The sequence below is a fragment of the Onychostruthus taczanowskii genome, unplaced genomic scaffold (assembly GCF_017590055.1).
Source record: "Onychostruthus taczanowskii isolate IOZ18803 unplaced genomic scaffold, ASM1759005v1 scaffold14, whole genome shotgun sequence".
Lineage (NCBI taxonomy): Eukaryota > Metazoa > Chordata > Aves > Passeriformes > Passeridae > Onychostruthus > Onychostruthus taczanowskii.
In genome coordinates this window covers 6,649,825-6,765,192 of record NW_024498573.1, presented here as the reverse complement: position 1 = coordinate 6,765,192, position 115,368 = coordinate 6,649,825, and the positions used below count along the sequence as shown (strand labels likewise).

The following is a 115,368-nucleotide window of genomic DNA, read 5'->3' as shown; positions in this document are numbered from 1 at the left end:
AGCCAGCCATCCTGCCTTGCTGCTGGGGAGGCTGCTGGGAGTTGCTCTGTAATTGGCAACCTGGCAGGCATCTTGAAGTGGTAATTATACTAATTAACTAATTAGCAATATTCGTAATTGAGAAATCAGACACTTTGTTAACCCTCCACTAGACTGTGGGCCTTCCAAAACAGGTGTGAGGGAAGGCTTGAAGTCAGCCTGTTCTCCCAGGGGCACCCAAGTCAGCAGGATTAGCAGGTCCTGTCAGACACAGGGTGCTCTCTGCTCTGTCTCTGCCTAACCTCAGGCTGCAGCAGAAGTTCAGGGCTGTTCACAGCAGCCCTGGGCTGGGAAGTGACAGCCGTCACCTGATGGTGCTGGAAGGAAGCACAGGGGAGCAAGGTCCAGGCTCTGCCAGCTGCCCCAGCTGCAGCCCCAGCAGCAGGGAGGGGACAGGAACCCCACGACAAACCATGGGCAGAAAGAGAAGGTTGTTCCAAAATATCTGCACAGAGGTGGCTGTTGAATCTGCACCTGCAGTGCCCTGCAAGCCTCCACAGCCTGCAGGGGAATGGGCTTCTCCAAAGGGGGCAGCTAGAGAGGCACCAGCAGGACAAGGACCTGGGGCCAAGAGGTGAGAGCATGGCTGACTGTGCTGGAGATGACTAAGAGTCATGGGAACGTGGAGAGCTCTTGGTTTTGGCCAGAAGGATGGCTGAAGAGCGTGAGGGAGTCCAGAGAGAAGGAAAGGCAGCTTTTGGCCAAAGAACGTTTCCCCTCAGCAGTTTTTCCTGGCAGGATGTAGGGAAGAAGAACATGAATTAGAGGCAGCATGGTGCTCTGAGGGGCTCCTGCCCAGAGCTGGGGGTTGTCAAGCAGCTGGGCCACAGGAGATGTCTGCTTGATTATTCTTTCCTCCTTTCGAGCCAAAGGGGCTTTTTAAAGGATGTTTGTTTCCCTCCTTCTTCTTTTTAAGGCTTTTTTATTTTTTTCCAGGAACAAATGCCAGCTCAGAGAGAACTGACTCACCAATGTGAATAAGTATTAAACCAGACAGGTTTAATAGAGAGAAGGGAAACAATCTCTCAGCCTTCCTTCTTCTCTTTGAGGGGGCCCCTTGCGCAGCATTTCTGCTGGCAGTGTTCCCAGGTGACAGCCTGGACTGGGCACACCTGGGGATGCTCACTGGGACAAGCTTGGGGTCCCTCCCTCTTTTGTGTCCCTCTCTTCCCCCTGCACCCCAAATCTTATGTGCAAGCAGCAGCTCAGCCACAGGAGTGCTGCTGGGCCTGCAGCTCTGAGCACAGGGCAGGGATGCTCTCAGAGGAGCTGCAACCTTACTTTGAGCAACTTGAAGCCCAGGAATACCTGTGGAGGCCCTGCTATTTGTGAAAGATGGGGTGAGACTTGCTCAGTGCCTGGTAGAGTGGCTGGGGAAGGGGAGGCTGCTGTGAGCCCTGGCTGGGAGCACTGGGAGCTCAGCTGTTTCCCAGGCTGGGAGCCCTGTGGGATCCCAGCACTGAGCACAGCTGGCTGTGGTACCATGCCTGCCTGAACTGCCCTGCAGCACTTTGGGGACACATGTGAACACCTGCGTCCTGTTGGTGCTGAGCTGTGGGTGTCCACAGCTCCAGGGTTTGTCACTGCAATCTCTGCTTCCCTGAGCCCTTCCATGGGGTGTCTGTCTCATCACTGGAGAGGAGACTTGTTTTGGGGTGGGGGAAATGCCCTGCTGGGGGTCCCCATGTTGGCCTGCTCATCTCCAGCCCCAGAACCCCCCGGGGTCCCCATGTTGGCCTGCTCATCTCCAGCCTCAGGACCTCTCTCCAGCACATGCTGACATGCAAAAGGTCTAGGTAGGTAGGGATGAGTGGGAGCCTGCAGGGTTCAGGGCGGAGGTCTGTCAATGCCCCTCTCTGCTTCCCCCCAGGCCTTTGATGCAGCCTCTCTGGACCAAAGGGGATTCTTTTCTTCCCTGCTGATTCAGTTCCTGGAGAAAAATGTCCTGACTGAGCCGTGCCAGGTGACTCAGAGCATATCTGGGGAGAATCAGCCTGAGCTGGTCAGGGAGGCTGCAAAACTCCACTCTGGAAAAATGAGCAAAGGCAGCAACCAGGACAGGCAGGAGCCCAGGAAAGGCTGGAAAGGGGAGCCTTGCTGGAGCTTGGACCTGCTTGCTGCTGCACTCCATGCCTCTGGGTACACAGGGAGTGTCCAGGAGCTGAGGGAGGCACAACTGTTGCCAGTGGGGGCTTCATCATGTAGCCAGAAAACAGGGTCAGCATTGATATGTTTTAACCAAAACCCCTCTTTGCAGCAACCTTGGGCTTTCCAAGCACAAGAGTGGCTCAAAGAAGGTGCAAACATCTCTGCTCTGCAGCTTGGGATGGATTTTAGAGAAGCAGTTACATTTGAGACAGAGGAGAAAACTTTGGGCAAGACTCACAGGGTGCCTGTCTCTCCTGTGGCTGGGGGACCTCAGTGCCTCTGGAAAGGTGACTGGGGAGAGGTGACAGGAGCAGAGAACACGTGGATCTGAGGGAGTGGTGGTGTGGGGAGCCAGGATTTTGGAGTTGCATCTTTTGAGGGTATTAGCAAATTCCTCATCCTAGACGGAAGGGAGAGCTGGGCAGGGGGAGCCCTGTGTGCTGCAGTGTGGCTCCTGCTGCTGCCCTGCCCTATTGCTGCCTCCAGGCCCTTCCAGTGCCCTGAGCTATTAAACCAGGTGGAAAAAATCAGTGCTGTGGTATCTGCCATCTTCTTCAGCCCAGCCACTGCCCAGTTTGTCATTTCTCCTGCATCCCCACCCTGACCTGAGCACAGACCCCACAATGCTCCAAAGGGCCAAGTCCTTAGCAGGGACTGCTGGCCCAAACCCCAGGGAGTGGGGATACACATGGGAACAACTCCTGGTTTCCTTCCCTCCACCCACCTGACCCACAACTGCACAGGCACCAGAGATGGGGCAGATCCTGCCCCTTTTCCTTACCCTGCCTCTGGGCTCAGCTGCTCCCTGCAGTGCTTCTCCCTGCCTGGCTCCCAGCTTGGCTTTCACTCAGCACTGGGGTCATGCACAGCGTATTAACATGCTTAGCCTTCACCCACCACAGGGTTAAGCTGCACTCCCAGCCCCATCTGAGTGGGAGCAACCAAAAGCAGCAAATAAAGGAAGGGATGGGACTTTGCAAAATGAAAAACACCTTTATTTTTAAACTCTTTCTTTAAAAACGTATTTGTAAAAGTTTACAGCATAAAAATAATATCTCATGGCTATAAATGTGACATAGTACAAATCCTACAAATACAACTGTAAACCTAGAAAAGTGTTAACTCTTTGGTACCTTAGTCTGAACTCTGTTTTTCCCTTTGCCCTCATGCTGATTTTGACAGGGAGCATGGAGATAGGTCCAAGAGGAACAGTGTGAGGCCAGCAAGCCAGCACAGCAGGATGGGGAGAGGGCACACTTTGGGCAAGATTTGCAGTACTGGTGCAATCAGTCCATGAAGGAGGAAAGAAGAGGAATGATGGAACACTGCAGGCCTCTCAGCACAAGCTGCCTTCCCTGCCTCCTCCCACCCCAGGCAAGAGTCATCTCCCCAAAGTGCTGCTGGAGCAGTTCCCCTGCCTTTGCCAAAGCCAACCAGATCCACCTTGGCATTTCTCAGAGGCCTCGGGTCTCCAGGTGAAACATGGGAATTATGCTGGCAGCCCAGCAACCCGTGTGCTGGCCTATGAGAACTTATTCTTAGCAATCTCTGGCCTGCTTTGGGTAAGTCCTGCAGATGACATGGTGCCTCCACTGTAGCAGTCAGCACTGGCCACTCAGCATGCAGGCAGGGCTGGGGTCTGCTGCAGGAATGACCTGCGTGGCCCTGGAGCTGCCCTGGCTGCTCTCTGCCCGGCAGCCACGCGAGGCAAAGGATGCCAGAAGGTTACTGAGGGTCACCAAGGGGCAACCTCTGTGTTCTCCAAGTGGGAGCACAGCCAGGCTGCATCCAGGCTCCCTGATCATCCTGGAACCTGAGCCAGGCCCTGAGCCCAGCCAGGGCTCCTCCTTGCACTTGTGTGTTGGAACAGGGGCTTTGTCCCTTTAGCACTCTGTGAAATCCCCTTCTCCAGAACTGCCAGCTCTGCACAGACCTTGGGCTTCCTCACAGGCAAACCCTGAGTGCTCAGTGCCCTGTAATTGTGGTGCTGTCTCCCCCTCAGCCCCGAGCCCTCAGTGGGAAGAAAGAGAAGAGCTGCTTCTCACTTTTGGCTGACTTCCCCTGGCTGCACATCTGCACTGCACTTCTGCCCCCATCCCCGTGGGACCCTGTCACAGTCCCCTTGGCAGTGAACAGAGACAATTTAGTTACAAGTAAAGTCCGCTGTGCTCTAGATTTCACACAACACAAACAAACACTAAACGTGACACTCGCGCTTCAGGAAATAACACACTCAAACTGAGAAGGACAAAAGGATTAAAACCTGTACACACATCAGTCTGAGGAACACCTAAATGTGGAAAGAGACACCAGAGTGCTGCATTAGTTTCTGGGATACAGGTATGAAATAATGACTGGCAGAAGGATTATGCATATACTGGTTCAATAACAATGTAACAGCTGTAGAGTAAAATATAATCTACAAATAAAAAGATATTGCACTAGAGATGAGCCCAAACCGTGGCACGTGTTCCTTCAGTTTGGGTCCACCTCTAAACACAAAAACACACCCAAACAAAAATACTGATTATCAAAACAGAAAACCCAATGGGACCAGTTCCCTTCAGAGTCTCACTGGAGAAATTATGGCTACAAAACTGATGGGGCCAGAACAGGCAAACATTTCTCCTGGCCCTCACCTGCCAGGCCATGCAGGGACTGGAGCAGAGAGAGGAGGAGTGTGGGGCTGGATCTGTCATTCCCAGCTCTGCCAAGCCCTCTCTTGGAGGGATGCTTAGCAAAATATGTTGGATTTGTCCAGCTGCCAGCTTGTCCCTGGCTGAGAGGTCTGGTCACTGCAACTTGCTAAAGGTGCTGTGAAAGGTCGAGTAAGGACAGGAAAATACCACAAAGTGCAAGACTCAGCCCTTAAAATCATGGGGCCAAGGGCAAGTATTTGGTCATATTCCTCTGGAGTGCAGAATGGTACCATTTTGTGAAGTCTGGCGTACCTAATTTAAGAAGGAATAGGGAGGTGGGAGCAGCATCCCATCTGCAGCCAGAACAGATTTTGATGCAAATAATAATTGCAGTAAATCTAGAAATAGGACAAAATGCAATGGGCATTAAAATGTAGCTAATGCCCAGCTAGTAAGACAGGATACCTGAGCTCCCCCAGCAGGGAGATCTCCCCTTTCAGGACTGTAGAAACTATTTGATAGTGGGAAATTAGTAATTTAATTAGCAATTAAATCTGAATAATATGAAGTTTAGAACAGATTTTTTTAAATAAGCAAATGGCCAAAGGGAAAGTGAGAAGGTGTTAATTGATGGGGAAATCATTGGGCTGGATGGAGGTAGTAAAAGTAGCTCTCTCAGACTGTTCTTGTTGCTAGAAGTATCTAATATTTTTATTAGTCAGTCCAGCCCAAAAATAACAGTTTGTTAACAAAATTTGCTGATGACCCAATGTCTGGAACAGCAGGGAGTAGCTTGGTTAGAAATGCTGGAAGTGTAGAAAGACGTAGGTGCCTAGATTGGTCAGAGGATGACTCCAAGCTCTCAGTATGTTGTGGCTGGGAAAAAGCCAATATTATCCAAAGCTACACCAGGCAAGTTGAGACCAGCACAGGCCAGAGCTGTTAATGCCCTGTGTGAGGTCTAGGTTTGACCTCACCTGCAGTACTGGGTACTTCTGGTCTCCTTTGATAGAGAAGGATGAATTAAAAATGGAGCTGGTGCAGACAGGGGCTGTTAGGATAATCTGATGTGCCATCCTATGGGCTCAAGTTGCAGTGACACAGATCCTACCAAGCACCTTACATGTTAAAAAACAATCAAGTGATCTGACCGAAAGGATCTCATAAATTACTGTTTCTCTGCAGTGAGGATTATCTAATGAACTGTGGCCACAGGAGATGGCTCCTTCATTACAAGCAGGAGGAACAGAGGATGGAAAAACAGTTGTCATTCACAGTATGTTTCCTATGGATGGTGGGGAATCTGACCACATAGGCTGAAAATATCCTCTGCTGGCTGCCAATAAAAGTGCTATTTCTTATGTTCACATTTTACCAAGGACATCAGCCCACAAAACACCTACTCCTCCTTTAGCTGCATAAATGGCAGAACTGGAATGGTAGAAAACTTTAAACAGAAGCTGTTTTGCTGGGGATTTCTGACAGAAGTTCCATATTTTGCAAAAAAAAAATTAAATTCTCAGTGGCTCTGAGGTGGCAGAAGCCCAGCAAGATGCTGATCAAATTTCTGATTTTGTAAACCTGCCTGTGCAGTTCCTGTAAGGTGCACAGAGAGATGAGCATGAGTAGGGCAATAAAGAGTTAATGGGAGCAGGGGACATGCAGTGAACAGAGCTCTGTGTGAAGTGAAACTCATTTCAGAGAAAAACCTGCTTTCTTCTCTGCAGAGGTGGGGTTCACAACTGATTTCCAAAGCCTGGTGTTCCTCCTGCTTTGGGTCTGCTCACTCAAGTGCCAGCTGAGAGCACAAGAAGCCCCGGACCCACGTGTGAGAAGTGGGGAAGGATGGGAGAAGCAGGGGGAAGGTCTGGGCCCATTTAGTTTTCAAAACACCCTCCAGGAGAGGGGAATCCTCCCTGATTCCTCTTGCCCTCCTTGGTGCCCTGTGACATTTCACAGCCCTGGCAGGGTGCAAGTGGCTCTGCCTGACCCCAGAAGGTGGCAGGGTGTGAGACACAGCTCAGCTGTGACCCAGGAGCTTCCCAGCCTCTCTCCCTCTCTTTCTTTGGAGCTGTCCCTGGGTTGCTGTTCTGGTATCCTTATTTCTGCCCATAATCTTGCTGTGACTCAGGAGGGAATGGTGAGCCCTCCCATGCTGAGAAAGGGTGTTTGGGTGAACAGTTTATCAAAGGTGAGCCTTTGCTTCCCAAAGATAAGGCACAAGGATTCTGCAGCTGGCGTGGTTATATTATTTCCCAGCAGATGAGCTGGGTGTAGTGGCAGTAGATTAATGAATAACCATATTGCTTCCTTATACTGGCCCTGGCTAGTGGATTAATATATTTGTTCCCTTTAAATCTTCAATGGAGAATAATTAGCTTAATGTCCACATTAGCTAGACAACACGAACAACAGTGACTGCCCTCCTTGCTTCTATAACCAAGTCATTGTGAGGGCATTTAGAGCTCCTGGCATGTCCGTGGGGCTCCTGGTGCCATGCTGGGCACAGAAGGGTGTGACAGCCTCCAGCTGGATGCAGAGCTGTGCCCCAGAGCTGTGAACACCTGTAGTGCTTGTCCACCATGGAAGCACTGCCAAGAGAGGAAAATGGTAATTCTGTACCTCCCAGACACTGGCTGGCCTCTTCAGAACTTGACTGTGCTTGGAGGAGAATCCAAGGTACTCCTGACCTCCAGCAGCTGAAGGTTGGTCTTGCAGGTTCTCTACACCCCAGCAGTGGGCTCCAGGTGGATTATCTGTCCCAGTGGCATTTCACAGAACCACAGTGTGGCTGATGCTGAGACCACCAGAGAAGTGCTGGTGCAGAGGAGACAAAACTCTGTGCCATGGAGGAGGAAGAGGCTGGAGTATCATCTCAGCAATGCAGAAAGTGGCCTCTCGTGGAGATCCAACCATGTCTTCCACTTGAAAAGTGTTGGTATGTGAGATGTCTCCCTCCTGCAGTGGTTTGATCACTGAGGAGGATGTGGCAGTGATCTAGAGGGCTTCTGGCTCTGAGCCACTTTTTAAGGGGAAAGGGGATGGCAATGGGGAAAAGTCTTTAATTCCCCACCCAGCACTGGGAGACAGGAGGGAAGGAGGGATGCTGCGACAGGAGGGGATGTCCTGATGTACAAGCACAAGCATGGCTCTCTGTGACATCTGGGTCAGCCCCCTCAGCTGGCCTCTCCATAAGGAGATGCAAAGTCAGCCCAGCTCTGACTACAGGAAACTCTCCTCCACCTCTTGGTGTCCTGTGGTTGGCTCCTGGCAGCCTGGTTGTGGGTCAGATTCCTGCTCCTCGTCCTGCTGGAGGCCCAGAGGGCTGTCACAGGATATTGTGGATGATGTGTTGGCCTCGTTCAGCATAGAGCTGAAGGGAGACAAGAGGGAGAGAGAAATGAGTGTCTTGTCCCAGGTCTCCTGGTGGGAGAGGATTCCCAGAAACTGGGAAGTGTGTTGAGTTCCCAGCAGCCTCACTCTATCTGAGTAGCTTTCCCCAGTGGAACAGACCATACCAGGTGGGTCTATTCAGCCTTCAAACACAACACAGAGCTGGTTGGGTTCTACACGTGGTCCCCTGCGTGCTCCCCTCCCTGTGAGTGGGGGTGCTTGTCCTCACCTCTGCTGGCTGATGTGCAGGGATGTGACATGGTGCCCTGTCTTAGCTCATGTCCCAGCTCCTCTGGTTCATCTCCCTCCTTGTGGGCTCACGCAGGTCACAGCACCTCAGACGGGGTGACACTGCCATCCTTCTCTCCCAGCACATCCACCCCTAGTCTGTGCCTCAGCAGAGCATCCCCATTTTCTCCTGAGGTCCCTGTTTCAGATTTGGACAGCTGGAGGAAAGGACAACACTCAGAAGCAATGTTTTTACCTGGCCCTGCTGATGGAGGCCTCCTGAGGGAGGTCACAGCTTGCCTCAGGTTTGGGGTCGGGCAGAGGGATGATGTAGTCGTTCTCGCCCCCGCTCTGGTGCACGGCTGTGTAGAGGATGCTGCTGGGGGGGCTGGCAGCCAGGCGGGCGTTGTTCAGCACAGGAACCGTGGGTCTCGTGCGCACCACAGCGGGGTGGTCGCTCTTCATGAACTCCTCATCCACCTGCTGGTACCTCTGCTCTCACAGGAGGTGACCAAAGAAAGGGAAAGGTCTTGTGAGTGGGGAGAATGCATTTGTCTTGTGTTTCCTTTTCCTGCCTACCAGGTTTTCCTAGAGGGGCTGGCATCTTCTAGCTGGGTTTAGCTGCCCTTCCTCCAACAAAGATAAGCCATGAACTTTTCCTAAGGCAGAGATCAGTGGCACAACTTCACAGCTCCAAAATACCACACGGTTGGAGGCAGGATTTTGATCCCCTGCCAGTTCTGATTTCTGCAGTTGCTGAGTTACCAGCTGCCTGTCTGGAGATGCAGTTGTCTCAGCAATGTTCCTGGGATCCCAAGCCACCTTCATTGGCTGCTCCAACTACTGCAGCCTTGATCACAGCAAAATCCTCTGGCCCTGCAGCACTAAACACTGGTCTCCAAAGCCTGACTGAGGGCCCTCACCAAGGCACTGACCCTCTTCTGTCCCTCCAGCACAGGGTCCTTTGGACATACCTTCCTGTAGCAATCCACCAGGAGGTTTCCCATTAGCACCACCAGCTGTGAGAAGGATGGCCTGATCTCAAACTTCTCCTCCCAGCACTTCTGCATGATGTTGTAGCTGCCAAGGGGGATGGGAGAGCACTGAGTTAGCAGGAAAGGAAAACAGGTAGAAATGCTTCTGCAGCGTGTAGAGCACATCCAGGGCTGTGGGAAATGGATCTGTAGAGAGTTCTCAGGGCCTGACAGAAGGGGCAGTTTGTCTGACACAGGGCAAACACATGCTGACAGCACTTACATCTCATCAGAGGCATGGGTGGGTTTGGACATCCGATAGCCACGTTTGATGGCGTTGTAGAACTGTTCATTCATAGGCAGCTCAGGGTATGGAGTCCCTCCTGGGGGTAAAGGGAGAGCAGGAATTAGGCTGCAGGATTGCCTGCCACCCTCCAGCCAACATGCATTTCACACCAAGGTTTTGTTATTTCTTTACCTTTCTTGTTTCATTTCACTTCCAAATGCAACGTAAGCATGGGGAAGAAGGAGACAGGGAATGAAGGGCTACTCTGACTGGTAAAGTAGGGACTTGGGGGTAAAAATGCATTTTTATTGTTTTAGAAGGGATCCTGCTAACATGTTATCTGAACTACAGATACCACCATGATCACCAAAGCACTCACCTAGAGTGAATATCTCCCAAAGAAGAATCCCAAAAGACCATACATCACTCAGGGTAGTGTAGAGGTTGTTGAAGATGCTCTCTGGAGCCATCCACTTAAGGGGCAAGAAGGTCTAAGAGAGAATAAAAAATGAAACAAGAAGAGAGTCAGCTGTACCCACAGCACTTGTTTCAACAGATAAGAGCCTGACACCCAAATTACAAGCAAAGAAGGACCTTCAGATCTGCCTGTGAGTCCAACACATCTGTTGACATCTGCTGTCAGTCGGTTCTGGGAAGGACCAGTTGCCTCTTTCTTTGTGTAGAACAGACCCAGCAGGCAGGAGAAAAGAATGGATGTGCTGTGTCTATTTCCATCACAGCCTGCCATGATCAATGCACACATGTCACAGTGTGTGTTCTCTGTTCCCTCGCTCTTGAGGAGGCCACTGACTTGCACAACCTGACCAAAGACTCCTGAAGAAAGTCCAGGCTTATCTGACTTTGGAGACCTGAGACCAGGCTGGAGGAGGCTAAGGGATGACCAGAAAAGAGCCAAAGGATACATCCAGCTTCTTTTCTGTTCTTACTCATGCAGAGTAATAAAAAAGAAAGCCTTACTTGGCCAGCTTGTAGGCAGCACTGGCTGCTGCTCCTGGGATTTGCTTGCACAATGGATACCAAAATAATCTCCAGGAAGGATTGCAAAGGGGCTCAGTTTCATTTCCCATTTTGGACAGGAAACCAGCCAAGGCTGGACTGAAAAGCCCAACCCCTCTGGGGGAGGGTCCCCTAACAAAGCTCTGAGTACCTGTTTGACAGCACATGGGAGAAAGCATGAGAGAACTTTGCAGAACTTTGCAGATTAGATAAGGATTGGGGTTTAAGGCACCTTTCTCCATTCTCATCCTCAGTTTCTCTAACATGGCCTGCTTTGCTTGGGGTTGGAGATTCACAAATGCCTCAGGGCTGGAGTGGATAGATTGTTGTTGAAATCACAGGGAAATGCTTTCTGGCAAAGCTCAATTACAGCCTTATCCTCTCCTGCATCGAAAGATTGGAGACATCTCTCTGGAAAGTAGCTGCTTGCAAGAAGACACTTCTTCTTAACTTGTGGTCTAGTGCTTAGAGCAGAATCCTGTGAATCTCTTCCCAGAGTGGTCAGTGAGTCACTACAGCCCTACCAAGCTGCCTAACCTCACCCTCCTCCTGCCTGAAGCTCAGGACCACACTCAGTGCTGGCAGGATGCAGCACTGCTGCTGTGATCAGGACAGTGTACAGGGGACAGTCCTGAGTTTTGCTACTTCAGGTTCTTCTGTAAAGAGCCAGAGATGTGGGCAAGCAATTCTGCTACTTCCCAGTGTGCAGAGCAAACAAAGTGAAGGATGGCTGGCTGTTAACATAATCTCCTGAAAGTCCTGCCCTGTGGAGTCCTCAGGGATGATGTTGACATCATCTCCTGAGAGTCCTGCCCTGTCACCACCTATGGGCACACTGGTGGACAGGTGGGTCACAGGGGGACTATGTAAGGGGTGCCAGGCCCACAGCCCTGGGAAGAAGGAGCTTGCAAGGCTCCTGGTACTCACACTGCCTTTGGAGATATAGTTGGAATCCCTCATGATGTCCCTCGCCAGGCCAAAGTCACAGATCTTCACCAGCTTCCCCTCACAAATGAGGACATTCCTGGCAGCCAGGTCACGGTGCACACACTGCAGGGGGGACACAGAGCACTGTCACTGCGAGGGGACAGAGCACTGTCACTGTGAGGAGACACAGCACTGTCACTGCGAGGAGACAGAGCACTGTCACTGTGAGGAGACACAGCACTGTCACTGTGAGGAGACAGAGCACTGTCACTGTGAGGAGACAGAGCAATATCACTGCAAGGGGACAGAGCAATGTCACTGTGAGGAGACAGAGCACTGTCACTGCAAAGGGACGGAGCACTGCCACTGTGGGAGACAGAGCACTGTCACTGTGAGGAGCCTTCACACAGCCTGAGAACAAGGCCCAGCTCCAGCACCAGCCCACTCCTGGGGCTGCAGGGACAGGAGTCACCTCACATCATTTCAGGTGTTTCCTTCACCTCTAGGAACAATCATGGCTCAAGCACCATTAGAGCTACCACATTTTTGCTGTTTGCCTGGACTGCTTCCTCCATGACAGCATCAGCCATGCAGATCCAGCAGGGGGAACCTGACCAACCCAGCAGAGAGGGGACTTGGTGGGCTGTGAGGAGGGGGTGTCTCCATCTCTTTGGACAATCCAACCCAGCAACCTGAAGGCATCAGAGTTACACCAGCCTGGCTTGTGCCTCATAGTTTGCCAGCATGCTGGATGTTTTCTGTATGAGCAGGCCTGACATTTGCTGTGGGAGCACTGACCATGCAATTTAGGGATCAGACTGTCTGGCTGGGGGCACAGAGCCAGGAATTTCTCTCTGCACTGATGCCATTGACGCCTTCTGTTAGCCCTGCCCTGTGTGATGCTTCACACAATCCAGCTGTATTACTGCCTGCCCTGGGCTAAGCCAAACCTTAGGAAACCCCAGAGCCTAGACCTCCACGTGGCTTAATTTCCACTAAACAAGCACTTCTGATGAGTCCTGGGGTGCTCAGAGCATGCAGTGCAATAAGGGTGTCTAGGAGGAGTGGTTGCTTGCTGCAGAGTGCCTTGTGCTTTAGCTCCCTGTATGCTGTTTGGCCATCCCAGTAAACAGGGATGATATAATGCCACAGCTGTGCTGAACACAGCTCAGGAGGAGCACACAGTCAGGGAATTTGAGCTCGGTGTGAGCCAGGGCTAGCTGTCACATGCAAATGTAGTCATGCTGATCTCCAGGACTGTGTTTCCAAAGGGAAGTGGTCAGCAGCTCTTCAATTGCACGGCCACTTATCCCACAAGAAGTTTGGCACGGACAGAGGGACAGTGGGAGGAAGCTGACCACAGCACATGGCAGAAAACACACTGCTGGCCACCACCCCTACAGACTCCACAGGTCAGCCAGAATACATACATTTTTGGAAGCCAGGAACTCCATCCCATTGGCCACCTGGAAGCTGAAGCCCACCAAGTCCATGTAGCTGAGGAGTGGAGACTCATTTATCAGTGTCACCCGGTCTGTCCTTTCAGGAGCTGGAGGGCAAGCAGAGATGGATGTTGGTGTTACCCAGCACACTGGTGAACGTCCCAATAGAGGAAGGACACACTGGGGAGTGCTCTGCCTCCAGAAATAAAGGGGCACAGCTGGGAGCTCTCATTGTGAGGACATCTACCACTGCTTCTGGACAAGTCCCAGAAGTGACCTTTGCAAGCAAAGGCATCCAGCACAAGCACAAGCACCTCTCCCTCCCACCGTGGCCAAGCTGTTACCTGAGGGGGAGTAGCTGTCCAGCTCATAGGGGGTGCCATAGTTAGAGGACTCGATGTCAGCATACTTGACTTCACCCTTCATGTCAGACATGGGCACATAGTCCAGGGAGTCGTCCTTGCTCATGTCCATGTAGCCCCCGTCACTCTCGACAGACATGGAGAGGTGGCTGTGGGGGGAAGGGAAGAGGCTGCTCAGGTCCAGAGGAGATGGGGAGACATGAGGGCTGGGGGCAATGATTTGTGAGTCTGAAATTCCCAAACCCTCAGCCCCAGCACTGAAATGTCCCACAGAGCTGGCAAAGAAGCCCTGCATCATGGATGAAAATGGCAAATGGCATAGGAAGATCTCAGCTGCCTTCAGGCAGAAACGGAAGGGGGGAGCTCTAACACTGCTCTGTTTTACTATTGTTTTGGCAAGTTGGAAGGAAATGCTGCTTTCTAACTTCCCAGGGGAACATTTCTCTGTGCTGCCGTGTGTCTGCATCCCTTACAGCTGGCAACCAGATAAAGGACCATTTCCCTTTCCTTGTCACACCTCTTGTGCAATTGCCCTCCTTGTAGCACTTCTCCCTTAGGCTCAGCAGCAACTCAACCTGCCCTGGAAATGCAGAGCTGAGATCTCCAGTGGTTAAGCCATGCTGGAAAAACCCGTGTCTCTGTACTCAGTGCATGGCTATGGTTATGCAAATAAAGTTAATGATGCTAGGGAATACTCCCAATTGGCATGGAGCAGAGCAAACTCAGGCTCCAGTTTGCTAACTCCTCACTGTCAGGAGCTGCTTGTAGGTCACTGTTTGGCACATGGGCTGGTCTAACAAGGTAACAGAGGAGCCAGCTGTGTCCCAGTGCTGGGCCAGTGTATATTTCACTGCTCTGGAGAAATACAGGATCCTTCCTGAGGGTACCAGCCTCCCTCCTTGATGGGGCTAGGACGGGGCAGGCACCAGGGCGGAGGAGAGAGCTGCTTTCCTGATACCAGAGGCACCAGGGCGGAGCTGCTTTCCCGGTACCTGTGCAGAGGCACCAGGGCGGAGGAGAGGGCAGCTTTCCCGATACCTGTGCAGATGGTCCTCCTTGGGGGCGTTCCCGTAGAGCTCCGCCTCCCGCCGTGCCTTGTCCCCGCAGGACTGCAGGAAGGTGTGCTTGTTGCGGTGCAGGTAATCCACCAGGTCCCCGTAGCGGCAGTACTCGGTGATGATGTAGATGGGTCCTGGTGGGACAGAACACCTGCATCAGCCCTGCCCTGAACACCGTGGCTGTGAATTTCACTGCACAAGGATATTACCAGACTACAGGTGTCAAGGCAGGGCCAAAGGGAAAAGCCACCTTTCTGGTACTGAGCATTTTTTGGCCTTTGAAATGTGTGTTTGTGGAGAGAGGTGAGGGTTAACTGGGCTTTCCCAGTCTCAATCAGGTTGGAAGAAAGTTGTTCAGAGTCCCACACAGCTTTCTTAGGAGAAGGTTGAATCATTTGGAATCAGAAAATAGGGATTACTCTATCTAAGGACAGTTGTCCTCCCAAGCACAGCCCAGGGAAGCAGGGACAGGGTGCTCAGGGCTCATCTACCTCCTTTGGTGCAGGCTCCCAGCAAGTTGACGATGTTGAGGTGAGGTCCCAGGTGGCTCATGATCTTCAGCTCAGACATGAGAGCTTGCTTCTCACTGCTGCGGGCTGTGGCTGTTGGGGAGAGCCAGTGTGAGCAGCAGGGCAAGGAGGGGAGAGTGTGGCACTGATTGGGCTTGTGGCTTTAGGGTGGGGAAAGGAGGAGAACTCACACTTGAGCATTTTGACTGCCACTTTCATGGTGGACCGTGAGTGGCTCAGGCCATGGGCTGTTGCCTCCACCACACGACCAAAGGCACCAGAGCCGAGAGTGCGTCCTGCAAAGAGACAGCCAGGAGGCAAAGTTGGAAATGTTCCAGAGGAGAGGTGAGGAGAGGAGCCCAGAAAATACAGTAGCTTGTCTGAAACCACACCAGCATTGCTGTACTCATTCTGCTGGGCATGGACAAGGCCATGAGCTATGGTGTTTGGGCTTGGGGCTGGTTTCCAGAACTGCCAGCTACAAGGTGGAATAGCTAGGAATAATATGGTGCTAAATGCCAAAGGGGGCAGCTGGCCTCCCACCATGGTCCTAGATGATCCCCCTGTTCCAGGACCAGATCGTATCTCCATGGATCTCTTGTGTCTATTCTGTGTTGGTCTCTTTTGGATTATCACCCCCAGAGAGCTAGGACCTCAGGAATCCATCAGTGGGACCTGCAGAGCCTTTACCTAACACCAGCTTGTCCCTGGGCACCTCCCAGGTGGAGTCATAAGGGAGCTGCATGGGATCCACATAGATGTACTCGTGCCCATCAGAGCTGACCGACTCAATCACCTTCCAGCGGATTTCATAACGAGGTTTCTGGAAAAGGGAGCAGAGGCAAAAGAGGCATCTGAGAGGTTGGGAGTCAGAGAGGGTGTGGGGAATGTGTCTGGACCTTGTTAGGGAGCCTTTGGTCCCTACAGCCATTGTGTCATTGCCCATCTACCCCAGAGATGCCAGGGGCACACAGGAACTGATGGAGGACCATAGATCCTGGTGCAGCTGGGACATCATCAGACCCAGCCACCCTGAACCTGGGTACCAATGTGTCCACCTGGGAACACTCTCCTCTTTTACCTTCTGCCACAGCACAATCAGGATGATCAGGGAGATCACAGTGAGGACCAGCAAGGCCAGGATGACAGAAATGATGACCACCTTGAACGGCAAGGCTACAAAGATAACAGGGACAGCAGTCAGACTCCTCCAGCCCTGCATGGCCTGAGCACCCAGGGAAAGGAGGTGAGAGCAGTACAAAGAGGTCCCTGCACACTCCTCCCCCAGACATTGACCCTGAGCTGTTCTCTGGGTAGGGACTGTCTCCTCCTGGGCACACTTTCCCAGCACTTGCAGCCTCCCAGGGATGATGGGGTGATGGGTTGTTACTGGCTTCTGCCTAGGGAGAGGTTTGGCCATGGGAGGGTGAAAGATATAGAGGGGCTGTTTTGCTTGAGGGAGAGCTGGCAACCCTGAGCCTGGGCTTAGACCATCCTTCCTCATATTTGGGACGTTTAGCACGTGGATGTTCAAGTCCGTGGCACCATCTAGTGACCTGTGGGCTAACAACAAGACACTGGGGACCTGCTCAGGCACTGTTGTGTTGCCCCCCTGGAGAGATGACCCTGTCAGTAGTGGGAAGAGCATATCTATAGCCATTGGACATAAGGGCTCCACACTCCACCTGGAACAGTCTTTTCTGTTCAACCCAAAAGGAAGCTTCATTTGGGGCGAAGCACCCAGGTTTCCAGGCCGGAGACAGAAAGGTCTATCTCCCCACTACTGGCTCAAAATGAGCATATCTATAGCCATTGGACATAAGGGCTCCACACTCCACCTGGAACAGTCTTTTCTGTTCAACCCAAAAGAAGCTTCATTTGGGGCAAAGCACCCAGGTTTCCAGGCCAGAGACAGAAAGGTCTTTCTCCCCACTACTGGCTCAGAACTTGTCTCAGCCCTCACCGTGTGGGACCAGGGTGATGTCCTGGGAGTTGGTGCCCAGGAAGTTGTGCACGGTGCACCTGAGGAGCAGGGGCTCGTGCACCCTGTGCAGCTGCAGGGTGCTGTTGACGCGGTAGAGCTGCCGCTCCGCGTGGTACGAGGCGTTGGTCTGCACGCCGATCTCGGCCGACTCGTTCCCCAGCAGCCGGGTGGGCTGTCCCTTGGTGCTGCACCTGGTCCAGAGAGGATAAAGGCACCTGAGAGGCAGCAGGGACCACACTCCACCATGGGATGCCCAGGCAAGCGTGCCAGCAGAATGCAATCAAATAATAGCCTGTTAATCTAATAAATAAAAGTCTGGCTGTTCTCATGGCCTCCATCCCTCCGCTCACCATTTGATGTCGCTGCACGTAGACCAGCTGATCTCTGGCTGGGGCATGCCTTCAGCAGAGCATGTTACAGTCTGCTCCCCACTGCTGGCACTGCTGTTCTCCTTGAGGTCCACCACTTTAGCTGGCACTGAAACCAAAAGACAGTGATGGGAATCAATCTTCCTTTCTGACTGCAGGATGGAAGGGGAACATGATTCCTCTGGGGAATGTGAGTCTATTGTATCCCTGCCATAGCCTAGGGATGAGGTAGGACTCATCATGTCCATTGTGTTTTATTTTTGAAAGGGAACAGCAAACAGAGTAAGGTTTGAGGGGGTTATGGAGGATATCTGCCCCCACATATCTTGACTGGAGACCATGGTGAGCATGGGGGAAAGTCCAGGACATCACAGCTGTACAATCATCTCTACATCTACTACCTTGGGCCAAGCTGATGGTGTCTGTGCTGCCTCCCTGTCACCCTTGCTCTGAGGCCAAGTGTGAGATATTTCACCCAAGTGGTTTTGTTGCTTGAAAGCAAGACCACTCTGGAGCTGCACCCACAGGAGTAAGGGCTTCATTCTGAGAGTTCTGCAGCAAAGGATGGTGCCACCCCTTGAGGCTCCTCAGCCATGTGTGTGCATGCTCATCCTCACCATTTATCTGCAGATGGAAGGAGATCTCCTGCTCATCATCCTCATTGGAAGCCCGAATGGTGTAAAATCCTCCTTCTTCCTGCTTCACCCGCACCAGCACCAGAGCTGTCTGGTACCTGGGGAGACACAGTCCCAGAGTGATGGCTGTGGGAAGGTACCTGGGGACTGGTAATGCTTGGGGGCAACCAGCTCTCCACCCACCTGAGGAGTGCTCAAAATCCACTCACAGAAAGCTATTCAATCACCAACTGTGCCCAACCAGCAGTTTGGAGATTCCTTTGTGAATCACCCCCTCTCTGCACCCTGAGGAATGATGGGCTCGTACCTGGTTTCTGACAGGTTCCTGCTGGTGATGGTGAACTCGCTGCTGCTCTCCATGGTCAATGTCTTGTTGTTCTTCAGCCACACAATGCTGGGTTGGGGATAAGCCTCCACTTCCACCTGGATAGTGTGGCTCTTGTGGACTTCAGCATACACTGTGCTGGGCAGGTGGGTGTGGAAGTGCACAAAGCCACGCTCTGAGGCAAGAGGAAGAGGATGGTCAGAGAGGGGAACAACCCCCTCCCTGGCCCTTTGGATAAACATGGACCTGGAACAAAACTCTCTGAACACCCAGGAGTGGTGGAGCAGCTCCAGATCCATCTCTCAGGACCTCAGGCTTGTGTCTGAGGGGAGTGTGCATGCAGAGCCACACTGGAGCAGAGGAGCTCACAGGGCAGAAGCATGGGGTTGTTATGTTGTGGAGATAATGGAGATGGGGCAGTTTCCCTCAAACTACAGGAAGGAAGGTCAGGTGCAGATGGAAGACAACATGTCTTCACATCACTTTGGCACTGCACAGTGCAGAGGAGCTCTTACCAATACCCTCAAGACTCTTAAAGGGTCACAAAAGCCATGAAGGGAAATTTGGAATGTTTTGAAGCCAAGAAGTGGGCAGGGGTGACATGGGGTGAGGTTTGGCTCGTTGTCGTGGTTACTTAGAGAAGAAGTGAGGAGAGAGAAAGCTGGAGGCTGTGAGAGAGGAGAGGGGGTCACTCTGGGACATCCTGCCTGGACGCCCACATGGTTTTCTGGCTCTGGGTGTGTGGGCAGCACCGCACCGATCACTTGGACGGTGATGTCCTTCCGGTCCGTTTTCTCATGGTAGCCCTCGGAAACATTGCAGACATAGGTCCCACTGTCCTCCAGATCTGCATTCTGGATGATGAGGATGGAGCGGATTTCATGAGTGGATCCAGGCAGGAAGTCAGTCACTGGCTCCACAGCCTTCCCTGCCTGCAAAATGGGGACAGGAGGCATGCTATGAGGAGCCAAAACCATGTTCTGCCATTGGGCTCACAGGGAGAGGGGAGAAAGTGGTAGAGGATCCCAGTCTGGCTGCCACAGGACAGGGAACACACACCAGTCAGAGACTCCTGAGACAGACAGCCTTCATCCAAGCACATCCCCATCAAACCTCCCTGTGTGGCAGCAGCATCCCATAACTTCTGCCATGGGATATCGATGAGTGATTGCCATGGCACATCTGGGTGAAGGCTGGAGCTGCTGCCCAGAGCCTGTGGGTGTGGAGCACTCACTTGCTTGCGGGGATAATCCCAGTTGAAGTTGACCAGCTCGTTGCCGCTCACGGTGCACATGACAGTGACGTTTTCTCCCTGGCGCACCATGGTCTGCACCGCGCTGATGGAGACGTTCACAGATGACACTGTGGGACAGGTGGGAGAGGGGAATGAATTATGAAGAGATAAGTGTATGGAAAAGCAGAGCCCCCAAAGAAGGAAATGATTGGCATCTGGCTCCATGGCTTTGGAAAGCTGAACTATATTATTATTTTATCGTATTTATTATTTATTATTTTTATTATTTTATTATTTATTTACTATATTATTATTTTTATTAAAACTGTATTATATTACATTATACTATCCTATAACTATACTACATCATACTTACTTCTAACTTCTAACTACTACTCAAAACTCGTGACTGTCAGCTGACAGTCCTGACAGACCCACACGTGGATCCAATTGGTGAATGAATAAAAACACCCTCACCAGAATCCAATCAAGCGATCACCTTGGGTAAACAATCTTCCAACACATTCCACATGTTCAAAAACACAGGAGCAGCAAATTAAATAAGAGTTTTCTCTGTTTCACTCCATTCAGAGGGCATGTGAATACCACATAAGTGGGCACACAGGCTATTTACCCTGGATGGACTGTTCCACTGGAAACTGTCTTCCCTGAGGGTTAGAGCTGATTTGTAGGCAAAACCCATTCTCTAAAGGAGACAGAATTAATACAGTCTCCAAATTGATCATCACTGAGGAGACAGGGAGAGAGCTTTGGTGTCTCCTGCCACTGTCCTGAAGAAACAGCCACAGGAGGTGCACAGGTGTGCTAAGACAATGTCAGCTCACCCTGGATCCTGTACACGTAGAAAGTGTCTGAATCCACCTCCTGGTCATCCACAAATGTCCGGCAGAAATAGGTTTTGTCCTCAAAGAAGCCTTTAAATCCCTGCTGTGGATCATACGTAGCTGGGATGGGGTTCTCCACCTTCTTCTCATAGAGGGTGACCTGCATCTGTGGGTTGGTCACACGGCATGGGATGACAGCCTCTGTGTAGCCCGTGATGAAGATGAAAACCTCTTCAGAGGTGACTGCGGGGAGGAAAACCAGGGAGGGATCTGTGGGAGAGAGGGAACACTGGTTAGAGAACGCTGCTTGGAAGCTTAGCCAGGGCTGCTTTGTGCTCCATGCTAGTGGGATGCTTCTTCTCATCCTTCCCTGGGGAAAGTAGAGCTGCATGTTGTCTGCCTGTCAAATGTCTCCTGGGAGGGTGAGAGGGGCCCAGCACCACTGAGCACCTCTGCTCCCCCACCACTTGTCAGCACACCACTCTCCATGAGCTGGCACACCAGAAACATGCCACAGCCAGAAAGACCTACCATGAGGGCTCTCCTGCTATTGGAGAAGGGATTTGGGGATTTCAGGTGCTTGGAGACAGAACAATAAGTCAAAGCCTCTTTTTTCCTGGTTGCTAAACTCCATGGAAACCCACAGGCAAGGACATGCTGTCCCCTACCTGGAACGTAGATGTAGAGGGCTCTCCTCTCTGCTGGCTCTGGAGCCTGCTCAGGGCTGTAGGTGCACGTGTACTCCCCGGTGTGATGGCCTGTCACGTTCCTGAGGGTGAGGTTGCTGACAAAGACACCGTCCCTGTGCTCCAGTGAGGCAGCAAGGGGCTGCCCCTCCCGCTCCCAGACCAGCTCTCTGTCCCCATAGCACAGGAGGGAGAAGGTGCTGTGGAGGCTGAGGACAAGCTCAGTGTCTCTGGGTTCGATGTGCAGCCTGCTGTCCCCAAACGTCACCTCCAGCAGACCTGAGAGAGGGTGACATGAGACCAAACTGAATTCCTCTGAAATCCACAGAGAAGCACCCCTCATGGCAGTGGGTTTGCTTTGTAGTATCAGCCTTTTCACTGTAAAATAACTTTCCTGGGTTTGCCTTCCCTAGTGTAATCACCACTGACAAACCCTTGGTCTCTTCAACAATGTCCTGCCAGTCCAGACTGTGATGGGTCACCCTTCATTCCCTGTACCTCCTACAACCCTTACTGGAGAGCAAATCAGACATCACAGCATTCAGCAGGGTTCAATTGTCTGTGGCAATATTGGGTGGAGAACCCCCAAGGAGGACAGGAGGCAATTCCTTGCTCTTCTGGCTTCCTGTCCACATGGACAGTGTCAGACACAGATGAGGCTGAAACAATGACAGCTCACAAGAAAGTGAAAAAGGAATGAAAGCAAAACCTTGCAGGAAATCCTTTGGAAGCAATAGAGCAGGCAAGGTCTTCCTGAATGCCTCCCCATGTCTCTCCCAGCTTCCTTGCTTCACCAGATGTCCCAATGGGGGTGTGACACGCTCCCCTCTGGTGTCCCCACAGGTGGGCAGGACAGCTGGGGACAGCTCCAGGGCCTTGCAGCAATGCTGTGAACAGCCCAGGTGCAGCCCTGGTGCCTTGCTGTGGGGGGTTGTTGGATATTTGGGATCTGACCAAATCCCTCCTGCTAACGTGGGTTCTCAGGTGTCTGCTAAGGAAGGTCTGAGCACACCTGGCACTGCTGCCTGTGGAAAGGTCTCCTCCTCCCACCATGAAGCAGGAGGGCACCTCACACCCACCCCACCACGGGACTGAGTCAGCCCACGGATCTGAGGCATTAACAGGGATAGATGTGCCTGGAGCACGCCGTGCACCCCAGTGCTTCCCCATGGCACTGCCCCTTTCCTCCCCCTCACCCCGAGGTGAGCCCCAGGGATCACAGAGCCCTGCCCAGCCACAGCACTCACCAGTGAGGATGAGGAGGCACAGACATGTCCTGAGAGTGGGGCACAGCATGCTGGGCTCTGGCCTTGGTGTCTGAGTCCTGTCAGGAGCAAAGTGACATGAGAACAGCACTCAGCAGAGGAGGGGTCCCTTGGCTGTCCTGGGCAGGGGTCCCTGAGCTCCCACCAAGCCCTGGCCTCACTTCTCCACCTCAGAAACCTTCCCTCTCTCCAATTTTCAGCCTTTCCCTCCTGGGGGAGTGGTGCTTCCCCCTCATGCTGGATCTGCAGTTTCCAAGGCTTCTCCCACTGGTAAACAGGGATTTTGCTGGAGGCTTCAGCAGTTGTGTCAACTTTTGCTCATCTCAGCTGGAAATGCCTCTCCCCCTTGGCTCTTCTTTCTTTCCTTCCTTCCTTCCTTAGTTTTTCTTCCCTCAGTCACAGTGAGATAAAACTTGCTAGAAAACAGATCCCCCTCAAACCCTCCCACATTGTTTGCTTCTTCCAATGAAATAAAAGAAGCCTTGTCATGGCACTTGGTTGCTGGCTGGGGTTAAACAACAACAAGCCTGAAGAAACTTCACCAAAAAATGAGTTTCTTGTATTTAACTTCTAAATACACAAATTTAACAGAATATCTATGAGAGTGTTTTTTTTTTTTTTAGTTTAAAAGCCTTCTAATCAACATTTCTCAGGACTTTTTTTTCTACAGAGCTTTTTCAGCCCTCGCTGGTGCAAAGCAGGAGCCAAAGAGACGAGGCCCCAAGAGCAGGGGTCTGTCTCCTCTGCATTGGGGTGACAGGTACCCCTCCTCGTGGTGCCTGCAGGGGTGGGGAGGAGCATTTCTGAAAAGCAAAATGAACACACCGACAAGAGGAAGAGTAAGGGAAAAGGCTTTCTCTGTGCCTGGGCAAAGCCTGGGGGAAATGAGTTCCCTGGGGAGCTCGGGGATGCTCCTGCATGGAGCTGAGCCTCACAGCCCGGCTGAACCCCTGCCCTGCCCTGTCTCCCAGGGCAGACCCCGAGGAGAAGCCCCTGAGAGGCTGGCAGTGCTCTGGGCAGCTCCTGCCAGGCTCCAGGAGGGCTGGTGGCAATCTGGACTTGCTGAGCCGGCCCCAGGCCCCGTCTGTCTCTTACTGAGCTCTGCCTCTTGGCCCTGGAGCGGCCTCCCGGCCTGCTTGATGTTAAGGAGGAAATGGTTTTTAAATGACGTGCGCTTGTCAGATGTTTTTATTATTCTCTTGCTTTGGCTCAACAGAAGTCTGATCTACCACAAATCCTTCCAGGTCTCCAGCTTATTCAGCAGCGTCCGTCTCCCTCCTCCCGAAAATATCTCTATAACTCTTTCTCTCTCTTCGTTTGCCAGAGGGGATAAGAGCACTTAGGGCAAGAGATGGGGGTGGGTAGGATGAAAGGACCGAGGTGAAATTCAGGCTGTAAATGAATGTGACCTCTCTGCACCCACCCTCAGAGCACCAAGCTGCAGGAGAGAGAAGGACGGACAATCTAATCTCTGCCCCCCAAGGCACTGCCATGAGAACAATCACCTTCGTGTCCCCACTCTCCTTTACAGAGGTGTGTGATTCATCCATTATTCAATGTTCAAGGTTGTAAGGACAACTGGGATCCTCTCCTTTGACCCCTCCCTGCCTGCATGCACAAACCGGGTTGTATTCACCACCCCAACCCCCCTGAAGGGGCTAAGATCCTCCCGAGCTCATGCCCAGCTTTTATCTGCCTGTGCAGCTCCACGGCTGCCACTGCCAGTCCTGCTGCAGGCCAGATCTGCCCGTCCCTACACAGACAGCTCCCGGCCTGCAGCAGGATCTCTGCAGGATCACTGGTGGCAAACCCTCCCTGCCGGACCGGGGAGAGGGCACGTCTGCTGTGTGCTGGTGCTGGGCTGGGCTGGCAGGGTGCTGGTGCTAGCAGGGGTGCTGGTGCTGGGCTCACAGGCTAGGGTGCTGGTGCTAGCAGGTGGGCTAGCAGGGTGCTGGGCTCGCAGGAGTGCTGGTGCTGGTGCTAGCAGGGGTGCTGGTGCTGGGCGCACAGGCTGCTGTGTGCTGGTGCTGGGCTGGGCTAGCAGGGTGCTGGGCTCGCAGGAGTGCTGGTGCTGGTGCTAGCAGGGGTGCTGGTGCTGGGCTCACAGGGGTGCTGTGTGCTGGTGATGGGCTTGCAGGAATGCTGGTGCTGGGCTGGGCTGGCAGGGTGCTGGTGCTACCAGGATGCTGGTGCTGATGCTGGGCTCACAGGGTGCTGTGTGCTGGTGCTGGGCTTACAGGGGTGCTGGGCACACAGGGGTGCTGATGCTGGTGCTGGGCTCACAGGGGTGCTGGTGCTGGGCTCACAGGGGTGCTGATGCTGGTGCTGGGCTCACAGGGTGCTGGGCTCGCAGGGGTGCTGCTGCAGTGAGCTCTGAGAGCCCCCAGCCTCCGCCTGCCGCCTCTGGCCGCCTGCGCTGTGCTCAGAGCTGGTTTTAATAAAGCTGCTGGTTTTGCAGAAAGGCATTTCTCTCGGAGACGCTTCCCAAGCAGAGTGGGAAGGTGGCAACGTCTCGCAGAGAGTGGTGACCTCTCCCTTGTTTGTCTGCTCCGGCCGGGGCGAGAGGCATGCTCGGAGCCGCTGGCTGAGCTCGGTCCTGCGGCAGGAGAGGGACAAGCCTGTCCCTCCCTGCCACGGGGACATGTGTGCTTGCACACGTGGGTGAGCACAGGCGTCTCACAAGGGATGCAAATGCACCCAGCTCACTGCCAGCCTTGAGAGCACTTGTTTCTCTCCTCAGTCCCAGCTTTTGTTCTTAGCAGGAACTGTGAGTGCCGCTAAGAGTGCCAGACGAGGAGGAGCAATCCCACTCAGTGACACAAAAGCAGGCATCCAGATATTATCCCACCCAGGGACCCAAACACAGGCAGCTACACGATGCTCAGCTGCCTTGGGTGAACTCCTCTCACCCCTGTGGGTTAGCAGGGTGCCACAGACCTCTCAGACTCCTACATCCTTCCCAAAAGCCAGGACCTGAGTATTTTCAAGCCATAGGATCCTATGTCTTAACCCATCCAGGCACAATCATGGAGGCCAGGGAGCTCCTGCAGCAATGCCATGTCCAGCTCCCTTCACTCAGCCCTGCAGCTCCGTGGAAGCCTCCCACCTTGCAGAGCCACCAAGGTGCTGTCCCAGCTCTCCATCCCCATGCTCCCTCTCCACCAGCACTGGTACAGACCTTCCCTCTGCCCCTCTCCAGCTCCTCCATGTGAAGGCAAACCAGTCCTAGCCAGGCAGGGAAAGGAGCCTTTCTCTTAAGCCACACTGTTTATTATTCTAAAGGAGGAATTTGGCTGGGAGAGGAGACAGGAGGTCGGCTGGCTCGCAGGGCAGCGGCGCTGGCTGGGTGACACAGCCCCACAGCACTTGCAGCCCCCAAGCCTGTGGGGTGGCTGTGCTCCCGAGGGGCTCAGCTCCTGGGGGGGCTCAGGTCCCGGGGGACACGCTGGGGCTTGGCCAAGTGCCGTGGGGGAGGCTGGTCCCAAGAGTTGGCACGTCCCTGCTCGCCCCCACGCTACGCCCAGCAAGGCCAGAGCTGGGCACTGCTGGACTGAGAGTGTCTGGGAGATCTTGGAGTCCAAACAAGACACAGATACAGGCAACTGTCCCTGACTGGGGACGCAGACACTGCCTGTCCTTATCTCCCCTCTGTAATCACAGCAGCCTGGCAGAGCAGAGTGGAGTTTGCAGCAGAGATGAGGAGAGCTGAGCCAACCCTGGGGCTGCTGGCTTTCCCAGCTGGCAGAGGAGTGTCCCAGGGCTGGGTGAGGTCAGGCACCGCTGGAATCCTGTTTGAGCACCTCTAGCCTTGTGCTCTTGCAGGGAGGTTCTGGGGGATGGAATAAAAGGGGTCACCCCAACATTCCAGAGCAGCACTGAGCACAGGGCTCTGCTGGCCTGTGATCCCACAGACAGGACACGGGCCAGAGGGCCAGAGCAGAGGTCAAACAGCACGGCCAGGGCCAGGACCACGATTCAAGTCTCATGATTCCCCATCTCATGACTGCACAGCTTTCCAGAGCAGCCTGCTCCCATTTCTGCTGCATCCCCAATCTGGTGACAGCTGAGCTTTCTCCTCTGCCTCCTCTCGCAGTCGGGGCTGATGGCTCTGCGGCTGATGGACTCGGACAGGAATTTCTGCAGCAGGAGCAGGGCAATGCCCAGCAGTTTGGATACAAGGAGGAGCTGTGTCCAGCCCCTGCTGGGGATGCCACCTTAATTTAGGGAGCCACCTCTACTACTCCTTGCACCTCAGAGTGCCTTGCTGAGCAGCTCAAGCATCACCAGACCTTTCTGATTCATTAATGTTTCCCCACTCCAGACCACTCTCTTGTTTAAGAATGCTAGTAAGCCTAAAATCCCTTTGCTAATGCCCAAAATATGCTGTGTGGGTTCAGTCTTCACTGTTCTTGGGTAACAAGGCAAGCATTTCCTCTGACTGTGCTCTGTGTGCCCTGCCATACTCTGAGCCCCCTTGCCTCTGCTCTTGGTCCCTGTGTGTCTCCCAGCACTCTGGCAGAACACACGTGGCAGCCACTGCGGGCACTGCATGGCACTGCCCATCCCCAAGCATGGACCATGTGGGACAGGGCCATTTCCAGCCCTGTGAACATCATAAACCATGGGATAGGATGGGTTAGGAACATCAAGGATGTTCCTAGTCCACTGCCCTCCTCCCAGCCCACCTAGAACATGTTTCTTGCCTCTCCACAGCCAGTGAGTGCCCTGTGCAGAACCAGTGTGTGTGGGGTCCCACAAGCACCCCTAGAGCTGTGGGAGCTGAGAACCAGCCTGCAGAGCTGGTGCACAGGGAAGGGGATGGCTCAGCATGCTGGGGAGGGGCAGAGCAGCCACAGCCACCCTGAGAGCCACCGTGGCAGGAGCTCTGCTCCCTACAGACCATCAGTCACCAGTAAGGGAATGCACTGTTTGCTGGAAATCAGGGTGCATAGCTTTCCTCAGCAAATTCTATTTTGTATTTCCAGGGGCAATTCCTGCATCCATTGCCCACGCTGCTCTTCCCTCTGGCCATGCTCTCCTTGCCCTCACTGCTGCTCCTGTGGTGCTGGGCAGAGGTGCTGGATGCTGGCCCTGCCCACGAAGGCATCTCGTCTGACTGGGAAGGAGCTCTCACACAGCTGCCAATCCTTTCCCTTCCTCTGGATTTCTATTTCTAGCCCCTTTTCTTGCAGGGCTGTGCTTCCAGGCGCTCCCACAATGCTTGATGGCCCCGCTGTCCTGCCAAACAGGCAAGGGACATCTGGTGCAAATTACTGGGAAGTCAAATATACTTTATTTCTTCTCTGTCTAATCACAGCTGAGTCATTAAGTGAGATCATGGATGCCCATATGCAATAAAAAATTCCCTCTGTGGATCCCATGATCAATACCACTCACAGCCAGGGAGCAAAGGCACTCCAAAGGCAGGGGGAGGGGGACACCATGGACACCATGCCCAGCTTTGGAAGGCAAAAGGCTCCCCGAGCAGAGGCTGATGACCCCTGAAACCCAAACCTTGCTTGTCCAGCAGTGAAACTCCATGGCTTGTCCTGTTTTCCTCTGCCACCCTCCCTCTGGCCTCTGCAACTGCTTCTTTCCCACCCTTTAATCTAAATAAAACTGAGTGGTTGTTGGTTTTTTTTTTCCCTTGGCTGGAATTGTCCGGAGTTGCAACATCTCTCCTCTGGGGTCCCTTGGCTCCCATGACACCATGTTTACTCACAGGCCAGATTATCATCACAGAGCCCTTTTTCTTTTTCCCAGCAAAAGGCTAGAATTAGGCAGGGCACACACATGGGGAGCTTGTCATCCCAAGGCCCATAAACAGCTGCTGATAAAACACAGAGGTAGGAAATCTGAAACCAGACTGAGGAGCAGCAGGGCTGGGGAGTCCTTGCATCCCATAGACCATCCCTGCCCCAGGATGAACACCTGGGGACAAAACCTTCCTCACCTGGCCACCTGCCAGTGCCAAGGGGGCCCCAAAGTTTTCCCCAGACACTGTGAGACCGGGAGATGCTGAGAGCCGGGGTACCTGTTGGCAATGTGCTGGATCTGGGGGAGTTTCGGGCTGGGAGAGGTGAAGTTTTGCAAGCACAGGGAGTGTCATTAATGCCAAAACCCTCTGAGTGGTTTTGTGAGAGCTCCTTGGCTGTGAAGATGTGATTAAAGCCACAGCCTCGGTATGGACTGGGCTCTCTAGGAGACAGGAGAAGTGTGGGCAGATGCCACCTCTGGAGACGAGCCAAGAGATGAACCCAGTGACCCACAGGAGGGGTCAGCTCTCCTGCTGACCTCTGCATCAGGGAGCAGATCTGACATGACCAAAGCCCCTGCCCAGCACCCCAGATTCTGGTCCCCAGCCTCAGTGGCATCTGGAGAATGTGACTGTGTGGTCATGAGGGTCCTGCAGCAGATGTCAGCACACGAGGAGGCACACCCAGCCTCCTCCAGGGCACCCCGACACAGGCTTTGACAGCATCCAGCAGAAAGCTGAAAATGAGGACTGTGACCCTGAGGCAGGGGAGGGAGACTGCCAGGGGGGATGACAAGTCCACACTGAGCCCCAGCAGTGTGATTCAGCTGCCCTGGGGTCAGCCACGTGAGGAATGGGGTGGGGAGCCCCAGGCAGCCCTGTCTGGCCACGGCCATCCTCCCTCAATGTCCAGGCACAGAACCCAGCAAATCTCCAGGCACGGGCTCTCCAGGACACGTCGCTGTGAGGAGCCAGCACAGAGGGACGTGGGACCAGGGCGAGCCCTGCACTCTCACCCATATCCCCTCCTCTTTCCCCCTCTGCTTTAAGCCCATGGGAGACAGAGGAAACGAGTGACCCATTTAGTGCAAGTTCAGAATAAAAAGAAACATCTGTTTGGAGAGGTGCCAGTGTTATAAATAACCCCCAGCCCCAGGGATGGTATCCGTGGCCCTTTCGGCCGCGCATGCTCCCCTGCTTCCGCTTTCGCAGGAAAGGCCAGACCCTGTGGGCTGCTCCCGGAGCCTGCAGGCCTGGCCTGGACTGTGGGAAAACCCTGGGTGAGGACCAGGGTCCACCTGGGCCTGGGGAAGGAGGGAGGGAGTGTTGGGAGGAGCGGCTGCCACGTGCCAGGCAATGCCCAGCTGTCCCCTGCTGCATCCCCTGCCTCTCACCCAGGTCAAATCCTGCCCACCTTGGTCTCCCTGGGGCAGACAATGTGTGCCAGGGCCTTGGTGGTGCTGGGACTGGCTCGTGGTGGTGCTGGAGGCTGGGCAGTGTTTTGGAGCACAGCCCTCAGTCTGGCATTGTGCATTTCTGGGATGCTCTCACTGGGTGTGGGGAGCAGCTCTGTGCAGACTCAGGGCTCACCCCTTGTAGTGCACTGACCCCCCAGGGAGGTACAAATGTGCCCCTTGGGAGCATTTCAGCCCTTCCCAGTGCTCTTTTCCAATAGGAACCTTCAAAATATCCAACACAGGCCAGCCAGGGCCATCCATGACAGTCCCCTAATTTCTCTATTACTCGTGACAGCAAAGACTTCTTTGGGAGAACATACCACGCTGTTTCACAAGCATGTGAGCAATGTAAATTATGAACATGGCTGCAGGGACCCAAACCAGGACCCACACACCTCCCTGCATCCCCCTGGCCCCTCCAACTGGGCAGCAAAGCCTTGGGGCTGGCTGAGTGACTCAGCTCTCCTATCCCTCTACCCCCAAACTGGCACATTTAGGGGTCCCAGCTCTGGGCATGTCAGACTGGTTGGGGTTGTTTGCCTTGAGCAGAGTCCATCTGCTTAACTGCTGCTTCTCCCCACCAGAGCAGAGAATGAGGGAAGCAGGGGACATGGAACCAAGATCAGGGACTATCTTGGCTTCTCATCCCTTGTCCTGGCATCCCCAGGGCTTTCCTCTCTCTTGTTCCATGGCTGCCAGAAAGCCCTGTCTGCCTTCCCAGGGTGACTCAAGGGAAGCTCTCTGCTGGTGTCTGCACAGCGAGGAGAACAGTCCCCAGCAAGGCAGCACCTCCATCACCTGCTCACAGCCACTGACCCAGGCTGGCTGCTCTGGAGGGGCCAGGGCTGGAGCCAAAGGTCCCAGCTGGCTCTAATTAACCAGTAATAAGCTGTGAGGGGAGGGCAAGGGAGGCAGGATGAGAAAAAGAACCATCCTGAGTCCCAGCTGGATGTAGGGGCTTTGCAAAGCCCCAGGAGCAGGCAGAATGTTGTGGTCTTACCAGTCCAACACCCCAGCAAAGGCTGAGCAACCTGATCCTCTTGTGAGCATTTCCCTGGGATCTGCAGAGGAGGAGATAATCTCCGTGGATGCATCAGCTCCTCCCTGCTGCCTCCCAGGGACCCAAGCTTAATTGCTTTGTTCTGGGGTTTTAGGCTCTCGTGGCTGGGATTAGGCACTCACCATCTCTGTGGTCAGGGCACCCTTTGCCTGTCTGCAGGAACTGGAGAGGAGCCTGGCACTATGCCCAGGGTGGGAAAGGATGGAGCATCCAGTGGTGGGTGTGAAGGGCAGAGGCTGCTTTCAGAGGGGTTTTGTGTTTGGCCTTGTTCTGGATTTCTGAGAGGAAGCAAAATGCAACTTTTGCTGCAGCTCTTGGTGCTGTGAGCTGATTCTGCCCCCTCCTGCATAAGCTCATGTGTGGGGCAGGAAGGCCAGCATGGTGGCACTTGGCACCTGGACTGCAGAGATGGATAATGTCCTGTATGCTCTGCCCAGGTAGCATAAGCCATTATTCCCAGCCTGCATGTAGGGCTCTTTATAACTTCTCTCAGTCACAAATCAGAAATCAGCTTCCCTCTGTACCCATGCTCTGTAAACAGCCCCTATCCCCAAAACCTGACAGAACCTCCAGAGGAGAAGCTGAGGCAGGACTTGGCACCAGCAGCTGCCAGCACCCCCTGCCCTCCCCCTGAGTGCAGCTTTTAAATGGGCACCAAGTCCTGTTCCTGAATCAGACCATATTCTCCCAAACAGCTCCCAGGCTGGAGAAGGAAACTTGGCAGCTGCCTCTGGGGAGAGAGGAGGGGACCCTTCTCGTGGATCCTGCAGCGCCCAGCCCCGAGGAAAGCAGTGTTTCTGTTCTGCCACCATTGCCTGGCAAAGGCTGAAACCAAGGTGACTTCCAGTTTGGAAGAGGAGAATGGGCTTGCAGAGCACAGGCCTTGAAATGGTGTATTTTCTGCTGGCACGGGTTCAGACAAACCCACAAGCAAACATATTTTTTGTATAAATAAGACAGTGTGTCTCGCCAGTTAAAGCAATTCAAACATGAATGTAGCAATTTAATTGGTGCCAATTGCTGGGTCTTGGTAGCATTAAGATTTCAGTCACAGCCTCTTTCACATGGTAGCTGGGCCGGAAGAGGGAAGGCAGAGGGCCTGGCAGGACGGGGCTGAGGAGCAGGACTGGCCATCTCCTGCTGCTTCAGGAGCATCGCCCCGTGCTGCCCATGGACAGCTGCCAGCCAGTCCCCTTCCACAGCAGGGAGAAGGGGCTCCATCTGTTTCCTGGTGGATTTCCAGGGTTTGGCAATCAGTGCAGTGCCCTGATATATCCCTGCATTCTCCAACCCCTCCCTGCCCCAGCTCCTGCACCCCACAGCTTCCCACCAGCTCCATCACACACTGGCTCTTACTGAGCCCAAGGAAGAGTGTAGGATGGGTGTCAGTCAGTTCCTGGATGGATAAGCAGGTGTCCCTGCAGGTATGGCCTGGAGAGGATGAGTCCATCCATCAAACACCACACACTGCACTGCCCTGGCTCTCCTGCCACCAGCCTTTCTGTGGGAGATTTGTGAGCTCCCAGCTCCCTGCATAGGCTCCATGCACCACGGTCCTCTTCTTCTGCAGGTTGTGGTTGCCAGGGAAGGTGGCACACACAGACCAGGGCATGCCACAGCCTGGTGTGCACCCAGGGATACTGGAAAAACAGGGTGTGAGGGGCAGTACATCACTGCACAGCTCCTGTTACCATGCTGGGGGACAACGGGCCCAAGGGACCACCTTGCTCAGCACATGAGCCATGCCAGCACCCCTCTGTGCATCCCCAGCATGTGTCCCTGTCACAGCTGGGACTGCTCTGTGCTCCCCGTGGGGCTGGAACATGCTGCCCTTCCAGGAGGAGGTGTCTCAGTGGCAGCAGAACAGGACAGAGGTGAGCTGAGCTTAGGAACCCTAATGAGGCAATGGGGGAGAGGAGGAGGGGGCACACCGACCCCTAAAACAAGCCTCGTTATGTCCAATTTGCCTGGCGGAGCGGAAGGAGCCTCCTGGAGCTGCTCCAGCCCCTCAGGAAACAATGCCCAGTCTATACCCTCCCCCTGCAGCTCCTCTCCAGGGGATTTCTGTCCCTTGGTTAAAGTACAAACAAACAAACTCCACAAAGTGTTCAGCTCCAATCCTCCCTTGCAGGGATAGGGTACATCCAGCCAAGCCCAAGCCCACATGGTCCCCAGCTCCTTCCAGCTCTGGGTCAAAGGCAGCCCCAGCTGCCAGTGGCTGTGCTCCCACGGGACTCAGCACGGCCCCTCTGCTCCCTGACCTTTGCCACTCCATCCCAGGAAGATGCTTTGCTGGAGCCTGACACTGTGGACAGCATTGCAATCCCATCACACACTGAGGCCAAAGGAACCTGGAGGACCAGGCAGAGCAGTCCCTGCCTGGAGCCTCTGGCAGCAGCTGGACATTTGGCCAAAGCCACATCCAGCCACCATGGTCTCTTTTTGCATGGCATCACTCCCACAGCTGGAGAGCATTTCTTAATCCCAGCTTTCTTCTGGCGTTCACTGAGACAATCCTGTCTTGCTCTACTCCTGCAGACAGGCTCAGTGCTCTCCCCTCCCTGAGGGTTGTTCTGAACGCCTTGGAAATCCTGTCACAGACCCATCAAAGATGAGGCTGAAAGAGATCATGGTGTAATTGTCCTGTGCCCATGTCTTCCCAGCCAGAGCTTTCCCTGACGTGTGCTTTGAGACTTGTGTGGCTGAACAAACTCAGCCTTTTGTCTTAAGCCTACAGATATTTCCCCTAAAAGCTCTTTTCTCTCTGTGATGACTTTTCCTGTGCATGAAGACTGTGTGTCACCTTTCCACAACACCCAGTGACCAACGAGGCACATCAACCCCTCTCCCAGTCCTTTGCAGCTTCTTCTGGACTTCTCATCCTCACTGCTGTCCCTGAACCCATCCAATCCATGTCTATCCCTGCTGAAGCACCTGGTGCCACTTGCTGGGGAGGAGCTGCTCCCTCCACCCTGCCTCTCTGAGCTGCTCCAGCCACACATCTTCCAGCACATCCCTCAGGAAGAGCTTGGGTTCCCTGGGACCATGCTGCAGTCTGGTTTGAGTCCACTACAGCCACTCTGGTTGGTTCTGGGCTCTGCTGGAGCTCTTGGGATCTTCCCACACTGCCATGCACCCCAGCTGCCCGCCCGGCTTGGTGCCATCCCAGGGTGAGGATGTGTGCTCAGCGACCTCCCAGGTGGTTCATGTAGGGGTTGCACAGGACCAAGCCCAGGCCAGAGCCCAGCAGCACAACGAGATCTGCCCAGGAATGGACAATCAGCCATGGCTAACTTCTCCCAGACTGCAGTACTGCAGCTGGTCATGCTTGCTGCACACTGACCACGGGCACCCCCAGTCCTGGGCAGGGATGCAGGGGGTGACCCAGGGACAGGGAGTTGAGTGGCTCCTGTCTCCTGGCCTGCTCCTTCTAGGAGGACCCTCCATGCCCCTGAGCTGGAGGAAGGGACAGCCAGCTTCAGGACAAGAGAAGAGCCCCGTGCATGCTGCAGCTGGGCTGCTGTGACTTTGTGCTTGTCCAAAACACCAATCCCTCCTGATTTATGGGTGTTCCGTGGGCTCAGCGACATTGCCCAGGGCTGGTGGCTGCCACAGCAGCCAGAGCACACCCAAGCTTGGGTGACATCCCTGTCAAGAGTGACTCCAAGCCTCATGTCAGGGCTGCCAACCAGGGCAGCTCCCCCTCCAAGCCAGCTTGGCCTGTGTGCTCTGCCAGGCAGAGCCTGTCCTTGACACTGGAACACAGTGACCACATGAAACTCACTCCTTTCCCAAGAGCATGGGAGGCACAAACATCTTGTCCTGCAGGGTTCTGAGGGGGAAATGACCTCCCACCCACGCCTCAGTGGTCCCTGGGAAGCACTGGGTGTCAACATTGCTAATCCTTGTCATCAGTGGGAGACCTGAAAAGATTTGGGAATGCCAAGCCTCTGCCAGCACAGGGTTTGCACACCAGACCAACTACTTTAAGCTATTTTCCCATGCTTTAGAATAAACCCCACTTGCTCCGGGACCAGGATGGAGAAGCACAACATCCCTCCACCACAAATCCTGTTTTAAATGACTCCCAGCTGGCAGGTGAGTGCAGGAGCTGGACATTCAGCCCGCTGTGAGCACCAAAGCCCTACAGGTCATGTTCACCCCTGTCCCTGGACTGTCAGAGCCTCACTCCAGACCAGCTTTGCCCTGTTGGAGGCCCTCAGCTCTTGTGCTTTTGGGACACAGAGTAGTTGCCCATATCCATGCCTAGGAGGATTTGACCAAGCTCTGCCCTCTCCAGTACGCAGCACTCCCAGGCACAGACCCTGGGCAGGGCTTGCACATGTCCCTCTCCATGGCCCACTGGCACAGGAGCCCTGCCATGGCCACAGACAGAGGTGGCATGGTCTTGGAGCAGCCTGCATTTAGGGATGGCCGTGGCTGTGTCTGGACAGGCTGGCAGTGGGGTGCCACTGCTCTGCACTCACACCTCTGAAGGATATCTCACTGCACATGGTGAGCAGCCTCTTCCCCTGCACACTCCAGCCTTCCCACCAGCCAGGGCAAGCCCCTGATCCAGGGAGAAGCAGAGATCACCTGGGCCCCACTCCTGCTGCAGTGGGGTTCCCCCTTCCTGTCCTACAGCCTCAGCATCCCCTTGCTCCTCTCAGCCGTCCCGATCCAGGACCCGGTGAGAGCTGATGCCACGTTCTTTCCCATGGGATGCCACAGAATTCAGCTGTTTTCCAGCAAACACCATCTCCCCAGAGCCTGGTGGGTGTTTCAGGCTGCAGCCCCTTGGAGGGGAGCAGTGCCCCTTCCGAGCAGCCGGGCTGGCTCAGGGACAGGGTCCTTCGGGACTGTGCCAGCTCCAACACGACGTTTCCCATCTGGAGAGCCAGGGCTGAGCAGGAGGGCGAGTCAGCCCCGGGTGGGTGACACACACGAGAGCTTACCTTGAGCAGGGTCCCACCAGCCGAGTGCCTGCGCCGCGCGTCCCACCGGGAAGGCTCCGAAATTCCTTCCTCTCCTCCTCCGAACTCTCTATCTGCTGCCCGCTGAGGCTCTCCCTGCCCTCCCAGCCTTCCCCAGCTGCCAAGGCTTTTCCACTTAAAGGCGAAAGAGAGGGAAAGAAAGAAACGAAGTGGAAGGGAGGAGGGGGGAAATAAAATAAAATAAAATCAAAAGGAGAGGCAAGGCTGTGCCAAGGCTGGGCTGCAGCCAAGCCCCTGCTCCGCTCCTCTAGCGCATCGGAGCAGTGCCCTGCGCACCCCCAGCCCGGCTGGGAGCGGGTTCTGCCTCCTCGGACCCCAGTGTGGAGCAAACCCCGGGGCCCAGGGATGTGCACGCGTGTGTGCGTGCGTGTATAAATAAAAGAGACCTCGGGAGGAGGAGAAGGGGGGAGGCTGCTTCGCCAATGAGGAGCGGAGCTCCTCCGACTTCCTCCCTCCACCCTCTGTGGGGACCCTTTGCGGAGCAGAACTTGCGATTAACGCCCGGCGGACGAGTGTGATGGGTGAAAAAAAAAAAAAAATTAAAAGGAGGAGAAGCCAAAGTGGCTGCAAGGAGAGGGGAGTTCTGCTGCGGGCTGCGATGGGGCGAGCGGCGAGGGCCCGGCTAGCAGGGAACAAAAGGAGCCCGGAGCAGCCCGACTATCGCCTCCTTAAACCGGAGGGAAGGAGCTGCTCTCTCCCTGTGTCTGCTTTCAATTCTGGCCTTTTTCCCTGTTTTCTTTTTCTTTTATTTTCTTTCTCTTTTTTTCCCCCTCAAGCCTCCCCCCCTCTCCCCTCCCGTTTTCTTTTTTCTTTTTTTTTCCCCCCTTTCTCAGGATATGAGGGGATGTTTAGAAAATCCACTGCCCACGCCAGCAGCTGACTCATGTTTTTATTAAAGAAGGCCTGCACTGAACTGACTGCGTGTGCTCCCCCCAGATGCCTCCCTGAGCTGGGCTGGCCCTGCAGCTCCTGGCCCCTGACCCCGAGTGGCCACTGCCCCTTGGGGACCACCAACGCACCCTTGCAACTCTTCTGTTTTGGAAAGAGAGATAAAATGTCTTCTGCAGCTGGGATGCTGCAGCAGAGGGTGGGTTTAACTGGGGATTTGGGGCTGTTGGGCACAGAGCTGGAGAGGTGGCAGGAGGGATCACCTCAGCCGTGCCATCATCTCAGATGTCCTACACCCCTACTGCCCTGGGGGGAGGGAAGCCAGGTGAGGAACCAGCTATAAATTCTCCCAGCATCTTAACGAGTTCAAATCAAGTTTCTGAGAAACTTTCAGTAGGCAGAACATTGTCATGTGTCCAGAGAGGATTTTTTTTCAATTTGTTTTAGCACTGTAACAAGGGACAAGTCAGTCTTGGATGAAAACTGCTTTTTGACCCATCAGTTCTTGCCATCATTTTCATCTTGGGCATGCTAAAGAGTGGTCTGGCATTGGAACAGGCTGCACAGGGAAGTGGTGGGATCACCATCCCTGCAACTGTTCAAAAATGTCTGGATGTGGCACTGGGAACATGGTTTAGTGGTGAAGATGGCAGTGCTAGGTTGGACTCAATGATCTTAAAGGTCTTTTTTAACCTTAACCATTCTGTGTTTTTCTCTGATCCAAACAAGAAATAGTGCAAAACTGCACTGGCTATCCTGAAAATATACCTGTCCATGTTTCTTTAATTTTCCTTGCTAAAAATTAAAAAGCCCTCCCCATAATGGCAACACTGCTAAAATCTGTGCTTCTGCCTTTTTTGCAAGGCAGACTCACCCCCTCCTGCCAAGCTAGTAAATACCTGCACAACGGCCACAGGGAATGATTCCCTGGCTGGACCAGCCCAAGAGATTTGCTGCTTATCTCACATTATCTCCATGTTTTCTTTGTCTCTATGGAAAACCAAAGGGGAGGTGTTTGTTCTGTGCAGCTGTGGAGGGTGAGGAGAGCCAGGCTGCAGCACCCAGGTTATCCCTGTGTGCCACGCATGGCATGGGGCTGGTGTGCCAGCAGCAGGACAGCTGCAGGAGGGCTGCAGCCCTGGCTTGGATGGGTTCCCCCAGCTGCAGACCTGGTGGTGGCCCTGTGTCAGGGGCCCTGTCACCCCCCTGGGCTGAGCCAGGCTGCTGTGCACAAGTGGAGCCAGCGAGCGTGAGAGCAGCTCGTGTGGGGGCAGGGGGCAGAGGGGACGTGCTGTGCACATGGCTCTTCCCAGGGCTTTTCCCAAGGGACAAAATGATGTGTCTGGTGGGTCCATGTGTGGGGACCTAAGGGCTGCTGGGAGTTGCTCAGCAGAGCTATTTCCTGGCAGTGTCCCCGCTCCAAGGACGTGACTGCTCCAGGCAGAGCGGGAGAGGGAGAAACCCACTGGTGCAGTCCTGCTGGGCCCCTCGCATTGGGGATGGGCTACCTGGGATGAGCAGGGGGTGAAAAAGCTGACACAGATCATGCTTGAGAACAGAGCATCCTGAGCCTGAAGTGGGACATATTTCCCCCTCTGTCCTTTGCAAACAGATGGCCCCAATACCCACTCCAGCCTGGGACCAGGAAGAATCTGGCAAACAAAACCTCCCAGTCTGCAAAGGCCAGGATTCATTGTTTGGGGATGCTGAGAGAGCCCTGGGGAGCCCAAAGCATCCCGGCAAGCACACGTCAGCCCACTCTGTACATCCCCAGGGAGCATCCACAGCCGCACACTTTGTTTAGGAACAGCACGTTGGGGTTACGGCAGCTCCTGGGAAAGGCCAGCTCAGAGGAAGCACCAAAGCCGGAGGAACTCGCCTGTGCAAGTGTGTGGGTGGAGGGCAGCAGCTCTGCTGCTTTGGCCTCATCAGCCCTTCACTGCTCACCTCTATTTTTGGTGCTTCGTGGTGCTGCAGGACCCAGTGGTCCCCCTGGGGCTGGGACAGCTGCGGTGTGGGATGCCAGACCCCTCTCAGCTGAGATTTCCAGCCTCAAAAAGCATCATTAAGTGCTAATGGGGGCTTGGGGTCAGGTAGTGCAGCATCCCTGGTAGAGAAAACAGCCACTGAGACAGGACATTCCAGGGTATTTGGTCTGCTCTGGCATCACGTGGATCAAAGCCGCTCTCCAAACTCCTGCCCCATCCCAGGCAGAGCTGGGACCACAGAGAAAAGCCCATATCCCAAGCATGGCATAGAGGAGAGAGACCAGAGCCAGGTACCCAAGACAATGGTGGAAACAGCCATGCTGGAGCCAGCAACAGGCACCATGAGCTGCAGGTGACAGGCAGGTACGAAAGAAGCAGCAGATGTTGGCCTACCCCACTGCTCTGAGGGTTTGATGAGGGCCAGATTTGCTCCAGCTTCATCTTTTCAGAGCCTCTATCAATTCCAAGTCAGCCCAGGAATTTCAGCATTGCTCTGAAGTGGTGTCAAGCCGCAGACCACAAGAGAGGAGTGACGGGTGCCAGGGAGCACAGCAGCACATCTGGGCAGCACATCTGCTGTGGCAGCTGCCAGCACATGCTCCTGGCTGGATCCAGCTCCTGGGCCCTGCAGGGAGCTGCACTGAGGCTTCCTCCTCAGTCTCTAAAGCTCTGCCCTGGTGTCCAGAGGAACCTGTGGCCCCTCTGTGGTCCAGCTTGGACTGGGTGGGTGACACCAGTGCCCAGGGAGGAAGGGGAGGCAGAAAGTGCTGGGTTTCTTCCAAAGTGAGTGTATGCCCAAGCAGAACATGATGGGGAGCATCCTGGGGAGTATCCTGCAGCATTCCCCAGCACTGGGAACACTCCTGCAGCACTGGAAACCCATGGACACCACAGGCTGCCAGCAGGAGGTAACACTGGGCTGTAACACGTATGGTGCTGTGTCCTTATGGTGCTGGCCCGTTCCCTCCATCCGTCCCCTGGGCTGGGGCACTTGGAGGAGGCAGCAGCCAGAGGACGATGTTATCCCGCTGCCTTTCCCCTCCTCGGGGCCTTTCCGACCCCGTCCCACGCACTCTTCCTCACCCCCAGCACGAACCTTGGTATTAAATGTGCTCGGCAGAGCCCCGGGAGGCAGCCACAGCTCCTGGGTGAATACTAATAACGGTGCCGTCCGCCCGCCCCAGACTTTCCCACACATCTGCAGCCACTTAATGTGGGAATCGTTAACCCTCTGCTCGCCCCGTGCCCGAAACACAGCCCAGGAGTGAAAGCAGGATGATCCTCACCAGAGCAGGGGGAATCACACCCCCAACCTACTGAGAGCAGGGCCCACACGAGCTGGGGAGCAATGAGGGCTGCCAGCATGTGTCCCTGTCCCCAGCGCCCTCTTGAGAATTGTCAATTTGTGGCATTTGCATTTGCCAAGAAAGCTGATCCAGATCCCAAAGGGGTCACTGAGCCCTGGATGGGGAGAGGGGAGCTGTGTGGCAGCTCTGGTGGCACATCCACTCCGGCTCTCCTGGTCCCTCTCTCTGGGGACCAGCTCTGCAGACCCTCCTCAGCATGGGGACACAAGTGACAGCACAGGGGTTGTCAAGCACCTGGGGAGAACCAAAGGCCACACACGAGTCTGCAAGGGGCTGAGGGAGATGAGGCAGGGGGTTGTCCTCTGCAAGAGGGTTGCACTGATGTCTCCATTGCCAGAGAAGAGGGATCACTCCTGGGGCTTTCAGAAGCTAGGGAATGGCTGAAAGGTCCTGGCTGGACTGGGATGTGACTGGGGCTGTACAGCTCTGGGATATGCTGGTCTGAAACCACAGATTTGCCCTTGAGAGCAAAAGGAGCTGGAGGGAGAGGGGAGGTGGTGGGGCAGAAGGCTGTGGGGGAAAAGGAGAACAAGGGGAGACATCTGCTTGGCTCTCTGTGGGCATCTCCCGCTCCTGCAGAAACCATGGTGGCGTCCAGAGCAAGCTGGGGGACACGGCAGGACTTGGTTTCCCATTCTGAGTGCCTCCTCCATGGGAGCAGGAGCTGACGGGATGGTGTCCCTGCTCCATTCGGGATAGCTGCGTGCAGCCTGGCCCCGGGGGCCTCCCAGCCCTCCTCCTTCCAGGAGATGGCATCACTGGATCACGGATAGCAGCGCCGAGCCCCAGGGAGCATCCAGGAGCCCTGACTGCTCTCCCTCTCTGCTTCACCTGCCTGGTTTCTGCCAGGAGTACCAGGTCTGGAGTACGAGGGGTGGTCCCCAGGTTGCATTTCTGGGCATCTCTAGCATGGATAGAGGGGGTACTGCCACCTGCTCTCACCCAGCTGGGGACCCCCAGGGCTCTGTCAGTTCCTCATCTGCTCACCCATGGGACCTCACTGCAGGTGGCATCCTGAGGCACCGAGGGTCCCCTCAGCACCCTTCAGCCCAGCTGAGCAGCTGAGATGCTCCTTGGGGAGCCCATGACGCTCCTCCCCAGCGTCACCTTCACCACCAGCAGGAAATGGGTCAAAGAAAGGAAGAAGAGGGAAGTTATTGATGGATCTTTATGGCCCAATTGTCCTCCCCTTTGCCCACACTGAGGGAGATCATGCTCAGCTGTCAGTGGGCACCTGGCCATGCCGTGCCCTGCCCAGCCTGTCACCTGCTCCCCTGGGGAGGATGCAGGTGTGGGCTGCTGCCCCAGATCCCTGAGCCCCCAGTCCCCAGCAGCTGCCTGAGCCCTTGGCATTGGCTCCACAGACTGGGAAAAGGCATGGGGGGCCTGGGCTCCCTGTCACTGCCTGTCAGAAACATCCAGTGGCAGGAATAACCCCAGTTTCTAAAACACAGCCACCCCTGGGATGGGACCCAGCAGCCACCTGTTCTTCTCTGTGCCTCCCACCATCTGCTCAGGGGCAACTTTATTTTATTCTTTTTTTTTTTTTAATTTTTTTTCCCCGCTTCCTGAGCATCTTTGCTGATGGGAAGAAGAGGAGGAGTAGGGTGGCCTTGACTCTCTAATTTACACAGAGCCATGGCTGTCCAGAGATCTTGGGAAATCCAGGATAGATGGGGTTACATGGCACATCAAGTAATCTGAGCTGAGTGCTGAGCTGAGATCATCACGGGGTGGGACAGCCATGACAGTCACCTTTGTCACGAGGGAGGGACCTGGGACAAGGCTGAGCAAGGGGCTGGGGACCTTGGGTCCCAGGGGGGATGCTGCAAAGTGCTCACCTCTCCTGGTGCCTCCAGCCATGCCAGGTTTGGGGAGGCAGAACGCAAGTGATGCCAGCTCTGGGGGTGATTTCCCATTGCTGGGAAATTGATTCACCCATCTCTGTCCTCGTAAACCAGACCTCTCACCTCCTACCCATCTCCCCTCCAACTCATCCTGGCACCCACCCTTGCAGGAAGTGGATGTAGCACAGGGGAATATGTGCACCCAGTTTCAGGTAGAATTGGGGCTAGACCAATGGGATGAGGTTCTTGGGACTGACACAGACCACTGAGGGTCCAGAGCTCCAGAGATTTTATCCTTTTCTCTCAATGTCATCCTTAATCTACCTTTTTTTTTCAATTTTCTCCTTAATTTTCCTTTTTTTTTTTTTTTTTTTTTTTTTTTTTTTTTTTTTTTTTTTTAATTTATTTTTTTTTTTTCTGTTTCCTATTGTCAAATTCCAGGCTGTTTTTGGTCCCAGGAGGGTGAGGATTGTCCTTGCCCTACTCACATTTGTAGCGGAGAGGGTGCTGGTGCAGAGAAAAGGACAAAGGCAGCCTTGAGGAAGTGGCAAAACACCCTCCTGGAGCCTCTATGGGCTCTCCTTCTGGTTGAGGAGAAAAAGTCAGCCTGCAAATGACAGCTGTGGCTGCAGTGGTGGCCAGTGCAGCTGGAGTGTGACACTGGCAGGGAGGGGACATCACTGGGGCCAAGGATCCTGGCTGCCACTGGTGGGGGTTTCTGGGCAGTGTCAGCCCGTCCCTCTGGAGTGCAGGTGTGTCTGGCCTGACAGGTGACGAGTGGGTGATCCCTGCTCGGGTGTTTGTGACTGGCACCTCCCGCCTTGCAGGCAGACAGGGCTTCACAGGTGTCCCCTTTCTGCTTGATTTTTCCTACCACCAACATACGGGGATGGTTTTGCTTTCTTAGGAGAGAAAACAGGCGAGCAGCTCCTCTTGCAGCCTCTTGGAGATGTGTCAGCCCAGGTACTTCCAGCAGTGTCCATGGTGTCCATTCTCCCTGCACGTGGAGTCTGCCCATCTGTCCTGCTACCTGAGGCTGGGCTGAGCTTTGCTGTCAGGATTGGAGGAGTGGATTTGCCCTGGGATGAAGGAAATGCAGACCCAGAGCCTCCACCAGCCCCTCTTTTCCAAAGAGGCAGATGCTGCCACTGGATACAGGAAAACACCATTCAGAGCAAGAACTTGGTGTCCCCCAATGTGGGGACAGGGCAGGTGACACACTCACACACAGGCCAGCTTGTCCCCTGCGTGCAGCCAGCTTTCAATGCAGAGGTTCATCCCAAGGCACCCTGTTCCTGGGGTAGGGATGGTGGTGGGGTCCCTTGGGGCATCCTCATGGGACTCCTGCAGCACCCTAATGTCCCCAAGGCCAGCTGCTACAGAGGGACCATGTCCTGTGGCATGGGCACAGTTGTGGGGTAGTGACAGAGGGGCTGGGGGGGGTCCTCGGTGCTCCCTGGGGTCACCCCCTACCTCATCCTCCTTGCAGCCAGAGTGGGAAGTTTGAACTCGTCCCCCTCACCCGCTGGGGTTTCTGCACTTTGAAATGCAAACCTGCCTTTCAATGCAAATGCTGCGAGAGGTTGGGCCCAATAAAAGCCCGTGGGCAGGGAGGTGCCTGGCCCCGGGACAGGCTCCCCAAGGCGCCCAGGTGAGCGCTGCCGAAGGAGGGGCGGCCGCCGCCTCCCCGCGAACCCCGGCGGCCGCAGCCGCGCTCGGCGGCGCAGCATGAGCGCGGGGACGGCCCGGGAAGATGTACCTGGGATATCTTGTGGATAAGGACACCAACATGTATCCCAGCCCGGTCCGGCACCCCAGCCTCAACCTCAACCCCCAGAACTACGTGCCGGGGCCGCCGCAGTACTCGGACTTCGCCGGCTACCACCATGTGCCGGGGATTAACAACGACCTGCACCACGGGCAGCCCGCGGCTGCCTGGGGCTCGCCCTACACCCCTGCCAAGGAGGACTGGCATTCTTATGGCACCGCTGCGGCGCCTTCCACCGCCAGCCCGGGCCAGTTTGGATTCAGCCCCCCAGATTTTAATGCCATTCAGCCTCCGGGCTCTGGACTCCTGCCTCCACCCATCAGCAGCTCGGTCCCCCAGCTCTCCCCTAACGCCCAGAGACGCACCCCGTACGAGTGGATGAGGCGCAGCATTCCCAGCACCAGCAACAACGGTAAGGGAACCCCCAGCCCTGCAGCCCGAGCAGAGGATCCCTCTGGAGCTCTGCAGGGCTGGTCCTGCTCTGTGGCTCTCCCTGCACGGGGACTGCCAGAGGGACAGCACGCTTGGCCTGCCCTGGGCACGACACCCAGTCCTCAAAGAGCAGGGGAGCTCTGAGGGGGCAGGGGCTCAGGATGGCAGGGAGGGTGCTGTCCTTCCTCACTGGCAGCTGGATTTTCATGTCTGGAAAGTCATTTTCCCCATTGCCTGTGGCCACCGGGTAGGATGGGCAGAGCCAGAGACCCTCAGGACCCTGGGGGGTGTTGGATGGGGGATCTCAAAAGTGCAAGAGTGAGAGTGTGGGGCTGTGGCTGTACATGAGAGTGTGAGCTGGCTGTGTGAGAGGCTGTGTATGGTGGGTGTGCAAGGTGCCCAAAGCTGTGTGTGTGCAGGGAAGGAGCTGTGTGTGTATCCATGCTCTGTGTGTGCATGGGGTGGATTCAGTGCGGTGCTGCAGGCTCTGTGTGAGTGTGCAGGGCACCGTGAGCAGTGTGTGTGTACAGGCAGTGCCACCAGCTGTGTCTGGGGGAGGTGACAGCGTGCTCAGGGTGTGTGTGCAGGGTGCTGTGAGGACGGAGTGGTACGTGGTGTGTGTGTGAGGGGCACCGTGTGTGTTCTGGGGACAGTGCCACGTGGAGGGTGGCTGTGGGTGCTGCAGGTGCACGGGCCAGTGGGTGCCCAGCTCTGCAGGAAAGGGGGCCCAGGTTCCTGTGATTTCCTCTGCCTGGGCACGGAGTGGTCGTGCTGTCCCCAGGGTCCTGTCCCCGCTGAACTCCTGACCTGGGGGAAGCGTCTGGGTGACCCCAGCCCCCTTCCCACCCTGCTGCCCACTTCAAAGGCGGTGGGCAAGTCCCCCTTGGGGCCAGCCCAAATTGACAAGGACTTCTCTTTGTCATGGAGATGGTGGCTGGCTCCTTTGGCAGTGAGGTGAGGTGCGGGCCCTTTGTCCTGACCTACCCTCACCCTTTCATCTTCCCAGCCTGGACTCTTCCCAGCAGGACCCATGGGGCTTGCCTGAACCTGCCACTCCTCTCCTTCTCCTGTGATGGCTATGAGCTCCTCAGAGCACTGCTGTGGCCAGCTCGTTACAGGAGTGGCTATGGGCATCCCTCAGGGATGAGTTTGCTTGGAGTTACTGCTGCCCCAGATCCCTGGAATCAGGGCCTGGGCTCCCTGTTTGCAAAGTGCCTCCAGTTTTTGGCTTGTTTTTGACTCTGCACTATTCCCAGTGGCCAACAGTCATGTAAGGGTCTTCTGCAGAAGTGCCTGTGGTCTTCCAGCATGGAAAATACCTACTCGTAATCCCAGAATCTGTGTGGCAGGGATGGGGACCAGTGTGCAGTGGAGCAGGCAGAACATCCCAATAAATGGAAAAAAACCCAGCCCCAGCCTGGAAAGAGGAGGGAGAGGCAGGCTGGTATTTCCTGTCCCATTTTAAGCACTGAATGTAACTATTTAGGAAAAATGCTTCCCCCCACTTGCAGTGATGGAGACCCACAGGCGTGCCAGGGCTGAGGGCTTCCCTCTGCCCAGGCTGGAAAGGGAAATGTGATGTGCAGCCCTCCCCTGCAGTGGGGACCCTGCCACTTCTGCAGGTTTTGTAGGTCTGAACATCTTGGTTTCTTCTGAGAAAGAGGTGGGAGGGAAAATGAATGGGGAAGGAAAGCCATCAGCACACCTCTCCCCTGGATCAAGGCCACGGGTTTACACCCAGCAGTGGGGCCAAGATAAAACAGGAGCTTGAAAGTGCCTCTGATTGAGTTAGACAACAATTGAGTTGATTGAATTCTGGAAAAATATCATTAGTTGCTTAGTTTGTATCTCTTAGATCAAATACATACAAAGGAACAAATAAACCAGCCTTGTTCCTCTCACACACAGGGGAGCTGCTCCAGCTGCCCCACAGCCATGCAGGGGTGAAAAGCTCTTTCTTGGGGTGCTTTCCTTAGGATGGATGGCCTGTAAGCTCCTTTTCTAAGTCACCCACAGATTAAGGACCTGTCCTTGCACCTCTGCTGGGTCCAAGCCCAATGCTGCTGCTGCCAAGCAACTGCAGGGTTTGGTCGTGGTGGGATCATGAGCTGGGAGATGGTGGGATGCAGTTGGTGCTTTCCAGTGCTGCCCTTTAAATAAAAGTCTTCATTAAGCTTGAAAGAGAGTAGGGCAGAGATGGATTTGACATAGATAAGAGTGAAGTTCTTAGATGAATCATTTTATTGAAATCAATGAACTGGACTTTGATCAGTCTGGATTGATAAACTCCTCATCTCACCGCAGTGGGAATAGGAAATGAATACATGGAGTTTTTTGCTATAAATATCAACAGTTTCATTGTGAATGCTGTAAATCATAACACTTCAGAGGGTTGTAAATTGATGTTCCCTTTCTGTCTTGGCTCGTATGAACAGCTTCTGGCCATAGTTTGAAAGCTTTTGGGGAAGAGCTGTGTGATAGCAAAATAAAATCTTGTGCAGGGAATATGAGTGTGTCGGGCACTTCTGCAAATGTGATCCAGAGCTTGAGAAAAATCAATGAGAAATCTCCCAGTGACTCACTGCAGAGCCAGGCTGTACAGGGGGGTGATTTTCTGTACCTGTTGCTACATTCATGTGTGCTTCACCTGGCTGAGCTGAGATAACCCAGCAGCAAAGGGATTAAACTCCAGTCACCAGGAATTAGGGGTTACAGGGAACCGAGCTGGAAGATGTCCCCAGGCCTCATTTCTCTCTCCAATGTCACCTCCTTTTCTGCTCATAAAAATCTTCACTAGCAGCATGTCAGAGCCGCATGCTTCCTCCTTATTCACAATTATTTGCAAACTTCCCTGTGAATTGCACCCAGGGTTTATAAAAAGCTCAGGAAGGTGGCTGGAAGTGGAGCTGACTGAACTTTGAAATTCACCCTCTGCTTGTTAGTCATGCAAATCCTCAGATACTGCCTCGGGTCTGGCTTTTAGGTCACTAATTGAGCAGGGGCTGGAGTGCTAAATATTGCAAGTGAAAGTGCAATTGGAGCATCCCTTGCAGAGGCAGATGTGCTCAGGGCTTCGTGTGGTGCCAATGCCTGTGGTGCCCACGCAGGTTTTGGGGTGATGGGGAGCAAGCAGTGATGCTCTGAGCATGTGGTGATTTGCTGGGTGTGCAGTTTTCCATCTCAGTTTTATTATTTCTAGGTCAGTTTTCCAGTTCTGTTTATTTTTTTAGTGGGGCCCATGAACACTGGGGGAAAGAGTTCAAATCCCAATAATGAGACAGAAATGTTTCCCCTGGATTGCTGGGATTCATGCCATGCTTGGTATGTTTTGGGATGATGGTGATGGCAGGAGGACAGTGCATTTCCCTGGTCAGTCCCTGCATGGGGAACCTCTTTAGGTGTGCTCATTCCCTGTGAGACCCTTTCCTTCACTGGGACATTTAGGGTGTGTGTCAGGCCCCATCAGTCTTCTCGCATTGAATTATTAACCCACAACCTGCTCCTGGCCCCAGCTGGGGTTTGTTGACTGCTTAGCCTTCTGGCCAAGGTACAGGCCTCTCAAACTTTCCTAGAATTGACTTTCCTTGAACAAAAAGGGCTTCCCTGGAGCACTGGCAGTACCTACGTGATGGGCTTGGCTGGCTAATACCCCGGGATTAGCAGAGGGACACTTTAAACCTCTGGCCAATGACAGATGTTTCCTACAGGGGACCTTTCAAGGACACCCACTCCCGTCCTGTTAGCTTTGTGATTGCTTGGATAAGGGGCTGCATCCTTCCCCCACCCTGCCCCATGGCAAGGATGGGCCAAATCCTATGGGGCTGCAAAGGGGGAGAGGAACCCTGCTGTCCATATGGGACCCCCAGTGCCTTGCTGTCCTGCTCTTCCTACTGCAGATGAGCCACATCCAGCCAGGAGGCAGGTTGGGATGAGCTGGATCAGGCTGGAGTGAGGTGAGGTGAGGTTCTGCATGGGGCTGTGTCCAGCCCACGTGTGCCAGCAGCCCGTGTGTCACCCGGCGCTCCCGTGTGTCACCCGGCGCTCCCGTCCTCCCGCGCTGCTCTGCTCTTTGCCCCAGCACCGGAGCCAGCCTGGCACTCAGCTCAGCCCCATAAAACATGGCAACAACGGAAGGAATTTGCCAGTTGCCAAAATAAAGGATCGAGTCACTGCAGGGCTGGGAAAGACTTGCCCCAACACCCAGCTTTGTGCTGCTGCCCCTGGGGATGAAGGGCTCCTGGTTGTGTTGTCCATGTCCAGGAACGTGGGGGTGTGGTGGGGAATCACCAGCTCACTGCAAACACCAGGCATCTGCTCTTCATCCCCTTGGGGTCTGCACCTCCTGGGAGGAGGATGGGGCCTGCAGGAGGGGTGTCCTCACCTCACCAGTGGGTGTGGATGTGGGTGCAGCTCTGTCCCTGTCCCACTGTGCTGGCTGTGCAAAACCCAGCCAGGGCCAGCCTGTGCTCCCGTGCACCGGTTTGCACTCTCCAAATCCAGCTCTTTCACCAGGTGTTTCTGCTCTTTCCTGGCAGCAGGGCTGCCCAGCCTGACTGTGCCATGCACCAAGCTCTGCCTAGAGCTCTGCTATAGCCCCAGGCATGCATTCCCCAGGCACACACTCACACTTGGAGCAAAGCTTTTTAGGGAGCACAGAGCTTGATCCTCAGGGAGCAGGAGAGCAGAAAGCCATTGGGTCAAGTGGTGCAGTTTGGCATGTGAAATGCTTCCAGTGCTCACCATACCAAGCTGAACCAGGTTTTAATGCTACCTGGTGCACATAGGAGAACTGCAGTTTGCTCTGAAGCTTTGGCACCAGGAAGAAGTGTTCAGGTTGTGTGAGGTGAACTGCCATGGAGAGAGCTACTCTGGGTGTAGGAGCATTGCTGGGCTCCTTGGAGGGGCCCTCAGACTCCAAGATGAGTCCTACCTCAACCCTGATGTCTCCAATGCCCATTTTTCTAACTCAGAGTAGAGATGGGGGAGCTTTGGCAGAGTCCGTTCAGTGAGGATTCATCCAGCATTCCCTCCCTCCTCAGCACTGAGACATTAAATATGTACAGAGAAGATGTGTGGTTCCTCTCACCCAGTTTTTGACACCCAGCAGTTGTCTAAATGCAATGCATTCTGGCAGAGGAGTGATGTCAGGCAGGGATCTCGGGGGGGATTGCCCTTCAGAGGGGGTCGTTTCTCACTGGCTGGGATGAAACAAGCCACATGTTGGTCGTCCCATCCATCATTCCTCTGCTTCCTGCGGCACAGGAAAAATAGCTGAGGATGTTGAAGTATGCAAGGCGAGGGGAAGGCTTGTGAAAACCGTGAGCTGCTGGTTCCCAGCACTCGGGGAATGTGAGGGGCTCGGGTTTATCCCCCCCTCCCAGGCCACAGAGGAGCGTGGGTGTTTTGGAGTGGCTGCTGGAGGGGAAAGAAGGGGAAAAAATGAGTGTGGGGAGGGGGTGAACAGGGAGGGCATCAGAGGCTCAGCCCTTGCCACCATCAGTGCAGGCTTTGGGTTCCCGTTTCTGTGGGTTTAGGATGGTGGAATGAGCTGGGCTGTCTGTCCCCAGCCTCTCAGCAGTGCAGCTCCCATCAACGCTGCTCGGCAGAGGGAGCATCGACCCCTCTGCACACAGGCAGCTGGAGCACATCTGGCTGCCAGATGAGGGTGGCTCCAGCCAGCCTGGAGGCTCCTGAGCTTTAGGAGCCAACCTCAGCCCTTTCCTGGGCCTGGGGTCTCTGTCATGGGGCATTTCTCTGCTGGCTGTCCTCAGTTTTGTGGGGTTGTGAGGGGGATTTTTCCCCATGGAGCTGCAGAAGGACTGGGGATTAAGCTGTCCAGGGAATCTCATGGCTCTGACCCTGGGACTGTGTGCCTCAGTTTCTCCAGCTGTTGCATTGACTAACCTCTGTCAAGGCTGAGGGAAGTTTTCCTTGATCCTTTCCTTGGGTAGAAATGCCAGATCCTAGCAGAGCACTGATTCCCCTGGGATGGGAGGTTTTTATCTCTTTGCAGGTAGATGCTGCTCATTCAGAATGGAGCAGCTTTATCATGGAGAGGAAGCACCCACATGGAGGGGACAGCCTTGTGTCCTGTTTGCTGCACTTTACCTCTGGTATGGAGCAGTCCTTTCCCAGCTGCTCTGTGGTGACAGGACTTTTACACCTGATGCTTTTCAGCGTTATAATATTGCAATGCCATCAGATAGTGTGGGAGCAGGCCCCCAGTGCAGACAGATGGGCAGACAAGGCTGTACAGATGGAGCCAGTTGGGGCCAGGGCACGGCCAGGAAGATGGGATCAGGCAGGATGGCTCTGGGAGCACAAGGAGCCAGCACAGAGCAAGGCATGAGAGCTGCTGAGGCAGCCTGGCAGCAATGCCTCCATCCCCCCTGCCACTCCTCTGTAAAGCAACACCCAATGTGTCCCCAGGCCTTGGGGACCTCTGCTGTGGGTGCCACAGCTGTCACTACCGTGGGTTCTCCCCTCAGTGGCTCCAGCCAGTGGGCTGGGGCTGCCATAGCCCAGTTGACCAGAGCCCTGAGGGCTACACAGCAGCTTCCCACAGAGCCAGAGTTTGTGGCTGTGGTCATTTTGAGCTGCTTTGACCTGTGAAATAGAGACTTTTCTAAAAGTGCTGCAGTTTATGCTCCTGGCTGCTGGCAGCTGCGCTGCTCCTGCTGTGGCTGGGAGAAATGTGTCCCACAGATGGGGATCCTCCCCTTGGAGCTGGGCAGATCCCCTCACAACATGCCAGCTTTTGCTCCACCTCCATGCAGGGTGCCACTGCCACCCCACAGTCTCTTTCCTCCCTGGTTTGAGCCAGCCCCTTCCCAGCTGTTCTTAGAGCTGCTCAGCACCAGTCTCACAGTGCCCATATTCTCAGTCTGCTAAGGTTTTTGAGGCACAGCTTTTTACTCAAAGCCATCCTTTGGGCAGGCCAGGACTGGAGATGCTGAAATATTCCCTTCCTGGCAGCCTCCACTGTGGCTGTGAGGGGAGACAGCTCGGGCTGGTGGGCACAGGATCCACTTTGATTTTCCCTTACCCTGCCAGACTCCTGACCCAGCCCAGCAGGAGCTCTGGACCCCTGTCCTGGGGCTGCTGTGGGCAGGGAATGCAGGCTGGGTCAGGGCTCCATCCCCCTGTGTGTGCTCGGGAGCGTGTCCCCTGGGGTTTGCACAGCACATTAAAGCTATTCCCTTATCTAATCACGGCTCAGGTGAGTGCTATTAGGGTTACACATTAACAGTGGTAACGATACCCTCTCCCCACGCTGTCATTGGCCCTGCCTTGATCCCAAAGCCCAAACCATTCCCACTGGCCCCACGGGTGGCTCCGTTTGCCTGTCCCAGCAGTTCCTTTGCCTGGTCTTTCAGGGACAAGAGGCTGTAAATGCATAGCAGGGTTGGAAGGGGCTAACAACTGTGCTAAGAGACATCACTGGCACCCCCTCTGCACCCCATCCATGCTCCCTCCAGGGGCAGCAGCCCCAGCTCCAGGCTATCCCAGCCATGGGACAGCCTGTTTCAGCTTTGCCAGGCTTGGCTGGAAGTGCAGGAGCAGTTCCATCCCTCTGTTTGGCCACAGCCACGAGGGCTCCCCATAAGGAACCGCATTGGCTGGTCCCGAATTTCCTCTTTCTTTTCACAGAGCCATAAAAAGTCTCCAGGAGAGAGTTAAGTGTAACCCAGCATTCATATTCAAGGTAGTTGAATTATTCATTGTCAATGGTATTTCTTGCAAATCCTTTTCTTTTCCTTGTGAATCACCCACAGTACATCCCTGAATTCAGCAAACATCCGAAAACAGCAATTAGTGGAGGTGAATAACTTTCCATCTCTGCCTTGGTTGTCAGCCCCCTGTTTTGAGGTTTTTCTACCTGATATTGAGCAGCAAGTGATGATATTGATACTGATATTGAGCCTGGTGCCCAGCTCACCCTGTGATGGCTCTGCCAGCCCTGAGGCAGAGCCCAGCCTCCATCCAGGATGAAGGATGAAGAAGGAATAACAAAGAACAGGCTGTGATGGATCTATTTACAGCTGCAGCAGGAAATAATAATTCCTACTGAAATTCATGGCATATGTGATATTCACAAACCGCCTTATTTCTTTAGTCTTTATTTTTTTTTTTTTACTCTATCTGTCAACTCCTTCACTTTCCAGGTGTTCCTTTTTCCAAACAGCGGTATTCAAATAAAAACATTGCAAGTAAGACCATTTTAAAGTTATTATCTCTTTAGAGAGGCTTTTGCTTTCAACTGTAAAAAAAAAAAAAAAAAAAAAAAAAAAAAAAAAAAAAAAAGATAAATCTATGAGACAGAAAAATCTTGCAGGAGCCCCTGAGCCTGGAGCAGCCAGAGGGAGCCCAGTTTCTCACGGAGCTGCTAAACTTCACATAAATCTCCACCAGAGCATCTGGTTTATTCTGTAACTTCTTGGGAATTGCTGTGTTTGCAGATTCAGCACAGGTCCCTCCTGGGCTGGGCTGCAGAATTTCTTTTGATGCTGGTGACCCCGGTGAGAGGCAGCAGCGACCCCCAGGATGGACAGGAGCCCGTGGGAGGGCGAGGGCAGGGTGGGATCCTGCGTGGGCTGGGTGCCCCTGGCATCAGTCCAGCCCTGCAGGGCTCCCGTGGGCAGTTTTGTTTGGAGCTGTCACAGCTGATGTGTGCCAGGCAGGAGACAAGTGCCTGGCAAAGCTGCCATCACCCCTTGCACATGGAATATCTGCATTTCAGCCCTGTCTCTGCAGACACTCCACAAACACCTTGCTCAATCAAATTAACCTTTTTTAGCCCTTTTTTAACCCACAGTCACCCTGTGTGGTATGCACAGGTTCGACCTGATGGTGGTGAGGAGGGATTAGGTGTTTGCTTCTGACCAGCCCTGGGATGAGCTGGGCTCCCCACTCTGAATCCATCACATCCCTCAAATATGAGTTAGTAGCTGAAGTCCTGCCCTGGTGCTGGAAATCTTGTTCTATTCCCGATCATGTTGCAGCCTTGCTGCGCTCCTTCCCTCTTCCCTGGATCACTGGAGAGCATCAGTGCTTCCTGGGGACTGTGCTGGGACCCTCAGCCATCACCCTGCTCATGCTGTGCTGAGCCTGTGCCAGCACCACCAGGAGGAATGCAGGAGGACACAGACAGTGTCATGGGAGCTGGGTGCTAACTCGAACTGAGTGACTGCTGCTTGTGTGCCTGGGACTGCCAGCATCAAGTCCCAGCAGGGTGAGATGCCTTCCATGCCCATCCCAGGTCCTGCTGGCTCCTACTCTTGGTTTGCTCAGTGGTCAATGCCATGAGCTGGATTCTTGTGGCTCCTGCTTACTCAGTAGAAAACCAGCTGCTTTCTTCCATCCCATGTGATGATGCAAGGGAGCCCCTCTCCCACCTGCAGTACTCTGTGGCCATGGGTCATCCTGTCTTGAACTCTTTTACATTTAGGTTTCAGCATAAACGAGTGGCTTAGGAATGTCTTCATCTCCTTACAATGGGAGAGCTGGAGAGAGACACTGTAAAAAATAAAACTGAGCTGGTTGACAAACAGATTTGCAGCCTGGAGATTGGGGTTTTGCTCTGTGGATGTTCTCTGATGTCTTATTAGGGTGTCTAGAGCCCAGTTTTCCTCTGCACTACCTAAACTCCTGCTTCCACTCAGATGGTATCAGAATATAAGAGACTGCCCAGTGTCCAACTGATTTGGCCTAAATGGGTGGATGTGCAAAGGACTCATTAGGGAGAACAGATGAACAGGATGGCAGGCACACAAAGATCCCATTTCCTGGCAGAACCAGGCTGCAGGCACGGTTATGTGGGTTGCTGGGTCACTAGGAATCCCTTTCTGCACATCTGCAGCAGTGGTGAGCAGTATCTTGTCCATGTTGATACACCCAGGGCAGCCCCAGGGAAATCCATGGAGCTGTTCTGAGCTTGTTCCCCCTCCTTCCCACAGCAGCACTGCTGTCGGCATCAGAAATTCAGAAGAAGATGGGCAAACACATCTGCCAGGCAAACAAATGGCCAGGCATCATCCCTCTCGATTCCCTGGAACAGGATTTTGTAATTTTGGGTGGAGAAGCAAATATTCACAGCTGTGTTTATTCCCTGCCTGTGGACTCTTCTGCAGAGGAAAACACCAGGAACTTGTCAGCAAAATGCCAGGCATGGGTGTCCTCCCTCAGAGTTCCACAGCTCACCCTGTGTGCCTGTGGAATAACAAAGGAACTTAGGAAGAGACAGCTGGGCTACCTTTGACTGTGTGTTTCTGCTAGAAAGCAGCAGGTGCTGTTTGCAGACCCATGGGATGTGCATCTGTGTGCACAGACCTGTGGATCCTGATGGCCCCAGGCTCTGTCCATACCTGGGGGACCAAGGAGAGATTCAGGCTGTCTTTGGCCAAACACCCCTGGCCCGTGGAGCCAGGTCCTAGGGGTGCTTAGGCATCATGTGGGCTCTCTCCAGTACATCTTTAAAGACTGAACCTAAAGCACTGCCCTGTGTCTTAGCTCAGTGCAGGGAGAAGGAGAGTAACCCACTGGGTAGCAGAGAAATGTGGTGCTTGCAGGGTTTTCTGTCCTTCCCCTCTTCTGATCCATGCACATTCAAGTGATGGCACCTTGGTTTGGGGCTTCCTAGAAGAAGAGCTGGGCTTTCCTTAGCCCTGCCAGGCTGCCTGTCCTCAGCCCACCACAGGACCTGCAGCTCTGCTCCTCAAGGGACCATGTGTCATGACACAGGGGATTTATGGTCCATCCCCTGGGGCACCTCTGAATCCCTCCTGCTCTTTCCTCCAAGCAATTCCACCAAAGCCCAGGTACTTCCCAACAAGAAGCAACACTCTGGTGCGAAACAGGAGGGATGTTAAAGCCAGTAGGAGCCTCCTGACTCTCCCACTGGTCCCCAGGGCATTGCCATGTTTCTCCTGAGCTCTCCGCAGGTTGTGTGTCTCCTCCGTGCCCTCGGGAATGCTCCTTCCATTCCACTGCTCCCCTTCTTCCCCCGCTGGCTCACACCCCACTCTGCTCTCTCTGCCAGGCAAGACCAGGACAAAAGACAAGTACCGGGTGGTGTACACGGACCACCAGCGCCTGGAGCTGGAGAAGGAGTTCCACTACAGCCGCTACATCACCATCCGCCGCAAGGCCGAGCTGGCCGCGGCCCTGGGGCTGACCGAGCGGCAGGTCAGTGCTGCAGAGTCCAGGGAAACCTGGCCAGCTGGACATGGGGATGGGGAAGGGCCAGGGCTTTAGCCCAAGCAGTTAGAGGAGGTCCCACCTTGCTGCACAGACATCCCTTCCTTTCCAAGCTTTGGGATGCCCTCCCTGCCCCATGGGGACTGGAGGTTGCCATCCTTGCCTGTGTCCATCCTCATCTCTTTATGCTTCATTCTTTTCCTTTCTGCAGGTGAAAATCTGGTTTCAGAATCGGAGGGCAAAGGAGAGGAAGGTGAACAAGAAGAAGCTGCAGCAGCAGAGCCAGCCCACCAGCACCACCACGCCGACCCCACCAGCTGTCAGCACCCTGGGCCCCATCGGAGGCCTCTGCAGCAGCAATGCCCCCAACCTCGTCTCCTCATCTCCGCTGACGATCAAGGAAGAATTCATGCCTTAACCCTCCTCACCAGCTACAGACCCCAAGAGAAAAGCACTATCCAGCACAGCCCTGCCAGCCCACGTGCTCTGAAGGGTGACAGCCCCTTCCCAAAGACATGACTGTCCCTGGCTGAACCGATGGGGCAGACAGCAAGGCTGGGCCACGTGGCACTGGGGCCTTCCAGAGGGACTGGGGGGCTCTTCACTGTGTAAAAAAGATGGGTTAGGTACTGCTGTCCCATAGGAACCACACACTGGTTTGGTCTCTGGTCTGCGTAGCAAGGTCCTGGTGTCAGCAGAAGGAAGGGGGTGATAGTGGAGGAGGGCTTTCCTGTGGTGCTCCAGGTGCTTCCTTTGGTGTTCCTGGCAATCCAGCTGCCTGGTGCTTTTGGGCAGTTTGAACAAGACTGAAATAGAAAAAAGGCCTGGCTGGACTCAAGGCAAAATGAATTTCTGCTGAGCTGGTCTCCTGGGAAGCGAGGTGAGGAGGGCAGAGCAAGCTGGGCTCTGGGAGCCAGGCAAGACCCTCGGCTGTGGGATGTGGCATGGGAGCCCTTCAAACCACAGTGCTGGTGGCAAGCTGGAGCACACCCTTGACAAGAGTACCTGAACATCCCCACCTTTGTCCCCAGTGACCCTGGCAGTGCCCAGCCCTGCATCCCCAGCCCTGCCCCTGCAGCCACACAGAGCCATGTGGAGCAGCCCTGGTTCCCTGGCTGTGCCATGGCAAGGTGGCACTGCAGCCATCCTCCACCTGGAGCACAGGGAGTGGGTAAAAGGGAGCCTGGCACAGGCACATTTGGGGCAGACCACCCTGCTGAGCCCTTCCATGGGGAAGGGAAAGAGAAAGGAAGGTTTGCCATTGGGACAGGGTCCAAGAACCAGCCCCAGGCTGTCCAGAGGGGCCAATACTGGGAGAGTTTTGGGTGCTTGTCCAAGGGAACACAGTAACTGCAGGCACCAGAGCTGCTGCCAGGTTGGCAGGGGCCTCCTCAGGCATGCAAGAAATTACTGGCATGTGCCCTGGTGTTAGGTGATGGAGAGGTGGTTTTCAGAAAGACAGAGAAGCATTTATTTTCCTATTTTCTTTAAAATTCAGATTGCAGGACTCCAGAATTTGTCCTAGCTGTCTCCCTGCTCCTCCATGCACTGCACTCCCTCTCACCCACTGTGTTCCCTAGGCCAGTTAGCTAAACCCCATCCATTCCTACTGGTGAACTGCAGCTGAAAAATCCTTTTATCCTGTTGAGTCTTGACCATTGTATAGGCCCAGGGTAATGCACAGCCCAGTTTCAGCAACCCCAAAGGCCAGTGAGGCACAGCTGGGGCACAGCTGGGACATAAGAGGGTCTCTGTCTCCTTCTCAGGCTGCACCACATGCTCCTCAGCTGCAGTTATGAAGACCAAGAAGGGATGAGGGAGCATGAGCCTTGTATGTGACTTGTGTGATGTTTCTCAGCATTTTCTCTCCAAGCTCTGGGAGGATGGAGCAGTAGACATGTCCCTGCTGCCTGAAGACCATCCAGTGAAACCCTCACATCCCACCTGGCACTGCTGCTGCCTCACATCCCTTGGCCACACCGTCCACTGCCAGTCCCCACCACTCCCAGCCCCCAGAACACAAAGTCCCCAGGCGTGCTGTGGCTTTTACAAGTCTGTCCCTGTTATCCCACTGTGTGCACTGCTCTGCTCCAGCCCACAAAAGCTCTGGGTCTCCCTCCTGCCAGTGACACTTCCCACGGCCTCTGTTGCCAGGTGCGCTCGGTGATGAGGACAAATGTTTGCATCAACTCAGGACTTCAGCTCAGTTTTTGTGTATATAAGGCAGAACTGGTTTTCCTTTTTATTTTTTAGGCATCGGTGAAAATAAAACCAAGCAGGGATCCTGTGTGACACAGGTTTGTGACTGTCATTCCTGCCCGTGGTGCTGTGGCAGGGGACGGTGCTGGCTTCGGGGTCGCACGGTGCTGATGCTCCTGGGCACAGCCAGGGTTGGGAAGGTGTTCTGGGGCAGCAGCCTTGTCCCTGTAGCACAGAGTGTGCCTGTCCCACAGGGACACTGCTGGCAGTGGCGTGGCTCATATCACTGCCACGTCTCATTCCTTTGGCACCAAGAGGGATGGCAGACACGATGGCTGCAAACTCGCAGCACTGGAGACAGAGGGGAGAGGGTGAGGCCATTGTTGGGCTGGCAGAGGCCAAAGAACAAGGCCAGCTGCCCACGGATGTGGCTGCCTCCCCTTGGCGCCTCCTGGTCTCTAATCTCATTTTATGGCTGTCGATGGGCTGAATATCCTCCTTGTCCAAGATGAACAAACAGAGAATGAGGATGTGAGATAGTGCCTGGGACAGCTGGCATTGGTGCCTGACACTCTCCCCTCTCCATCCCATCAGTGTTCCCCTCATCTAGCAGAACACTGAGCAAGCAGCTGCCCTCAAATCCCTGCCCCAAATGGCTCCTCCAGCCCCAAAGCTCTTCCCAAGCGTTGCATGGGGTGTGTTGAGGTGCCAGGGCAGGGCAGCTGGCTGTGGAAGGACACCTGAAGCAGGATAAAGTCCTCGTGGGAGGAGGAGATGGAGGATTGGGAACAGGATGAGGTGGCATTGCTGAGAGAGGGACAGAGCAAAGTGTTTGTTCCTGCAATTGCAACAGAGGCTGCACCTACTGCTGCACCTACTGCTGCACCTACTGCTGCACCCTGGTGACCCTGCACTCTCCAGCATGGTGCCAGGCTGCCCATGGCACAGGAGAAACACCTCATGCGCTCCTGCAAGGAAACATGGGGAATCAGGAACTAAAGCAGGCAGGGGGATGCAAATGCAATGGAGCTGGTGCTGTACAGGAAAGGGATGAGACTGAATCAGCCACCTGCCTGAAGAGCTGGGCTGGACTGGGGAAACTGGAGGTGCTTCTGTGTGCAGATTCCAGCATGGTCCCCATGGTGGGGGCTGGCTCCCACACACTCCTCCTCCCTCCCTCTGCTTTGGCTGCCTTTAATGCCCAATTTTGCCATTGCCACGTGGAAACCAGCAGCGGGGTCCTGCCCTGGCAGGGATGGGCTGATGGCAGCACTGGGCATCACTGTTGTCTGCAAGGGGGAGCCTGCAGACAGCAGTGGGGAGGGGAACAGAGTCCTCGTGGGGGACAAATGTGCATCTCCCAAATTCACCTGCAGTGTTGGGTGGGCTGCAGGGAGGTGAGGGGCTGGGACAGAGGGAAGATGCTCCACTGCCTGCTCAGAGAGGCTGCGGGTGCTGTTGACAAGATGAAATTCCAACTGATACCCTAATCTGGCGCCTGCCTGTTTGCACAGCAGGGTAAAAGTCCAGGGAGCTGTGGGCTGTGCCCTTGGGTCCCTGCCACCCGTGTGTGCACAGGGAGCCGGCGCTGGCGGGAAGAGGCAATAAATGCACCCACACACCCAGCCACCCCTTCCCCCTACACACACACACGCCCCTTGACCAGGTGACGAAATGCATCTGCTCTGTTCCCCCTCCCATGTCCTCCCCTGCGCCCTGCATCTGCCGTTTGGGCAGGGATGGGTGAACCTTGCAGGGCCCTCCCTGTGCCAGGAAAGGGGCTGGTGGACACCGTGTCCCCACCAGCTTTGGAACCTTTGGTTCAAACCTCCTGGACACGTGTCACCTTGGCGGTTTCACCCCTGGCAGGTGACAAACACCTGGTTCCAGCACCTGCAACAGCTGCCTCCCGAGTCACATGTCGCACATGGAGCCTGGCCCTTATGGGAACAGCCTGGCCTCGTAGCCAGGGGACCCTGGGGGCTGTCCTCTGCAAGTTCCCACATTTTCTCCCTGCTCCTCCCTCTGCACTTTCCATCAGCTCCTACTGCCCAGCTTTACCCCTCCTTGGAGAAATCTTGAAACCATCATCAAACTAAGGCCACGCACAGCATGTGGCCAAGCAGAGATGTGCTGCCAGCAGCCTCCAGCATGGCACACGTCCCAGCAGTGACTAACCAGAGCGCCGCTGCCTCGCCGCCTTCCTCGCGTCTGCGGCGCGGATCTGGGCACGGTCCCATCCCGCTGCCAGACGCCTTCTCAGCCCTTCCCAGGCGGCTGCCACCCGGATCTGTGTGGGCTGCCCAGGCAGGGTGGGCAAGGGTGTTTCCCCAGCCCGAGTTCTGCCCTCTCCTTGCCCTCCAGAGTCACAAAGAGCCGGCAGTGCCAGTGGCTGTCAGTGCTGCTTTGGGGTGGAGGACGTGTGCTGTGCTCCGGCCCATGAGAAGGGAAAGGTTTACTTGGTGTGCCAGGGTGGCTCAGAGGTGGAGTGGGAGAAAACAAAACTTGCTAGGAAATGCTTGCAAGCCCTGTGTGTGCTACCTAGTGCCATGTCCTTGCAGATCAGGGCATGGGGACAGTTGTGCACACCCTTGTGCTCTCCTGGGGTTTTGGGGGTCCCTGGATTGCACTGCTCCTTCTGGCTGTTTCTGCCTCTGGTGTGTGCTGTTCCATGAAGTGCATCTCTTGCCGGCTCCAGGGCAATACCAGACTTGGTCCAGACCTGCAACGCTAAACTGAAGCATCCCAGGTCCCAGGGGTGGGACACCTACTCCCTGGTGATCCCAGGCCATGAAGAGCTGCTGGTGCTACCAGAGCAGCACCAGACAAACCAGGAGAGCGAGTTCCAGGTACAGAGCATCCCAGAAGAATTGGTATCAACATGGACATTTCAGGGCACCATCAGGCCCGGGTGTCTCTAATGAAAAATGCTGCCCTGGGCACAAGAAGGTGAGGCCATGAAGTCTGCCCAGGGATGCTGAGTGGTTTGGCAGAGATCAGCCCATGCCAGTGAGGTGGGGCTGGGACAGCTGTAGTGAGGTGGCACAGGCTCTCTGATTCAGGTTGCACTGGCATGAAAGGCAAACAAAGCATCCCTGCCCTGCATGATGGCTGAGGTAGGAGCAGTGATTGATGCAGCCCCTGGCCATCAGCCTGGCCAGCTCCAGGCTCAGCATCCCCAGCCAGCAGCTGGGAGAGGGAGAAGTGAGGGGCAAGTCCAAGGCAGGTAAAACCAGCCTGAGTGAATTCCCAAAGGTACTTTATTTTTGAGGAAGCTGTGAGTGTGTGAAAAGAGATGTTTGATGGGTTATCTAGTTTTGCTCTTTCCTTTTTTCTCTGGGAAATCCAGGTAAATATTAGCTCTAAAAGACCCATTGTGCAAATGCTGAGCCACTTCATCATATTGGATTCCTGCAGAAATGTGTCTTTATGCTGAGAATACCTTTCCTTTCAGGGAAAATTTTCAGAAGTGCTTAGAGGACTGTAGGAGCACAACTGCCATTAGATGTCCTGGATATTTGCTTTTATATCAGTCAGGCTGGGTTCTCTCTGTTCCAGCCCTGTCATTGTCCTCCTCATCCCCACTCACCTTAAGCCTCAGTAAAGCCTCTGGGCAGAAGTATGGCTCAGGCTGTAGCCTGTAGGGCACTTGCAAGGAAAAGGGACACATCCAGTATCAGAGCACTGGGCACAGTCCAGGGATGAAGTGATGAACAAGTGGATATTATCATGGGAAAGAATCCCACTGGGAGTCCAGAGCTGTCCTGGTCCCACACTGGCCCTGGAGCATGTGGGGTTGTTCTTTCTCCCATTTCCACCATGAAAGTGGGAGGAGAAGTCACAGACCAGCTCTGCCACTTCATTGGATATTTGACTGAGTATGAGGGTGAAAAGCCAGCAAGATGCTGGCCCCTGGACACTGGGACTCCAGTATCCCACTGCTGACTCAAACTGAGACATCTGGACCCTGGAGATGTGACCTGTGCTCCAGCACTGGGGCCATGATATGCTGGGCTCAGATGCTCACCCTGGGCACTGCCCAAGGATTGCTCTTGCCCTCGGTGTGGTGGGATGTGTTGGTCCTTCCCAAAGGGACTGCTGGCTGTGGAGCATCCCCCTCCCCTGGGCATCCCCCTCCTGAGGGCTGGGCTCAGGCAGCATGGGGAGCAATCACTTCTCATCTGCTCAAGCTCCAGCTGTGTCCTGCACATCAGAACCGGACAGGAAGGTGCTGTGAGCTTCTGGCATCTGCAGCCATCACTACATGGGGTGCTCGGTGTCATACTGACCGCAAGGTCAGGTCCTTCTCTAGGGACACCTGATGCATTTGTGGCGTGAGTGAGGCAGCAGCTGTTGTCCCTCGCTGCCCGGGTGGGGGTCTGAGGTCCCGGAGCCCCCCTTTCCCCGCCAGGAGTGCTTTTGACAGACAGACCTCCCTCCTCCCTCCCTGCTCCGCACGCAGCCATCCTCCTCTCCAGGCAAACCTTTCCTTCAGCCTCGCTCCTCACGTCCCCGGCTCTCCCCGCGGCAGGTGCGTGCCCACCCCTCCGTGCCGGCCATCGCTCCCCCGCTCCCCCTGCGCCCTCCCCAGCGCCGGAGGGAGCGAGACGGAAAGTGTCGGAGCGGGGAGCGCATAGCAACAGGGTCCAGGATGAAGCAGGTTCGGCAGCAGCATCTCCGGAAGGTGAGAGCCGGGAGCGGGGGTGCTCCAGGGAGAGTTGCAGGGGACCGGGGTACCCCCGGCAGGTGACAGCCGGGAGCGAGGGTACCCCAGGCTGGGAGAGGAAGCGGGGATAACCCCGGGCTGGGAGCGGGGGAGTGATGCCCACGGCCCCGCATCCCGTCCGCGGGAGCCTTCGTGGGCAGCCGACAGGGCTCAGCGGGATATTCGGGAACCGCGCTGATGCGCGGGGCCAAAGCGGGATGGTGGGCAGCGGGATGGGGCATGTGGGCCCAGCGCTCCTCCTGAGCGGGAGGCGCCGCTGCCCCCTCCCCTCCCCGGGCAGCAGGTGCTGCCGGCGGTGGGTGACTCATGTTGTGTCTGGCCGGGAGCCGTGGGTGGCAGCGGGGGCAGAGCTGGCTCCCCGCAGCCTGGCACCCCGGGAACGCCGCTGCCAGCAGCCCCGGCACTGCCCGGGCTCGGGGTCCCTCCCGCGGGATGAGCGCAGCGGCTGGGCAGTGCCTTCCCCACCTGCAGCTCGGATTGCCTCCTCATCCTCCTCCTCATCCTCCTCCGTAGGATTGAAAGGGGTGTGGGTGATGTGGGGTCAGCTGGATGCTGAACTCTGGGTTCAGAGCAGAGCTGGCAGAACAGTAAACCCTTTTTACATCCTGCTGGAAACCCTTTTTTAACCCAGCTGTCATGCTTTCCCATCCTAGGCTCCCCTCCATTGCCACTTTTTTCTTGACAGTCTGAGCTCCCATTTCCCCCCACACTGGGGACTGAGTCTGGGGACTCAGTGGAGCAAGGGACTCTCTGGGGACAGGGTGGAGCAGGGTGGCAGAGACAGTGTCAGCCACAGCTCCATCATGGGCATGTGCTGCTGCTGAACGGGTCAGCCCTCCCTGGAGCCCCCCAGGCAGTGACCCAGGGCTGGGAGCCTCTTCAGCTACACCCTGTGCCAAACCATGCCCATTGAACACAGGGCAGGTTGATTCTATTGAGATGAATGAAAACCCAGGAGAGTTTTATCCCTGCCAGGAAATTCCTAGGGTATTGGGAAATGACGTAAAAAAACCCCCAGCAGTATCCTGGTGACAGCCAGCAGTCCCTGACAGCCTATTGCTCCACTCTTGTTTTGAGGCGTCTTGTTTAGCTCTTCTCTTTCTTCCTCTTTCCTACAAATTGCTTTTCCAGATGGCTTTGTGACTGCAAGATCCATTAAAAGTGGTCTTTGCCCCTTCCAATGCCTTTCTGAATCACTTGATGCTGGTGACCTTCTTTAGCATTTATTCAGGAATTCACTTAGTCCCATGGTGATCAGTTGGGATGGAAAGCAGATGTCTCTGGAGTTATTTTCCCCATGCCCAGTGCTGCTCAGAGCCCACTGTCCTTCATTACCCAAAAATACAAAAATACCATTGTTGAGCTTCAGATGGAGGAGCTGGTGCTCACAGCCACCTTGGGAGCACTGTGTTCAATGCTGCCATTGGGCTTGCCTGGAGCTGGTGATGGCTGATGAAGAGGTGTGCCCATCCCCACTGCAGCACCCACCCAGGACCTGACAGCCTCCTCTTCCTCTCATTGTGACCCATTTCCCATTGGTGAGCTGGAGTTTTAAGCTCTTCTTACTAGACATATTTGAGACACATGGAAATAGCTCTTGGTTAGAGAAGATCTTTCTCAGGCTCTAAAGCTTTCAGGTTGGTTTTTGCTCCAGAAGAGCTGAGTGTTGTTTTCATTTATTTGGTTATTTTCTTTGGGGTTTATTTGGTAGAAATGGACTAAATCCCACTGGTGGGGGCCATGGTTCCTGCTGTCCCTTCCCATACCTGGCCAGGCTGCTGAGCAGCATCTTTCTACCTGAGCCACAGCTCTCCTCTGCCTTCCACAAACTGCCTTGAAACTTCCCCAGGGTTTCAGATGAAAAAACACAAGCATTTGTGTCCGTGCATACCCCCTACACTTTGGACATTGCTGTAGTGAGTTTTCTTCATCCTCAGCCACCTCCAGCCTCCCTGTGCTGGCTCTGCCATCACTTGCTCCCTCTGATGGCATCAGCTGTGACCCCATGCTGGGGTCACCCATGCTCAGTCCAGCCCTTTGAGGGGCTCTTCCTCACCATAGCAGTGCTTTATTTTCTTCACTTTGTAAGTCATATTACATTTGAATTAATTTTTATGCCTTTTTAAGATTTATTTTTTTTCTCTCAGAGATTAGCAAGCAATTCAAACTAATCTGAAGTGACTCACACTTTAGAGACTCGCTGTTCTCAGATCCACAGGGGAGAAATCTGGTGCCGGGTGGCATTTCTCTTGCTCAAAGGCTGTGATCATGCACAAAACACTGACAAAATAACCCCACAATGCCAGCTTGAATGGAGACAAAAGAGGATGAAAACATACCTTTGATCTGGCTGGAGTTTTTTCCTTTAGATACAGATGAGTTTTGGTTTAAGTAAATAGGTTTAGAGAAAATAATTAGCACAGAGCCGTTTCCTTACAGACCCGAGCTCTTATCTTGGCAGAGACTAAAGTGTTTTTTCTTCTTGGTGACCTTTGCTTTGCTGACTTCTTTGGGAGCATCTTTTGGTGAATAATGGGAAGGGATGCTGTGTTCAAAGAGGCCGTGGTTGCCAAGGGAGCTGTTGGTCCCTGTCTGTTTATAGCAGCGAGACGGGAGCCCGGCCTGAAGGAAGGCAGCTGATGGAGGAAAGCACTAGAGCAATACTGGAGCACTGGAGCACTTCAGCTGCTCCTGAAAAGAGAATTTCTGTTATGACAGAGGCTGAAAGAGAGCATTAAACCTAAAATAAGACCTCTAGAATCAAGCTGGTGTGTGAGATTTCCAGCAGTCAGGAGAAGGGAGGTGCTTCCCTCTGTGATTTGGGACAAGGATGGGCTGGAAGCCTTAAATATTGTGCTTTGTAATTAATTTCAGGTCAGGCAAAATTTTCTATGATTTCTACGGAAAGGCTGGGATTTGGGGGAATTTTGAGCATTGCAGTCAGGGAACTGCTTTCGTGTGTGTTTTCCAGCAGCATCCCTCACCTGTATCTCCTCAGCTTGCCCAATGAGGACAAGTGCCATTGTACTTTGGGTTTATCTCACATTTGGGTGGTCTCTGCTTTCTGCTCTGGGGTCCTAAATTTGAGCTGTGGAGCTCTAGATAAAGATATTAACAAGGGGGCAGTCATTATTGAGACACAAGTGACAAACTACATCCCATGGCCCTTGAAATGGTGACTGAGGAGGGGACCAGGCCATTTACAGTTTGGACAAGGTCCCATTGATTCCTTTCATTTCCTGTTTTTGCTTCTGTGTTGATTTCTGTGCTACATCTCATGGACAGGCAGCCACATGTAATGAGATCTTGCAGCTCTACCTGTGCCCTCCTGCAGGTGTTTGGGATTCAGACAGAGATGCAGGAATTAGGCAACAGGATTTAATGATCTCCCAGCATCCCTGCTTGCTGGTTTTCTGTGATTCAAGTCTGGAAAACAAGAGCTCCCCAGCCAGTGTGATGGACAGGCAAACAGTATTTTGCAGGGGGAAGACCCAGCTGTGATGGCCCCTACTTGGCAGGGAGCTTTGTGAGTAGAGGTTTGAGCTGCTGAAATCTTTGGGAGGGAGTTCAGAGCAGCCTGTGCATCCCCTGCAAGCACAGACAGCTGTGGGTCACACACTGAGTGTGCTGGGCTAATCAGGAGGCATGGCCATGGCCTGGAGGTTGCTAAACCACAGGGCTGTGCTGAACCACTGCAGGAGGGCTGCCAGGTACTGATGGTTTTATAGCAACAGGATCACATTTGGGTCATATTTTGACTTTTCAGCCTGTGTTTTTGCAACTTTTTCTTCTGGCCCTTGCCTTGTGATGGTGGCATCCAGCAGGGGTGGGATTTTCACAGAGGATTTTGGTGTAACAGCTTTGCTGGAGCTGTACATTTCAGGCTGGCTTTGGGAAGAGTTTGCCCTTGTCCTGTCCCTTGATGTGTTTGTGCTCCAGGTGGGGATGGGGAGGAGTTTGTCTCTGTGTTTGGTGCCTTTGGACTGCAAGCAGCATGTCTGCAGTGCCAGCAGCTGGGGGTTTGGGGTGCACCCTGCGCAGGGGGGAGCTGGCAGCCCTCTCCTTCAGCATCATGCTCGGTGTCTCCATGGGAACCAGCAGCAGGAGCATCCTCCAGTCCAGTCCAGCTGGAGATGAGGAGGAGGAGAGGAGAGGAGATGGCTGCTGCCTTCCCTGAGGCAGTGGAAGGGCAGCACTGAGCCCTGATCACCAGCCACCTCTGGCTCCTGGGGACTGGGCTCTGCTGCAGGCTCTGAGCACTGCTGCACACTGGTACAGGAGACCCACAGCTCCTTCTGGCTGATCCCTCCACACCCACGTCCCTCTCCTCAACCACATTTGTGGTTTGTTCCCTACAATTACGAACAAGGCCAGGGAGGTGGCTGCTTTTTTTCTTCAGAGAGCCCGAGAAGAGAAGGTTCCCATATGAGCTCCTCTGGCCCTGGTCCTGGTACCTTGTCAGCAGGGACACCAGAATCCTCCTGTGCCTCGGCAGAAACATGACAAACTCCCACACCAGGACACAGCAGCACAGGGTGGCACAGGGACAGGATCCTCATTCCAGCCCTTTGTGCTGCCTGGTCTTGCTTGTGGGTGTATGTGTGATGGGATCTCATCTGGCAGCTGCTGACTCAGGCCTTCAGCTCTGCAGTCAGTGGGGATGCTTTCCCTGCTCTCCTGAGGTCAGGAAACTGGGAGAATTCAGACTGAGCACCTCCCTGCCAACCTGATGTACACCCATACAAACACAGAGGTGCCCTCCTTGTGCATCACCCCAACCCAAAGGGATTGCAGGACTCGCACTTCCACTTGCAGGGCTGAGGCAGTGGGGAGGAAGGGAATGGGTTAATGCCCTGCCTGTGCTGCATTGATCCAGAGCACATTAGGAATTCTGGAAGGAGGTCTCTCATCTCTCTGCAGGGACAACTGGGAGTACCACTGAATTCCCACAGTGCAGGCTTTTGGCAGTTGGAAAAGTGTGAAAAATGCAGGGAGCAATAAGTGGGAGCCAGTGGAGTGCCTGGCAGGGCACACACGTGGGGCTGGGTGTCACACTCCCTGGCACACCACAGTGCTTCTCCCACTGCCCTCGTGCCTGCGTTCTGCAGGAGGTGCAGAAAGTTTATTGTGTCCCCTGAAAGGGTGTCTTTGGAACCTGGGCTTGTGAGCTGCGTCCTGGTGAACATTCCCAGAACGAACTGGGACAATCCCATGTTTCCCAGGTGAGCTCTGGCTATGTGGGATCACATTTATCCATTTTGTTGCTCAGTGGCAGAGCAGGGCAGTGGCTGAGGTGGGGAACAGAGAGCTGCTGGGACAGGGTGTTCCCAAGGGACAAGTGTCAATGCTGTCACAGCTTGGGGTCACAAATTCGCTCGTGAGTTCTTGGCACTTCTTCCCTCTCTTCCCTCCTTCATTCTCTGTTTTTATTCCTTGTTCAACCCATGTCTGCCCTCTCCCATCCCTCTTCCCTCACTCAGCCAGTGCCACCAGATCTCCTGGTAAGCCCCAGCAGCCAGGATGGGGACCTGGGCTCCGAGTGCCCAGAGGACAGAGGGAACTGGACAGGGCGGCTGGATTTCCTCCTCTCCTGCATCGGATACTGCGTGGGCCTTGGAAACGTCTGGAGGTTCCCCTACAGGGCTTACACCAATGGAGGAGGTACTTGGGCATCCTTTGCAGTGGTCACTCTCCCACCCACTGACCTGGGCTAGTAGAATATCCCTGAAGAAACATCCCTTCCCCTTCCTGGGGCTGGAGAGTAGCACTTGTTGTGGGGTGAAGTCTCCTCCTGCCCTCCCCATGGTTATTTAGGGCTTTAACCACCTGCATCCGTGAGTGGAAAGGATTTGCAAGCCCATCTCTCTATTCCTGGCCTTGGACAAGCCCCTCCATGCTGAACAAAACACCAGCTCTCCTGGTGTACTCCAGGACTCAGCAGGGTCAGCAAACCCTTCCCAGCTATCAGAGGAGGGAGTGAACCTTTTGCAATGCAAGAGCCCTGGGTGATGGTGCCAAATGTTGGTTCAGCTCCTCCCAGAGCAATAATAACTGGAGAATTTCATGGTGTTTGTGAAAGATTCAAAGAGAAAAGAGAGTTGGGAGCAGTGGGGAAGCACAGCACCAGGTGAATCACAGCCCCTTTCTCCTACACTAACAGAGAGCTCTTGCTCCTCCCTGTCTTCCTGATTTTGATGTAGATCCCTCAGAGCCACACATATTGAATGAGCTTTATTCCCTGTCACAGTTAGGCTTTAGGTGTTTGTTCTGTATTACTTTCAAGATTTCTTTTTTTAAATTTTTTTTTCCTTCTTCTTGCAGGAGCTTTCTTGGTTCCTTACTTCATCATGCTGGCTATCTGTGGGATCCCCATCTTCTTCATGGAGCTGTCACTTGGCCAGTTCTCCAGCCTAGGGCCACTCGCAGTCTGGAAGATCAGCCCTCTCTTTAAAGGTGCGTGAGTGAAGTGCAGAGCCTCTGAGGGGCCTCTGCAAGAGCTCTTTGATGAGGACATGCACCAGCAGCAGCAACCCATGGTCCTCAAAGCTCTTGTTAGAATCAAAAGAACCTGGGGGAAGGTGTGGCAGGCTGGAATTTTGAGTTAGCTGGTTTAGTAGCTGCCTGAGACTGGTCAGTCTTTGAGGGCTCTGGGTGGCATGGCCAGCTCTAGAAATAGTATGAAGATTATTAAGCCAGCTCTGGTATAAAATAGAGCATGAAAACTAACCAATACCTGTTAAAAACAAAGGTAAGAATAAAGCATTTGAAAAAAAAGTTCAGATCAAATACTTTTATTCTCAACATCAGGCTGGTGTAAAGTTTTTTCTATGAGGCAATAGATCACCAATACAGAGAAGGCATGTCCAGATGTTATAATGGCAATAAGTGGCTCCCCCAGCAGGTGAACCTTGGACTGGTTGATCATTTGGCTGCTGAGGTGCAGTGTCTGACCCTGCTTTTGGATGTGCTTTGCTCTGCTCCAGCTCACTCCTTCTTTACCCTCTCCTTCCTTCAGGCGTTGGCATGGGCACGATCCTCATCGTCTCCTTGGTGGCCATTTACTACAATATGATCATTGCTTACGTTCTCTTCTACCTCTTTGCATCCCTCACAAGCGACTTGCCCTGGCAGCACTGTGGCAACTGGTGGAACACTGACCTGTGCCTGGACCACCACGTCCTCAAGGCGGGGAACAGCTCCCTCCCCGTCAACATCAGCAACACCGTCAGCCCCAGCGAGGAGTACTGGAGGTACCGAGGGCAGCCCGAGCCAGGCTGGGGATGTGTTGGTATCTAGCCAGGGGGAGGATGGGGAGGGGATGGGGGGTGAGGATGTGCACAGCTCACAGCACAGACGCTGCAGGTCTCACTCGGGGGGGTGCTGTGGGTGCAGCGATGGGCTCGCGTGCTCAGCTCTGGGTGACAGCTCAGTTTAGCCACTGGGATGTGGGAGGTGTCCATGTTCTAGCACTGCTTTGTTGGCCTGGAGATTTGCTAGACTAAAATGCATCCCACGTCTGGGATGGCTGGCAATTTGCTCTCGAGATACCAGGCATCCCTTCTGGGCTCTTTAATACGTGGTGGAGAAATCACTCCAAGTGTTCATGTTTGCTTGGCAAGGAGCTGCCGGTGCCTGTGATAGTTGGCAAAGTCATTTTGAGGCAGAGGCATTTCTAGGGTCAGAGGGCCTCTGGAAGAAGGCAGCCCATGCTCACTAGCAGCTCTCCTTCCTCCCTAGCCGGTATGTCCTGCACATCCAAGGAAGCTCGGGGATTGGGGATCCTGGGAGGATCCGCTGGAACTTGTGTCTGTGCCTGCTCCTTTCTTGGACTATTGTTTATCTGTGCATCCTTAAGGGAGTCAAATCCTCTGGCAAGGTAAGGGCTGGCTGCTCTCCTCTGGGGGGACCTACAGCGATGCTCACCAGTGTGTGCACCTCTGGCAAAGTGAGACCCAAAAGCAGCATCTGCTGGGTATAACATATTTTGGGGATGTCTTGCACACCCAGACACCAGCAGGGCTGGCACACCGGCCCTGCTGCAGCCCAAGGACCCCAGGGTGATGTGTCCCACCTAGGGACAGGGTGTGGGGGCAGCACTCACGCTGTGCTCTCGTTCCCAGCTCTCCCTGCTGGCTCTGCTCTCCCACAGGTCGTGTACTTCACTGCCACCTTCCCGTACCTCATCCTGGTGATGCTGCTCATCCGTGGCGTGACCCTGGAGGGGGCCTGGAAGGGGATACAATTTTACCTCACTCCCCAGTTTGATCACTTGCTGTCCTCCAAGGTGAGTAGGATGTTGTGCAATTTGTTCAAGACACAAAAATGAAATTTCTCCTGCCACCTTCTGAATACCACAGAGACAGTTCCCTTACTCAGGTGTCTTTTCTGCCACACCCTAGCCTAAAGCTCTCTTGATTGCTCCTAGACCAAAAATCTTTGTCCCACACCTTGTTTGGGCCACTATTCCCATGTCTCCCCACCCTATGCATGTGTTTATGGCTCTGCATGGATGGGATGCTGTCAAGACTCCCCTGAGCAGCAGGACCAGGGCAGGGTCATCCCAGCCCTGTGAAGGGTTGATGGGTGCCCATGGTGGATTTGAGTGTTTGTGGTTCTCCAGAAATCCCAGCATGTGGAGTGGGGGTCAGCAGTGATGATCATCCAGAGACCACCCAGTTTTACGAGGGCATTTAATGCCACACTGGGCTGGCCCTAAAACATTCTTATTAGCCCTTCCATTAGCCAGCTGATCCACTATGAGTGGTGAGTGTTAACAAGGAAAGACAAATATCCTGTAGCTGTGGATGCTTGGAGTGCTGGGGAAGATGTGCCCAGAGCTCCGGGGAAGCAGATTTCTAATGTCATCTTCCTCAAGTGGAGGATTCCAAACCCCTGCTCTCCTCAGAACTGCTTCCTTCCCCCAGGTGTGGATTGAGGCAGCCCTGCAGATTTTCTACTCCCTTGGGGTGGGCTTTGGGGGCCTCCTCACCTTCGCCTCGTACAACACCTTCCATCAGAATATCTACAGGTGGGAGTCAGCTGCTGTCTTGTAAAAATTATGGGTTGTGGGGGAGCTGTGAAAACCTGGTGGGTTCAAAGCCAGCAGAAGCCTGTGGTGCAGCACAGTCACCTTGCTCTGCTCCTTGCACTGAAGGGATACCTGGCAGTTTGTACAGGCTTGAGAAGAACAGAGGGATCCTCCTAAGCACCAAGGCAGAGCACCCAGCTCAGACATTTTGGGCTGTAGGTGCTGAAAGCTGAGGATATTTGAGGCTGGAGTTGTGCATGTGTGCCCTGTGCCCAGCATCCAGTGTAGTTCACTGAAAGAGATGGGTGTGACATCTGGTCTGACCCTATCCACAGGGGACAGAAAGCTTTAGAGGAAACCCACAGTATTATCCATTAAATATATGCTCCATTTGACACTGGAAAGCACTTGCATGAGAAGCCCTGAAGGACAGGCACTGGGTCACCTTACTGTGGCATCTGGGGCTGGCAATGCCACCGTGCACTGGTGTGGGAAGGAATGAGCATGTTCAGAGCATCTTCTTCCTTCTCTGCAGGGACACCTTCATAGTGACCCTGGGCAATGCCATCACCAGCATCCTGGCAGGGTTTGCCATCTTCTCCGTTTTGGGATACATGTCCCAGGAGCTTGGGGTCCCTGTTAACCAGGTGGCAAAAGCAGGTGAGGCCAAATGAAGATGTTTTCCCCTTCTCCCTCTGCCTGGGTGTGCTGAGGAGCATCCCTTCCAGGATGGAAGGTGCCTGAGGGTGTCAGCATGAGGGATGAAGGTGCATGCTTAGCTGGCCAGGGGAAGGGGAGGAGGCAGATAGGTTCCTGTGGTGTAAATATTGAGTAACAAGTGCTGTCCAATGAAGGTGTGAGCAAGGAGCAGGCTGTTTCTCCACCCTCTGCCACAGGACCCCTCCTGCCCATCTTGCCAGAGTCCTGGCAAATCTCTGCCATTGTGCTGCTCTGCTGAGCTCTCCTCTCCTCCATCCCCCCATGCCCAGCTCTGTCACCACCTTTTCACCCTGCTGTCCTTTGCCTCCCCTAGGTCCTGGTCTGGCTTTTGTGGTGTACCCCCAGGCCATGACAATGCTCCCCCTTTCTCCATTCTGGTCATTCCTGTTCTTCTTCATGCTGCTAACCTTGGGCCTGGACAGCCAGGTAAGGACAGAGCCCACGGAGACAGCCGTGGACTCCAGGCAGCCTGAGGGCTCAGGACACCCTCTCCTCCTGCAGTTTGCATTCATGGAGACCATCGTCACAGCAGTGACAGATGAGTTCCCCTACTACCTGCGGCCCAAGAAAGCTTCCTTCTCAGCTGCCATCTGCATTGCCCTCTTCCTCATGGGGCTCATCCTCACAACAGAGGTATGGCTGTGGGGATGGACCCATTGTGGGGGCCAACTAGGGCTCATTTTAGGCAGAACCTAGGTCAGGGGACAAGTTTTCACATATATATTCATATACATAACCAGGTGAAAGTGAGAGACAAGCCTGGGCTTGCAGAAGGTGTGAGGGCCAAGGGGAGCGACACAGTGTCATTCCCATTCCTACACCAACCCCATAAGGAGAGTGGTGTCTCTTGAGGCTGCTGACTGCTGTCCTCCCCCAGGTCCCCAAAAGTCAGAGGACATGGGTGGAGTTTTGCTGGGATGATTGTCCAGGAGTTGCTGGCCTCTGTGCTTTGTCTCCACAGGGTGGGATGTACTGGCTGGTCCTGCTGGATGACTACAGTGCTGGCTTTGGTCTCATGGTGGTGGTGATCACTACCTGCCTTGTGGTGACACGTGTCTATGGTAAGGCTGCCTGTCCCCACAGGGGCACAGGGAAGGATGTGCTGTCTGTACAAAGAGAGGGATTTAGAGGGAGCAGTAGGGAAACCAACAGCCTCACAGTGGAGCGTGAGACTCCACTTTCACCACCTGTTTCTTCTTGGCTGTCACTTGATTCACCTCTCCAAAGATACGAGTGGTGCTGAGCCTGATCCTTCAGGCAGCTGGGCCCCCTCCTGCATCTCCCAGATGGGTGGGGGGGCACTGCTGTAGAGGATACAAACCATCAGTGCAGGGCAGCCTGGTACAGGAACAAGGCTCTGGGGGAGGGATCAAAGCTTCTGAGTCCCTCTCCCTCCTGCAGGCATGAAGAGGTTCTGCCGAGATATCCACATGATGCTGGGATTCAAACCAGGCCCCTACTTCAGAGCTTGCTGGATGGTCCTATCCCCAGCAACGATGATGGTAAACTGCTCAGCTTGAGCTGCTGGATGGTGCTGGAAAACCACGGTGCTGCCAGTACCCCTGGGTGACCTCCCAGTGTGATAAGTTACACTGCTGGCATCTCCTGCCCCGGAGACCATCCTTCCTCTGGGAGGTGTCCATCATCTCCAGGCCTTTTTTGACTATGAGACCTCTGGGATGATCTCACTTTCTTCCCATCCCACAGGCTCTGCTGGTGTATAACATTGTCAAGTACCAGCCTTCTGAATATGGCAACTACCGCTTCCCCACCTGGGCAGAGGTCTTGGGCATCCTCATGGGAGTCCTCTCCTGCCTGATGATTCCCATGGGCATGGTGGTGGCTGTGCTCCAAGAAGAAGGGACGCTGTGGGAGGTAGGAGGTACTGGGCCTGACACTGCTGGGGAGCACCCCAGAAATATGCAGCAGGGAGCACAAGCCCCTGCCAAGTCAGTATCCCTGGAAGTTTCTGTATCCTCTCTCCTGGAGGCATGTGTCCCCAATCCCCCTTGCCACCCACGGGGTGTGAGAGATGACACATCCCAAAGCATTTCCAGCAGTGCTGCCTCCCATGATGCCAGGCAGGTACTGAGCAAAACAGCTTCCCAAGGGACATCCCAGTGTGCATTCCCACTCCAAAACAAGCCTGCTGTGCCCTGTGAGGAAGCACATTGTCCCCACTGTGGGGTGGCCATGGGCACCTGGGACTTTGCACCCACTTGGCAAGAGCAATGACACAGCAAGGCAGGCAGCTGCCAGACCATACAGGCAGCCCAGATGGGATCCCTGCCCTGAAAGGCTTCTCCCAGGAGCTGGCTGCTCACAGCTTTCCTAGCCCTTCACTGCTCTCACTAGGCTGTTAAAAGCAGAGGAGCAGAGCTTGATACCCTCCCCAGGCAGCAATCCCCTGCTGGAGCACTTGCTGGCTGTAACCTGGTTTGACACAGCCATGGGCACTGTGACATGGCCAGGAGCCACCTTGGCCAAGGCTAACCCCTTGTCTGAGTGGCTCTAACCCCACAGCACAGGGCTGTAGCCCTACAAAAGCCTCTTGCTCCTCCAAGCCCTCACCACCATGACACCTCCCCAGCCCACAGCCAGACACTTAGACAGAACCACCTTCCCAAAAGTTTTCAGGATGAGTTTTGACCCATCCCATCCTCACTGGGGGTTCTTTCAGTCCCTGGGGGCCAGCAGGGCCCTGGGAGAGGTGGGTGAGCTGAGGGTGGGGTGCTGCCTGGGGAGCAGAGGGTGCAGGGTGCCTGTCCCCCCACAGCGAGTGCAGCAAGCCAGCCGGCCGGCCATGGACTGGGGCCCGTCCCTGGAGGAGAACCGCAGCGGCATGTACGTGGCCAGCCTGGCTGGCAGCCAGTCCCCCAAGCCCCTGATGGTCCACATGCGGAAATACGGGGGCATCACCAGCTACGAGAACACGGCCATCGAGGTGGACCGCGAGATGGAGGAGGAGGACGAGGAGGAGTCCATGATATGAGGGACAGTGTCCCGCAGGCTGGGGGGGAGCTCGCCTCCCATTTTGCACAGGTTGCACTGCAGCACTTCAGGACGGCTTGGGGGGTCTTTCAAGGAGTAGTCAGGAGCTGCTGACCCTGCCAGGGTCCCCATCACCACCCTGGCCCTGCCAGGACAGAGATGCTGCCTGTCCTGGTGCCCCTGATGTGCTTCTGTTCAGTGTGACAAACTGTGTGATGAGTCCGTGTGTTTGTGTGACAGTGTCTGGTTGAAGTGTCACGGCTGTCCCACTCCCACCTGCAGCCCCAGCCCTGCTGTCCCCTCTCAGGGTTGTCCAGGGTGGAGGGATGTCCAGGCTGCAGGAGGTGGGGAGGAGGAGAAGGAGCTCCTGTGTGTTGATCTGTTCTCTGTTTGTCTGTATTTGACTCCAATAACCCATAAACACATGTGAGAGAATCTGTAACAGCCTCCATTCCCAGAGGACAGCGTGTGCCAGAGTGCTCTGATCCCACAGAGGTATTCCAGCAAAACCAGCACAAATCTGTGTCCTCCTAAAGCAATTTGACCTAATAAATGAGCAGTTATAAATGAGTAGAAGAATAAAAGAAAAGGCTTTATAAACAAACCAGGCTGTAGATCCCCCAAGGACCTTGGTGGGTCAGGGTGGCTCTTCCCTGTGGTGTCCGGCAGGGTTGGGGTGATTTGAAGGGAGAGAAGAGATGGTGTAACCTGTCCCTCAGGTGTGCAGGAGGTCAGGGACAGGTTTCAGCTGGACCCAGTGTCCAAGGAGGACCTGTGTCTGTTGCCAAGGGAGATCCAAGGTGTGGCCCCAACCCTGAGTGCTGCTTTTCCCAGGGAAAGGAGAAGGGCTGGGTTTCAGTGTCTGCGTGTGATTTTGGGGTAGATCAGCCCGTGTCCCACCTCCTGCTGACACTGCTGGCCTGAGGTCTTGGTGACCTCCTGGACAAGGCTGTTTGGACCTGATGCTGCCAGTCCCCACCATCCCAGTGCCATGTGTGCCTTGTGCCATGTGCCATCAGCTCACCCATAGCTTTGTGACACAGCCTCTGCCTGGGTTATTTGGGGCGTCTTCAACGTGGAAGAAAGGCACACCCAGAGGAGCTTCCAGCGCCTCCCATGCACATCTAGAGGGGCACAGCTCCTCCTGGTCTTTTTTTCTGCAAATCTTTGTCCTGGTAAAAACAAAACTGTAGGACAAAGAGAAAAATGAGGGTCTGTGTCTGGATTGTGGATGTGCTCCTGGTGCACTGGGTCTGGCACCGTGGCCTGAGCCTCCAGGGTGAAATCTGTCAGGAGGCTGCAGTCTTCTTTGCCTACAGTACAGGAGATTTAATTATTGCCTTTGCCCCTCCAAGAGATAGGACTTGCTCCTACACCTCCTCCTGCCTGCTCACCTCCTTTTGTCCAGGGATGCTGAGCCCACTTCCAGATGGCTGTGCCTTTCCTTCCTCCTGCAGGACCCCCAGTGGCTTTCCCCATCCTCCTCCTGTGGCCCGTGGGGGCGATGGGGGTCCCCAGCTCCAGCTGCTCTGGGTGTGTGGGGCTCTGGCAGCACAGCCCCTTTGCCTGCTGGGCCTGGGTTAATCATTAGAGTCCGGCCATAAAAGCGTGGCTGATGGAAAGCTCAGGCCACGGCGGCTGGGGAGCGGGGAGGGCCTGCCATAAACATTTATGGCCCCAATGAATCCCTTGCTCTAACCTTGACACTATTTACTGAGCAGGAGGCCTCTGGAGGTCACGGTGTTGCCCAGCCATTGCTGTGGGTGCTGGCCAGGGAGCCTGGGCTGGGCTGGCCCTGGAGGGGCACACACAGGGGGGTGATGGACTCCAGGGTTTCGTGATGGCGCTGCTGGCCACAAAGCACCAGAAGAACCAGGAGAACCTGATGCCTTCCCACAGCATGAAGCTGCTCTGGGCTGACCAAGATGTTTCTCAGCTTTTCCTACCTGCATGGGGTCCTACTGTATTCCCCAAATCCCCACTGCAATCCTGGGATCCTCAGGGCTCTCCTTTAGTAGCTGCCATCACCCAGCACTGTGCTGCAGAGCGATGGGAGGGATGGAGCTGAGGCTGTACCAGGGACGTGGTTGGGAGGCAAAGCTGGCACTGAGGGAGGACACCAAGGGCAAAAGGCAGTGGGGCAGTGGCACATCCAGAGGACACGTGTCCTGTGCCATGCGTGGCTGCCCGGGGCTGGGGGGGACGCAGCAGTGGGAACATTCCAGTGCTGACACCTGCTGGGGCAGATGGCAGGGACAGGGGGCAAAGGGGCACCCCTTTGGGGTGGGCCTGGCCTGGAGCAGAAACAGGGAATGTGGCAGCCTGACTCCAGTCCCCGGAGGTACCAGCCCACCTGCTTGAGCAAAGCCCAGCAGGTGCCCCTGGGAGCCCCCCAAAGCCTCCCTGGACTTAGCTGGAGGTCCTGTGTCCCTCACCCTGTAGCAGCACTTCCTCTAAACTCCCCCAAACTGCCCAGTGGGCACCCCCATCTAGCCTGAACACCTGCTGGGGGCTCCCAGACACCTGCAGCACCCAAAGCCCTGTCCCTGGGAAAAGGGCTGGATGGCAATGAGCTGGGTCTGGGCAGCACACTGAGCTCCCTGAAACCCCAGAGCTGCTGGACACCAGCAGTGGGCAGCGTCCAGAGTCCCAGCATCCTGCAGGCAGCAGGATACCTGCAGCCCCTGCCCAAGGCCTGGTCTCAGCCTCGATGCTTTCGAGGACAGGAGTGTGGTGATGGAGGGACAAGGGGGTGGCAGACGGTCTGAGTCACTGCAGTGACGGAGAATCATCCGTTTCCATGCTCAGAAGTTGGTAGCTATTTATTGCACTTGAACACCAAGAATAAAACTGACACTCGCCCTCCCTCCCACACCCACCCCGCTCCCCGTCCCCCCCGCACCGCCCTCCCCAAACAGAGCATCCGATTTGAGCAGTGATCATTCTGTTCACAGCCGCAGGTTCAGAAAAGACAAAGGAAAAGGAAACAAAATCAATCCTCCCCCACCCACCCCCAAGTTCCCACTGAATCCAACACGGTCACACTGCTCAACAGTTCGAGTGCACTTACAAAAAGAGAAGAAAAAGGCTTCAGCTGCAACTGTACGGACGAACAGACACGAGGGGACAGGCAGCGACCCCTCCCCGGGGCTTGATTTTTTGTTACGTGACAAAGCTCGGTATACTCTTAATTATAATATATTTTTTTGCTATCATCTTAAATAAATATTTCCATAGAGATTTCCTGTAAGTATATATATTTTTATATATATATATAATATATAAGAGAGAGAGATAGATCTCATTTTCTTTCCTTAAACCACTGTTAACATATTTTCCCTGCTTGTCCAAAAAATGTTACAAAAGCCCTAAAATTGTGCAACAATTAGAAAAAAGGGACAACAATCCAAAGAAGGAAGGAGCCACTCGATACAGTCCCCTCCACTGCTCCCTCTCTCCCACTCCCTGTTGATAACCTGCAGGAGGGAAGGAGATTCAGATCAATCTGGTGACAGAGTGGCCACCAGCCCCTGCTCTGGTGTCCCCACAGCCTGTTCACATCTGGGTTTCCCTGTCTGATACCGACAGGACCTGCACTTTGGGACATGGGCAAGGGCAAGGTCTCTGCTGGCTGGAGGATCTGTGCAGCATCAAGAGTGTGGAGTACACCATAACCCGTCCTGTGGTGGGGAAGAAGGGTCAGTCTGTCTCCTGGGGTGATCAGAGGATGTGATCTCCTGCTGGCAGACACTCTTGGTCCATGGGGCTGTGGGGCTGCCCCCCCCACACGGCACTGCAATCCCACCACGGGCTGCAGAGCCCACAGAGAGCTCCAAGTGGGAGTAGATGACTGCTGCCTCCTCCAGCTTCTGGAGATCCATGGGGGCATCCATGGGAGGAGAAGCAGGTTTGGGGTCAGACAAGGATTTGGTGCCTGGCAGAAGGAGCATTTCATGTGGGTTTGTGGGGGGAACTCTCCCAGCGGTGTCTGGCTGGGGTGAGGAGGAGGGTGCTTGCTCCTCCAACAAAGAGCAGAGGCCTCTTTGTCTTCCAGAGGGGATGCATCAGCAAGATGTGAGAAATTATGATGTTGCCAGTGGACCTTGGCAGCCAGGAACGGAAAACAGGCAGCTCCCAAACCCACCTATGGGGCTGGGAGCTCAACACCACTACAGCAAGTGCCTCCAGTCAGACATCCCCCGTGGTCTGGGAGAGGTGGAAAAGAGGATGAGTTTGGAGGACTTCTGAGTTTGGTTTGAACGAGGCACCAGGAGACCGAAGGAGAGGAGTTCCGTCTGTGCCAGGAAATTAAATGTGCCATAGCCTGATCTCCAGCCTTGAGGCTGATGGGACAGGATGTCCATGGTGATAAACTCTATTCCAACAAGGTGGCCCTGTCCATGTTGCTTATTGGGAACATCCCTGGACATTGTCATTCCCAGAACAATGGTGGGATTGTTGGGGCAGTGCTTGTTTGCATGTGTCAAGGACAGTGCCAACAGCTTAAAAGTGGAGATGTAACAGCAGCATCCCTGGCTCTTCCAGCCAAAGAAGGATGGTGGAAACTTATTTATAGCTTTCCTGCAAGTTTAGGAGAAATCAGCAATTGCAAAGGAAGACAGAAACAGATGCTTTCCATGGATACTGAAAGAAAAGGTGGAGGTCCATCAGTGCTTGCTGAGATGCTCTGGAGATACAGGAACCTGCTCTGGAGAAGCAGGGCAAGGTAGGGCAGAGACACCAGGCAGGACAGACCCCTAAAGTGCAGGTGCTTAATGCTGCCAGCATGGGCACGTTGGGAAGTTGGGTCTTCCTTGGTCAGGCTGCAGCTTGACTGGAAGACTAGAATGAGTTTAAACTTCAGACTCTGCTTCCCTTGCAAAGGACTGTTGCAAGGACATCCAGCTGCCTCCTGGAGAGATGACCCTAGGGAAACTTCAAGGAGAAACTCCCTCCAAAAAGACACCTCAAAGCCTTTCTGGGAGCCAAGATGCTTCTCCATAGAAGTGACTGTGGGTTCTCAGTGAAAGCAGATTGTATCTACCCCAACATCTCATCTGTTATTCCCAGGGAATCCCACCAGACCCCCAGTCTCAGTCCTTTCTCAGTAGCAGCTGCTGGAGCAGCTTCACCCTCACAGCCCACTCAAGATCCACAGCTATCATCAGCTTCAAAACCAGGCTGTGATGGCATCTTCCCTTCAGCCCCCATGCAGAGCCCTGATATGATGTCCTCCATCATCATCCACCTTATACCAGTTCCCAAAAATCCTCTTGACACCCAGAGAGCTTGGACATGAGAAAGTGGATGACACTGACCACGGCTGGCTTCAGAGCCAGCTCTGGAGAGGGAGAGAGAGAACTGTGAAAGAGCTGAGTCCTTCCTTTAAAAATTAAACAAAAACTTCAGCACTATATGACTACAGGAAGAAAAACAGATCTGTAAAAACACCCAAACTCTACCTTAAAAGATAATCCTTTCCCTGCATGGATTTCCCTGCTTTGGGGAACTCTTGCAAGCCTATGGTGCACAGGCCCACCAAAGGCATGGGGAGCCCCAGGGGCACCCATGGATCAGCTCTGTGATTTGCCCCCAAAAAGGCATCTCCTACAAACATCACCAGCAGCCATCACACTGCTGGCACAGAGGAACACACCAAAACATTTCTCAGGGCCTGTCCATGCCCCAGCAGTTTAGACTTCTTCCCCTCCATCCAGTGGGAAAATATTTTTGCAGTCTGCAAGGATGCAGCTGCGTTTGGCATGGTGGCTGTCCCTGCCTCAACAGAGAGCAAAGCATTCAAAGCCACAGAAAAGGCAAAATACACACTCAGAATTTACATGGAGGAAACATTTCCTCTTTTTTTTTCCTTTTTTTTTTTTCTTTTTCCTTTTTTTTTTTTAGGTTCCAAAACAAGCAGTTTTTGTTCATTTCTTTGTTTTTCAACACACGCACCGTCTAGAAGTTAAACACCATGCAGACAAAGAGAGTGGAGCTAGAAAGTACCCCGGGGCAGCAGTGCTGCAGGAGCCCCACATCAGTGAATGAAGAGGCTCCAGTCAGGAAAAAGAGAATGTGAAATGGAAGAATTGCCAGAAAAACACCCACCCTCAGACCTCTACCTGATGGCAAAGAGGTGAGACCAACGTTCTCCTTCCCGGCCATGTCTTCTGTCCTGAAAGCCACATGCTGGTGGCACTCCCAGAGCCACCGCTGTGGTTTGCCCTGCAGGAAGACCCATGGGGTGCAGGAAGGTGCCACGGTGATGTGGGTGTCCCTGAAGATGGGTGCCCCTGGAGACGGGTGCCTTTGCCACCCAGCACTGTGGGACAGAATGGGACAGGCCACCACGGTGTGAGAGGAGGGGGCTGGCAGCCGTGGGACCCCTGGTAGGAGCATTGTGGCAGAACAACCCCACTTCAAATGTAAACGCAATGAAAAACAGCAACCCCTGAAAATCCCCCCTCCTGCCCCACTTAAACAGTTGAATATTTCTAGTTATTACATAAAGATCCATTTCAGCAAATACTCAAAATCAAGTTACGAAATACACGGTAGGTTGGTTTTTTTCCCTATAAAAAGGCATGCGCTCAAAGGAGAAGACAGCGAAAGGCTTGTTTGTTTTTGTTGAAGCACAATCAGATTCTGCAGTTTGTCACTAAAGCTTGCATTCCTTGTTGTCGCTGGAAGGAGTCCCGTGGGCCATGGAGGTTTGTGCCCCGAGCCAGCAGCCAGCTTGGCTGCCCCCATCCGGTCCTGGGAGTCAGGAGCAAGGGAACGCCAGTGCTGTATGTGGGGGGCAGGGGTGGGTGCTGGGGTAAAGGATCCAGGCTGGGTGGTGGGTGAGGAGGAGGCCCCAGACATGGATGGGAGAGCCCCAGTTCCCATCTGTGCTGATGGGAAGCAGTTGTCATTCTCCTCCTCTCTTCTCCCAGCATCGCCAGTCTCTGCTCCAAAGGGAGAAGGGAGGAAGAAGGGAGAGCGTCCTTCTTGGCATAGCAGTTGCCTGGAGCCAGGGTGCAAACCTACTTGCTCTCCTGGGAAGGAGCCAGCCTGTGCTGGGAAGAGAAAATGAACAGATAGTCTTTACTCACCCATCCAAACATGGCCCTCCTTGCACAGGTATGCGTGAAAAATGGACTTGGCAAATGGATTGAATTGCAGTTCCCTGGACGAGGCTGCTGGGAAGCAGGAGCTCAGGCTGGGAGCAGGCAGGAGTCATGGCAGCAGACAGGGACCTTGATAGCAGCAAAGCAAAATCCACCAGCACGCAGGGAGGATGCAGCAGAGAGCAGCTGAAAACTGCCCCCCTCTTCCTCGGAGGGCTTCCAGCAGAGGTGGGGATGGAGGTGGATGATGAGCCTGAGCCCAGTTCAGGAGATGTGCTGGGTAGTGAGAAGGCCCACCGACGCTGTGCAGCCGATGAGGGGGGCCTGTACACCGGCCAGATGCTTGGGTTTAAATCCATGGTTTCTCTTTTTCTGGTCATGCAGAGGAAGGGGGCCCAGCGCCACGGCCCCGGCAGGGTGGGGGTGATGGGATGCTTGTGCTGCACTGGCGGGGCTGTCGTGTGTGTGCGGTGAGAAGCGAGGGGTTATTCCAGCGGGAACCAAGCAGCAGAGCCAACAGCCAAAGTCCCGTAGGTGAACATGTCGGAGGGGGTCTCCCCTTGGTAGTCAGTCAGTGACAAACCCAGCACGGGCAGGGCCACGCTTCAGCTGCAAAACACAAACCGGGAGGAGCCGGAATTCGCTTTCACCATCCCTTTGGCAGAGCATCCCTCTCCCCCCTGCTACATCACAGCAACCAGCCAACTCCCCCCCAGAGATGCTCAGGACAGGATCCCACATCCTGTGAGCCCCAGCGCTGCAGCGTGCCCGCAGCCAGCCCTGCCCATCCCCTGTGCCCTGCCCCGATGCTCACAGGGCTTACTGCGGTAGGACCGAGGGCGCGCCAGATCTGTGGAAGTGAACAATCTGCCATTTGCCATCCCGGCGGTGCCAGATGCGGGTCTCCTCGGACTGGGCAGTGCGGGGGATCCCTCCAGAGTCCACGTACTGCGTGATGCGAATGTAGGCAATGCAGGCAGACTCGTCCCCCATCAGGTGGATGTGGGGGTTCAGGATCGTCGTGTGCACGGGCTTGCTGTTCCGGGACCACACTGGAGAGGGAACAAGCACAAGTGGATTTAGGCACAAGGGTGGCTCTTGCTCAGGGTGGCAGCAATGTTGGAAGGGGAGACACTTGTTTTAAGCTCTCTTGATGGGGCTGAGTAAATGCTGTACAGGTGGATTCAGGATGGGTCCACCTAGAAAACAGCTAACCTCTACAGATACCTGGCCCCAGGTGACCCAACAGCCCCTGCTGGGATCTTCCAGATGAGCCAGAGATGCTCCCACAGGAACCCTAGCCCTATTCCCTCCAACAAACTGAAGGAAGTCAAGACAGGCATATGGGAGGTGGGAGGGGTCCCTCAGAAAGCAAATGAGCTGCTTACGGTTTTCAAAGTAGAATCGGTGGAAATCCAGGCCTTCCACAAGGTTGCCCAGAGCCTCAGGCTCAAAAGCAGTCATTCCAGGGTCACACATCTTCCTGGGGAGCCAGGAAAGGGAGAGAAAAGGGAGAGGTTATCTCACCACTTCTGGCATGAGAGCCTGAAGAACCCAAATGCCTCCTGCTTGGGATTGCTCCCTCAGCCTGAGGCTGAGGAGTGTCTGCACCCATAATTCTTGCAAAAATCTGACCTCAACCCTGCATTCTGCCCAACACACCTCCCCTCCTGCCCACTAACTGTAGCCAAGGCCCCTCCAAGGCAGGGTGCCTTCTCCATCAGTCACCCTCTGCAATTAAATCTCCTCAAACATTGTCATCTTCTTTACAAGAAAGGAAGCCATCAGGGGAAAAGCTCATTATCTTTGTGTCAAAATATCCCTGCTGCAATCCTCTGAGGCAGGGATGACAACCTGCACTCACTCAGACATCACTAATTACATCAGCCTTGGACACAGAAGAAGTGTACTCTGAACAGCATCAGCTCAGCAAGCAGAAATCATCTACACTTCAGAGCAGCCTGTGGCAATCTGGATATAATGGATTCCATGGATACCAACACTTCTTTCACTGTAAGTCATGTTTACAATTATTCCTCTTTCTGCAAACCAAAAATTTGGCTCATCTGTGACAGTGGGACCAGAGAACTGTGGTCAGCTGAGCTCAAGAGCAGCATCAGGCTTGGAAACTGATGTCTCCTTCTTCTCTTGGATGGTCTCCACTCTTCCCCACCACTTTAACCTGGTCACCCTGCCGTGGGCAGCAGTAAATCTCCTGGGCAGCACTGTAAGAGTGAGAGACCCTGGTCTGGGAGGCTGAGCCCTCACCCAGCCCAAACCCACTCTGGGCACACTCACGTGTAGGACTCGAAGTCACCATTGCTTATTGCTTCAATCAGCTGCTCTGTGACTTTAATGATTTCTTGCTTCCGTACTGTTGGTTTAAAGAGAAAAGGGAAATAAAAGGATAAAACAAATGAGAAGTAGGCACTGGTGTTACCGTATCGGTGAGAGATCTTTATCTCATCAGAAACAGACCACAGGATTTGGGGGGACTTTGGAAAATGTACAGGGGAAAAAGCAGGAGAGTGACTGGGGAGAGAGAGGTGGAGAAGGGATCTTCATCTCCAGATTTTCCAAGCCAGGGCAAAACTGAAAATGCCTGTAACCTCCTAAAGAGCCAAAAGGTTAATCACCAAGTGGAAAACTACCCTCAGCCCAAAAGCTGGGAAAGGTTGGTCTTGGCTGAAAAAGCTTGCTAAGCTGGGACCCTCTAGCCCATGAAGTCACAGCAGAGGCCAGCTAGGGCAAGCTGGACCAAGGATGCTCTCACTTTCCTTTTGAAATGAGAGGAGACAGTCTCAGAAGGGAGGAGACGGGTGAGTGATATGTGCAGCCACCTCAGGAGATACAAGAAGGGACCCTGCAAAGGGCACAGAACTGTGCAGCCTCTGCCAGAGATTCCAGGTTCTGCCGGTTCATCTGGGAAGGGATGGGCTGCAAGAACGGCTTTGGGGCTCCCAGGGATGCAGGAGGAACTGTCAGAGGTAACCCCGGGCCTCTTAACAAAGCTCTGCTTCAAATGCAAATTGGCATCATGCTTGACTTTTTTTTTTTCCCTTTGCATTGTGACTCATGAAAGGAGAGGGAGCGTGTTCCCAGGAGTTGTTCAGAAAGGCGAGGGAATCCCATCACTTCCTGAGCACCACCTGCCTCCACATCCAGGCCCAAGGAGCCCCTCTCCAGGAGGACAAGTTGTTCCATTAGCTCTCATGTCAGGCCAAAGTCCGTTTTGCTTTGTGCTGAGATCACTTCATCGAGAGACTTTACAAATTAACACGGATAAATTATTCCCTGGGTTATTCTTAGAAAGCTGCCTCTGGCAGGCAGGCAGGCAGGCAGCAGACAGGGATTTCCCCTGGAGGCTTTTCCCAAAGGGAAGCTTATTTTAAAAGAGCAGCCAGGCTGCTATCCCTGCAGATTTCTGCCATTTCCACACCTGCTTTCAGGGAACATCCCTGTTCATGGGAGCACCTCTCTCCTCACCAGCAGTGCCCCAGCTGCTCGTGTCAGTAACCCAGCAGTGAGGCAGCTTGATGGTGGTGGGTTTTGCTGTGACAAATATCTCGTGAGGGGTGGCCAGACCTATGGGCACCCCTCCAAAACCTGCCCACCTTCCCACTTGCCCCCACTGGTACCTTTGGTGTCTTCATCCTCAATGGTGGTGTTGGTGCTCTCCGATGATTCCTGAGCAAAGAACAGAAAGGAGACACGGCGTGGTGAGAAGAGTTTTCTCCCCGTGACAGATGGTGCTCGTGTGTTCGACAGCCCCCCGAGTCTGACCCCACAGCGCTCAACTGTGCCAACAGACAGAAACCAAGGAAAACGCCAGCAGGTCCAACCTGTCCTCAACCACAGCTCTGGGGCAGCACTGGCAGAGCCCTCCCTGACCTCCACTCCTTGTCGCCAAGGGCACAAGAGGTGGGCTGTGGAGGGTCTCGTAGGAACGGCGCTGCCTTTCCTACTGACACCTGTGGGGACAGAGAGGGGGGCAGGTCCAGGGGCCATGTGGTGGGTTCCTAGGAGCGTTGCCGGAGGGGCAGGGAGAGGGGCTGTGCAGGGGTGGAAGACACCATGTTGACTGTACGATAAAGAGAGAGATGTACAAATTAACAGCGAGAAGGAGCTGGGATGAGAAAGAGGGGACTGTGCAGGAGTGAGAGAGACCACACTGACCGCAGAGTAGGGAGAGAAATGTACAATAAAACAGTGCTTCCAAGACCCACATGGACCACTGAAGGCTGAGACACAGCTCTTTCAAGAAACAGCTGAGCACTACACAGATTTGGGGGAGAGGGGTACTGACCCCCCATCTCTCTCCGGGAGCCTCATCAAGGCAACTCTGCTAGCGGAGCTAGAGCAATGGCTCTGCTAGCTCTTCCCAGCAGAGCCTTGCTTGTGTATTACCCAGAAGACCCCGATGTAGGTTGGCAAGGTGTCCCATGACCATACAGTCCCCGCAGAGGCATGGAAGGTGTTTCTCCAAGGCTCCTTGGACCGATGCAGCCTGCAGACCTGAGTCAGGAGAACTGGGAGAAACGGCATGAGAACCCATCAGCAAGAACCAGGGCTGGCGTCCCACCAGCTGGTGGCCAGCAAGTGCCTGCACCAACCCTGTTAATGGGGTTTGTGGGTGATACGGCTTTGAGGATGTTCCCTCCAACCCCTCTGTCCCTTCTTCCCTACCCCGAGGTAACTTCCAAAAACGGGGGAAGCTGGAACATGTGGAGAGGCCCAGCAATATCGGCATTTAGGAAGACGAAGGACACTCACCATTAACTGAACGCTGGAACTGGACTTTCTTTTCTGGAAAAACAAGGAGAAGAGATGGAACAGGAAGAGACACAGAGTGAGAAAGGCTGAGAGCAGCACATGAAAGGCAGCAGCTCCTGAGCCACCCTTCTTGGTCCTCTTGGGCAAACGAAAGGCGCAGAGGGACTTGTTGCTCCTGCGGGGATGTGCCGCTGGCTGCAGTGTTGGTGGTGACTTGCAGCTCCCTCCCCGCATTCCTGCCAGCACTTTTCTCTCCTGACCTACCACAATCTCTGGGGTTGCTCATCGCAAGGACCTGGCTAGTCCAAAAGGGAATCCCCTAGGAGTCAAAGACCACTCTGGTGGCCTGTCACCAGGCTGGCAAGCTCACAGGAACAGAAGCGGAGTCCTGAAAAGCTAAGGTAGCTTCACCACAGCCCTGTGCCCCATGTGAATGCTCTACTGACTTCTCTGGATCTGCTCTGGGTGCACCTGCTGATGGCACTGACTGCTGTGGAGACACTCCTTTAGCTTTGAAACTAGACCAGTCCTAAGCTGGCTGGTTTAAGGCCAGAAAGGCATTAAGGCCTTAAGGCAGGCTCACAGTGTGGGAAGCAGTCCTGAGCACAGCTCCAGTACTTTAAATCAGGACTCCAAAGAGAAGACCTGCACATTTATCTCCATCCTTGACCACTACCACTAGGCTTTAAGGTTTTTTAGTTGGATGACCCCATATCTGCTCTTCTGCTTGTAATCCTAACCTACTTCTGTACCCCCTTACTGTGCTCTGCCCATCTCCATCTTTAATTTAGCTAGGGGACAGGGGGACATGCCTGCTGACCTCATACCCCTTCTGCCCCTCTGGCTCCCAGGGAATGAATCCCAGTGTGCGTCAGGGAATACCAACATGCAGAAATCAGAAGCTGCAGTGCAAATAACAAAGTGCTGTGCCAGCATATTTAACATATTCAAGGCACCAGCTGTGTCTGCCCTGCAGAGGGAAAAGCAGCACTCACTGTGCAAATCTCTTGGAAAAGTCCATAGAGCAACCCATTAGGGTGCGTGGGTGGGCTACAGCATAAAAACTTATAATATCCATTCTCCCTCATTGCTCCTTTCATATCCTGAGTCCCACCAGCATCCTCAGTGAGTTTCCCCCTCTACTACTGCTGCTCTCCCCTTCCTTGCTAGGTCATAGAATCATGGAATCACAGAATGGTTTGGATTGGAAGGGACCTTAAAGATCTCTCCAGTTCCCAGTAGCCAGGTTGTGAGCAGCCCCATCTAACTTGCCCTTGAACACTTCCACCAATGGGGCACCCACAGCTTCTCTGAGCAATCTGTTCCAGTACCTCAACACTCTCACAATAAATAATTTCTTCCTTATATCCAATCTAAACCTGCCCTTTATCTGTGTGAAGCCATTCCCCTTGTTCTATCACTCCATGCCCTTGTCCAAAGTCCCTCTCCAGCACTCTTGTAACCCCTTTAGGCACTGGGCCATCTCTCGCCCTTCCTTCACCAAAAAAAAAAAGACATCCTAAAGGGCAGAGTGAGCTGTGGCATTTTGTCAGGAACCTCATGGAGAAAGGGAGCCACTGGAGCTGGGCTGTTGCAGGAAGGACTGACAGCTTCTGCTACCCAAGGACGAGACAGGGCAGCAAACTGCAGAAATTTCAGACGCAACAGAATGCAACACAAAGCAGTGACCGCTATGTCGAGTCTGGACATACAGTAACAGGATGCAACACGGGGCAGTGAGCTCATCAGTCCAGGACGGGACAGGATGGGACACGGGGCAGTGATTCCATCAGTTTACAATGGGACAAGATGTGACACTACACAGGGCAGTGAAAGTATCATAGCTGCTGGCACCAGAGGACCTCCCCCAGATCCCAGAGCAGGGCTCAAGGGGGATTTCTGGTCCCAGGAATGATTTTAGTAGGTGAGGAACTTCCCCAGAAGGGTGAGTTTTGAGCCCTCTGAGCCTGGGCTGGCACTGTGCTGGTGTTGGAGGGCTGTGCAGACAGGCCAGAGGGCAGCTCCAGCTGCCTGCTGCCCCCAGCACAGCTTTGGGCAGGAAAGGCAGGGGTGGCTGCCTGGGATCTGCCTGGGATCTGCCTGCTCTCGTGGGGATGGCCAGTCCAGCACGTTACTCCAAGGGGGGACACCACTCTCTTGACAGTGACCCACACCATGTGGCCCTGCTCTGAGCAGGCAGGACCATTCTCTTCCCACTGTGCCAACCACTCAAGGCAGGCTTCCAGGTTCCTACCTTGCTTTTCCAGCCAGTTAAAGAAGTTAACACTGCTGAGCAGTGTCCTGACATCTGCTGGCTGCCCAGTGGGCCATTAGAGCTTCACCCACAACACCCAGCCTCCCCGTGCATGAGTTATGCTGCAGGTTCCCCCAGGCTGAGCATGGAAATGAGAGGTGGGGATGGTTATGCTGAAGGTGGACAATGCAAAGAAGCTGCTGGTAGTGTTGTCTCTACCTTGTCTTCTCCTCCTGCACCTTCCTGGCCATCCAACCAAGCTGTCTCCCCTCCTCTACTTGTTGAAAAGGGGGCAATAAAAAAGCAAATTCATTCTCAGAGTTTGTCCACACTCTTCAGATGAGTGCTGGTGGGTAGGTGGCACTTGGAAGGAAGCCTCATGATCTGCTCCCTTCTTGCAGTGAGGCCGGAGGGCTGGGGATGCAAACCAGCCTCTCTGATCCTGCTCTGAAACCAGACTCTCCTCACTGAGTTTCAGTGAAGAGCTAGTAGGCTGTTCACCCAAACAAGCTATTTTGCTACAATATGAAGTGCTTCTTTTCCCAGGATAATGTCTGCCCTCAAAGCTCCTTTGAAGTCCAACAGAGAGCATCATTAGCAAGCTGGGCTGGCAAATTGTTGTCTACCACAACAAAGAAATTCAAAAATGTCCATTTTTGCTGGAAAACTAGATTCAGGAGTGTGCCTGATGAAGCCTCTTCATCCAGCAATCTCTCCTTTAATAGGTTAAAAATGCATCTTCTGTTTGGTCTCACCTGTGCTCCAGCAAGGAGCTTGTGGCAAGTCAACTCTACCTGTGGTGTGACATCTTAGGTGACTCTCAGAACCAACTGGGACCTCAGAGCAGCAGAGGACAGGCCAGCAGTGGCTGGCACATGGGGTGTTGTGACTACCATGGGATCTGCCAACCCCAACACTATTAATTCTGTCCTGGGAGTCTCATGATATCCTGACAGCCCAAAGTAATGTCCTCTCAGAGCCATCTAGGCCATCAGCCTCATGCTGCACAACAACACTGCATGGCCAGAATGGCCTCTCGTGGAGCTGAGCCCAGCTTTGGAGGGTTGTGCACGGTCTCAGTCCTTGCAGGCTTCTCCTGTCCCAGCTGCTGGATCTGGGAAGAGTGAGAGAAACACATGCCATCCCTAGACTGTCAGCTTCACCAACCATTTGTACTGAGGAAGGAAGAAGCTGGCTGAGGCTCTGCTCTTCCAAAACCCTGCACCTGTCACAGCCCAACAGTTGAGTCCCTGAAAAAGGGTGGGAGAAGGTTCTGTAGGTTCTCCCAGCAAAGGGCCCCTACGGAGGAGGAAGAGTGGCCACAGTGCAGTCCAGCTCCCAAAGCTCTGCCTGACGATGGAGGATGTCACCACGATGGAGGATGTCACCACGCCAGCTCTCCCTTGCTGAGAGATCCATTGTATTTATGAAGGGAACAGGTAAGGAGAGAAGGACCCTCGCATGGACCATTCCTTCCTGCAGGAGGAGTTTAACAGAGCTCAATAACCACTGTTATCCACCACATCTCCACGTCACCAGAAACAGCAGAATTCTGCTGCCTCCTTCTCCTGGAGCAGTGCTGCACCCCACCTCGCAGGGGCTGATGAACCTGCAGGCTCTGCAGCCCAAGAAACAAGATCCACCAAGCATCAACTTGTTTTTAGAGCATCACCAAGCCATTTACTCTGTCGAAGCACCACCACGTTTCTTTGCTGTCTGCACTGGGCACAGGGGACAAGCAGCACTGTTAAAAAGCACCCAAGTGTCACCCAGCAGCACTCCAGCCCTTGGTACAGGATGGGACAGGAATTGGGACCAGGCTCAGCAGGACCCCCAGGCTGAGCGAGCAGGAGCTGAGGCCACTCCATCCCGCTAGACAGCGGCTGTTGGAGCCATGGTCCTGGGCTGCAAAGCTCCTCCTGCCCCCTGTCCTGGTCCAGCCTCTGCCTCTGCCCCTCCCTGGGGGCAGCGAGGGACAAGCGCCTATTGCCGGCACTGAAACAGCCGCGAGTTCCCGCAGCGCAGCCTCCAGCACCTCCCGCTGCCCTCCGAAGCCTCCCGTGCGCTGCCTGTGCCGGCAGGAGCCCGGCCGGCGGCACGGGGACACACCGGGACAGCCGAGCCAGCAGCTGCCCTTTAAAGCGCGGGGTGTAGCAGGGACTGCCGGCGTGGCGCCGAGACCACGGGCACAGCACGGAGAGCCCACGGGCAGCAGGGCACGGAAACGCTCACCGCCGGCACGGCACGGCACGGCACGGCACAGACCCCCAGCACCGCCCCGCAGCACAGGGCACCGGCCTGAGCTTACCTTCACGCCGTCATTCTTCTTGTTGCCACCACTTTTGCCTCCTGGAGAGAGGAGGAAGGAGATTAGCAGAGCCAGGCAGGGCACCAGGACCAGGAGGGCGAGGATCAGCAGCATGGTGCCGGGTGCCAGAGCGGCAGGAGCCCCCGGCCCGCCTGCCGGGGCTCGGCTTCTCTCCAGCAATCACCGCTGCAACCCCTGGGAGCTCAGGGGCGACCTTGCCAGCACTGTCCTGTCCTAGCGCAGTGGCTCTTGGCCGGGGGCATGACCCGAGCCCTAACGTCACGCCAAGTCCCTGGGGCGGCTGGAGGGGGCTGGCAGGGCTGCCCGGCAGAGGCGGGCTCTGGCCGGGCGCTGCTGTTGACCCGGCGTGGTGCAGTGTGGAGGAATGGGCTGCCCGCCTGCCGCCCTCTAATTTTAGCCCCATGCTGCCGGGATCATGTGCTGCCGGCCCGCCGGCCCGACAGCTGCAAGCCCGCATTTTGACAAGGATGAAAAGCAGGCGCCTTGCTCTGTGCCCACCCACCGCTGCCGACACTGCCCCAGCCCCCGGCTGCGCACCCCACTGCTCCGGACCCCCACCCAGCGCAGGGCGGGCCCGCTGGAGCCCAGCGCCTGTCCCCTGCCAGGGGACACTGCCGAGCCCTCGGGCCGTGCGTGGGACGGGCAGCACGAGCAGAGATGCTTTGAACTTCCTTCCTTTCCATGCTTCCTGTCCGCCTCTCCCGGCGTGGGGCTGACACCGGATCCCCCCAGCTGCTGGACTCCTCCAGCGCTGCCACAAGTGCTTAATGTGTCAGCGCGATCCCCCCACGACAAATGCAGATACCAGCCCTGGCCACAGCCCTCTGCCCTGGCACCCCTGCCCACCTCTTACACCTGGCACTCGGGGAGCCTCAGCAAAGCGCCCTGAAACACCCAGCTGACCCCAAACAGCTGCCACCAGCCAGCTGAGCAGCGTGCAGGGCTTGGCTGGTGTGTCCCAGCCCTCCAGCACTGGGAAGAGCAGGAGGTGACAGCGGGTGCATGAGCCCTGCAGTCACACGGCTCCGTTTGGTTCCGTGCCTGGGGAATCGCCTGTGAAATCCCACATGCAGTGAGGTGTCCCCAGAGGGAACAGCTCTCAGGGAGGGCACTGGAGCAGGGGGCTTCTGGCTGCACTGAGACCTCTCCAGTGCACAGGCTGGGCTGCCACGCTCGCTCCTGTCGCCATGGCAGCCCTTGGGATGGAGGGAAGCAGGAAGAGAGTGGGGAATCCTGCAGGATGGGCATCCACCTGCCTGGGGAGAGACCTGCGAGATCCTGCTGCCATCTGCCTGCAGTGGCACCAGGGGCCTGTCCCTACTCCCAGTGCAGAGGATGCTCTCCCTGAGCCACAGATTTCTCCAGGACACAAAACCAGCTGCTTGAGCTCTGGCTGTCCCCAGCACCCACATCCCTGCACAAGTCAGATGGTTGGGTGCACACAAACCCCAAAACCCTAAAGCACTGTGGGTCACTGAGTCTCAACCACACACTTTTTCTCCTGCATCCCAAGCCAGCAGCCTGCCTGGAGGTGCCAGGTGACCTCTCCTGGAGGAGCACCCAAAGCCACACATCCCCAGAGGCATGAGGCTGCAACCTCAGCCTCTCTGTGACACATAAGGCAAAGCCAGCTCTCCAGGGACACTACAGGTTTGCCCTGGGCATCCCGTAAGACAAGGAGATGAGTCCCAGAGACAGCACCTACCGGAGAAGTTCCTGGTGGCCAGCATGGTGGTGAGGATGGCTCCCTGAAAGACAAGGAAGGCAGAAGGAAAGGGTGTGCTGGACCCTGGGCCCCTGCACCCTGCTGCTGCCCCCATCCCTGGGGGAGGAAAGCCCTGCTCAGCACCTGTCCCCAGCCACTGGAAGGAAGGAAACTGGCCCACGGACTGCTATGCTCCTCCTGCCATCAAAGGCAGCTCTCAATACCTGACTCCATACCCTAGCACCATGACTGGCATTGGGTTGCATTCTCTAAAACTGCCTTCCCTCCAAGATTAAAGGGATATTAAATATCTGCAGGGCACTTTCATTCTCATACTACCCTGTCCTGGATGAAGCACAACCCCGCTGACTGGGGCCAGCAGCTGGCAACAAGGGGACCCACTGGGAGTGGAACCGGATTTAATTGTGATTAAAGCTGTGCCAGCTCAGAGCAGCAGGGCAGGGATTGCTCATGGGAGCCACGCAAAGATCACCACCACAAAACAACATTTGTAAAAATCCTTCCCCTCTTCCAGCTGAGTCTACTAACTAGTTGCTAAGTGTATAATGAGATTACTTTGGACGAATTGCTTACAGTAATGGATTACTATTTTGAAGTGTATGCCTGAACTAATTTGATTACTTGTCTAGCTGAAAAGTAATAGTAGTTTATAGCCAGTTTCTTTGCTTTATAATCTTGTAAGTGGTCTGCAGCTGTAGTGCTCTGTGTCACACTGTGTTCAGGCCTGGAGTGCTGATGGCTCAGGCTGTGGCACAGACCAGCCTCACCCTGCTCTGCAGGCAGCATTGTGATTTCCAGAGCCCATTCCCAGCACCCTGCTGCCAGCTGAGGCTGAGCAGCACCCGGGAGATGGGTGCCTCAGGGAGATGCTCAAGCTGGAGGTGGTGATTTCAGAGGAATCCAGGCTGTGGTGCATGGCAGCATCTGAGAAGGGAAAGGCTGTGGGGCTGCTGGGGGGGGTGAGTTTTTTATCTGTCTGTGGATCACTTTATTGTTGGCTGCAAAGTGTCTTGGCCATCAGACAAAGGGTCTCAGGTCTCTCAGACCCATATCCAGCCCCAAAAAGAAGCTATCTTGACACTGGCTCCAGTGGAAAAGTCCTCACCCAGTGTCCAGTGTGACTCAGTGCTTTCCTTCACCGTGGCTTTCTTTGAGCAGCTGGGAGCCCCAGGCACATGAAGCTGTCACCCCACTCAGTCCTCTTTCCCCTTCTTCACAATGGGGTCCCCAAATGCCCATCACCCCCACACCACTGCCATAGACACCACCCTGTCGTTTCCCACCCAGGGAACGAGCCACCAACGATCTGATCGTGCATTTAGCAGCCAGCTTGGACAGAGTTACCTTCAGCTTCCTCCGGGCATTGAACTTCTTCAGGCAGTCCACCGTCTCCTGCCTGTGCATGCATGACGCCACGGTGGCACGGTGCTGGGGGGAGAGAGACCTGGCTTAGAGAAGTTCTGGGGGGAAGGGACCCCCCAACCTGGCTCTCACATGCTCACACACATGTATGACTTCCCATGGCTGAGGCACGGGCCAGAGCTGCCTGCAGCAGCAGCAGCAGCTAAAAGTTTAATGGGCAGTGGGAGATGGAAGCTTTGGATCTGCTCTGGTGGTGGGGGTGTGTGGAGAACTGGCTGCCCCCTGAGTTAACCCCTTGACTGTCCAGCCACGTTTAGCAATGTGCTCAGGGTTTGCATGTGTGTGGTTAAGCCCACAGATTCCTCCTGCCTTAGGATCTGATTCAGAGTGAGAACCAGCAGCTGAAACAGGGGGATGCAGTGAAAGGTGGGGGGATTGCTGCTGGAGTAGATGGATGGATAAACATGAGCCTGCTCCCACTGCCTCTGAAGAAAGATCCCCCAGCACAGTGTGACACTGAGAAATTAGTGTGTTCCCACCAGGGCAGGAAGCCCGTGTGTACCTCCCATCACCAGGTCCCCCAGGAACATGCTGTTTGCATTCACAGGCTTTTTTCTGCTGTAAAACATCAGGGAAAACGCTGCTGTGAGAGCATTGAGAGGAACCCTGCCAGGAAACCATTTTCCCAGGATGGAGAAGAAAGCTGGCAGCATGTTTGATAACAAGTGATCCCCAAAGAGGTGTTCCCCACTTGTGAATCCCCAGATCTCTCTACCTTCAGCCCCAGCTCACCGATATCCAGGGGTGCTTCAGAGCCTCCGCTGCCGTGATGCGCTTGGATGGGTTTATGGTCAACATCTTGTTGATGAGATCTTTTGCTTCAGGAGTGACCGTGTCCCATTCAGGGGAGGGGAACTGCCAAAGCAAAGGGACCAGGGTGAGAGATGGCAGAGAGCCCCTCTGCACTTGGGTTCCTTCTCCTGCGACTTGGGACAGGTTGGAGAAATGGTGGTCACTGGAAAGAGCTGCCAGGTGGAAAACTGAAAAGCAGGAGTGGAAGAAGGAAGTTGGAAGGCTCAGGACAAGACCTGTCTCTCCCACAAAGGGGCCCTGAAATGTGCCAGTGTGTGTGCCTGGGCATGGCAACAATGCTCTGCAGTCAGGACAGAGAAAAGTTCTTGTTCCCATCAGTCAGAATTTGTCTTGGTTGCTCTTCTAGAGCAGCAGGCTGTGAGACAGGGGCAGCAGGAGTGAGAGGCGACTGTGAAAGGGGCAGCAAGACAAACCCACTCACATCGTAAGCCCCAGCCTTGATCTGCTGGTAGAGTCGGTGTTGGTCTTCATCCCAAAAGGGTGGGTACCCAACCAGCAGGATGTAGAGAATGACACCTGCCCAGGAGAGGAGACAGGATCAGTGGGAAAGAATTCATTGCTGGAGGCAGGAGAACACACAGCCTGGGGACTGATCAAACTCAAGCAGAGAAACAGAAATCAGGGAAACATGAAGATTTGCTCAGTGTTTAAAGAGCAAAAGGCTTGTTGGTGTGTCCAGTTCAGCACCTGGGGAGGTTCAGGGCTGTGGCAGCCACCACGCAGAGCCCAGTGTGGGTGCCCTGCAGGGGTGGGTGATGCTTCCTCCCCATCGTGGATGGAAAAAGGCTCCCCTATGGCTGCAAGTGCAGGGAGGCATTGCCTGACTGCACCAGCACCACAGGGAAAAGAGGCAGTGTCTCGCCTGACTGCGAGCTTTGGGTACATAAATGGAGTTATGTACCCAAAGGGGGGTGATCCTTCAGAGAAGGGTGCCCCTGGATTGGGAGAGAGTGTGTTGCCCAGGGTGATGTGCCACCTCCTGGGTAAATCCTGCACCCTGACTTCCCCGAGGTGTGACTGGAAACTGCAACTTGGGACACGGTGGACGAGCAGCCTGCCTCATCCCGCCCAGCCCAGCCCAGCCCGGCATTCCAGCCCCGGTCTGACTCACCGCAAGCCCACAGATCCACGGCTTTGCCATAAGGGTCCTTCCGGAGCACCTCGGGGGACAGGTATCCCGGGGTGCCGGCGAAACCTGGGACAGACAGCCCGTCACGCCCCGTGCCCCGGCTCACCAGCAGGGACTGCTCCCCGGCCAGGCACAGCCAGAGCCCAACGTGCTGGCACATCCCCCCCCCGGGACAGACACCCTCCTTCCAGAAACCTCTGTGACTCCCGAGGGCAGAGCAAACTGTGTTTCTGCCAATGCCGAACCCCAGATAGTGCCACGGCTGGAGCGCTCTGCTGTGCACTTCCATCTCTTGGACCAGGCTTTCCTCCCACTGCTCTGCCCCTGTTGCCAGCTTGTCCATCTCACCAGGACACCTTGGTGACTCACAGAGTCCCTGTGGAGCTGTTTGCTCCTGTTTATCCACAGTGCATCCTGGGCTGGTGCTGCTGGGGCTCTCCCACAACCCTGGGCTTGGGCTCCTGGAGCCCCCCTGAGCCACCATGCCAAGGAGAGCTGGAGGAGACCCCACGTCAGGCCAGTCCTACTCACCAAACCACGCTTGCTGGTCGCCCTCCACCTCGATGGCGAGGCCGAAGTCAGCCAGCTTGACAGCAGCACCCTTCAGCTTGGATGCCAACAGCAGGTTCTCGGGCTGCACAAGGACATGGGGGTGGAGAGGAGTGAAAACCCCTCAGGGGCTCTGCAGGCAGCTCCCCAGCACAGCACAGAGGAAGATCTGCTTGTGCTCCCTAAGTGCCTTGTCCTGCTCTTTGTCCTGGTGTCCCTGGATCTTTAGAGGATCACAGACTGCAAGGAGCTCCCTACCCCATCTCCTTTGTGTCATTTCACTCCAGAGTGCTCTTTGTGGGTTTCCCGCAGCCCTGCACGTGTTCCTCCCTGCTGTTTCAGCAGCCCTGGAGGGCTCTGGGCATTGTTCCACAGTGCTTGGCACCACAGATGGGGTGCCCTGTTCTCCCAGGCGCTCTCCCTGCAGCTCCTACCTTCAGATCCCGGTGAACCACCCCCATCTGGTGGCAGTGCAGGACGGCCTCCAGGATCTGCTGGATGCAGTGGCTGTGGGAGAGAGGAGAAAGCTCACACAAGTGCCTGGTGAGGCAGAGTTTTGTCAGACACTTCTGTTCTGCTGCATTTCACCCCTCTGCCCCTCTCCCCATCTCGCTGCCCATCAGCAGCCCAGCTCAGCATCCCCCTCCACTGGCAGCCACACACCTGTGGGGAGCACTTCTAACACAGAAAGAACCTAACAGAGCTATTGGGCACCAAATAATGGTGAGCAGGAGCTTAGGGGACACAGCTGAGCCCGTGGGGACCCCATAGGAGCAGCACTGGAGGCAGGGAGCTGGAGACCAACAGTGGAACCACAATGCCAGCAGAGATTTGGTCTCCAAACCCAGGCAGAGCAGATGTGCTCTGTGCAACCTTTGCTCCAACCCCATTTCCCTGCTTTCCTCTAATGCAGGTGGCTCTGCTGTGTCTGCTTGCTTTATATCTAGTTCATTACATTCCAGCTCTGATGTGTGCGTGAGACAGGAAGGGAAAAAGACAGAGGCACTGATCACTTCTGCTCCAAAACAGCTTATGTGCAAGGCAGAAGGTCTTTATTTACATGTATTTTATTTTATTTGTATGACACTAATAAGTGGATGGGCTGTAAGTGGATTCAGTGCAGGCAGCCCATTAAATGAGATTGTTTTCTGCCTAGAAATAAAGGATATTTCCGTGCAGAGAGGCAGTGTGGAGTTTACCACCCCCTTGGACACACATACAGGCTATGCTTAGCCTGGGGGCAAAGCCAAAAGGCACAGTGATATCTGGAGACTGGAGAGGGCCACATCATGTCCCCTCAAAAGAATGAGACTAATACTGTCCCCTGGATGAGCTGCAGGGACCAAAAGGGTGGCTGAAATGGCTCTGCAGAAGGCACCTGGGAAGTGCCAGTGGGAGTGTGGGAGGGAGCAGAGCTCCAGCACAGCCTGTCTTGACTGCTCCTCCTCAGTGCTTTCAAGTGGCAAATGCCAGAGAAACACTTGCAGACGGCTGGAACGCAGCTCCAGGGGGAAGGAGTGACATCCACAGGGTGTCTGTGCTGTCGTGGCCCTGGCTGGCCACCAGCCTGGTGTTGGGATTCCTCCCTGCCAGCCTGGGGAGCCCTGGTGCCCCCTGACCAGGGAGCCCCCAGTACCCTGTTCATTTACAGTGAGCTCAGATGTTGGCCACCCCAGCACCCTGGGGATGAGGATGCTGTGGGAAATAGCTGGGAGCCATCTGAGTCAAAGTGGAGAGCAGTGCTGTGGCAGCACATGCACTTCTTGGCACATGAGTTGAGTGAGTTTAAAAAGAGTATTTTGGGTTGGTTTTTTTGGGGGTTTTTGGTTTGTTTTGTTTTTTGCACCACAGTTCCAGTCTCTGCGTATGTGTTGCAGAGTGGCTGTAGAACACCTCCCAGTACAGAATGAGCTGGTGCTGCAGAAAGGCAGTCATGTAGGACCCTGGGAGGGAGCAGCTTGTGGGAGAAGGGGACACCTCCTGTCCCCTGCACTGCCCGGCTCACCTGGCATCCGCTTCGCTGTAGTACTCCCTGGCCACAATGTCCTCAAACAGCTCCCCACCGGTGACCCTGCGAGAGAACAGGGGCTGGACTGACTGACAGCACACCCAGCCCTGGCAAGCCCCCCAAAAACGGCACTGCACCATGCATGGGGGAGAACCGGGGGTGCAGCACAGGGACCTGCCCTCTGCCCGGCTTGGGGGACCCGAGTTTGGTGCAAACCCAGCCTGAGGGAAGGGCTCGGGTGAGGCAGAGGTCACCTCACCCCGGGGGCAGCAGGGGGCTGCTGTGGGTTAGGAGATGCATTACTCACAGGTCAAATATCAGGTAGTGGTGGCCCTCTTCAGAGATGCTGTCGTGGAGCCTCACTGCAGCAGAGACAGAAGGGTTATGGGGTACACCTGGCTTCCACCCCACTCCCTGAATTCAGGCACAGGCAGGAGCTGGGGAAGGGCACAGCAGGGCTATTCCTCTTGCTATTGCCACTGGCTGGGTGGGGGTCCCTGCTCACCAGGGGACCCCAGCCATGGCCCCAGCCTGGGGCAGTCGTGCAAGGCTCAAAGATCACATCCAAACTGGGGACTGCCCCGGGGCTGTGCCTGGCCAGGGTTCCAGGCAGCTGCTGGGCTATCTTGGGCACTGGGAAGGCTGCAGGCATGGGTCTCCCCAGTCCCATCAGGAGAGGTGCCCGAGCAGAGGGAGAGCTCAGCAGGGAGCTGAGCTGACAACTCTGGCACCCAGAGGGCTTTTTTATTTTCTGCTCATGACCTTCCTTTTCTCCTTGGGAATCTCCAGGAGATGAATTTCCTGGCACCCTCTCCCCTTGGGCACACACTTTGCCAGATACAAACCCATCACCCTGCTGCATGCTGGTGTTTCAGGCTCAGATCCCTGCTCACACTTAGCAGGCAGGTGTGCAGCAAGGGGACTGGCACAGAAACAGAGTGGATAAACAGAGACTTGTCCAGCATCCTCTGCCCCCACCTGATATTTTGTTTGATTCCCTTGAGACCATGAATATTTAATGCTTCCTCTCTCTCACCTGGTTTCAGCCTGATACAACTTTCAACATATCTGAGAATGTTGGGAATCAGGGAAGAAAAAAGAAACATTCAGGTGAGAGATTTTGTGGGAGTTTTTACTCCTAGCCCTTTTTACTGCATCTAAATCAGCTGAGCCCTATATGGAAACATCCTCCAGACTCAGTGTGAGCCAGGGGAGATAACAACCCCAGCACTGAGCACAGACACTGCACCGTGTCTCTCTTATCTGCCAGGCCAGCAAACACCACTTTGCTGGTCCTTTTCCTGTCTCCAAGCTCCGTGGGCAAATCCAGAGGCTGCCAAGAGCATGGTGCCAGCTGCATCACCTCACCTGGCCAGGGCACAGAGCAAACGAGGGCTGATGGGCTGGGCAGCATCTTTCCTGTCTCTCTTGTGGTCTTAGCTACTGACACAACTTGCTCATCTCATTCCCAGTTATCCCTCCTGACTGCTGGCCTCTGCAGACATCCCCTGTGCTCTGACATCTGTGTCTGCTCCATTTTCCTCCAACATACAGCCCCAGCTTTTCTGCCTTCCTCTGCTGAAGAAACACATTTCCTCCCTCTCATCTCGCCTGGGAGGGATTTGGGGGTATCACGCCTGGGATCCCACAGAAGCCAAAGTATTCTCAGAGGGATTAGGTGAGTTTGGTGTGGATAGGGCCAGCATAAGCATAAGGTCCAGATATATTCCCTGCTTGGGGAAGTCCCAAAGCCTGTGGCTGCCAGGAGCCAAGAAGCTATAAGAGGGAGCAGCTGCTCTAAATATAGCCTGATCCTACAAGTATCTGTTACTGACCATAGTCAGAGAGAGCCACACTGGCCAAACCACTCCAGCTGAGAGCTGAGAGCCAAGGCAGGAGCAGGACACAGCTTCAGGAATGAGAGTCAGAGGAAAGTACCTGGAGTTCAAACTCCAGGGCTGGGTGCAGCCAAAGTTTTCCCAATAAAGCAAGATTTCCCTGAACGGAAACAGCTCTCCCTAGTCTATCACCCAGTGCTGTGGATGTGCTGTGGGGTCCTGGGGACCCAGGCCTGCCTTTGACTGCCTGTGCACATTTTCCATGTGAGGCTCTCCAGCGGGCATGGCACAGAGCAGAGGTTGGTTCCTCTGGGAACCACAGCACGGCATCTCATGGGAGATGGAAGGACCCCCCCTCCTTGCAGAGGGCAAGAAAGAGGACAGCAAAACCCCTTGGCAGCTGGGGAAGGGCTGCACAGGGCTGTTTTGCCTGATCCAGCAGCAGTACTCCTGTTCCTCAGGCCGGGCTGCTCTGCAGTGGCAGCGCTGTGTGGGTACGGAGCCGCCTGTGCTCACGGAAGGGAAGCTGCAAGCCCAAGTTTCCAGGCAGCAGGAGCAGTAGAGGGGGGTGAAAGGAAAGAGGGTGTGGGGTGGGGGGTGGAGAAGAGCCTCCTGGGTATAAATAGCAGCCGATTGGGCTTGTTAGCATCTCATGCTGTTAACCCCTTCCAGCCTTTGCAGCTCTGAAGCTGCCAGGTCACAGCCAAACAGCGAGGGTAGTGTAGGGATGGGGGACAAGGACAGGGACAGCTGAGGTGTTTTGGTCCTCAGAGACCTTGGCAGCCCCACGGGAAGGTGATGGAGAGGGAAGGGTGGAAGACAGTGGCGGGAAAGAGCTGTGGCCAAGCTGGGAGCCCGGGGAGCCTGGGAAGCTGGGGAACCTGCAGGTGCCATCCTGCAGTTCTCACACGGTGAGTTCCTCCAGGTTTAGTATTTCTTCCTACTCACACACCTTGCAGTGTGTTTCCTTCAGGTCTCGGCAATCCCCGCATGTATTTTGGTGCAAAGAGGAGGTTGGAGTCCCGGAGGGACCCCTGCAGGACAGCTCCTGGTCCTGCTGGAGCAGAGGCTGGGGAATGCTGCAGGGTCCGGCACCTCGGCAGTGGAGACCTGCCACTCAGCCGTGTGCCCGAGACAGATGGAAGCTGACAGTCTTTTTTGGAACTGAAATATTTATGGGACAGGAGCCACATGGCTTGTCCCAGTGGCCCTGGTTCTAGCTCCCTGAATCTGCTGCAGTAGCTCCTGGGGAAGGATGGATCCAGGTCACCGGAGCAGTGAGGGGGCCAGGGAGAAGCTCAGCCACAGAGGAACCCTCCCAGCTCCTCCTGACTGTGGGTTGAGAGGGCTGCAGAAAGCACCAAATGCTTTCCCTAAAGCTGCAGGACCTCAGTGGGGTTGGTACATCCTGGGGTGCAGCAGAGAGAAGAGGGGGTTCACCCAGACCATCCACAGGGATCAAGAGCCTGCATCAGCATCACTTTCAGAATGGAGTTTGGGATTTTTTTTTATTTTTTTTTTACTGCAGTTTTTTCCCCTCCTCTCTCTCTCTCTCTCTCTCTCTCTCTCCTTCTGGCCTATTTTTGTCTTTTGCAGGGGCTCAGGAGTTTTCCTGAAACAGCTTTTCCGAAGGAGGCTACTTTCAGATGGACGGTCGGTGGGAAAGTCTTCGCTTCCCCCCGCCATCGCTCCTCCTACACGCCCCGCGCTGCCGCTGCTGCTCCGAGCTGCAGCCGCTTTTTGGAGCATGCAGAGCAATACGGCACCCGAGCGGGGGGAGAGCAGTAAAAATAGCCTCTTGCAGCCTCCTGGGGCTCCGCTTCTCCCCGAGGGAGCTATGGCCAAGTGGGTCAGTCCCCCTGTGCCCAGTGGGGGCCTTTTTCCCCATGACCCCTTTTGAAGATGCTGTTTCCCCTGAGGAAGAGGAGGGATGGCTCTGCAGATCAACCGGGCAGGACGACACCGAGAGCTCCTAAACCTCTGGGACGAACAGTCCGTGCTGCTGCAGACAGGGCTGGGTTATGGCTGGAGACTCCCTAGCCCGGGCTGGGACAGGGGAGGGCAAGGGGGCAGCAGAGGCAGGGATGGAGCAGCAGCAATGGCTGCAGGGTGCACTTACCAATGTTGGGGTGCTTCAGGAGACGGCAGATCCGGGCTTCTCGTTCCAGCTTCTGGTGATCTGAAAGAGGCAAGGGCCCTAAATTAGGATCTGAGGAAGGGAATCAATGGCTCTCAGAGAGGTGTTGGCACAGGAAGCCTGGGGGACAGAGCAGCTTTTTTTTGGGTGGTTTATTTTGTTTGTTTGTTTTGTTTTTTGTTGTTGTTGTTGTTGTTGGGGTTTTTTTTGTTGTTGTTGTTTTTTGGGTGGTTTGTGGGGTTTTTTGGGTTTTTTTTGCTAAAGAGTTACGGATTTTGGGATAAGTTCTGCATCAGGGCACAATTGGGCACAATCCCAGCACAGATGCAGTCCCTGGCTAAGCCCCTCAGGCACTGATGCCATGGGCAATCTTGGGCTTGGAATGATCCCTCGCTCTCCCCTCTCCCTTCTCTTTGCTGAACAATCTCCGATCCCCTCCCAAACACCCTGGATTTGCCTGGGTTGTCCTTGCTGGCAGCACTGCTCCTTTTCTCCTATTCACCCGGGCACAGCAATCAGCCAGGACATTGCCAGCCTCGCGTGGTACAATCGGAGTGATTGAAGGCAGAGTGAACCAGTGAGAAGTGTGAGGATGAAATGAGGCTATGGGCTTCACTCCCCCTCGCCATCGTCAGCCATTCCACACCAGGGCTTTGCTCTCCTACACTGCAGAACGCTCTCTCAGAGCTGGTGCCTGTCTCCAAACAGGAAGCACAGGTCCCACTCCCCAGCTTTCAGCAAGATTGGGGATGTGAGACAACAGAGCCCTGGGCAAAGCAAGCTGAGCTGAGCCAAAAAATCCTCCGCCCTGGGACAGCTCAGATTGAATCTGCAAATCATTTTGTTTCTTCCTCTGCCCCTCTCTCCTTGCTCACACCTGACCCAGCCACCCTGCATGGAGGTGCCTGACTGGAGGCATTTTTGCAGGCACTCAGCAGCCAGGACAAGCGAGGATATAATTAGGGCTGCTGTCTCTCAGTGCTCTCACTGCTACCTTGCAGTTCACACCCCAGAGTCTCGCTCTGCATCAAACCAAACCTGGGTGTCTCCGACCGCTGAGCCGTGAAAGCAGCACAGCCCCTTCTCTGCAGGGCTGCAGCTTCCCCAGAGCTCAGAGTCCTGTCCCAGAGGCACCCTGGGCCTTGGGGTGAGCTTTGCAGCCTGTGCTGGAGGCTGTGAGCTGAAGGCTGAATAACCTTGGTGGCCTCATGCAGCTACCCACATCCAAGGGTGACAGCCTTCCCAGGGTGGGACAGGGTGACAAGGAGAGGGTGGAGTTCAGGATGTTCTCACAACTGAAGTCCATTGTGGGGTCAGTAATGGGATGGGATGGAGGGACAGTGTGACCAGTGGGGCAGGCATTTCACTGGGGACATGGGTTACAGCCTCTCCTACGCCACACACCCAGCTCCTGCACACACCCAAACCCTATTTTTCCTCCAAAATCTCCACCTTCTTTCCTCCTGGCCCCTCCGTGCTGACAGCCAGGAGGATATCTAAAGAAACAGGCCATGACTGGGGATGTTTTTCAGCTCCTCTCACCTTCTCCCCACTTCTCTCCTGCCTGCCCTTTGTATCTGGGGAAATGCCATCCTCCCTGCCAGCTCTGCAAGAATGGGGGGTTCCAGACCATTAGTCAGAGTCGCTGGTGATTCCAGCTGGCAGAGCAGGGAAAAGAACCCCAGTGAAGCCTCTCCAGGGGACTGCTGAGCACTACAGGGACAGCACAAACCCCAGGAGAGAACAGAGAGGGGCAACCAGCCGGAGGAGGCGAGCGGAGGCAGGAGGGAGCAAAGGAGGGCGGCTCAATCTGCTGCTCCAGGCAGCCCTGAAAACTGGGAGGCGTTTGCCAGCTGGGGTACACGGGCAGGAGCCAAGGGCTGAGCCCAGCTCTGCACACCCTGCCCAGAGCCCAGCCTTTGGCTTGGAAGGAAGAAAATGATCTGCATCCCTGAAGAGGGGCAGGGTCGGTGCTGGAGGATCTCAGGGGCTCGGTGCCGGTGCTGCGCCGCTTTGGCAGCGCTGTGGGAGGGATCCTGTGACACGCTGGTTTAATTCCAGGTCAGAAAGGAGCTTGTCACTCTTTTCTGCATTTCATTTTGCCCTCGGAGGTCAGCAGTGGAACTGGGAGAGACGCCGAGGGAGGTTAATTAAACCCTCCTGGCAGGGTGCTTCCTTCCAGCACACATCCTGCACTCCCGACAGCCAGGGAGGAGCTGGAGCGGGGACACGGCATCTGCTGCCTCATCCTTTCAATCCACCTCATCACAGCTCCTCTGCCAGGTGGGGCAGAGGGGGGCAGAGGGGTCCCTGGCTTGGGGCAAGGGCTGCTTGATGATTTCTGTGCTGGCTCATCTCAGCCTCACTAGAGATAGTCCCACCAGGACGGACCCTCCAGCGCCTCTTCCAGCCGCAAACAGCCCATGTGCTCCACCGGAGCAGATGGCAGCGAGGGGTGAGGGCCCATTTCCAGGTAGAAATGAAGTCAAACCCCCACCTGAAGGGATGTTCCCCTTTCATTAATGTAGGTATGTGGGTAGGAAAAGTTACAGACCCCAGAGCAGGGGCCCTCTCAGGAAGTTATGCTCCCAGATTTCCAGGTAGAAATGAAGTCAAACCCCCACCTGAAGGGATGTTCCCCTTTCATTAATGTAGGTATGTGGGTAGGAAAACTTACAGACCCCAGAGCAGGGATGTGGTGTCAGCAGGGGCCCTCTCAGGATAACTGTGCTGCCCTGCACCCAAAGCTGACTTATTGCAAGGCTGTTACCATCATCTTGCTGCAATATGTGTGCAGGGTAGTGGGGGGGTCTCAGGGACAGAAATGAGGTCCTCTGGCTCCTGAGGCAGATTGGGGTCTGGGAGTTCCCCTGAGCCTTGGCCCTGTGATGGGATGGGATGTGACAAGCAGCCACCAAGGCACCTCCACGGGGTGTTCACCCCATCCATCAAGGAGCTCAGGGAGTACCACAGTGGGGACAGGGTGGGATGAGGGGTCCCCAACTCATTGCACATCAAAGGCATCACCCCAGCACCATGCAGAGGGGACAAATTCCCCACTACACGAGCCCTGCTCACCTCTTGCCTTCCCAAAAACACCCTCAGTACTTACCTCGAGCAGAGAGCTTCTTGGTGTTGATGATCTTGGCCGCATACTCTTGTCCTGCCAACACCTTCACGCATCTCCGGACGATGGAGAAAGCGCCCCTGGGAACGGGAGAAGCCAGAGGTGAAGGGCTTGGAGTGGGAGCAGGCACAGCTCAGCCCTCGAGTGGCTGTGGGGTGAGGGGCCGCCACAGGCATGGGAACAAGGATGGGGATGGGGGTAGGAGCTGACTGGGGCAGGGACTTGTGGAAAACCTGGAGGGATCTCAGCCGGCTTCCCTGCACCACTGTCCTTGAGGAATGATGGGAGGAGGCACATGCAGACCTAGAGAGGAATGTGGGCTTCTCTCCTCCATACTCCTCTGGGACACCCCAGGCACTGTGCACTTTTCCTCCTCTTCCTCCTGGCTTTGCCCTACCTGTTGCCAGGAGGGAAGGGGCAGTGATTTACAGGAGGTGCTGGTTCCCAAGGGAAACCGTGGTGGCTGCAGCTGCCACGTAGCCCTTGGACACTTCAGTGTGTGTGTTCTAGACCTTTCAGTCACAGCAGGACGTGGCAGCTGTGACCAGTGCCAGATTCCCCCCATCACTGCAAAACTGTCACCCAGGCAGGGACAGCCCAGGGGACCCTGTGAGGATGGAGCCCAGCTGGACAGGGATGGATGCTGTTGCACCTTGCACATGTGCAAAGCTCTCCTGAGGTCTGGCAGGTGAGCAAGCACAAGCTTGGGACACTCCAAGGAGTCCTGTCTGCCCTGGTACCCCCTGCCCCAAGTCCTGCCAGCTCGGGCACTGCCAGTGCCGGCGCAATGCTGGGAGCTGCAGCACTGCAATCACACACACGTGGCACGCTCCCTCAGCCCTGCTGAGCACAACCTTTGTGCCAGGTTCCCTTTCCTGCCAAACCTCTCCAATCGCTAAAACAACAACTATCAAAAGCAATCCCACCTCCTGCCCCACCCTCCCCCACTCCCCTTCACCTCACTCCAGCTCCCTGCCGAGGAATAAAAGGCCGCGGGCTGGCGGGAGCGGCGGGTAATTGATTTTAGCGGCGGGGGCGGCTGGAGACGGGCAATTTGGGTTTGAATGTGATTTTTAGGAGAGCAGGCGAGCAGCGGGTGTGGAGGGATGGGGATGGAGCCCCAGCAGAGCTGGCATCCCACGCGCCCAGCGCGGAGCATCGCTCACGGCACGTGCCAGGCAGGAGTTGGGGGAAAACATCCTGGTGCTTCCCAGCTTCCCCGTCCTGCCATTTAATCCTGGCTGCTGAAAGAGCTGAGCTGTTAATATCCCTGAATCCTGGGGAGGAATTAACTGGAAAGGGTGGGCGAAATGCTTCATATCCAGCTTGCTGTAGGTAGGCAGACCAGAGCTATTGGCAGTCCTGTGGTCTCGCTCTCTTCATCCTGCTGGGAACCCCACACTGTGTAGGGTTTGTGGGCTCATGTGGATCCCCGGGACTTTTCTTCTCTATGTTTTTTATCTAAAGACATGTGTGATGTTTCTGTAGTGTCAGGACAGTCTGGAGCAGAGAGTGCAGCAAGCAGGGATGTCCCTCTGCCCCAGCTCGGGGTTTCACTGCAGAACCCAGCATGAGGCTGGAGGGCTGGGAGTGTCCCAGACCCACTGGAGGCTGGGGACCAATGGTCACTCCTGCTCTCAGTGTCCACAGCCACTTGCTCACCTATTTATTGGAATTGAGCAGCGAAAAAGGGGGAACCATAGGAAGCAGCTGTTTTATTCCCCCATCTGCATTCCTGGCTCTTGGCTCCTCCAGACCTTCCTAACAGAAACCAAATGTCTGTTTGTGGTCTGTAAAGCATAAACAAAACCCTGTGTGCCTGGAGGGGGGGGTGGAACATGGAGCACTGGATGCAGGTGCAGGATACCCAGGGAGACAGTGTACTTGCTGTATCCCCATCCTTGTTCCACTTGGGTCCTTCTGTGGGTCTGCATTGGCCAGGAACCCTCCACATTGGGTGTTTGACCCAGTTCATTGGCCAGGAGCCCTCCACATTGGGTGTTTGACCCCCAGCCAGGCTCTACTCCCTGTGCCGGGCTGCTCCCTTGCTACTCAGTTCCATGTAGGATTTTTCCATCCTAGGGGGGGAAAAAACCCCTTTTCTCCATCTAAATACATCATCTTCATGGCAAAGGCAGCATCCCCTTCCACACCAGGTGCTCATGGAGCACTGCAGGTACTGCTGGGGGTGCCAGGCAGGGAGCTCAGCCCCTCTGAGCTGCAAGAAACCCCTCTGGAAGGAAGGAATCATGTCCTGTTCCCTGGCCATGGGCAGCAGCGTGTCCCTTTGCTCCCAGGACCCTTTGCTGGGTCTTTGGGTGGGGATCACCCCAGCCCTGGTGGCAGCTGAGGTGATCTCTGCCTGGCTTGGATGAGACAGCATGTCCCAGTCTGAGCAGGGGACAGGTACATCAGCTTCAGGGCCATGGGTACAGACAGTGTCCTTGTCACCTGGCTGGCTGCCCCTGCAGGGTGATGTTGGACCCCCAGCCCAGCACAAGCCCTGTCTCTGCAGCCCCGAGTGCTGGCACTGCTGAGCCCCAGCCCTGCACCCTCTGTCCCTTGATCCCTGGGCCAGACATGACCCCATGCCTTGTCCCCACGGCTTTCCCCACCAGCTCAAGCAGTGGCTTTGCCACCAGGATGCTCCGCTTCTCCCTTTTTCACACCTTCCCTGCCAGTGCCCGGCTGTGCTGCTGCCACCCTCCCTCTCTTCAACACCTCCTCCTCCTCCGAGGCATTTTTTCTCCTTTCTAGAGAGAAGAGTGTGGGCTGGGGATTTTTTGTTCCTCCATTTTTATTTTTTTTTTCCTTTTTAATAAGCCCCCTCTCCTGCAGCTCCGGGAGCGGAGGGGCTGATCCTACGGCTCGGCACGGTAATTGTCTCCAGCCTCTCCCTGAACCTGCTGCGGGGGCGGATTTGGAGGCGCCGATGGAGCTGCACTTCATGTTTGTCCTACTCCGGGGGGCCGTGGGCAGGATGCTCTCCCTGTCCCCCCCGCTGCCCCCCGCCCTCCGCCTGATTCCCTCCTGCAAGCGTGGGGGATCGGAGCAGCCCTTCACTCGGCTCGGCTTTGCGGGGGCTGCCGCAGGAGTGGGTTTTCCCCGGCTCCGTGTCCCCCGCTCGGGACAGATGTCCTCCCATGCTTGGGAGGTGCAGGGATGTGCCAAGGGCTGGGCAGACCCCGCAGATCCCCCTCCCCATCTCTGCCTGCCCCCAAAGCCCCACCGTGGTGCTGCCATTCGGTGTGTGGCATCTCAAATCCCACCTGCCCGGCTGTCAGGGTGGGTGACAGCCGAGCAAACGGCAGAGAAACAGGGTGGGTGCAGCAGCCCGGCAGCCAGACCTGCCAGCCGGGCTGGGGACACACCGTGCGCCCCACAGCAGCCCGCCCCAGTCCCTTGGGGACAGCAAACTCAAGGTGGACCCTCTCTGCTCTGAATCCTTGCAGGACGCTGCTCCTTGCCAGGGTCTGGTGCGGGGAGAGCCCTGCCAGGACAGACCCACCCGACTGGCAGCGGGAGCATCTCTCCGGAGGAGGAACGACTCTTCCCAGCTGCCGCAGCAGAGCAGAGGTGCGGCACTTCGTCCTGATTTCCCTCTCTAAGCCCATGAAGCAGAAATCTCCCCGTGGGAAACCGCTGATTTTTGAATGTGCCAGGATGTGCTGGAAACCATCCCAGTGGAAAATCCCCAACCAGCCCCACAGCAACTTGGCTAACCTGGTGAAGCCCCTAACTCGGGAATACCTCAGCGCTGCTGTTGTAGCTGCCCTCTTCAGTGGATGGAAGAGCTGTGGGATGCACCGAGCTGGGGCTGCTCCCCCTGCATCACCCCAGGACTGGGGTGGTCGGGGGCGATGCTCACAGGGGCTGGTGAGCTGCTGCACCAGCTTTGCTCCTTTATTCCTTCTAAAATGCATCTGTCCAGGTGGTTTTAGACCACAGTGCCGGGCAATGCAGGCAGCCCCTGAGCCTGTGTGCTCAGCCCTCCAGTCAGCACCCACCCACAAAGCATCACAACCCAAGTACCTCCAGGAGCCCTCCTGGTCTTCCCCCATCACTCCTGGCCTGCAAACTCCCCTCCACATCCCCACAGCCACCTCTGCCCAGCCAGAGCCCCACAGCCTCACCACAGGCACAGAGCAGCCACTGCCTCACGTGCCCATCCCCTGCCACCACCACAAAGCCCTAGAGCCCTGAAAAGCCGAGAAAGGTCTGGAAAAAGCAGGTCCCATATCCCACCTTGCCACCAGCTCCCCGGAGCGTGCCCATCCCCCTGCCTGCAGTGCCAGCTGGGGCTGTCCCTGCCACAGGGACCCACTCCCCAGCCCAATCCCCTGCTTCCACCAACCCCTCTCTGTCACCCTGATGCCACAGGGATGGGTGTGAATGTCCCGGGACGGTGGGGGGTCCATCTGCCTCCACGGAGCTGTACTTGATAGCAGCACCCCGGTGCCACAGTCTGGCTGGGGAATGTGAGCAGCACTCAGCCCAGCCAGCACAAAGTCCTCCCGTCTCAGCCTCTCCATTTGCCCATCTCTGCCCTCTCCCTTCTCCCTCGCCCCGTTCCACACGCCCACGTGCATGTGGGCACACGCTCAGGCGCAGGCTGCTCTGCGCCGGGCGATGCGGGGCTGCGGGGTCGGAGCATCCCTGTGCCCGAGCATGGACAAAGCTTCCCCTGCGGAGCACAGGCACCCTGAGCCCACCACCACGCTGCCAGCCACTCCGAAGGGACGGTGGCCACACGGCCCAGATTTACACACCGGCTCCAAAAAAAGGCACAGAAACCAAAACAGAGGCACATGCCTGCTCACTGCTGCGCCCGTTCGTAGCCACACGCTGGGCGGGACGCAGAGCATCCCTCCACACGGGGAACCTGGCATCCCCTGCTGCACCCGGGGGTGCTCAGTGCTCCCCAGGATCCCCTCGATGGGCACAGGCAGCTCTGTTTGCATACACACACACAGATCCAGGCACACACGATGCCACCTGGACCCGAGGAGCTGAGCCCTCCCTCGCAGGAAAGCAGGGTCAGACAGGGCTATGGCTCACCCGCACTGGGACAGGGGTGGGGAATACCCTGGATCTTTCCAAAAGCCACCAGGATTCTCTGGGAGCTGCCAGGCAGACTGGGTCTCCTGCAGGTCTGGTTAATCCCCAGTGAATCCCCACAGATAAATTCCCTAAGAAATGTGAGGGGTGTCCACTGCTTTGGCGTTCCTCCTCAGCTGTCCTGTCCCTCCTCCCGGCTGGAGAACTTCCCAAGGGAGCTGGCAGCCTTCTTTTTTGGGAGCAGCTTTTCCATAAGAGGGGCAGCCGAGCCCTTCCCAGGCAACTCCAGACCTCTGGGGTGTCCCAAGCCCCCAGCCAAGCACCCATCAGCAACCCCTGAACTCAGGCAGAGACAGAGAAGCAGGTCTGGGGCTGGAAGATCCCATCCTCACTCGCGTGCCCTCTCTGATTCCCACTGCATTCTCCCCGTGCCCATCTCCTCTCCCTCATCTCCAGCAGTTCCCAGCTCTGCTGAGTCTCTCTCCCAGCCAGGGCACAGCCCCGCTCTGAGCATCCCAGCCCCATCTCCAACTTACTTGCCCAGTTCCTCAAAGAGCTGGTACTCCTCAGTGAAGCGATTGCAGGTGATGGTGGCCATCCTGAGGGGCTGGAAATGCTCCCTCCCAGTGCGGAGTTTGGGGCAAGCAGCTCTCCTCTCGCTCCCTCCCTCTCCGTGTGCTCCCGGGGCTCTCTCCTCGCTGAGGTAAATAAGGGAATATATTTGATTGACAAGCCCAGAGATAATGATGAGGGCAATTTGTCTTCTCAGCTTCACAAGCCTTCGTCAGCATCGCCGTCCCCATGGTGACCACCGCTGCCAGAAACGCCCTGTTTCTGTTGCCGGGGCAACTGCTTCCCAAACCCGCCGCCCTCCGTGGGGACCAGGGCCCTGCTGGGACCCAGCCCGGGGGCTGCCCGGGGGTCACCCACCTGCTGCCGAGGGGGGATGTCTAAAATATAACTATTAATGGCAAATTAAAGGCTGTGGCAGTGGTAAAATAATTGGGGCAAAAAAGGTTTCCATGGAAACCGTGGTTTCCATGTTGCAGGAGGATGCTGTCACCCCAGCAACTGCTTATTCCCCCCCCCCCCAAAAAACAAAAAATACAGGCCCTGCTGCTACCTGCAGCAGCATTCCTGGGGGCCCTGGGGGCTGTGGGATGGGGACACGCTGCAGCAGGAGGGAGCAGGTGCAGCAGAAGTGTGTCAGGAGAAGCTGGAGAAATCATGGCAGGTCCCCAGATCCCCACACCGTCCTGCCTTCAGCCAGGGTCCCCAGAGGGGCTGGCCCTGATCACACTGCAGGGGAGGGCTGGCTGCTCCCCACTCCCCACTTTGCACACTGTGTCCCCCAAGGGCCCTGGGGTTCCCGTGGAGCAGCTCCTGAGGGTCCCCCAGAGAGGGATGAGCAGCCTGGCCTAAAGCACAGCTAGAGGGGAGCAAGGAGCTGTGTCCAGGGTGCTGTGCCCCTGGGTTGCCCAAGCCAGGGTAAAAAGGGGGGAGAGGAGGAAAGTCTGGTCCCCCAGTCCTCGGACTTTTTGTTGCTGGGTCTCCTCTCTGCTGTGCTGAACATAAGAAAGCACAAAAAGTGCAATAAAAGTGGAGTTGTGAGGTCCAAAACCTCAGGGAAGGGGTTTCCCTCTGAGTCCCCACCAGCCCTCACTGGGGATCCAGCAGCACCCCCTCTGTCTACACCACCCCTTGCACTTTCCACCTGCTGACTTCCCCAGAAGAGCTTTCTACTACGCTTTTATCCCGAATCTGGATGATTTTGCAGCAGCAGGGCCCTCCTCACAACGGGAGAAGGGACTCCCTGTGCCAGCTGGGAGAGCATTGCCTTTGGCAGCTGAGATGGATTGAGTTCCCTTTCAGGCTGACATGGAAGGGTTAAAAGGAAAAGAAAAGGTTCTAACCAGACAAAAATAGGGAGAAATCTTTGAGAGGGGAGAGAGGAGGAGCAGAGAGGGAGAGAAGAAAGGAGGTGGAAGTGGAGGAGGACAGCAAGTGGCGGAGTGAGGAAGAGGAGGGGGAGGAGGAGAAAGGTCTAATGGCTTTTCCATTAATTGCACCATTACCCACCTTCATCCCCCCTTGCACCCCTGCATCCAGCCCCCCGCTTCTGGCTGGTCCAGGGGACCCTGCTGGCAGAGCAGGGACTGATTCCCAGCCATGGAAGGGCACAGGGATGGGGCCACAGTCCCCAGGGGCTGATGACCTCCAGACCCACGCTGGCCATGCCCTGGCATGGGCAGAGCACACCAGGCACCCTCACTTGGGCTGCAGGCAATGCACATGTGCCATCTGTGCCCCGGGGACACGACAGTCCCCAAAACGCCTCCAGGCATCTGCACAGCTCCTCCCCACGCTGCTCCCACAAAAAAGGGGGTTCATTCCCCACCCCAGGGCTGTGCCAGGAGGTGGGGGGCTGCCATGGGGGCCGGTGCATCCGGTTGTTTGTGGGAGTGCTTTCCTCCTCCAGCATTTTGCTGCCAGCCCCCAGCAGCTCCTTGGAACCCTAGAGGCAAGAGCAAGAGCCCCCCACTCCCAAGACCCCCTGGCTGCCCGTGGGCAGCTCTGTGCCCCTGTCTCACTCCCACCTCCCTCCCACCTGCGCTGCTGTTCGTGTCCCCGTGAGCTCCGCAATGTGACCTGCCCCCCTCCCGTGCCCACCCCCACACTGCCACACGTGCTCAACCCCACACGCGTGACTCTGCGTGCTCCTGGAGTCAGGGGGAGGGATCTGTCCCTTCCTTCCCCCCGGGCCCCTGCTGCAGCCCAAGCCCTCACCCGGGCAGGGGGTGGTGGCACAGTCCCACCTGCCTCCCTCCCCAGGGTTCTCCTGCCTGGCAGAGACACGGCTCTCCAGGAAAAGTTTCTCCCTCTCTGCTCTTCCCTCTATTCAATTTTTTTCTTTTTCCTCGATATTTTTCCTTCTGAGGGTAAGGGGGTGTCAGACTTCTGCATGCTGAACATGCTCTGCTTTGCTGATAATGTTTTCCCAAGCAGGAACTGCTGTGTGGTCCAGTCCTGGGTGCCTGGGGACAATCCAAGGGGAGCAGGAGCTCTGGGTGGAACCTTCCACCTCTGGGCTGGGGGCTCCCCTGTAGGGGGGAGTAGTCCCAGTCCTCTCCCAGAGGCCTCAGGATATTGTTAGGATGTGTCTGTTCCCAGCCATCCCAAGACTTGCTCCTGCAGGGCTTTGGGAGCCATGCTGCTCTCCTGCTGCCATGCTCGGGTCTGGCCACCTGATGGAGACCTCCATCCCCAGTGCTCCTCTCCATCACTGGGCTGGCCTCTCCAAAAATGCATCCTGCTCTCCACGCCCTGCTCCAGCTGTGCCTGCAGAGCTTTGGTTTCTGCATCCCAGCACGGGGCTGCCCCAGGGTGGGCACCTGAGGTCGGATGCTGAACCCCAACCACACAGGATGGGCAGCTCAGGATGGATCCACGTGTCCTGGGGGGCTGCAGCAGGTGCCCCTGCCCCCAGGGGATGAGGCTTGCAGCAGTGCCTCACACACCAAACCAGCCAGGCTGCCAATTACATACTGTAGAGATCCCAAAATTACTGGGACAGTTTCACATGCAAGCTGGGGTCTGGGGGATGCTCAGTTGCTGTCCTCTGGGAAGCTGAATTTGGGGTTATTTTTAGATAAGATTATAAATACTGTGGTGAGGAAAGCTGATTTACATTTAGGGCTGTGTTTGCAAACGTGCCCTGTCCCTACGGGCCCAGCACTTGCTCCTGCAACCACAGGAAGGTGCTTTAGGCTGAGACAGGGTGTCCTCAGTGCCACCCGCTTCCCTACAGCAGGGTTCATAGGCAAAAACCCTCCTGGTGACATGTCCATGATACTTGGGGACACTCAGCAGGTGCCATGTGGCTCCCTGGAAACATCGTGCACTGGATCTGAGTAGAGGAACCTGCAAAACCACAAGTCCTCGGGTCACTGGCATGAGAAAGAGCACAAGTGTCCCTGATGCAGAACACCTTCTGAGGTGCCCAGGGTGCTCTGCCACTCTGCCACTGGGGCAGTTTGCTGGGATGCCCATCCCCTATCCTGATTCTGGGCTTCTTCCCTCTCTCGGGTGGGAGTTCCCTCAAGGCTGGAGAGCCTCTGACGTACCCCCAGTCCCGCCTGATGCATCCCATCCGTATTCCATCCCCGTCCTATCCCACTCCCCTCCTCTTCCCAGCCCAGCCCAGCCCCACCCTCCTATTATCCTCCTCCTCATCTCTATCCCATCCCAACTCCATTCATTCCCAGCCCATCCCCTTCCCGCTCCAGCCAGCAGGCTGGAAACAGCCCGGGTGGAGA

General features: G+C 55.1%; 4 protein-coding genes across 4 annotated transcripts; 2 read left to right on the top strand and 2 right to left on the bottom strand.

Moving 5' to 3' along the window:
• Positions 1-3,166: 3,166 nt before the first annotated feature.
• Positions 3,167-36,327, bottom strand: PDGFRB (platelet derived growth factor receptor beta). The gene is made up of 23 exons (XM_041397529.1): positions 35,592-36,327; positions 22,347-22,423; positions 21,082-21,378; positions 20,414-20,683; positions 19,569-19,696; positions 19,092-19,266; positions 18,317-18,509; positions 17,992-18,107; positions 17,357-17,483; positions 16,986-17,197; positions 16,104-16,198; positions 15,713-15,845; positions 15,214-15,318; positions 15,005-15,115; positions 14,494-14,647; positions 13,438-13,604; positions 13,082-13,200; positions 11,652-11,774; positions 10,087-10,198; positions 9,705-9,804; positions 9,422-9,527; positions 8,704-8,939; positions 3,167-8,199 (listed from the first exon to the last, which is right to left on the bottom strand). Exons 2-23 carry the CDS (start codon positions 22,393-22,395, stop codon positions 8,049-8,051), a joined length of 3,279 nt encoding a protein of 1,092 aa, XP_041253463.1. The 5' UTR covers positions 22,396-22,423; positions 35,592-36,327; the 3' UTR covers positions 3,167-8,048.
• Positions 36,328-43,424: 7,097 nt separating this feature from the next.
• On the top strand, positions 43,425-55,584 carry CDX1 (caudal type homeobox 1). Its single transcript, XM_041397831.1, has 3 exons — positions 43,425-43,900; positions 54,959-55,104; positions 55,328-55,584. The coding sequence occupies exons 1-3, from the start codon at positions 43,474-43,476 to the stop codon at positions 55,532-55,534; spliced, it is 780 nt and encodes a 259-aa protein (XP_041253765.1). The 5' UTR covers positions 43,425-43,473; the 3' UTR covers positions 55,535-55,584.
• Positions 55,585-61,920: 6,336 nt separating this feature from the next.
• On the top strand, positions 61,921-74,781 carry SLC6A7 (solute carrier family 6 member 7). Its single transcript, XM_041397678.1, has 14 exons — positions 61,921-61,999; positions 67,522-67,702; positions 68,363-68,494; positions 69,057-69,291; positions 69,779-69,917; positions 70,191-70,325; positions 70,966-71,069; positions 71,605-71,729; positions 72,103-72,215; positions 72,291-72,422; positions 72,751-72,850; positions 73,191-73,291; positions 73,497-73,664; positions 74,566-74,781. The coding sequence occupies exons 1-14, from the start codon at positions 61,967-61,969 to the stop codon at positions 74,779-74,781; spliced, it is 1,914 nt and encodes a 637-aa protein (XP_041253612.1). The 5' UTR covers positions 61,921-61,966.
• A 5,905-nt stretch (positions 74,782-80,686) lies between these two features.
• CAMK2A (calcium/calmodulin dependent protein kinase II alpha) lies at positions 80,687-111,650 on the bottom strand. Its single transcript, XM_041397853.1, has 19 exons — positions 111,589-111,650; positions 105,980-106,074; positions 102,850-102,909; positions 99,200-99,254; positions 98,890-98,955; positions 97,319-97,391; positions 96,867-96,969; positions 96,318-96,401; positions 95,628-95,722; positions 95,126-95,248; positions 94,316-94,399; positions 92,951-92,993; positions 91,225-91,265; positions 86,663-86,695; positions 85,528-85,576; positions 84,188-84,263; positions 83,278-83,372; positions 82,713-82,941; positions 80,687-82,498 (listed from the first exon to the last, which is right to left on the bottom strand). The coding sequence occupies exons 1-19, from the start codon at positions 111,648-111,650 to the stop codon at positions 82,495-82,497; spliced, it is 1,470 nt and encodes a 489-aa protein (XP_041253787.1). The 3' UTR covers positions 80,687-82,494.
• Positions 111,651-115,368: the final 3,718 nt, after the last annotated feature.

Excerpts from the sequence above, each read along its gene's own strand:
- PDGFRB (XM_041397529.1), bottom strand. The coding sequence starts at position 22,395 with ATGCTGTGCCCCACTCTCAGGACATGTCTGTGCCTCCTCATCCTCACT. Across the intron at positions 17,198-17,356 it reads ACGTGCAGCGACATCAAATG|GTGCAGCACCAAGGGACAGC; the intron begins GTGAGCGGAGGG and ends TCTCTGGACCAG. Across the intron at positions 11,775-13,081 it reads AGTTCCTGGCTTCCAAAAAT|TGTGTGCACCGTGACCTGGC; the intron begins GTATGTATTCTG and ends TCCCCCCTGCAG.
- CDX1 (XM_041397831.1), top strand. The coding sequence starts at position 43,474 with ATGTACCTGGGATATCTTGTGGATAAGGACACCAACATGTATCCCAGC. Across the intron at positions 43,901-54,958 it reads TCCCAGCACCAGCAACAACG|GCAAGACCAGGACAAAAGAC; the intron begins GTAAGGGAACCC and ends TCTCTCTGCCAG. Across the intron at positions 55,105-55,327 it reads TGGGGCTGACCGAGCGGCAG|GTGAAAATCTGGTTTCAGAA; the intron begins GTCAGTGCTGCA and ends TCCTTTCTGCAG.
- CAMK2A (XM_041397853.1), bottom strand. The coding sequence starts at position 111,650 with ATGGCCACCATCACCTGCAATCGCTTCACTGAGGAGTACCAGCTCTTT. Across the intron at positions 95,723-96,317 it reads CGTGGATCTGTGGGCTTGCG|GTGTCATTCTCTACATCCTG; the intron begins GTGAGTCAGACC and ends TCTCCTGGGCAG. Across the intron at positions 94,400-95,125 it reads TGAAGCACCCCTGGATATCG|CACCGTGCCACCGTGGCGTC; the intron begins GTGAGCTGGGGC and ends CTCTCCCCCCAG.
- SLC6A7 (XM_041397678.1), top strand. The coding sequence starts at position 61,967 with ATGAAGCAGGTTCGGCAGCAGCATCTCCGGAAG. Across the intron at positions 62,000-67,521 it reads GGCAGCAGCATCTCCGGAAG|CCAGTGCCACCAGATCTCCT; the intron begins GTGAGAGCCGGG and ends TCCCTCACTCAG. Across the intron at positions 73,292-73,496 it reads TATCCCCAGCAACGATGATG|GCTCTGCTGGTGTATAACAT; the intron begins GTAAACTGCTCA and ends CCCATCCCACAG.